The following is a 144,179-nucleotide window of genomic DNA, read 5'->3' as shown; positions in this document are numbered from 1 at the left end:
TACATAACCGGTAAAATGAATGTTGTTTTTCCAGTTTACTACACTGCCTACTTTCCAATGGATTCTTATTTACTTACTTGGACCTGAGACAAGCAGTGAAAGTCACAGTCAGAGAACTTTTTTCTTCTGATTCTCGTACCTAACCTTTTGTGAAGTGCGCAGTTTTCTTTTGTGAAACACCAGGGTGCAGTCATCCCAACATTTGGTTATAGTTCATGGTCTTGTCAGAATAAATCCTTCTGTCCCCTGAATCAGCTGGTGATCTTTGTTCTGGGTAGCCTGAATTGCTCCTCTTTGGTGATGAAATTATACTTCACAGGGTGACAGTCAATAAGCCATTAGTGCCATCATCATCACCTGGTGTCAGAGCTCAGATCTGAACAGCATTATGAGTTCCATTATCAGAGACTTAGCACCCTGCATTAAAAGCACACTCTGCTTTTGAAAGATTGACAGAGAGGCAAAGGAACCATGAAACACCTAGAAACATCTGGAATTCAAGTCCACTCTCCACTTCAAATGCCAGCTTTCTGCTTGTTTCTGTAAAGGGAAGTGAGAAAGAAGGTTCAAAAAGGAGAGAGGAACGCATTTCAGTAATAGGCCACAAAGGCCTTTCTGCCTTCAAAGCGATACGGTGGAGTCACTAGCCTCAGGACCAGGGGAGAAAAGTGAGTAGAGAGATTTCTGCTGTTCTGATTTGCAGCATGTCAGGAAACATGGCTCCTCATTAACAGGCAACCTGTGTGAAATTGCCTCTTGTATTAATGCTTTGCCTGAGGATTAATAGCACAGGAGATGTAAATGAATGAAATGAAAAGACACTTATCTGTTACTATTCCCTTTGATTTGTTTTTCCATTTAATTTTAATTCTTACATCTTTAGTTCAGTTATTTTTATACTGATATAGCATCATTGCAGATAGCCACAAAGCCACTAACAACAAAAAATCATGGAGTCTGAGTCCTCTTCATGGAGATGACATAATCTCTTTACAAAACCACTTATTTTATCAGATGCTGTGGAGTGGGGGAAAGAGATTCTGTCTAGTAAGATCAGCAATAGTCTTCCTTTGCTGTAACTAGTGTTATTGATAGGGACAAGTTTTGTATGATGCTTGAAGGGGAAAAATAACTCCCTGAAGCTTCTTTTAATTTATACATGTAAAAAAATCTCAGGTTAGCATTACTGTTTCCCAGTCCCATCCATTTTCCTTTCATGCATTCAGTACGAAAGAGGTGACAGGAAAGTTGCTTGACAAACTGATACTGAGCTGCTTGTGGTGGAGGTAAGGCTCACTGAGCAGCTCTGAGATGACAGGGTACAAGTGATACCGGTATCAATATTAGAAGTGAAGAGTGTCATCTTCATTTCTCAGTCATGTGAATTCAGCCTGAAATATGAACATTCAGGTCTGTCAGAATCTTAGGAATTCAATATTTTTTCACTTTTATTAAGAAAAAGAAAACCTTGCACTTATCATACAAATATGAACTACAGCGAAGTCACATATCTCAAAACAAAAAGGACAATAGCAGCAAGCACCATGCTTTTGGGAACTTATTTATAATACCTGTTAAGATGAAGCAAAAAATCCTTTTAGGCATACGGATTTTCATAGTCATCCCTGTGAGCTGGGTGATACGCATTCTTTATGACTTTGTCTTTTCCTTTACCTTAGGACCAGGTGGTGGCCAACTGCTCAGCTTCTAATTGACCTTCTGGAGGAATTCAGAACAACTCTTTCCTCTGATTTCTTGCTTGAAGGTACAAAAAAGGGAAAATATTTGGATGGGTGCCTGACATACAGAAATGCATCAAATCCACAAAGCTCTGCACTCCAGAGAGAAAGCATCTCCTTCTCTAGGGATGAACACAGAGATACCGATAAACAAGGAGAGAAATGGCATCCATCCTCAGACATCTTTATGCCACCTGCCCTTCCTGAAGCACCACAATAGCTGGAAATGCTGCCAAGACATCACACAGCCATGCAGACCCAGTTCACTTCTCTATGAGTGCATACATTGCTAATTCATGATGATACATCCATGCAGAAAAGCAGACAACATCAAAAGGAGCAATTTTGCAGTGCTGAGTACTGTTCAGTCCCCCACAATGTGGGCAGTGCTGCCCAGCTCACAGTAGCTCCTGTCCTTCATACTTGGACAGAAATGTTTTGTGACGTGTAATTTTTATTTATATACTAAAAGAAAAGAGCAGATGAGTAAATTTAGGGAGTTTCTAACTCATGAAAGCAAAGTGTACATGAAAATTCATTACTGCTTAGGATGCCAGATATCTAGCTTATTTCTAATTATACAGAATTGTTCATCAGGAATTATAGCCCCTGTATGCTGTCTTCACCTAAGAGAATTTACCCATTTATAGCAGATCTGAAGGTTTTCTTTGTAAAAATCAATTCTTCAAGTGGTGAAGAACTTTAAAAAGAGACTTTTTCTAAATCCTAAATAAACAAAACTGCCAATGATTTCTAACAGCACTGCTCAGCACTGCTCAGCTGCATTAATGTTATAGAATCAGAGAATCAAAGAATCACCAAGCCTGGTTCATTGCCTTCTGTTTATTAAGAATTTAACAATGTTTCCCTTTTTATACCAAGCCAGGAGAAAGATTACTCCATAAATAAATAAGTAAAATATTTATTGCTTCAATCTAACTGTGAAATAGTAAATATTTATACTAAGATTTTTAAATTATATTTTCTATTTTAACATATTCTATAAAGTTCTTGTTAATAATTACACTATTGCATGTACAAATAAAACTAGTAATGGCTGTTAAAAACATTTCTTTACTTGAAAGTGATTATTTTCTTTTGTTCACCACACTGAGGCAGAAGACAGCTGTGTTACAAAAAAGATATGTAATAGGGAGAGCACTTGAAGTTAATCTTGAAATAAAATCTGAAATTCCCTGAGTTTTGTTTGAGGTAGGTCCTGGGACTGTGCAGTGTCTTCAGAAAGACCGTTTTGAATGGATATCACTATTACAGGACAGCCACCAAGGACTGCAAAGCCAAATAACCCCTATGCACTAGCAAAGAACCCAGGCTTCGTGTATGATGCAGCCAGGCAGAATGCTTACAGGAAAATGGGAAGTATGACAAAATCATTGTTAGATGTTTTTAGCAGAGTGTAAGTCATGACTTGGTGTTACTAGCTCCAAATTTGGAAAAGCTTTCTGCACACTGGCGAGGGTGATGTGGTGACTTCAGATTTCTCTGCTGTAGCTTGGTGCTCCCCATCAGACAGGAAGTCACAGCACTGAGAGCTGAGCCAGTGTATAGCACAGCTTATCCTCATCTTTTTTTTTTTTTTTCCCTTGGAACTCCACTGGGCAGCTGGAACTTGTATTGCACATTGTTTCTTTTCTTTTCTCTAACAAAACCATATGTCTTCACTCAGCTCAATAGCAACATGTGGCTATAAATTTTTTTTACTATATGAGGGTTAATTATTGGCTTAGCTAAGAGTGATCAAATGGGTGACTCCATTTCTGTTTTCGGTCCTTTTTCTGGGTGACCTGAAACAGCCTTGAACTTTTGAATGCTCATAAGTAACAGTGGTAAATACAGAATACCGTTTGAAACTAAACTCTCATACATCAGGAATCAAGTTTTCGTGACATTATGTCCTGGAAGACCAGGACATACAATTACCTACAACGCAACTGTTTCACAGCTACTATGGCAATGTCATATTGCTAAGAAAATGAATCATAGAATCATAGAATCGTAGAATGGCTTGGGTTGAAAAGGCCCACAGTGATCATCTAGTTCCAACTCCCCTACTATGGGCAGGATTGCCATCCATCAGACCAGGCTGCCCAGAGCCATATCCAGCCTGACCTTGAATGCCTCCAGGGATGGGGCACCTGATTTACATCCCTCTCCCTCAGCCTCAGGTATCTCAGCCCTGGCCTTCATCATGTGTAAATGGTGCTAATGCAATTCATCTTTCATTGGCCCAAACATATGGATGTCAGAAGTTGCCAAATCCGGACTCTACTGTGGGTATTATATGAAAGACAAGATTGGCAGTGTGCTCCACAGCCTTCAAACTGCTGTGGGGCATGGTGTTATCACACTGCAAGAGAAAAGCTGTCTTTTTTCTCTGTCCTGTCTCTGGATTTTAGAGTCTTCAGCTTAGTCAGTATCACAAGGTAGTAATCAAAGCTGATGGTCAGTCCAGGGTCCAGGAGATCCAGAGGATCGCCTCTTTTCTATCCCGAAAGACAGTGCAAATCATTTTGCCTGCCAAGGGCTGTACTTTTTCTTAGATGAGAAATTTACATGTTGCTACACCATGGACTACTATTTTGACTCCAGCTTATAATTGGATCTCTCCCATTCACCTTCCTCTTTCTTTCCTGTGAGAAGACATGGTTTTGTTAAAGGAAAGAAATGAAACAAAGTATAACATGAGTTCCAGCTGCTGTTGGAGTTCCAAAGGAAAAAAAAAAAGAAGAAAAAAAAAGGTTGACTCAATGGAAGCCAGGCTAAGACCTCAGTGATTGGAGAAAAGGGAGTATCACATCTATTTAAAAAAAAAACTGGGAACTACCAACGAGCGCCTGGTAGGATTACAGAACAGATGATACTGGAAGCTATGTTGAAGCATTTGGAAGAAAAGGAATTTATTAGAGACAACCGTCATGAGTTCACCGAGGGCAAATAAATCGTGCATGACTAATCTAGGTGGCCTACTACAGTGGAGTGACTGTATCAGTAGACAAGGGAAGAACCTTGTGTTTTTTAAGGTCCTTGTGATTGCACACAACAGTCCTGCCACATGGGTTGCACCCTGGAGTGCTAAGAGAGTTGGCAGATGTGTTTGCCAAGCCACTCTCTACAATCCTTCAATAGTCCTGGCTACCTGGGGATGTACCAGTGGACTGGAGGCTGACACCCATCTTCAAAAAGGGCCAGAAAGGTGATCCCAGAAGCTACAGACCTATCAGTCTCATTTCAATATCAGGGAAGGTTGTGGAACACATAACCTTGAGAGCCATCACAGATTAATTAAACGTCAACCAAGACCCAGTCAGTAGGGGTTAATAAACCCTGCTTGACAAACTTGATATTTCTATGACAAGATGGCCTGCTCAGTGGATGAAGATAAGGCTGTCAATGTGGTCTACCTGGACTTCAGTAAATCCTTTGACACTGTCACCCACAACATCCTCATGGAAAAGCTGGCTGCCCATGGTTTGAATGGGCATACACTCCACTGGGTGAAACGCTGGCTGGATGGCTGGGCCCAAAGAGTTGTGGTCAATGGAGATAAATCTGGTTAGTGGCTGGTCAAGGGTGATGTCTCCCAGGGCTTGACACTAGGACCACTCCTATTCAACATCTTTATTAATGATCTTGATGAGGGAATTCAGTGCACCCTCAGTAAGTTTGCAGATGACACCAAGTTGGGAGGGACTGTTGATCTGCTAGAGGGGAGAAGGGCACTACAGAGGGACCTGGATAGACTGGATCAATGGGCCAAGGTAAACTGCATGAGTTTCAATAAGACTAAGTGTCGGGTCCTGCATTTTGGACACAACAATCCCAGGCAAATTTACTGGCTTGGGGAGGAGTGGCTGGAAAGCTGCCCAATGGAAAGGGACCTCGGTTTACTGATGGACAGTTGGCTGAATATAAGCCAGCAGTGTGTCCAGGTGACCAAGAAGGCCAATGGCATCCTGGCTTGTATCAGGAATGGTGTGGTGAGCAGGACTAGGGAAGTCATCCTGCCCCTGTACTCAGCATTGGTGAGGCCTCATCTTGAGTACTGTGTTCACTTTTGGGCACCTCAGTACAGAAAGGACACGGAGGTGCAGGAGCAAGTCCAAAGAAGGACAACAAGGGTTGTGAAGGGCTTAGAGAATATGCCCTATGAGGAGAGACTGAGGGAGCTGGGGCTGTTTAGTCTGGGGTAAAGGAGGTTGAGGGGAGACCTTATTGCTCTCTTCAAATACCTGAAAGGTGCTTACAGCGAGAGCAGGTTTGGTCTCTTTTCACTAGTGACAGGTGACAGGATGAGAGGAAATGGCTTCAAGTTGTGCCAAGGTAAGATTAGGTTGGATATCAGGAAATACTTCTTTACAGAAAGGGATGTTAAGTACTGGAATAGGCTCCCCAGCAAGGTGGTTGAGTCACTATCCCTGAGTGTGTTTAAAAACCATCTGGATGTGGTGCACAGGGACATGATTTAATGGAGGATTGTTAGAGTTAGTGCAGTAAGGTTAGGTTGCAGTTGGACTTGATGCTCTTTAAGGTCTTTTCCAACCTGGGCGATTCTATGATTCTATGATTCTTGCCATTAAATTGGAGGGATATGGCTTTGATGGATTAGTTGCTGTTTCTTGTTACAAAGTAATACAGAGAACTGTTCACATACCCAGTCATAGTTTGGTAGTCTATGTCTACGTAGTCTACGTAGTCACCCACAAATTCACCATTGTACAGACTTCTGCAGTGTATTCAAGTGGCCACTCCACAGAATGATTTAAGTGGTATCAGATTTTGTTGAAGTGAGTGTTTTGATTTGCATGGAAAGTTCTCCTTTTCTGTAGAACAGAATCAGCATGAAGCATGGTTCTGAGTTTCTAATGTAGTCTTCAATCATTATTTTAAGTGATTTGTTTGAGTTGGCAGCTGCTGTGCTTATACTGATTATTGTGCTGCTGTTCCTTGGCAAACATATATTTACCTCTTATTTAGCACTATGAGTATGATGATGAATGAATCATCTCTATCTAAAAACACCCGGTCTGCAATTAATTCATTTAGTTGTTGTTATTTGAATATCAAGTGCAGATAGTAACTACCATTTTCTGCAAATACAGAGGAAGGAGAAAAATAACTATTTTCAGTTCTCACTGCTTTTCAGCTTAAAAGAAGGGGAAGGAGAGTTATGTTTATAAGCATATAACACTCTCATGTGCATTTAACATAGAAAAACAATATAGATGCAAATTAGGGGCATGTTTCACAACATGAAGCATTAATTCTGCTCAAGAGACAAAGAATTGTTTTCATTTTTTCTTACTGTGAGGAGGTAGTATTACGTATCTGACTGATGGCCTTGTTTCCAATAGAGTAAATTTGAAAGAATCCAAATACATAAAAATTGCCTCAATGGGACACTGGTAAAGAACAGCTTCTGAGAAATAAACCTGTAAGTAAATCTCATACAGTCTCACACTTCACTTCTGGTATTACAAATGGAATAAGAAAAGAATTTATCCAGGCAGAAATATCACTGATACAAGACACTCCAAAAGTTTGTGTGCATTTGGAAAAATATTCTTACTTGACTGTCCTATAAATGGTTTGCAGATTTCCTCTGTCATTATCTGGATGAACATTTTCCTATAAAAGCCTAATGGCCTCCTTCAAACGTGAAAATGACTGACCTAGGTGCTCTTCAGATTTGGTGTTGCACATTGCAAAAATCAGCTTAAGGAATAGTTTTTCTTCACTCATTTCAGAACCAAAATACTTGATGATGCCCACTCATTCCTAAACTAAAGCTAAGCTTCAGGCTAAATATTCCCATCCGGATAATTACAAAACTTGTTAACTCCAAACTTTGAGTTATGATATGCATACACATGAACCTCTAGACAAATAAGCTAACCTTGATTCAAACTGGAAAAAAACCATATGATTGCATTTATAACAGTACTGAACTCAAGTTATTGTACTCTGTTTCACTGTTACCACTGAACAAAGTTTATTAGCATAATGTAAATGGTGTCACGTGGTCATTTCTCAGCTAGGAGAACAAGAAGAACAAGTTCACACCTGCTTAGAACATGTATTGATACAGTATTTGCATCATAGTCGCATGCAAGACATCTTTCGCTTTTAAATGTAGCTTTTCATTCTTGTTGGAAGTCCCACTGGCATTTCTGAGTCAGTCCTCTCTCCCGTAGTTCCCCATTACCTGGCCCTTACTCTTCTTACCATTCTAATTCCTTGCTGTCAATTTTTACCAGCCACCTTTTTTTTTTTTTTTTTTTTTTTTTTTTGCAAAGATGCACAGAACTGTCAGCTTTTCCACCTACTTCATTGCAAAAAGCCATTACTTCTAATTAGAAGACCACTGTTGTATCTAAGATCCCAATACGCTGACCTCATGTCCAATTACAAATGACACAGGAAACATGCTGATTAAGTTTCCCAAATACTAACAAAATATATGAATACCTTTCACAGTTTATACTGAATGGATTGATCCAGCGGCCTTGGTAAGAAGCACAGGTTGGCAGCAAACTGGACCAGCCCCAAGGAGGCTACAAAATAGGGAAAAAAAAATGTTGTAGATTCATTATATGCATGCACATGGGCATGACCATTTATCTACTATCTAACAGCTTCAAAAATTTCACTCTAAGATTTCTGAATCTTCTGATGACTAATGAGATTCTATATAGCTCAGTTTCTTAAGCTGTGTCTTAAGAACTATTGCAAGCAATCTACACAGCTGCTGCTGCCAGACGGACACAGAGCATCTGCCTGGTCAAAATAATTTCTTCCAATTACTGTTAAGTCCGGACTTCATTTATATTTTTCAGAGTATTTTCTAAGGGTGGTTTTCCATATACAGTGCTCCTCTATAAATGTCTTAGGTTTCTATCTTTTTTCTCTGTATGTGTTTGGTGCAGATTCAGTGGTTTAAAGCTATAAATTTATTGATGTTGATGCTTTAATAGGACAGTTATCAAAAAGAGAGGCAAAACACCAAAATAACTCAAACACAGAGCCATTGGTTCATAATAAGAACAAATCTCTCATGGGAGGTATTACATTTTATTTACAAACTGGAAAATATGCAGTGCAATGAAGAGACCTTCTTTTCATATTATGAATACCTAGCATGTTACTCTCAGTTACATCTTCACAAAGGAGGACAGGGGAGGGGAGAGAGAAAAATATCTTTGCAACAAACAGTCTTTGAAAAAAAGGCAAAGTTTGTGTTCATTGTGGTAACTTAAGATGAAACAAGAAAGTCATATTAAGAGAGGTTATTTTTATTTTCCTTTCCTCTTCTACACCTTGAGGGAATCAATTTCTCAGCAGTAATAAAATGTAATATAATAAACAGAATGTACAGGTCTGTAACTACAATTCAAAGCTTTTTGTATAAGGCCCCATACCATCTGTGCTTTCAAGTTTTCCAGATATTAAAATCCTAATTTAAAACACCATGAAATAGGTTGGACTCTTTCCACTGACTTCAATGATTTGGGAACCAAGCTCTTATTTACATCTAATGAAGTACTTTCTTATGCCCCAAAGTCTTAAATAACTTGAGAATCACCTTCTGGAGAAGGATGAGCTCACCTTCTTCTAAATGGTGAAGTGTTAATGTTATCAGAATCAGACTCTGGCTCAATCTCATAATGTTTTGTTGGAAACCCTGTTTCAAATACTAAGACTTTTTCAAGTCTCCAGTTTGATAAGAATTTTGGCAGCTAATCTTCACTACTATGTATACAACTAGAAGCTAGATGCCCTCATTTTCAAGAAAAGATACTCTTTAGATTAGAAAATTAAAATCTAATATTGATTGTAAACAAAATAAAGGACCAACTAAATAAAATATATGTAGCACACATATATGTGCTATTTTATCTTTTCTTGCCTATGCAGGACAATTGTTCACATCTTTCTAGTTTTCCATGGATGTGAAATCTGTACGGCAAATGGCGTGCAGCAAGCATGCATTGCCAGAACAAGTAGGCCAATGCCTGCTCACGGTACACTAACTTGCATTGCAGTTTATTTGTGAGAAAAACAGTACAGTAATTACACTGAAAATGTACGACAACGCTACTAATTAATACATGAATATGTTTGAATTCAGAAATTAGTCTATCAATTTACTAGCGGACATTCTGAGCATTGCATTTTTGTTTTTATTCTCTTTTGCCCTTGAGAATGATTTGACACCTGACAGTTTATTTTGTTAAGCAATGATTCAGTAACAATAACACAGCAAGAAGAGTCATTCAATGAAAAGAACAATTTCAACATAGTCTCTACTGACCACTTGTAATGCATATTTCTAACTAGTTGCACAAAGAGGCAGGGTCTTAATAACCAGCAGTATGTCTCTTGTTGTTTAACATCTGACAAGTTACTATTAAATCTAAAGTTCCACCTCACATATTATCCTACAGAGAAATGCAGCAGGCCCACCAACTCAGGCTGTTAGATATCATAGGTTTTCTTACACCGAAAGTCTTAAGATTAATCTGTACTATCAGAGGAATGAAGCACAAACCTATGGAATTTTTGTATTTCTTCTCTCTATACCTACTCTGGATTTTAAGAAAGATCAATGTTACACATACTGAAGACTACTGCAGAAGATAAAGCCATGCTGTGCCAAGAACTGAAATTCATCCTTAGCCCTAGCAATATTTGCCTTGTCACACTGCATTAATAGATTCTTCCCACCATGCAGTGAAAAAGTCAAAATTGCAGTGCAGTGTCAAAGTAAATTTTTATAACTAATCTGAGAAACCACTTCATATCAGTTGTATTAAACACCAAGCTTGTTGGGACTTTTAATCTAAAATAGATGATAAAATCTCCATGTGATGGACCAGGTCTCTGTATAGAGCCAGTAGTTCTCTAAGCATAAGAAGTTCTCACTCAGTAACATAATCATCAGTCACAACAGCTCATTTCTGCTAAAATGATAATGATAGAAATATTTATAGTAGTAAGAAGCAATCCATATGATAAAGGAAATGAATAAGTGTTAAAATCATTAGCTACAGTTCTGTGAGACTGTACGACTGGACCAAGCTCTTTCAGAATATTAGCCCAGGAGCTCCTGCAGAGGAATCAGAATTGGTCCCTCCCCCTGCAGGGGACTTTGCCACTCCTTGGTAGCTCTGATTTCTATTCCTTCCCATTGTATGACTGAGATGAGGTAGGAGACTTCATTCCTCTCAACAACTTTTTCTTTTAAAAAAAAATATTTAACATTGGCCACCACAAACTTTTCATATCTGTGTGTCCTGTATTAGAAACATATTTCAAATACACCCCTAAGCACTCCACAGACTTTCAGACTTGTCAAATAGAGAATCACCTCATCTATCAACACTCCTCACAAATTCCCTATCCTCATACTCCCACAGAACCTTTCCTGTAAAAGTGTGAGCATTTGAATGAATGAAGAAAGAAAAGTGACATGAGGGTAGTAACAGAGGACACAAGGAATGCACACTATTTTAGCTACAATTACTTTGTTTTAGCCTTGATTTATACCAGTCAGCATGAGAATGAATGATCTAATCTGGTTCTAGAAATCAATGGCCATGCTTGTAGAATGAATTACTACTCAGCAGTAGTTAGGGGAATACGATTTCCTAAATAATATTGTTTGTGTATGTTGTCCTCTTGTTTTTCATTATAATGGGAAGAGTTTAAGAAACTACTGTAACCTTAGATACTAAGAAGAAGGAAATATGCTATGTGACTAGTAGTGAAATTCCTGGTGAAAAGAGCACCTGAGACTACAGAGCTTTACTGAACTATGTAGTTCAACACAATAAAAATTGCACTACTGATCAGATCTGTCCAGAGATCACCCAGAATCGAACAAAAAAGTATGCTCATGAGTGTTGCCACAGCATCAATCTTGTAAAGACTGGGCAGAGATGGACAGCATCTCAGGTATGCTCAGCACAGGTTCAGCTACATAGATTTTGGCACACAGGGAGAGAGAGAGATTGAGCCCATATCAGCCTACAGAAGAAGTAAGTAGACATAGCCTTGCTGTGATATCATCCAAAGTCAAACTTAAAGCTAAAGATGACTTCAGAGAAGGATAGCAGCTGCTATCATTATCAAACTGTTTTTCTGCTAGAGCAGTACAAAGAAGTAAAGAGGTAAGAATCGCCTCTTACTAGAGGAAACAGCATGAATCTTTCTAGGAGAGAAATGATGGAAGAGCAAACTGAGGTGGCTTATCTTCTCAGAGCTGCAGCTTTCCTAATTAATCGCAATTATTTTATAGTAAAAGCCAAAAGTTTTCTTCAGAGGCTATGACAGCCCGCATTCATTTTAACTGCTACTGAAGTTCAGACTTCTGTTTTTTTTTTTCTTAATCCATTCAGGCAGATAAAATGAAAAACAGCATTTCTGATTTCTTTTCAGTATATTTCCTAATAAAAGGAATCAAAGTGAATCTAGTAATTTCACTGTTTCTAATATTAACTATGCTTTTCTCAAGAATCCATATATGTTTTCACAGGTGTTTCCAGAGGCTGTGGGAGGCAGATGAAGAATAGTTCTTACTGGACCTGTTTTGTTTCCATGTACCTAAACCTGGTGTATAAGTACTGTGTGCTGTAAATAATGTATAAAACTCCCACCAGTAAATTAATCCTCATCAATGGGATGAGGTTCAACAAGGCCAAATGCCGGGTCCTGCACTTTGGCCACAACAACCCCAGGCAACGCTACAGACTTGGGGTGGAGTGGCTGAAAGACTGTGTAGAGGAAATGGACCTGGGGTATTGACTGGTGCTCTGCTGAACATGAGCCAGCAGTGTGCCTGGGTGGCCAAGAAGGCCAATGGCATCCTGGCTTGCATTAGAAACAGTGTTGCCAGCAGGAACAGGGCAATGATTGTTCCCCTGTACTCAGCTCTGGAGAGGACGCACCTTGAGTACTGTGTCCAGTTTTGGGTCCCTCACTGCAAGAAAGACATTGAGGCCCTGGAGTGGGTTCAAAGTAGGGCAACGAAGCTGATGAGGGGTCTGGAGCAAAGGCCTTATGAGGAGAGGCTGAAGGAGCTGGGAATGTTCAGCCTGGAGAAGAGGAGGCTCAGGGGAGACCTCATGGCTCTCTATAACTACCTGAAGGGAGGTTGTAGTGAGCTGGGGGTCGGCCTCTTCTCTCATGTAGCTGGTGATAGGACTGGAGGGAATGGCTTCAAGCTGTGCCAGGGGAGATTTAGGCTGGATGTTTGGAAATACTGCTTTTCTGAAAGACTGGTCAGGCACTGGAATGGGCTGCCCAGGGAGGTGGTGGAGTCACCGAGCCTGGGGGTGTTCAAGGAATATTTGGATTTTGTGTTGAGGGATATGGTTTAGTGAGAACTATTGGTGATTGGACTGAGTGGTTGGACTGGATGATCTCTTAGGTCTTTTCCAACCTTGGTGTTTCTATGATTCTGTGACTCTGCGATTTTGTGATTCTGTGATCCATACCATGAAATATCCAAAGTGTCTTCCAGTGTATACCATAGATTTGTTAAACTTGGGCTTTTCATGAGTTCAATGAAATAGGCAAACATAAAAAAAGTCTCAGATTCTTGCATCTTTTCTGCTTTTAGTGATCTTCACTTATATCCACTGCTTTATTTGTAGGACTTTAACCTTTGAATGGGAATTTATTTTTACAGATTTTGGTCAATTTCCTGGAGCACAGTGAGACATGTCTGATGCCTAGAAGTTTATTGTGACGAGCAAAGACTGGGCAACCTTCCAAGTATACACACATGTAATGACGAGGTCAGAAAGTTGCAAAGTTGTTAAAATAAAAGGCAGTAAAGATAACACTCATGCATCTGCACTGTCTGACAATCCTATCTGATTCCAGTTAACATCAAGTATATTTGTTGGTGCTTTTTCTCCTGAAAAGACAGCAAACTATATCATGCCTATATGAAACAAAGCTGTTTTTACCCTTCAGTAAGACTGCCGTTACTGTCACTGACACAGCAGCAGCAGTCACTGTCTTTCTTTCCTTCAAAATCTCTTTCATATACATATGCACTCAGACAAACCAAATTCTGCCTTTGCAAAGGGTTTTGTAATGGAAACAGATTCTGAGTCACAGAGTCCTGTGCTATACATACATAGGTTGCTCTGAAAGTAATGCTTCCTGTTTATTTCCATGGACACTACAACAGATATGAACACAACACTATTTAATAAAGCAAACTCTCAGCTACAAAACACTTTTTCAACATTGCCACAACCATTAGCTATGCATTTTCATCAGTAATGGAAAAGAACCTGCATGCCACACTCATAACAATCTGTACCAGGAGAGGTGACCCACTGTGACCACCACCGAACCATACCATCCACTGCCTCATGGTGGTCACATCCACTATTTGGTCTCCATAAATGTTCAGCATCAATGAATGTCGATGCATGCTATTTTTTCCACATGGAGGAATTCAATGTCTGAGTGTCCCTCTACTGCCATCTGTCACATGGCAACAAAATGTAACAGTGGGAAGGTTTAACCTCTACTGCCACACCACCAACATCCACCAACATGATAAAACAGGAGGCTCTGCTTTTGGAGCAGCCCTCATACAAGCTGAACCATGAATGTCTATCCAATGGAGATCAGATTGTTCAAGAATTAATGACAAAAGAACTAACCGAACATGGGTGAAGTTTCCTCCTATCAAAATGTAATCTAGATCAAGAAATTGTAGTGATTCTGAGAGGTCACTTTGGTTATGCTGGGGATTATACTACAAATTGTCAGATATTACAAACTGGAAGTCTTCTATCCTCATTCCTATGAATTGGTGTTCTACTGGTCAGCAAGATCCAATTCACTCTGAAATACTGATTTATTTAAAAAATGGGTGGATAGTACAATGCCTGATGTGGGTAGTGATTCTTTAAAATCTGAATGCCACAAGTTAAGACGCATTTTAGAGCATCCCGAAACTGACTTGGGATACAGTTTGATTTACATTCAAACCAATGGTGAGACTTGAAAACATGGAGCTCTAACTTTTAAAAATCTCTCTGTCGTATGTTTAACAATTACTGGAGTTACTCTAATGGTTAGTACTCAAATCTCAAAGGAAAAGAAGTTCTGGGAGCATGCTGTACTTTGATTTAAATGCACTGAAATACTGCTTCAGCTCTTTCTTTCTTCTTTAACTAAGAAGTCGGGAGACAACACTGGACTTGCCCATGGCAGTATAATCTAAAATATGCGGGTAGATTCAATGATTTTAAATGCAAAGAGCTTCTGATTCTCTCAGATGCTGTCACATTACAGCAACACAGTATTTGAGGTGGTTGTGAATGACTGGAATGTAGAGATGGAAATTAGTTTTATACCTTTGCCTACAATAATGGTAATTAAATAGCATTTGCTGGGCACTGTCAGTATATACAGAAAGAACATTCAGAGATGTGATTTGGTAACTATTAAGTCAATGTGAGCCTGACAATTGAAACTGCAGGAAAATGGAAATGTGAAGCACTGCTTTAATGGCAGCTGCACATTATCACAAAGGAAGTGCTATGACTATCTGTGTCATTTATCAATGTAATCAAAGCAGTGAGTGAATATCATAACCTGTTACTGCATATATTTGTACCTCTAGGAAAGAAAGGATCATGCTTTATTCTGTTTTATTTCTGTTACTCACTGTCTGTGATACTGATACTAAATATAAAGAAAATATTGGAAGACAAGCTCATTTGATCATGCACAGTGTCACTGTGGTTGCTATAGAACTACTAAAGTTAACAGAATCTGTGAAGCTAATCTATCATGTAACACAGAATATGTCTATGTCTTTTATACCATACAATCATTTTGTGCAAATAACCACCTAACTAACATCATGCCATGCAACCATACAAACAACGAATAGCATTCCATGCAAAACTCTCACCAACAAAATTAATAAAGAGAAAGCTACCTTTGGTCCAGATTCTGAACTTGCAAAAATACAAATAATCATGGGATGTTTCCTGAAGTAAATTTCATTAGTTTATTGCGAGCTATCTAATTCTCTAAGGAGCTTGTTCATTTTATACTGGAATCAAATGGCATTAATCAGTTTGTCACAGTTGTTCAGAGCTTTGAGAGCTACATAAGATGACTTTTACTTTCTCTAATGCCAAGATAGCATAAGGACATAAGTCATTTTCCCAGATGAAGAAAGCTATGAGGAAACATTTTCAGTATCACAATGCCTCTATGCCTGTTTTAAAGAAGAGGGTTTATACAGGACTCATGTATTAGCAGGTTCACATTTAATAGCAGAGGCCAAGGACTGGAGGTGAAGAGGTGAGAGGAGCAAAGGGAAAGGAAAACCTTAAAAACCCAGAGACTCCCTGGTGTTTTAACAGAGACAGCCAGTGCTCTGCATGCTCCTATGCCTTGGGCCTCCCATAAGTACAATAGCAACATTATTAAGTAGCAATAACAACATTATCTTCTTATATTTGGAGGTTCAGATAGACACAAGACAGGAAAACACATAAACACACACACAGACGTGGCATGTGTAGGAAGAAAAAGAAATGTACTGAACAGGACACACACATGTGCTGAACATGTGTTTTCAGTGTAAACAACTCCTCAAGTAACAGCTAGGAGACATAGAGGGTTTGTGGGCGCATTCTATGCCAGCAATTGGCAGGCATCTGAGCAGTGCAGGCTAACACTCTGGGACTACAAACATACAGATGAGAGTCTGGAAGAATGTCACTGTAAGCACCACTACAATTTTTTAAGCCTTCAGACCTAAGGCCAACAGAGAAAGAGAGTTATTCCAGAGGCAGCACTTCTCCTGCCAGAGTTTATCCCATGTTCTACATGCAGGTGATGCACAAGAGTGATCAAGGACAACTTTTCATGCATGGTTTGTTTGCTTCCCGTGCCTCAGCTTTTCTTCCTATCCTTTGCCAGTCTTGTCTCTGTCTGCCTTGGCCTTCTATAAAATACGACACACTTTGGTACTGCAACTGGAGTACCACAGTCATTAATGAAATACAGCTACATAATGACAAGAAGGATTCTTGAATGCTTTCATTACCTACAGCTGTTACATGCCATTAAACATTATAATCCATAAATAACTTTATGCATATGTGAAGAAACACAAGGGACAGTCCATGCTTGGAATCAGCAGATTTACAAGCAGTAAAAAATGGTAGCAGGCTGCTTCTAATAGCACCAAGTTTTCTGCTGAAGTACCTAAGTTGCTCATCTAACTACATATAGGTACTAAATAATGCTTTTCCTGCTGCTGAAACAGGGTCTTTTTCTCTTCTTTCCTTCTCCCCCCACAAAGATTCGCCAGTACCTGATAACAGCAAAAACAATCCTCTTAGTGATCTCTTACTTGTTTTCTTCCTTTCTACACATCTGCTTTATTCACTAAAGTTATAGGAATTTGTTTCTTTTCAACCTTTTCCCTATGGTAAAGTAGATCAAAACTGTGTAGGCAGGCTAGGAATTAAGTGGGAGGAGAAGCAGGTGAAAACAGATGCATGGGTAATCACATGAGCATTTTTCTGAGAAATGTTGAAATAAGGATGTTTTAGAACAGCCAGCAATTCTGAAGCCCAACACAGGTGGCTTGTTCGCTAGCAAAGTAAGAGAAAACCGGACTTCTCAGTGCACTGAGGCACTAACTGAATGCCCCTGGATAACTCTGGGATGCCTGAGAGTGGGCTAAAAGGGATGCAGTGCAGTGTGACAGCTGAACGTGCTTCACATGCTACACCTGGCATTCTCCCCACCCCCAAGTCCCCTCCAGTCCCACTCTCTCCCCACCCCTGCAGCAGCACAGCTGTGGCAATTTGAAACAGATAGGCTTCCAACAGGCCGCCGCTGCTCTGAAACCACACCATGGAGCCTTTTTAGTCTGCAGCAGGCTCAGCTACTGCACTGTGATTGTGTCCATCTGGGCTTGGTATGGGATGCCACAGATTGGGAATGGGAAACTAAATACATCAAGGACCACATCTCAAAAGAGCCACAAGGCAAGAACTGCAAGAAGAGAGTGGGAATTTCACAGTGAAATTAACATAGGTTGTAAAACAAGTAACTAGAAAAGATAAAGCATGCAAAGAGAAGAACAGAAAGGAAGTGACAGAAAATGGAAATTATAGGAATGAGAAGGAACTAATGGCATAGTGGTAAAACTAAAAAATAAAAGCAAAGCCAAATGTAGATGGAAAGGGGAATACTCTGCACGTGAAAGAGAATTTGAAAGTGAAATAGTACAGAAAAAGTTAATTAAAATCAGTCTCTCAGTATTCTTTGCTACAAAGACAAAACATATCCTTGAGGTTTATTGTTTTCCTAACAGAAAGAAAAAAAAAAAAAAGGTTTGATCCTTCTTACCCTATTACAAGCAGAAACTACACTACCCCTATATTTTCTCTGGTAAGCTACTTGAAAGGAAAGATAGGAATGTAGGAATAATGAGACAATAAGAAAGTAACTAACAGAGCCTCCAAATGTACCAACAAAGTGGTACGTTTATTACCAAACATGTTGTGGAGCAGTTCTTAGCTCCAGTGCAAACAGAAAACTGAAGATGTAGCATGGGGAAACTACAGCCCTTCTGCTGTTCTAGGATTGCAGTGGTAACCAAAATGGGAAGACTCAATCTGTTCCAGGGAAACTGCACATGACAAGGTCTTCCTCCTATCAGTTCTTCATCAGTCAGACTAGCCTTAATGCCTTTGTACTCCCCATGGACACACGGATCTTTTCATTACTGGTACCTTTCTGTGCTCTCCAAATGTGGTTTCTTCCACAGTTGTAACAAGTGTAGCCCAGCCTTCAAAATGATCTAACCTTTCCAAAATGGTTGGTTAACAAGCTAATATGCAGTGGGTAAAAGTATCTTTTCTAGATCCTCAAGCCTTGGGGACACCAAAGATCCAGCAATTAGTGAAAGGCGAGGGATAAAATAAAACACTGTGCAGCTTCCAGTCAACAACTGAAATCAATGCGTGTAACAGCCTGCTGTGGACTGCAGGTGGAAAGTACAGAGAAGCACCAGGAAATGAGTGATTATTTGTACAGATGCAATTAAGCAGCACCCCAACCCAATCTCAGAGCACTGGTAGAGCTAAAGCAAAGTGCAGCTTGCATAATTCCCATGTAGCCAAAATAGACTACGGCTTTCTGACTTTATGCAAATTAAAGGGATTTGCATAACTGTTTCTGGATTTTTGCACTCAGTACTTACAGGTTCATGAGGCTGGTAGATCTGCTAAAGAGGTAAGAAAAAAGGTTCCTTAATAATAGCAGATGCATTATACCTCCTCATGTTCCACTTTAAAATGCAGACAAAAATAAACTTGGAAGAAACAGAAAGGCCAGCACCTTTTGTTAAACGTTTTTGTTTGTGCTACTCAATCATGAAAACGATGCCAGAGCAGAGAATTCCAATTTTGTTTCTTCAGTCTTGGGACTGCTAGATTTACTGAGCACTAAAAAAAAAACACTGCTGAAAAGACAAGTAAAGCCTGGGCTGTCATCACTGTGGCCGAACAGCTGTGCAGGCAATATATGGGTGGTGGGGGCAGGACAGGGGCTCTACTTGATTCACACCACGTTCTGCATAGAGGATCATCTGTGAACGTAACACGCTTGCTCAGAATCCTTCCTTGAGAGATTGCTAATAAAAGTACAGATCTACAGACAGAGAGATTAAAAAGATATTTCACACAAATTCAGCAACATTGGGCTGTGGACCCTGTCAGTAAGGCAAAATTAAGAAAGCAGTGTTATGTTTGGAAGGTACCATTCAAACTTGCTGTAAATGTAAGGCTTGCTTTAAAAAGCATCAGCATAAAAGAAATCATGACAGACAGTGAAAAGGATTCTGTAATGTCTACATGGTGACTACACAGAAAACACAGATCAGTATTCAATGGCTTGATCTGCATTCAATGGCTAGGTATTCAAAATGTGTTCTCTACCACTCCCCAAGCAGCTCTGGTGCCTACACCTTCAGTAAAGACAGGAAAAAAACATCAGGACTAGAAGCTGCACAGGGGACAGGGCAGCAGTGTCCTGACCTCTATGTCCAACATAGAAAGATCCATATTACCAGCAACCATGCACAAACTAAAGGGAATTCAGCAAAAGCAGCCACAAAGGAAGGGTAAAAAAGGCATGTTTTGAAGTGCAAATCAGTCATTAGTTTGGCATGCCAAACACACCACCTCAACAGAGCCTTGATCCAATGACATGACAAGAAGGCAACTGCTTCTAGATATCATCTCTGAAAATGTACTTTGCAAGCTGCCCAAAAAATACAAGAGCAGTCAACAGACCAATATGATTGCCACAATCCAATCCACACCTGTTAATGCGTTACAATGATTAAACAAATTTAGCTTCCATTTACTCAAGAAATTTATTCTATAAACAATTTATTCACAAAGAAATACAATAAAAAATCAGTTTTAAATCTTTAATAGCTTGAATAAGTAACACTGTAGCAGTTACTGCTCAATGTCATCAAAACAATGGATATAAAGGCATTCTGTGCATGCCCCTTTTTGTCTGCTCTGTTTTTGTCCAGAATTCAAACATTTAGCATCACTGTTTTTGCAGCCTGACACATGTATAAAATCTCCAAGCAAGTCAGTATTTCCTGATCAATTATTTGTCAGTAAGAGGGACAGCAGCAAGGAAGTATGATGTTAGCTTTCCATCTGAATCTGAGTAAGGAATAGGAATTGCAGCTTGGTTAAGTCACTCTTTCTGATGAAATGATCTTACGAGCCCATTCTCTTTTTGTGTTTCAAGAAGAGAAGGCTTTCCACAGGAACATCCCAGTGAACGGCATGAGATGGCTTAATGGACACAGGAGTGAGGGAGGCTCAGTAATGGCCCAAGATTTTCTAAGGGAAGAATTCCGTTCCTTCTACTCAACACAATACTTTGCTTTCTGTATGTTCCTTGAGCTTCTCCCTAGCTCTTCTATTAAAAATTCAGCCTATAAACCGCCCTGTCCACGTACCTAGGCTAAACCTCTCTGAGGTCAGGCAGATACACTCATATGGAAGCAGCTGCCAACATACAGGCTGAAGGGAAATTTAAGAGGCAGTAATCTTCAGTTCTGTGATAACTATATAAAACCTGGTGTGGCAGAACCTCATTCTACTTGGTGCTGTAACAGGTCCTCAGATTTTGCAATATATTTGCAATTAAAGATACAAAAGAGGTGACATGATGAAATGAAAACAAATTTTTCCAGGAAACCATACCTGAAGCTGAGTGGCAGCACAGTCCAGTACAGAGCTCCCTGACCCAAATGCTGGTCATTTGAATTCAAAGCTTGATTAGAGGCTCTTATGATTGATTTTTCAAGTGGAAAGTTTCACCATATATCAGAACTTAGCCAATTATTCCCACCTACCAAGGATCATTTATATTGTTTCTTCCTAGGCAGACATATTCTACCTTCCCTTTCTTTTCTTTTCCTACTCTCTCTCCTTTCTCCATCCCAGTCTTCTCTCTTTCTTTCTCCTTTCTTCCTGCTTTAATAACATTTTTAGTACATTAGAGCTATGCTCCACAACTGGAACTTTTGGAGACAAATCACTGCAGGCAGGAAAAGCTTGTAATAGCATAACTGTAGCTCCAGGAAATTTCATCCAGCTACTTTACTACAGAACTTACACAACTGCATGGAGAATCTTGTTCATAGCATCTGATCTCTCTCAAACTTGAAGCCTATACTTAATCAGAAAGTATTCTCTATTTGTGCTACCATTACTGCTTTCTGGTTAAGCCTGGTTGATTCATGTCCTTGCTACATTTTTAATAGAGCATATAGTATAGGCACCTGTATTTTGGCAGCTCATTATTCCTGCCAAATAAGGTCCAGACCCACTGGCCACTGGGAATTTAACCTCAAATTCTGAGGGTGAATCCAGAACTGTCACCCAAAATATGTAGATACAAACAGATTAATAAGCAAGCTGGCTGTGCTTCATGGAAGAAAGAAATGATTTTTGTGATCACGTGACTTTGAGTTTACACTGTAAATGGTCATAAAAGGAAACAACAAAATGTATTTCTTCCTTTAAACAAGTGGTTTGTGCACTTCTTTGACAGCACCTTCTGTTCAGACAATATCTGACTTACTTATTTTCTAATACCTTTCTTTTAAAGTCAGTAGCAAACTGGAGACAGTTTAGAGAATAATAGAAAGAATCAATGCTTTGGAAAAAGAGAAATTATTCTAGGCTATAAAATCCAAGTAACACAAACCTAAGAAGATGGAATGGAAATACTTCTATCGACATATAAAGATGCTATCAAGGAGTTTGGGTTTGAAATTCCATCTGTTAATGACAATAGTTAGGTTTAAGTTAGGTTATTTAATTGATTAAAAATATTCAAGAACAATTAAACAGTACTGAGCAGAGAGGAGGATGGGCTGACTGTCTCCAGATTTGCTCCCTACAAAGATTTTGTGTTACTTTCACAGAATGAATTACTTGTTTACCTTGTTGCATAGAAAACATGTATGCTCAGTGTTTATCTGACATTTCAAAGCTTTGTTCTCTGAAGTTTATTATCAATCTGTGCAGGTGTCTGGAGATTGCAACACAGTTCAGAGAAGTAACTGAAAATGACAAATTCTAGGTGACGCTTTCACAATAAGTCATCTGTCTTCCTAAGTCATCTGTTTTCAAGTAGCTTGCAACACATGACTGATCTTGTCAGCTGGAGTGGAAAATTATTTCAAGCATTAATGAAAGTACTTCCTGTACCTTACAGTACAGGAAAAAAGAAACAAAACTGTTTTGTATGCAATGAAATTTCTGTCTCCTTCTGGCTCACGGTGGACTTTTCTGCCACTGAGGTAATGAACTAAAATGCGGTTGCTCATTTTTGCCTTCCAGGTTGGCAAATTTCTGGGGCCTCACAGGTCGCTTCTTTGAAAAAGAGGGGTGGTCAGCTACTCTTTGATGCAGTCTTTTTTATTTACAATATAAGTACACAGTATCTGCTTCTCTAACCATGGTAGGTTCAGTCAAGAGGAGAATCTGAAGGCTGCCATTCCAGTTCTGAGATCTCCTGACAGCCTTTCCTTTGGCTTTCTGTCAAGACCACACTAGTCATTCTTCTTTTGCTTTCTTCTAGTTTCTTTGTTGCTCTCTGGCTTTCCCTTTCTGCCACCCACAGCCAGAGAGCTGCAGCTAATGTTACCTCCAAAGCTCTGGGACTGCATCCTCTTCAGCCTTTGCGACCAGTTTCCAGGGACTTAATTGCTGCTAAACAAATAATCATTTAATTGTTTAGCCACTTAATCTCAACAGCAGTTGTCCCACGCTGAGTGAGAGATCAAGTACATGTTTTCCATGCTTTCGTAAACATAGAATTAAAGCAAGGTAGTTTCAACAGCATGAAAAGCAGATTTCCCTCAGGAAAACAGAATTCACACAGCCTCTGCCATATCTTGTAATTCCTGGAGATCCAGCAGCATTTCCACCTGTATATAGTAAGGTGCAGAAATAGTCTGCAAGCATAACCTCTGGTTCATCATCTTAGGTTAACAAATTTTCCCTTAATATTCAGTTAGAAAGATCTTGAAAAAGCTTGGAATTTCACATTTACCTGCAGGAGCCTTTCATCATACCCTACCCCTAAATAACTTGCTCTTTGCTTTAGGGATGCCAAGATCATAACGCTGCATAGCTGAATATGATCATTCTTCCTTCCAAAGATGGCTTTAGGCCACAGAATTTATCCTTTAGTGTATCTCTTAACATAATTGATCCTCAAGCACTAAAAATACTCTGGGTGACAATCTGAGAAGTCATCTCTCATTGAGTTTCAAAGATGTATGTTAAGAATTGTGACCCATAAAACACTTCGAGGTCATGATTGCACATGTTTTACAGAAGTGCCTCTGAGAGCTGCTGATATCAACATAGGAGCAGATGCTCTCAGATTTTCATATTCCAAGACCTGCTCCTTTGATACCAGACCCAGTATCCCCACAAAAAAAAAAAAAATAAATAAATAAATTTGTAACTTTTACCTTGTTTCCTTTATACTTCTTATGTCGCCCCTCCAGAAATAGTTTCTCAGTCATTGTCTTCCATTCTGGAAGGAATTTGATTTGAAAAACCTAACTATCTACACGCCAGTGATACAAAGCAATTTAAAGTTTGGGCACTATTTCTATATTGATGTCTTAGATATCTATTATTTTGGCTTTCTGATTCCTTAAAAATCTCTTGTCTAATTTTTTTCTGCCAGTTTTCATTTTGTTATCTTTCTCTACATTTAGACACCCCACTGGAAGTCGTTCAGTCTTTTCTCATCCACTGTCAACTAAATGCAAAAAAATGCTTTCCTTTATTTCTTCCCCCACTGCAAGAACAAGCATTGCAAAACATGACTGAGTATATTAGTGGGTCCCCATTCAAACCCTGCACAAACTGCAAAACCTCTTCTGCTTTCATAAAAACTGTCAGCCATCTAGTAACAAAACAAATACTCAAAATGACAGACATCCACACTCTCCCATGAAAGTACTATTGTGTGTCACATTCTACCCAGTTATAATAAATCTTGTGTCACAACCCGTATTCCTGTCTGAAGTAGCTGCAAGCCTGCATATAAATTAAGCAACTGTCAAGCACTTTCATCATGCCCAGATTTTATGGAAGAACATTACAATCCTTGGATGTTGCAGGACCCTAACATGTAATAGCAAGAAACCAAAATTCTTCTCAATATGATCTTCTGAAGAGCAAATCATCCAGATCCCATTCAAATGTGGCTGGTATTCTAGATTTCTTTCAAGCTTGCTGAAGGTTGGTGTTTCTCCTTTAACAGTCCAGCTTTACCCTGCAGGTGTCAGTCTTCTGCCACCATTCTCTCCAACAGCCACCAAGGGTTGGTACTAATTGGTTGGAGGCCATCTTTTGGTACATCAGAATTTTGCTGCTCTTTGGCTTCAACCACACTTCTTCTCACACCAGAACATTGTATGAAAGTCTCAAAAAATAAACTATGGAACAAGATGCACTCAAAAAGGTTTTTTTTTCTTATCCAACTGTAGTTGATATTCAAATATGCCCTGATTGTCTCCATTTAGCCTGTTTTCAGATGTTAGCATTAGCCCTGGATTCCCTGGCAGCAACAGGACTTCGATCAGCTTTACAGACATGTCTGCCACATCTGCAAGCAGAGCTACACTCAAGATATGTCTCTGAAGATAGCAGCCCTGGTGTGGCCTGTCACTTCATTGCAAATAATTAACGGCCCTCATCTGGATCAATCATCCTGAGTTTGTCTGCCACAGAAGGTGGCTGATCTAGCTGTCAAGCTAGTTCACCTGCTACCAGCTCTTGCCCTCCAGGTTCACGTTTGGTCTCCAAAGACTCAGATCAACAAACAGCCTGGGTTCACATGCAGAAGCTGCAAGATGCACAGCTAGATCATTTCAGAGACCATTGTCTACTGTACAGAAACTCCTCATTTTTAAGCCTTCCTTTAATATTTCTCCTATTATTTATTACCAGAGAGGACTGGGAGTAAATCTAACACAAGTATGTCAGTGTAACGAAGGAGGAAATTAAGCTGTTCAAGGTAAAATGCGCTTTGCCTAGCTCTGCATAATAACAGTGTCCTTAATTTGAAAATCACTGCCTCCTCAGCAGGTACCACTACGGCCATGGAGCAATGGGATTTCCACAAAGAATAACGTGGATTCAACAGTGACGTTATTAAGGACAACAGCAGTGCTAGTGAAATGGCATTGAAGGATGAATACCTTCCAGCTCTGCCTACACTATGTCAGCCTTTCTTTTGCATTTCCTGTCATTTCTTCCTTTCTTAACAAGTTGCACTTAGGAATGTATTCAGATGGAACTGTACTAAAATCTACTAGTAGTATATAGAGGTGTGCCCTGCTTCCCTTTTCTATCCCCTTTGCAGACACCATGTGTGTCACAGGATGCCAAGGTTTCATTCTTGCTGTCCCTACAGGTCATGCTTATTTAGGGACAGCATGTTGAAAGGAATGAGGCTGTGTGAAACAGAAGCATGTGTTACTGGCAAAGATCCTTTCTCTTAGACATTCCTTGCATACATAAAAAGAGTTTATGTATTATAATAATTTTCTAAGTACAAAAAAAAAGGAGGGGAAAAAAAAAGGGCAGGGGTTTTGTTCTTGCTTTCCTGCACAGAATCTTCAGACTTTTGTATGTGCAATGTTTGTCACAGCACAGAAATGTCAGAAAAGAATTTAGTTAGTTCATTTCACTCAAATTAGTTAGTTCATTCATTTCACTTGAATTTTTTAAGATGCCATATGGCCTTTTTACGTCAAAATATAAAGTTTAATCAGAGAAGTTTGAGCTTCAAACAGTCTTAACAGAATCTCCGATTGTTCATTTGTTCTCCTTCTAGTATTTGACCTCTCTCTCTCTTTCACCTTCCTCCTCCAGTTCTGTATCTCAAAACTGGGCACAGCTATCATCTTCCACATGTTGGCACGACAGAACTTCTGTGCAAACAAAATGGGCAGGGGTCATATCTTGTGGCAATGTTTCAAATGTCTCTTCCTTCCTTGAAAAGCACTTTAAATATCTGTGATACAGATGCGAAGCATCACTTCCACTGTCAGCAGCGATGGTCAGATGTATACAGCCTGCTTATAATGAGCATTGCTGTGAAAGTACAGACATGTGAGACTGCTAGGTAAGCAATACAATCTCTGGGAGGCAATGAAACACAACAGCTGTCTGCTCCTTGCTATTTGTTTTTTCTCCATACTTGTTTTGATTACAGCGCTTGAAAAAAACTGTCCTGGAAATCACAGAATCATAGATTACCCAGAGTTGAAAGGAACCCATAAGGATTCCTGAGACCAACTCCTGGCTCCACACAGCACCTCCCGAGATACAATACTTTGTCTGAGTGGTGTCCAGATGCTCCCTGAACTCCAGCAGCTCGGGGCTGAGCCCACTGCCCTGTGCAGTCCGTTCCATGCCCACCGCCCTGTGCTGCAGCCCCTTTCCCTGACCCCCAGCTGCCCTCCCCTGAGCAGCTCCAGCTCCATGCCGTTCCCTCGGGCCCTATAGCTGTCACACAGAGCAGAGCTCAGCGCTGCCTTCCGCTCCCTGTGAGGAGCTGCAGCTGCCATGAGGGCTGCTCTCAGCTCCTCTGCTCTGTGCTGTGCACACCGAGGGTCTGCAGCTGCTCCTCACACATCTTGCCCTTCAGACCCTTCACCATCTCTGTTGGACTCAAAGGTGTCAAACATCTTGGGAGTCTGACAGCTGTCGGAGGCAAGGACACATTTTCTCTACCAGGCCCCTTGCCCTGATAACAGAGGAAAGATTTGTTTGACCTCATTCACAGCATTTATTTAACTATTGCATTTCTTCAGCGCTGGACTAGCTGACTTCTGGGACATGTTGACTAATGTTTTCAGAAAGAAAAAAAGCCTTGTTTTGCTAAGTTATGTTTATTGTGTTGGCACTTAACAAAGGAGAAGAACAGCAAAGGGCTTAAATTGCATTAGAAAACAATCACTAGGGCCAGCTTTCTGGGATCACTTTTAACTCTCACTTATCACTTTATGCATCCAATCTCTTTTATGCTTACAGAAGGAAGAAACACACGTGAATCTTGCCTTCGGGATTTCTGATCAAAGCTGCAATACTCCCAACTACAGCAGATTTTCAAGCTCCAAAGTGCTTGGGTAAACACAAATCCCAGGTTTCTCTGGGCTATGAGCTGAGCTGCGTGAAACATCCATCCGCAGGAGCCTGCTCCCAGGGCCAACGAGGAGATGCAAGGTTCAGGCATTGTGGGCTCCACAAGGGTGCGGGTTATACATGTGGCCTTTCCAGCCTCCCAGCCAAGGTTTCCTGACCACAAGGCCAAGTTTGGAAACTTTCCCCCGTCTGCCCTGCGCCCAACAGCCATACGCCGCCTCCACACTAGTTTCCATTTCCAGACAGACGTTGCGTATTGATCTGTCGGTGCTGCGGAGACAGCAGCTCTGCGCACCCAATGTAAACACAAGCCCACGGGCTCGCACGGAGGCACCCCACCAAGGAGACAGCGCAGACGGGCGCCGGCTCTAAGTGGGCTCCCGGCCCCGCTCCGCTCCGCTCCGCTCCGCTCCGCACCGCACGCAGCCCGCAGGCGCCCCTTGACGGCGGCGCGTGGCAATGCGGACGCCGCCTCCGTCGGCCGAGCGTGGGCGCGTCACGTGGGACGGGGCGCGAGGAGCCCGAGGCGGCGGCGGGGCGTGGCCGCAGCACGTCGCGCTGCTTGCGGGACGGGGCGGGCAGCCAACGGGAGGAGGGGGGTTGGGCGCGGGGGGGCGGGCACAGGGGAGCTCGGTAGCGCGGCGCGGCGCGGGGCCTGCGGCAGCTCGGGGTGCGGGCCGCCGCCGCCGGCCGCTCCGCGTCTTTGTGCTGAGCTCGCCTGGCTGCCATGCTGCGCCGCCCCGCGCCCGTCCCGCTGCGGTCCGGCGGCTTTCGCCCCCCGCTGCGCCGCTGAGAGAGGAAGCGGCGAGGAGGAGGAGAAGGAGGGGGTCGCCGCCTGCCCGCCCCCCCATGCCGCCGCCCCGTCCCGCGGACCTGCATGGACGGGCATGGGGAGAGCCGCGCCTTCCCGCGCCGCCGGGGCTGAGCCGTCGCTCGCCGCCCTCGGCCTGCTGGCCGCCCTGGGGCTGCTCCTGCGCGCAGGTACCGCGGCGGCGCGCGAGGCCCGCGGGCGGGGAGCGGCGGGCGCGCGCCGCGGTGCGGAGCCGTGAGAGAGCTGGGGCGGCCCCGGGGCCTCCGCGGCGCAGCTCTCCGAAGCAGCTCCGCGCCCCCGGGTCCGGGGCGGTGCTCGGCGCGGCTGCCCGCGCAGGTGTGCGGGGCGCGGGGCTGGCGGCGCTGTGCCGCCCCGAGGTGCTGGCGGAGCGTCGCGCTGCGCGGCGGCTGCTGTCCGCTCGTATTCGTGCAGTTGCAGGAAGGGGCTGCGTTTAGAGATGCAGGGCCTTGCGTTGTTCGGCTGCCGTGTTCTCACCCCTCGTGTCTCAAGGGTTCCTAAACGCTCTAGCTGGCTGCTTAAGGCGGACGAACCCGGGCCTCTTTACCGTGAGGACAGGCACCGAGAAATGGTGCTGAGGTGGAGATTTGAGGGAGGGACAGCGGTATCAAGCATGCTGTGTTTTCTCACTCTGCGCACCTCTGCATACCAGGGTACTTTTATGTTGTTTTAAGTCTGTGTTATGACTGTTTGTGATTTCAAAAGGATGTGTGCTCAGCTGGATTTCACAGGTCATAGAAGAACAAAAACACACAGCATGATTTTAGCGGTTAGCTCTGAGAGCTTGGATATTAATGGCACGAAGTCCAACACGTATTCTGTATGAAACCCTGCTTACTGCTGTGTCTCTCTGGGTGGAGTGGAACCTGCCTTCCTGCTGACTGGTGTCCTGGTTTCATCCTTTCTGGAATACGCGTATTGTTTCCCCTGTTGCCGTGTGCAGCCTCCTTTGTCTCTTTTCTGTCTTTCATGAACTGTGTAGAAATTACATACAGAAGGCTGATGCTAACTGCTGTAAGGATTGGGAAGGGTTTGGAGTGGTGACAATAAGAGCTGTGGATGCGGGCTGTGAAACCTCAGGTTTGCTTTCCAGTGTGGTAATTGTGTTCTTTGTGGAAGCGAGGTGATCAGATAAGGTGCAGTTGTTTTGTTCACATAAGCTGAACTGTGTTCCTGCTATGTACTCTTGATAGGGACTTAAGATTTCAGTGTGGAGAGGCTTTTTTTCCCCCTCTTTATTGAAATCTACCGTAAACGGTGCTACTCTCGCCGTACACGGGCTCTGTAGTCAGCAGCTTGAGCTTCAGATAGCTGTGAGCTTTCTGATCTTTGCTGTCTGTTTCTGCCTAAACCTGCGTGTCTTGCCATCATTGCCACATCCTTCTCAGGGGCAGGATTCTAGTCGGAAGTTCAGTAACTTATGTTAAGGACTGAAGGACTAAATGGAGACCTGCATATTGACAAGTGGTTAACTCAAGCACAGAATTGCATCATAGCTTTCATATCATCTGTAAAGAAATGCTGGGCTCATCCTTGGCTGAGTTAATGTTTTTAATCCATTATTTGCTGTTGTCTAGCTGAAAATGAAATCATGCTTGGGTCATCTCAGCTTTTATATGTGCTGTGTTGCTATCTTTCAGCTTCACTTAACCCCTTTTTCTCTATTGCAGTGTTTTATCAGTGAGTGAGTGCTGTGGGTTGCCTGCAGGTTGCTTTATGCAGTACCTGTGGGGGTGGAACAGGGTGCAAGATTTTAATTCTGCTCTGCCTTCTGTTTTGTGCCTAGGTGACTGCCAGCTGCAAGCACCTTGTCGAATCCAAAAGTGCACCACTGATTTTGTTTCCTTAACTTCACATCTAAACTCGGGTCTTAATGGCTTTGACTTGGAGTTCTGCAAGGCCCTGCGAGCATACTCTGCCTGCACCTATCGCAACTCCAAAGTATGCCGTGGAAACCTAGTCTACCATTCTGCAGTGCTGGGGATCAGCGACCTCATGAGCCAGAGGAACTGTTCCAAGGATGGCCCCACATCCTCCACCAACCCCGAAGTAACCCATGATCCCTGCAATTACAGTGGCCACACAGAGGCCAATGAATATCAAGGAGGGGAGAAAACTATCCCTACTTACCTATTTTGTGGCTTGTTTGGTGATCCTCATCTGAGGACTTTCAAGGATCACTTCCAGACATGCAAAGTGGAAGGTGCTTGGCCTCTCATAGACAATAACTACTTAACAGTGCAAGTGACAAATGTGCCTGTGGTCCCAGGATCCAGTGCTACTGCTACAAATAAGGTATGGATTATTCATAAAGGCTGTATATGTACAAAAATAGAAGGCCACAATAGCAGGGTTACTCATCCCTTAGCAGTGAAGGAGTTTGTTTCAGCTGGGACAGCTTCTTAGCAACAAACAAAAATGAAAAGAACTCATTTTCTTACTCAGTCTCCTTGCAGCTCCTCACCCTCTCCAAATAAAAAAGTAACCATAGGTATTGCAGTATAAAAATTTAAGCATAATAAATTAGTGCTTCAAAATGGTTATCAAATTGCAGCATCTGTACCCCTGCAGTAAACAGAAATTGTAGGCAAGGAGCAAGAAAAGGCTGAGTCTTGCTTTGCTTGAATTCTCTTAGTTGTATAGCCATAAATGTAGAGAACAAAAACCACTGGCACAGCGATGCAGGATACGATTTACTAAGATCTTGAGGATTGATAGCAGAGACAAGAATGGTAACTGCGGAGAATTGAGAGGCAATAGCAAAAACAAGTTACGTTGCCAGGTGGTTGTCAGAAGATCTTATTTCTCTAGCTCTAGAAAGAAGCAGCAGCCTGAAAATCTTGCCAAGAGCGTATGTCTTTTTTCAGACAGGCAAGACTTAAGATGGCTCTGCACCAGACTGCTTTGGGTGGCTAGGGGAGGAATGCATATATTGATAGCATTTGCCATTTCTTTACCATAAGAAAGTACATAATTTTTTCTGCTAAAGGTGAATAGCAGATGTGCCTATAGAAAGAAAGTGAAGAGATAGTATGAGTCTCACTGAGACACTATTAGATTTCCTGCAAGAGCCAGGGGTGTGAAAATGCTCTGAACTTTTGCAGGTACTTATTCATCAGTAAATGAAAAGACCTGAACATACGCTTGAAGCTACCACCTCCCTTCTTCCCTTTCTGGAATGTAAAGACCTTTGTTTCAGCTGTGTCAGCGTGGCTCTTAGGGCCTGACATGTCTTGATCTGACTTGTACGCAATATCAAGACAGCACTGAAGAGTTTTCTCTGTCTTACTAAGGTTGGAGGAAGCACATTGTCCACAGAGATGTCTGTGAAGAAATATTAATTAATGCTGTTGTATTTTTTCTGGATTCTGAAATGCTGACATCAACGTTTATGTCAGCAAAGCAAATTTTTGCATATGCAGGAGGTGAAAATTTGGACTGATGCATTATTAAAATTCAAATGCATCTTTTATCTTTTCATTTTCTAAGAACAGTCTGTACTGTAAATGAGTTCTTAAGGAGTATAAAAGCAAGGCATTAGGCTATCTCATCTATGTAAAAGAGTAAAAGGGACATAGGTCCCTTGAAATCTGCTCCAGAGTCTTTTTTGAAGGACATTTAAGAAATAAGTCCCTTTTCATATCTGCAGTAGGCTTCTGTCCTTGGTTTTGATAAGGTTCTACAGAATGCTGTTTCTGTGTTACTGGTAGTGCGAGAAGCAGAACTTGCATCTCTCTGTACGCAAATTGTGTGAGTGGCCAGGGTGGGATGGCAGCAGATAGGTAGTCTTATCTTAACCTTTAACTGTCCGCATTCTAAATGCAATTGACCGTGGTAATGTGTTATGCTGGTACATGTGTTGTCAAACAGATAACCAAGAGTAGGAGGACTTCAGGAGATATTTGTCCATGCGTACTGGGGGAAACAATATGTTGCATAGGGTGTACCTTCTGTCCTTATTTTTGTTCTCAACGTTTTTGTATTCTTCCTTAATCTGACACTCTGGAAGAGGTGGGCGTGCTTCTTTTATAATCCTGGGTTTAATATGCCTGCAGTTGCACAATGACAGCTCAGCATGTGGAAGCAATTAAACAAGATGTACATCTTAGGATATTAGAAATGTTTCTAACAGTAATATCTGTTATATGCTTACAGCTCTTGAGTATTTTCTTTCTTTGACAGACAATCATATTTTTATCAACGTACCTGTCTGTAGAAAATGAAGGTTGTTTGAACTGCATGCACAACTAACTTGACGTTTTAAGTTTTAATACCTCTAATGCATTGTCTTGAGTCCCTTATCACTTCATGGAGCAGACTGCTACAAATGATGAAGGAAAGGCTTGTTAAAACTGCACTGCTGTTGCTGGATTGATGCCTGTAACATTTTATCTGCCAGTGTTCCATTTTGGTTGAGGCTACTGGTGGTATTTCCCTTATTTTGGCCATTAAGCAGCTTATTAGGGCTGCTTAAGATGCCCTTGAAAGAACTACCCAGAAAATTTCAGTGATTTTTTACTTACAGATTATTTCTAGCTTCAAGTATGCAGATAAGTTGTTTACCTTCTCCTTAAGAATGGTTTCCAGAGCACAGTGCATCACTAGTCTTGCTGGTTTCTTCAGTGCAGTTTTATTTGGGATAAATCCTTCTTGGGAAATAATAACAAAGGTTTATGCTGATCTTAAGTTGTGCAGAAGCCACAACAAATACTATGTAAATTGCTAATTAGCTTACTTAATCCACCCTAAAGCAGACCAGTTGAAAGCAGAAACAAAAAGAATAAAATGCTTCAGTTTCTCCTGAATACCATTTTTAAGGGAAGTGGTTTAAGGAGCCATAGGATCAGAATGTTGTGTCTTCATCCCATATACAGTATACACGTGGAAATGGCATACCATCAAGTGGCCTTGTACATGATTACTGACTTCAGATTTGTTATAGCTGACCAGTACACCAAGTTTTAGAGGAATCAGCAGAGTGAGAAAAACATTATTTGCAAAGATGTCCTTTCCTTTTGAAAACTTTGAGACTTGATTAACACCAGCAGTCTGGGGACTCTTCTGTTAGTCCACTAAAAACGACAACAATAACAAAAAAGCAATGCCAGGAGGAGGTTTCAAAAAGAAGAGTATGCAGGAAAAAAAAAAATGTGCCAACTTTCCCCCCCCCACCTCCTTATGCTGAGCATCTGGCAGAAAAGTATAGAAAGCAGTAAAACTCCTCCTTTAATTCCTTGGCTGGAGAAGTATGTTCTCCTGTGGGGGTTGTGTATATATTCACAAAATGCTCTTAGCAATTTGGCTGTAGGTGTTTTGCATATTTGTGATGGCCATAGCAAAGACATCTGTTTCTTCAGAGTGAACAAAGCTATTGTTTATTCTGTAGTCTGTCTGAAACTTGCAATTCCTTCCTTTTTTTTTTTCTTTTTTTTTCTTTTCTTTTTTTTTTTTTTAATGGTAGGCCTTATTTAGAGGGTTGTGTAGCCTTCAATTCAGTATGACACTGTTCTGTGTCCACTAGTGCAGTTGCTCCTGAACAGCAAATAAGGCAGAGATGCCTGGGTTTCCCTTCCTGCTTGAGGTAAATGGAAATGGATAAGAAGCTTTTCTTATCTATCTAGCAGTTTTGTAGTGGATGGCTTGAGGATGAGAGAGTGAGTGGCAGAAGAGAGGAAAAACAATTGGCCATGGAAAACAGCTTTTTATAGCTTTCAACTTTTGTACAGACTGAATTAGTTAGGTAGTGAAATATTAAGCATTCCTTCTGCGGCGTGGTTTGTTTTTTTTTCCAGAGGATAATTGCATACTGAACACCGTGTACTTAGCCTTCTTTATGTAATATTAAAGTGCTTGTCTTCCAATTACCATTCAGTTGTTCTTGTAAGTGGGAGCATCAGTTAACTGACCACATGTGACTAGGTTTCTGTAATATTTATAGATGTTCCGGCTAAGATAAAGGTGAATTTGGCTTTATTTCTCAGAAGTACATAGTTTTGTGGGAGAACATCATAAAAAGCTGCTTTGTCGCTGAGGTGGAGCTGATGGCACCACTTACCTTACAAATCAGTGTTTTGTTTCTGTGGTTGGAGAGTGGAGAGGACTGCAGGCAGAGGGGTGGAGGGGGGATGTAGGGCTTGGGGTTTTCCAGTCCCTGTAAGGTAATGATGTTTTTGGGTGTGTGGTTTGGCATGAGCTGACCAAATCATTCAGCAGGTAGCGTTGGACAGCTGGAAACAGAGGTGCTGAAGCAGTTGCAGTAATTTGGGATGTTTCTGAAAGTCAGAGACCTTCAGAAGTTGTTTCCTCATGTCCTCTACCTCGCATGGCTGCAGCTGCCTCTCCAGACAGCTTGAGTGGATCCTCGCTTTTGAGCTGAGCTCATGCTGTGTTCAGACAGCCTGAGATCTCTTCTCAGGCATGAACATTGGAGGTTCTTCTGCATTCTACTTAAATGTACAGTAGCTTCAAAACCTACATCAGTCGGTGTTCTTTATTTACCTATACCTTCTTTTTCCCTGATTGCTCTTCGTCATAGAAGAAGATAGAAGAAATAGAAGAATGATCTGGACAAACTGTTGTTTCTGTTCCTGGTTAACTTTTCATTGTAACCAACTGATGATCAGTTCATAGCTTGTACAAGCAAGTAAGATTTTTTTGTTGTAAATAGTGATGACTGATAGAGAGGCACAGAGGTGCTATCCTGACTGGAGGGCAGGCTGCAAATTCAGCTTAGATGGTAGCTTCTAAGGCAAAGGCTGCAGCTGAACATTCTGTCTGCTGGGTGCTGTATTTTTTGTCTTAAAGGAATCCCTGTGTGATGTACGGAAGATGCAGATAAGCACTTAAAAATATATATATATATATATAATATGTAAAGCTTCATTTTTGACACAGCTTGCATTTGTCTCAAGCCTTGGTTCTGTGTCGTGGTGATCCTGTCCATCAGGAAAGCTCACTGAAAACTGGCATGAGTGTGTGCAGTTACCCTGGGTTACTTTGATGTAGCACTGTTTGGGACAGTCTGAGAAGAACAGTGCAGCTTTCCTGGGCACAGGCAACGTGTTGAGGTTGGTTATTTGCCATCTTCACTTTCCTGAGAGCATGAATGTGTGAGAGAAACATGGAGAGTTCCTGCTGCATAGTGCTGTTTGCTGAACTGAGCTGTCGTCAGTATTTGTAATGCACCTTTTGTGTTGTGGGTTTTTTTTTCATCCAGAAGGATATGCAATGTATGCAAATAGGAACTAGCCAGTGAAATGAAAATATTGCATCCAGATTTTACAGTGAATCCTTGTGGTTTTCCTGTGTTAAATCTCCCAACTTCCACCTTTAGGCAGGAGCCATTATTCAAGTGGTTTCCTCTGAGTGATTCGTGATTTCTGAGAATCAGCGCATGTACTTCACATCTGTTGCAGGCCTCTGGAAAGAGAAGTTGTGAAAATCTCAGTTGGAGGCTGAAAGGAATAACCTTTAGTGCACTGGGTTTCGAGTGTTCATACTTGTATGTATGAATTTCAGAATCTTTTGGATGCCATTGCAAAACCCCTTCAGAAATAACATGGATGCTTATGCAGTTGTCTACCTATGAAATCCTAAAGCCGCCTTTCACACATTGCACTGATTCCCTCTCAGTCCTCCCAGGAATACAGGAATATAGCAGGATCACTGCTCTAACAGTGTGAAACTTCCTTCTGAAATGCCTTCCGCTTATTTTCCATGTACACCTTTATCTCCAGACATTTTTTGGACTGGATTATACACACAGGCAAGGGCCTGTATCCCCCTTGCTAATTCATGCAGAACCTACCTCAGTAATAAAATAGCAACAAATAGTTACATTTATAAAATACAAACCCGTGGCATTGTCTTTGCAGCGGGGCAGTGGCATATGATAGTACAAGATGTCAGAGTTAAAAATGTTTTTATTTAGGGCATACAAACCAGGCACTTTCTAGAGATGTACGATGGCCTCTAGAACAGTGGGCGGCCTCAGAAATTATGCTTTCAGTAACACCATACTTGGAAGAGTTTGCATGTGTGTTGTGGTTTGAGAGATGCGTGCGATCAGTACATTGGTGGGGATGATGTTGCTGTCAGTAGCGGTGAGAAGATGATGTCCAAAATGAAATATTTCAAGCATGTCTTAACTGCATGGGGAACTTTTTGTTTTTAGAAACTTCATTTTAGCTGAGATTTGTGTAGCGTGCCTCAGTTAAGTTTCTGAAATAGCCTTATATGGGTCTCTCATGGACTTCCTCACCACTGTAGATTAAGAGTCCTTTACTTGTCTAGAGAACAAGGCTCAGATGCCGATACATTAGAAAAATATTTTTCTTTATTTGAAGATGCTTACGTGTGGGTTTTTCTCTTTTAGAAAGGGCAGGTAGTTTCTAGTCCATGATCAGTGATGTGACTCTGTGGTGGCATTCTGACAACCTAGACAAAGCTCAGAAAGTACCCTGTGCACAAGTGTGCGTATAAACACATCCTACACTTGTTTGAGATAGCAGAAAGCTATCTCAAAAAAAAAAAAAGTTACCTTGAAAATTTGAACAGAGAAGGCCTTGCAGTGAAACTTGCTTCATCTCCCTTTGCAACAAGTTTTTGATGTTCCCTTAGTAGAAGGCTGCCAGATTAATGTAGCGGTGAGTGATAAGGGAAGGGTTTTACAGATCTCTGACTTATTGATTAGGTGGATGTGACAGGACAGAAAATGTAATATCTAAACTTAATGTGTTGAGCCACAGTGTTTAGACATGGTTATGTCCTTGATAAGTTTTAATGATCTCTGGAAGGATGCTGGAAGCGTGAAGGTCTTCATTCACTTAGGCAGTCATTCCTCATTCAACATGCAGCTGTTATTGCTGATCTTACCAGTTGTCCCTCTCGATCTCTGAAGGTGTTTGTGTTTCATTCTTCAAGAGGAAGGAGTTACAGAGATGTGAGTCTGATGCATCCTGATAGATTTTGCCTGGTCCTTTGCTTCATCGTTCTATAAAGTAGCCACTTCTGTGTCTCAGTAAAACCATGACCTTTTATTCACAGTGTTCATCTCTCATTCAACTCCTGATTTGTTCAGTTGCTGGGCAGCTATGGAGCTTTACTTCTCTTAAATATAAATCATTTCTTCCTTGCAGAGCAACAGAAATGGCCCCCAGGAGGTAGGATTGGTCTTTCATCTGAGCAGTCTTGAGTTAGAAGTCTATTTCTTTGAAACAGTTATATAAAATTATAAACTCAATTTAGTGCATGAGGATGTAGATTATGTGCAGAAATATTAATCGCTCGACAAATCCCAGCTATATCTTCTCAAGGGCAGAGAGTTTCTTCAAGAAACATAAAGTTGTGAAGTAGTCTTTACAGCAAGAGGAGCACTTAGACATTTTTTGAGCTTTGGGCGTAGGCATTCAAGTTTAGCTTAGCCATAGCACGCTTATTAGTTTAGCAGATGGCTTGAGTCAAACTAGCTGTATAACTGATTGAAACAGAAGAACTGCTGTAAGATTTCAGACTGCACCAGTGAGAACATATGGACTCAAAATAGTGATTGCTGCCTGTGTGGGTGGGAGAGGGGCAGATACCAAACATAAAAAAAAATAGTGCAGTACTGTTAGGGGATGCCGCACACTCCGTGGAAGAGTAGTTGCAATAGGAGGAGGGGTAGACTTTCGTCTTTTACAACTGGTATGGAGAGGTAAGGCTAAGGAGGTTAGAAGTTTAGTCAGGCTATCTGTAACAGAGCTGTTTGTGGCAGGAAACAACACCTTTTGCACAGAAGTATGCAGGCTAAGTGAAGTCAAAACGTGAGGTGGTTATAAAATAGTTTTTAAGGAAAGTTATAATTTTAGTTTGAAAATATCTTCTAGTATGCTTTCTAGTACTCTGAATCTTGTCATCCAGGATGAAAGTAATGATAAACATGCATATTTCTGGTACAGAATGCCTTTTGACCATTTCATTGTTTGACCTGAAACTAAAGAAGGAAGCATCTCTGTTTATAATATATATATGTGATTCCTCATTATACTTCGAATTTTCAGAAAAAGCCGTTAGGCACTCCAAGTTTACTCTGCCAAATAACCTGATTATTCCCTCCAACTAAGCACAGAGAACCTACTCTTGTGGCATATTTAAATATGTGTTAAGGTTCAAAAAAATTAAAAAAAAAAAAAAAAAAAAAAAAAAAGTAATTGCTTGCTACTCCTGGCTTCTAGGTTGGAAGTCATCCTTCAGAGTCATTACTTGAAGCATCTCTTAGTCTTGCTTTGGTCCTCCACCAGAGAGTTCCCTGACAGCAGCAGACTGAAGTGTCACATCCCCCTGCTCCTGAGGCTACTGGATCCAGGACTCATGGTTCTCCCAAGTCATCTCCCCTCTGCACTTGTTGTTTTGGTGGCTGGTTTAAACACATCACTGTCTTCATGGCAGTCTTGCACCACTAATTCTGGCAGTGCATCCAGGAAGCAATGAGGACTCTGTTAGGGGTCATGCAGTTACTCTGAAAGAGGCAATGAGAATATTGTGTGTGAAGGAAGCCAAGTTCTTGTGGTCCTTTCTGTGCTTTCACACAGTTCAATCCAGTTCTGCTGTAGTGGTTAGCAGTGCGGGAATTACTTGGCACGCTCATCTGTGACTGTAGGATGCATTCCAAAGTGTTAAGAAACCATCAGGCAGGAGGGAGTTGTGATGCTTAATTAAATACACAACTTTTTCCTTTCCTGACCTTGTTGCAATTGCCACATGCTAATAGTCCTGCTTCCAGGCCAAGTTAAGAACAACTTCAACAATTGCCACCTGGGAAAATATTGCTTTAAGCATGTGTACAAGCTGTTTTCTGCTTAGGCATGAATGAGGAAAAGGATCAGGGTATGAACTAATGGGCAGTCAGTCCCAGATAATCTCAGTGCAGAATGAAAAAGGGATTTCAATTACTCCTTTTTTTCCCCATAATCACTAACTTTTTTTTTTTTTCTTCCCTCTCTCTTCTCCAGATAACTATTATCTTTAAATCGTACCAACAGTGTACAGATCAGAAAGTATATCAGGCAGTGAGTGATGACTTGCCTGCAGCTTTTGTTGATGGTACAACAGGTGGAGGTGATGGGAGCACCAAGAGCCTGCAGATTGTGGATAAAGTTAGCGGCAAATACGTCGAAATGCATGCCAGATACATTGGGACAACAGTGTATATACGTCAGCTTGGGCACTACTTAACACTGGCCATTCGCATGCCTCAAGAGTTGGCCATGGCCTACGAGGAGAGTCAAGATCTGCAGCTGTGTGTGAACGGCTGCCCTTCAAGTGAGCGTATTGATGACAGCGGCCACTTGCCGCTGCCCGTGAGAGGACAGGTGCTCCCTCAGGTAGGCGCTGCTCGTCCCCGGTCAGCATACACACTGGAAACTGCCACCACCAAATGCCATGAGAAGATGCTGGTGAAGGACATCTATTTTTACTCGTGTGTGTTTGACCTACTTACCACTGGTGATGCTAACTTCACAGCTGCCGCCCACAGTGCCTTGCAGGATGTGGAGGCACTGCATCCCAGAAAAGAGCGCTGGCATATCTTTCCCAGCAGCAGAGATGGTGGTGTGGGCAAAGGTAGCAAATCCTTTGTCAGTCTTGGACTTGCGTGCTTGATCCTTGTTGCATTTTTGTAGTTTTTTTTTTTCTTTTGTCTCTAACAAAGTTTTGAAATATATATTGTCATAATATATTGAGTAAAGATGAGTATATATGTATATACCATGTATATGAAGGGATGTTTTGTCTTGGGACATCCGCAAGATTGTACATATTGTGTTAACTGTTCTATGTATGTTGGATGTCGTATTCTTTGTATCTATTTGTTTTACAGTCGGTGAAATGTTTTATAATGTCCTTGCATTGGGACCTGATAGAAAGCACTTTATTTTTTATATATTAAATATTTGTGTGTAGCTGAGTTACTATATATTATACATATACACACGTACCTACAGTACTCAGTACTCTGCTTAGGTACTGCTTAGTGTAACAAATTTTTTTACTGTATTAATTAATGGGGATATTTTCTACACTTACTGTAGAGACAGCACTTCTCTTGTCCTGTAATTATGTATGTGACTTCCTGATAGCTTTTTAGAGCCATTGGAGAGACAATGCTGAAAGATTCTAATGGTTTTTGTGTAAGAGTGTAACCTTTCCTTTTCAAAGTTACTACCACAGCTGATTCTGCCCTCAAAGGTTAACTCATTCTGGGAGATGGACTGGAGAAGTCCCATGCCTGAATTCTGTCTCTTTCTTAGGTGTTAATTACATCAACACATTAGAAAGAAGGGAGAGGAGTGAGGGCCCTAGCTCTGACTGTGGTTACTGAGGAGCTATGGCAACAATGATGCGGTGGCTTAAAGGCTGGTTTTATGTGGTGCCTTAATCTGCTCCAAGAAACGGAAGCCTTAATACGTGCTGCGGTGCTCCAACTCCAGGACAGGCTTCTTTCACTCCTGAAGCTGTTCATCTGAAGCTAGTTAGATCTGCTCTTTGAACAAGATCAATTAGTGTTTGCCTTTTTTAAGAAACCGTTGTTTGCCTCGGTGGAGTGAGATGTAGTTCATTCACAGAATGAGAACTTGTAGTTTTTATGGAGATTGTTCTGGCCAGTTTAGAGACTGTTGACTGTTAGGAACAGCAGTAACCTTCAGAGGAAACTAATTAATTCCTTATTGGATGTGTAACCACAGGCAATAGATGAACATAGAACTGAGGTAAGGCGGAAGGTAAAAAAAAAAAAAAAATTAAAAAAAAATAAAAAAAAAAATCTGATTTGTTGGCAACTTGTTCTGTCAAACTTAGATGATGGTGCTGTTTGAAGTGAATTAGATCTAGGAATTAATGCTCTGTCTGATTATGTGATTTTTCCCAGGTTCCTCCTGACAATGACAGGGTTCTCCCTGTTTTGTGTGGCTAAACTTATTTATCACTGCTCTGAATTTAAGGGTCGTGTGGCTGAAAATCAGTGGACAAGCCTAGCATTGCTGCGGTGATGCACAAAATAGATGGGCAGACCTTGTATACTGGTTAAATTCTACTGACCCTGGATCCTGCGTGTATGTACATATACAACAGATATGTATACATGCATTAAATTGTGATCCTTTCAGATAAATAGCATTTCAGAAATGTAGTACTTCCCCTGAAGAGTTTTCCGTTTTCTTGTTCCTGCTGTGGGATTTCTTGAGAAAATGTTATTTGCACATGTTCATTCTTGAAGTCTGCCATTGCCAAGAGAGCTTTAGCTGATGCCAAATGTGGATATTTTGAAGCTAGTGAATGGTCTCTGGAGAAAACTTAAGCTTACAGGGAACAGTGGTTTTTTCACACACGCTCCAAATGGCTGTCTTTTAGAAGGCTGCAGATTTTATTTTCATGCTTGGAAACCCTAAAATGTGTCAGTCTTTTCAAAAACTTTTAGATGTGGTTCATGAATATACCAGTAAGTATATGTTAGTGTAAAAGAGTGGCTGTGCAGTGTGTAAATATTTTAAATTATTATGATAGAAGAATAAAGTTGCCTACCTTGCTGAGGACTGTCTGTAGTGTGGTGTTAGTGACCCCTGGTGGGGTGCAGGGAAACTGGGGATATGGGTTACCCACGGGGCAGTCAATCTGTAAGTGAAGCCCTGATTTGTTTCCTCACCATTGCTAGTTATGTAGGAGCATGCTGAGTACCGTTGCTGTATTATCTTGAGATGCTTGTTTCCCCTCTGCTAAAGCTGCGTAGTGAAGTCTGTGACTAGCAGCTGCAAACCAGGCCAGTATATTGAAGATGCTGTGTGTGGGGAAACTAGCAGTAGGAACCATCTCTTCAGGACCCCACTGGCACACTTTGTTTTGTAGGAGATGCTTAGAAGAGCTTTACCAGGGTACAGAGGCCCTGATGCTGTGCCCATCTTGAAGAGTATAATGATGAAAATCTTCCTTTAAACTTATTGGGAAATTCTTAGACCAGAATAACCTTGGAAGAGGAAATCGAGGCATCAAAAGAATAAATGGTACAGAAGAACCCATAAGAAAACATTCTGTATCAAGATCATCTGATAAGAATACATGACGGCTGTGATATTTTAGCTGCAAGGCTAATCACAAAGTAGAAAAGAAAACTGAAAACAAAGTGCAAAACAAGTTATATCAAACACCAAGAGTGATAGGCAATGATTGTTATTTTGCTAGACTTCTGCTATTGCTAGAAGAAGAGATGTGGGGAAAACAGTCTTATGTAATCGATATACATCACTGAAATGCTTTGTGGAAACAAATGTCTGCAGGAAGCAACATGAGCTCTAAATGTGCTTATGCTAAGTGCCCATGAAAGACAGCTGTCATATCCGTAAGAACTTATTTTCAGTGTGATGGTCCACCACTGCAAGCTCTGCAGAAAGTAATACAGCTTGATCATCAGCAACGTAATGCAACAGCTAGTAAACTATTACTAAAGTTTTGTCTTTAAAATGTTAGCTGATTACATGTATGTTAGTGGTTAATTCAAAAGATTACTTTAAGTCTCTTCTAGAGTATTCCTGACAAGAGTTTTAATCTTCTAATGTTTGCTAACAGAGCTCTTGGCAGCTGAGGATAGTTCTCTGTAGTTGTGGAGACTGGTAACTTCCCTTGGAAGCATGTCGTGGAACTGAGCAGAGTAGTAAGTGCTTAATCCTTCATTTTGTATGTATGTATGGCTTCTGAAGGAGGCTGTCCTCACAAAGGGAAATTGTACATTAAACTGACAGTCCAAGCAGAAGTTCTCTTTTTTTGTCTCAGATTTCACTTCCTGTAAAACCTGGCTGGGAGAGCAGTCTGTGCAGAGCACCAGTTAAATGGGATTCAATCTGGGGGAATGCAGTGTGAGAGAACAATCCATCTTTCGTTCTTGTGGTCACGTTAGGGCCCTTCAGTATCCAAGCACATCACTTCATTTCCTTTGAAACTGGTACTTTCCTGCCAGAGAACAGCTCTCCACCTACTTAAGTCTTAGTCTTATCGATACTGTGCATTTGTTTTATGGATTTGGGGGATGTGGAAGCGGCTATTTACTGAGATAACACCTTGAGTGAAGCAAGTAATGTTGCAAGTTTTACTCCATCTAATGAGTGTTTCTATTAGGGGATACATTTTGGAAAATAAACTAAATAAACATGTGGCTTTCCTCTCTTTTGTGAGAGCCATTGCAGAGTTTCAAATTTTGCATTCATCACATGAGTATAGCTGAAATTTTGCAATGAAATTTTCACGCTTTGGGATATTTTAATTCCTGTATGTGTCTAGACTGGTACGAAGTGTTCTATCTTTCCCTATTCTGTCTGTTCCTTGTTCTACAACTATTAAAGACTGCTATCAATACAAAGCCTAGGTATGACGAGTAGTGACTCCTTTTTTAAATAGTATTCTCTGTTGTGGTTTGCAAGATTAAGTTTCTCTGTCATGATGCTAGTTCTTCTCTACTGTATTTAAAAAACAATTGAGGGTTACATGGGCCAATGTTGTTCATTAGATTATATCATTCTTATTAATTAGGCTGTTTTCAGAGCAGCATAGCTGCAAATCAGGTACAGGTAAGCAATTAGATTTATGATGTTGGTAGAAAATGCTTCTGATCTGATTTAGAATTATTTTAATCTGACTACGTTTGTAAATTACGCTTCATTGAAATTAAAAGCTGCTCACTAGTAAATCAAATGTGGACCGCAAGATTGATTGCAGACTTTGGGTACACACACAGGGGTCATCTTCAGACCTGGTAACTAGCTACAAGAAGGACATTTGCTACATGTGGAGTGACAATAGTTATGATTACAGAAATTGATTACTGCAGTTCTGAGGCTTAATTCCCACTTTTGTTTTTCCTACACCATAACAGTAGAAAAATAACCCATTTTATGTGTGAAGTGTGAACGTTTTGTTGATTACAAACGAAGAAGGCAGTCACTGCCTGCAGGCGGCTGGTGTGTGAAGTGTCCGTACTGGAAACAGATTCACAGTGCAGCCTTCACAGCCTGCCTGCATGCAGTCTCTGCCTGTTATTAACCCACTAAAGCCTCTCAAGGAGCCTGCAATTGTGCCAGTGAGCAGGGTAAAATAATGCAGTTCTAGGGGTGCTGCCTTCACCCGAGCCAGTTTCCCATGTGGTTTGCCGGCCTAGTTTGCATGCAGCCATTTGCCCTGCTCGCTCCTTGTGTTTGGCAGATGATGGTAAGAGTTGGCAAGCTGAAATTCACAGAATCATAGAATTGCTTGGATTGGAAGGAACCTTCGAGATCGTCTAGCTCCAAGGCCCTGCCATAGGCAGAGTTACCACCCACTAGGTCAAGCCTCTGCCGGAGCAGTTTCCATCTTTCACACCTTGATTGAGTGCTGGTGCCCCAATAGCCTGGAGCTATTCTCCAGTATCATTCTGCTTTGCTACAAAGTGACAGCTTTATCCAGCAAGGCCTTGGGTGCCTTAGAGGAGGCGAAGGTGCAGGGAGCCATAGAGAGATTTCCCATAGTTCAGTGAATTTAGCATGTAGGCTTTCTTTGCACTTGGTGGAGCCAGAGGCACTTTGGCTGGCATGAAATTCATGGATGTCCATGGTAGAGGAGGAACCCAGGCATGAAGTTGAAATCAGAACAAAGGAATCCAGGCCTGGTGCATACATTTCAGCTCCTACCCAGCTGTACATACTTCTGCTAGAGACAAACTAGCTGCCCAGGTCCTGCCCAGCACAACCTGAAGTACGGTGATCACTTACAGTCACCCAAGTTGAGCTCCACTTCTGACGGCGATACGTGAAAGCTGAAGATGTGCACTGGGCTGTGAGCTCCAGAGGAGGAGGGAACTCCAGCGTTACCAGTGCTTCCTGCTGACAGCTGGGAGCTGTGAATCCTGGCAGTCTGTGGCGAGGCGTCTCATGCTCAGTCATTGCCAGGCCTGGTGGGTCCTTTTTAGCCAAGATTTCTGTATAGTGCTGCTGTATATTACATAAGAATAAACTTCTGACGTCAGCCATGCTGAATATCTAAACTTCCAGCAGCTAAATGGTAGTATATTGACCTCTGGTGGAGTACTTAATAGTAATAGAAGCTACCTAACAATCATGAATAAAATTTTCCCAGATAACAATTTCGGTATCTCTTTGGAGAATTTGCTTTCAGTGAGATTCTTAGCAAATCTGTGTGCACACGAAACTGCATGTACACAGAGCTCCTGCTTTGTATTTTGGTTCAGGACATCATTTTGCAGTGTTAGCTTTGTTTGATGTGTAGGCCCTCTATAACAATTAGGCTTTTCTCCATTTGGAACACAGAGCACATCTACTGCCAACCCTTTTCACCTCTGTTCCTTGTCCGCAGAGCAGGCATTCAGCCTGTCCTCATAAAGCAGGAGTACAATTTGTCCATTCTTCATTTATTTTACTCTCGCACATACCCTGAGCACGTGGCCTGGGGCATTGCTTTGGCCAGAAAAGCTATCTGTCGTGCAGCATCCCTAACTCTGGGGGAAGCTCTGTCCTCTGCCTTTACCAGAGCTTTGTTCTGAGCTCTGAACATCACCTGTAGTGACATTTTAACACATATAATCAAAATCCTTCCTGACACAAAGTACCTCATCCTGTCAAGGAACCAGCAGAGCTGAGTTCTCCTTTCTCTTTTCAGCAATGCGTTCCCACCCCCAACAAATATAATTCAAACAATTGTAATTCAGTGCAGCCAACAAGAAAACACGTTGCTTTTCGCAGCAGGGTTAGCAAAGCTCTGTGTTCTCACTTTTCTACATTTGAAGATTTTCTACTTGGACTCTGAGCAGTTTAGCCTTCTGCATGTGGATCATGCCTATTCCATTCCTGGGGTTAAGTGAAGAAATATCCAGCTAAGGCCACAATGGGATATAAAAACCAAAAAAATTCAGATCTGGAAATCTAGTGGCAAATGATAATGCCTACGAGACTGAATCTTTAAGGAGGCAAACACAGGAGTGTTTGCCTCTTCTTGACATTTTCTTTGACACTCTTCCCTCTTCTTGACATTTTAACCTTTCCTAAAAATGCAGATTTCAAACAACCTAGTCAGAAAAAGCTACAGTGACCTCGTTGTATTTGTTCATAATGATTACTTTACAATCTGAGCATTTTTTCGGTGGGAAAATAAAACTGAGGCCTCACTTCACAGTCTAGAGAGATCTGAAACTAACTGTGCAGCTGCCTCATTCCCAAGTTTTCAGTGCTGGCATTCATTATGGGAAGATGGGTCCCTTTTGGGACGCAGTGTGTATCTAGCATTTGTCTTACATATGAATAGGTTTGAGGAAAATGCACAGACCCTGGGAAGCATGAAAATCCAAACTGAACTACTCATGAACTTAAAAATAAATGCAAAGGACCTTGTGGTTAATCAGCAAATGTTTAACATCTAATAAAGAATCAAGCATTCCCAATGCTATGGGATATGAAATCATCCACATTAGGGTACTCTACTCAGGGTATTCTTTGAAATTACTTATTGTTGACAGCCAGCTTAGAGAAATCAGTATTTCATATTTGCGCATGACTGCTCTTGTGAATGTCTATAAGTAGATTTATTTCAGCCTTTGAGCTGTCATGGCCATGCAGTGTGACAACAGGAACTTGCTCCAAACTGTTGGGATGGCTTTCAGCTGAGAGGTTGTGCATGGTGTATGGCGCATGCTTCCTCTAGTTGCCTCCAAGCATGTGGCAACAGGAGGGATGTTTCCATCCTCCATCAGGATGAAAAGTAGAACTCTGATTATCAAAATATATTTCTAGCATATGAGAGGACTGAAGAGCAGAGTAGGGATGAAAATAAAGCGTTCACTATAATCTGAAATGAGGTAATACAATAAAATGAAACGAAGCTTAGTAAATGGAACATCTGAGAAATTTGAAACACACAGGCAAAAATTTACAGTATCTGCAGCAGGGCTGATTTGTGGCCACGTATGTGAGGGGTTGAAATGACCATGAAAAAATGAGGATAATCCATGACCTTTCCAGACATGTTCCCTTTAATGAAGCTTGATGCAAGAGACCAAAGCTTCAACATGTGCCCTTAAAAAAAGTACAGCACCTTGTACTGAATTGACAGAGCAATTAATTTATTATAATTCAGAACATTTGGGGCAAATGGAGAGTACCCCACTGTCTAAAATTCCTACTCAATAAGCTAAAACCTGACAGCCCCTAACATAGCTGGTGGCACAGCCAACCTTTCTGTGCCACTATGTAGGAGACATAGAGTAACCACGGGCTCAGCACGGGCAGGAGAGACATCCCTCTATCTGCTGGGAAGCAGCGTCCCACGAGCCATAGCCATGGCAGGGGTGGAAGCCTTTGAAAATACTCTCATCTAAAAATATTCTCACTTCAGTTTTGAATGCTTACTCTTTATTTATTGGAAATATTTTTTTAGCACATTGTAGCTCTGTGTCCATTTGTTTATCCTGCGGGATACTGCACTACAAACTCATATATTAAGTATTTCATTTATGCATGGAAAAATAACTTCACTTACAGATAATGTAAGTGAATTTCAATCTAATAATTCCGATATGTGGTCACAATTATGGAAATACTGGTTTTGTTTCTAACAATAAGGTCTGTTTTGAGTTTTATAATTAAATAACAGTGTATTCTTTCTATCAAGAATATCTTCCTACAAATTACAAAAGTGATCTCTAAGAATTAATGAAATATTCAAAAATGAAAAGCAAATTGGATAATCTACAAGTAAATTAAATCTTTATGTTATATCACTTTCTGTTTAATTACTTTCTGTAATTGAAATGAGGCACTTTTCACACCTTCTCTCATTATATCCCCTAATTTATAACAGAGTACTAGATATTTTTTATTTCTTTTTTTTTTTCCTTTTCTTACTTCCAGTCAAGATTATGGAATTTCTCTAGAATTTTAAAACGGCCATTGTTTTGACATTAACACTCACACTGAAGTATCTCTTTCCATCTGTGTTTCCCTCTATTAAGATTAATGAATGACCAGATCCCAATTCGTCACAGAATCACAGAATTACAGGTGTTGGAAGGGACCTTATGAGATCATCGAGTCCAACCTCTCTGCTAAAGCCAGTACCCCACAATAGGTCACACAGGTAAGCCTCTGAACAGGTCTTGAATATCTCCATAGCAGGAGACTCCACAGTGTCTCTGGGCAACATGTTCCAGTGCTATATCACATAACCATTTTGTTTACTTAAAGACAAGCACTTATGGAATTGGCAGGAGGAAGTGAAGCCCTCAGATCCTGGCAGATGAAGGTAATTTTTTAGCCTTGCTTACTTTCATTCTGGAAAAAAAAGGAAACTGGAATATAATTCATCCTTCTAGATTTGATTCACTTTGGTGAGAATTACAATTTTCTGTTGGCAACCTTGTCAAACTGATCTCTTGCTTGTTTCACTCACGAAAGAGAATCCATCTACATACTTCATTACAATAAAAATATCCATAACACCAACACCTAATTTTTACTTTAAAAAATTGAGACACATGTCTTTATTTTACACTGGCACCCTCTTTGCCCATAGTGACAAAAAGAGAAGGAGCAGTTACAGTTCTAGGTGTTCTAGACCTGAAAGGCCTTAGACTTCTGGCAGCATTACTATGGATGCTCAGCACCAAGGTAGCAGTGTGCTCTGCTCAGTCAACCACATTTAACCATCCTAAAATTCACAAGGCACAGCACTTAATTATGAACAGATGGTTTCACATAATGTAATCTTGAGTATCTCAGATACTTTTAATCTGATATTAGGTAAAGTTATGTTTAAGAGAAAAATTGTTTGGTTAGCTTACAAATATCAGAGATTCAAAGTTATCATTGCTCCTCCATGCTGGTAAGGAAAGTTAAAGAAACATGTCTTATGTTTGTTGGTCTGTGCACTGTGGCTGCATTTGCCAGTCAGCATCAGGGTTACATCCAGCAAAAACCAGAGGCTGATTTGAAGTTGAGAGAGAGAAGATTATTTTCCAAATACTTCAGTTACTTCAGCAAATATTAAAATTATTGCAATTAAAACTCAGTTGAAGTCTTAGAATATAGCAATACTAAAGCCTCTTAGTTCCTTACATGTGAACAGATGTGGTTTCCGGAGGTCACCTCAGGCTGTTTGTTCTCAGAGAAGGGAGAGTTAAAAACTGAGCTTGCTGAAAAACCTGTGACAAACAGAATGCTTACCTTTAGCAAATTAATAATCCAAGCATGCTCCACGTTTATGAACTCAGATCTGTACACAGGGTACTAGCAGGACTAAGAGTTTTGTCTTTTAAAGCCTCTTGGAGCCCGAGATTACCTCTGAAATTTTCGTAAGTTGTTAATAATAAATTAGGTGTTTTACAAACCACTTTTAGTGGAGCTTAAGAAACATGCTTTGACAACAGCTGCTCTGAGGATGACAACATTTTTATTTCAGCATTTCACCCATCATTAAGCTGCTCTGGCAGTCTGCCAAACTGCCAGAACCAGGGCTATTGTAACACACATAAACCTCTGCGCGTGCCCCCAAGCACTTTGGTATAACCAGTTCTAGCGGTTCTGCCAGCTCCTTCCTGACAGCTCAGGAGCAGACTTGCAGTGTATGTCAGCTGCTCTTGCTCGCCTTCATTTTGGGTGACTTTGAGTCTGGCAGTTATTACAGTGAGCCCCCAGATTACCTTTATGAACTCAGGTCCAAACTCCTCCTTAACATGATGTGTTGCTCAACTTTGAATAACTTTTCCCTTGATAAGTCCTCCTTCCACTTTGAGTACATCCTCCATGCCTTCTGGAAGAGTTCTCTCTCTAAGAGCTTCCGGAATCCTCACCAAAATGAGAACTAATGCTTTCGTTTCATAGCTGCATACAGACTTTGCAGCCAACCAGGAGTGAGGGCAGGTGCTGGCTTGCAGCAGTGACAGCAGCACATTCAAGAAGGGAAACTGTGGCGAGGCTGCGCACACAAGTGCGGTAGGTTGGAAGCCTTGGGGAAAGCTGGTGCTGTTTGCACTTAGTGACATAGGTACTAAAATGGAATAAGAGTGGGGGGTTGTAGTCACAAGAAAGGATCTCTGTCTTTGTCTCTGCCCGGGGCTGATAAAATGTGCCGTGAGGGACTTTGAGGGTGAAGCAGTGGGGTGGGAATTCGGGACAACCAGAGGAACCACCTGGGCTCTGGTACCTCGGGTTTGGGTGGTAGGGTCAGAGTGTCTGGTGGTTTCTTGAGACACCATCTTCCCTGTGCCACTGGGCTCAAGGATTGGTGCTCAGTGACTGACTCCGCTGCCCCTGGCAGCCTGTACACAGCTGTGGGACCACCATCCTTCCTGCAAAGCTCTCCCTTCTGTAGATGCAGAAATAGTACCTCTAGCTGCGAGGAATCAGCTGCAGTGAATCACAGCTTTTGCAAATAGTTCCACCAATTTGCCCAGGTTGAGGAGTAATGCTTTTGGCAAGGAATCCTAAACACGAAAATATTTTGCATGGCCTTAGTCAATAGAGTGTATTTTCATTGGCTTTCCTTTGCAAACTTCACATAAAAACGCACTGTACTGTATGAAATGTTTACAAACCAATTCCAGAACAGAAGTGGTAGTACTGGGCTGGTTTTCTTGGTGGGAATGTGTCATTCCACAGTTTGCCAGCCAGGACTGGCCCACGGCCCTTTCACTGCACATCTCTTTACTGGATGCTCCTCAAATGTGGTCTGGGATTGACCTATATGATGTATGAATTTCTGTGTCAAACTGTATGTGTCCTGCTGCCCTTTTCCCAAAGTGCTGCAGAGCGTTCTGTAACCATGTGGTGGGCAAAGTGATCCATACCCTCTTTATATTCAACCATGCATAAGATAACGCTCGCTGTCAGGAAATGCTCTAAGGTGATGGGTAAAATAGACATCCAATGACTGCCTACTGACATCTCCTTCTGTAGACATGATACAAGAGGTTGCATAGGAAAGCATCCAGGTGTCTTGAATTTCATCTCCAGAGAAAGAGACTGCACAGCCTATTCCAGTGCTCTGAGCCCTCACAATGAAGAAGAGTTTCCTCTGTGTTCCAGCTTTTGCCCATTGCCCTTTGTCCTGTTGCTGTGCACCAGTGGAAAGAGCCTGATAAATCATAGTATGTACATGCGGATTTCTTTATCAGTTTCCATTAATAATGAAATTCTGAAGTAAGCTGAAAAACAGACACTTGAGCACTGATGACTCTTCTATTAAAAAACCCTCCTACAATACATACCATACTGAAAGTGAACAAATATCTAAGATATAAAAATTTTATTCTGCTCATATATTTTTACATCAGTGCAATTCCCACTTGAAATATACCTTAAAAACTAAATGGTAAGGTTCATTTGTTGATGTTAGAGGATTGTACAGGGCCAAGACAAGCTGAGCAAGCTCTAAAAATAAGGTACGCAGCCATCATCACATTTACTTAGCCTAGGAAGCTGCCCTCTAGGTTGCTGTGCTGTCCTTGTCTCAAGCAGCAGTCAGGGATGCACACCCATCACGAAGTGTCATGTTCCTGCCACCCTTTTGTGGCTGGTGCTTGAAACCTCTGGGAGACCTCTAGCTGACAGCGGTGGAAGTCTTTCTCAGAAACCAGAAGCATTGGCTCAGACACTACAGAACCTGCAAAGAAGATCAAAATGTGCAAAACACAAGAACTGTGCACCAGTAAGTGATGCCAACAAAAGAGCAGACAAACTAATGGAAGCCAGTCACCGAATGCAGTTCTATCTTTAAAACTTAACAGCAGCAATACATTTTTGATGTATTTTGTTGTTTGTTTTCACACTGATCATCAATCTACTATTGGGAATGCACATATATACACACTCTTAGGTGTAATGAGAAGGGTGGATTTTAAATACGTAACATAATTAAGATAGAAATTTGTCACGCATGGTAGATGGGACAACTGAATTTTTCTCAAGAGCCGTACCAGGTGCCCCCCTTGCAGCCAAGAAAATTCTCACTTCCTAAAACATATTACAGATGAGCAACTTAAAGATCTGAACCAAGAGTTTGTTATGAAATGCATACTTGAGAACTTACAAATTCCTCAGACTTTTTGTAGAGAAAATCTTGGTACTTTTCAGTACCAATGACCGTAGATTTTTCGTTACAAAACAAAAGAACAGAACTGAGCACATGCAGAATGAATTGTAAAAGGGCTTATTAGCAGAGGAGATGGTATTCTCCTAAGCAGTAAGCTTTACACCATTAGCAGTGTTGTAAGTAACCGAGGCTCTCTTCATCAAGCCTCACACTGACAACTTCGTCAGAACAAGCATGGGAAGACTTAAATTGCTGTGAATGTTGCTGTAAATCTGTAAGTAAGATCAAATCGAAAGAGGCAAAGATCTTAACAATCAAAGCCACCAGTTAAGAATGTTCTTTCTTAGAGACCTGAGATACCTTTAATAAAAAGTCGCAGACTGACTCGCATTGAACACGAAAGATCACAGTGCCTTAATATAGCTTCACTGATAGTGAACCAGATTTAGTGGGACTGATCTCTGTATGCTCTATTGATAGATCAACGATTCTTGTTCACTTCTCAAGCAGCAAGAATCACACAGTGATTTGAGATGCAAGATATTCTAGATTTTCAGCAATGGCAGTGGCACAAATGTACATCCTTATTAGGCACCACTACTAAACACTGCTTCAGCAATTAAACTTAGAAAAACTACAAAACCTCACTTAACCTGGGAAGATAAAAGCTAAGACGCAAAGAGCCATTAAGTTACCAAGTTACAGCCTACAATAAATTAGCTTACACAGAATTAACCTAGCCAACCTAAACTGTGCTTACAATGAGATCCTGACTCTCCATGACAGATTTCAGTTCTCTATCAATGCTTTCATACAAACCTGGTTAACTGGAAAAAGTGCTCAGCATCAACCACGCAATGTTGGGTTAGATATGTTAGATATCTTCTCTAATTAGAATATAGTGTATTAAAATTTAGTACTTCAGAGTTAGAATTGATGAGAAGGTACGCTGTACAGCAAAACATAGCAGAAAACTACAAGAGCCCACATATCCTTTTAGTTAAATTTAATTTGTCAGATAGAAGTTATCTATGTACAATCAGTGTGCATTGTAACAATTCTGTTAATAAAGTCATTCAAATCTTCTAAAATATTAACTGGCTGCATAGCACATTTGACATTATTGCCCATGTTAAAGAGTGAAAACAAATGGATTTACAATAAATCTTGGCTGATCTGGGTTTTGAAGTGTTCAGGTACTGAACACTTCCTTCTTTAAACCAATGCACCTGAAAAGATTTCCAGAGCATAGTTTAGCTGGATATTTCTCACTGTTTCATTACAACAATCACAACACTGACAGCTTAGTAGAAAAACAAAACAAAAAAAAAAAACAAAAACAACCAAAAACAGGTATCTAACGTATCCAATAAAAAAGGAGAACTAAATGGAATAAAATATTCCCTTTCCCCATTTTTACATTCTGATTTCATTGAGATATTTTTTTAAAACATGTAAGTATATCGACTTTGTGAAAAGAAGGCCTGAGTTGGTGGGGAAAGGAACAGCCAAAAAAAGCCTGAGAGGGGAAAAAAGCTCATTTAATTAATTTACAATAATTTACAGCCATTTGTTGGTTTTGTTGTGTTTTTTTTTTTTTTTTTTTTAATTTTTTGTTGTTGTTGTTTGTTTCATAAAAAGGCATTATAACTGATCACAAACAGGAGAAATCCTGGCTATTTTACAACTGTAGTTACAGAATTTAAATATTCAAGCTTGTGATGAAAAGCGGCAAGGTGGTCGCAGTGTACAATGTAAACAAGTAGCTTTGGAAAGTGAACAAAGTCCTTGAGAGTTCTCTACTAAGAAATAAAACAAAATAAATCCCCCATTCTTTCCTGAAACATAAGCACAGGTCAGTGTTTAAATGTTCATTTACAAACATAATTTAATCTGTGTTCAGCCTAAAATCACTTTGACATGAAGAGTTTTATAGTAAGATCCAGTCTGAAAGGGGCAGTGTTGAGGTCCCTGTAAAAGTAAACATCTTCCATTTCTTAAAAAAAAGTGCTACAACATTTGCAGCACAGTGCAGCATAAACTTTAAATACAAAAATATTTTTCTTCTGTTGGGATAATAGACCTTGCATCCTGGAAAGAAGTAACAATACTGCTACTGATAGAATATCCAGTCCATATCTTTCAAGTCATGTAAGGCAATTACTGTGTTAGTTTACTGTATATGGCTAAAAGAAGGTCCAGAAAATGTCAGTCTTTGTTATGTCTTCCGGCTACTCCATGTATGTTCAGGTGTACTTTTGTGATCCGATGAGTGTTCAAATGGAGATCTGTGTCCTAGGGGAGACCTTGAACCATAAGGAGACCTCTGATCTAGTGGTGACCTCGGGCCACTACCAGAAGCTCTGTGGTCCATTTGCCAGTCTGAGTGGTATCTATAATCTCTGGAAGATTTGTGATGACCGTATTCTGAAGTGGAACGGTGGTCTGAGTGTATCCTGTGGTCTGAATGGGAGCGGTGATCTGAATGACCCCGGCTGTCTTTTAAGTTTCCTTCCAGGTTTGATCTGTGGTCTCTGCTCCTGTGGTCATCTAGCTTTCTATGTTTACTATCACTGTAGTATCTAAAAACCAAAAGATTTTATATTAGACAAGTGCTACTGAACACACAGCAAAAACTACAATTATATCAGTTGAACAGCTCTACGTTAGAGATACATTGTCTTTGTAATTTTGCATTACTCAAAAAGATTTGGATGCTCAAGCACTGGTGCTTGCTGCGTGCATATTACAAAAACAAGAAGAGAATTCTGAACGAGTTTTACAGTTGTTGCAGAAACTCACCTGTTGTCCTGTTTGTAATGATCCCAGTCTCTGTGATCTTTTCCATTACTGAAGGCTGAATACGGCCTTTTCCTAGAGTCACTTTTCTTATAAGCATCTCCCTGATGCCTGTCTTTGTGATGATCATAGTACTGTGATAAATGTCTATCAGAAGAATAACTATCCCTGCTACTGTCATCGTGGTTTGTAGTCTCCTTCAGTCTTTCCACATCTGTTTAATAAAGCAGAGGTTATAAAGAAATCTCACACATTATAAATTATTTTCTTCACTCAATTTAAACAGCACTTCTATTGTTTGATTCAAAGCAATGTGAAAATGAAATTATAATTTGACAGATATGACCTAAATGGTTGCAAGACAAATGCATTACTGTGAATGAACAGAAAGAAACCCTAGAGGTAAGCAGGATGCAAACCAGAAATGTAGATGTATAGGGCTCAGGAACTGAGCTTTTTGGTCTTAGAAACTGAATGGAGAGTTGAAGAATGATCCACATAATCAGTGAGTAGTGCCTTTGGTAGATTAGGTTTAGAATCGTATCAACTTCCTCTCTAAGGAGGGAAGGGCCTATTGGAAAGAAAACATTTTACATGCACAAGTAGTTAATGAAAGACTTTTACTAGCATTCCTATAATACGTTGATTTTAAATCCACGATAACACATGTGTTTCTTCTGTAATATTTTGCAACAGTGCAAGTATGGAAACAGAAAAAAAATCAGTGTAACTATCAGCAATAAAAGACATCCCATATAACTAATTAAAAACTATGACCTTAAAACATAACTCTCTTTCTCTGCCACATCTATGGTGACATTACAACAGCTACAAATATGCAGAGAGTTTCTATGAAATTTACAGCTTTTAAGTAGACATCTCTACCACCCCAAAACTAAGTACAAAAAGTAGGCTTCCAATTTTTTTTAAAAGGATAGTCAAGTAACTTGCTTCTACACCCATTACAAGCTTAAGCTATATTCAGCATGAGCATATACTTAAGATTTCTTACCTGGATTTCTGATTACATGTGTATTCACATTGCTGCTAATGTTTTGGTCATTATGCTGCTAAAAGAGACAAGTACATAAACTCATTGGTAAGTCAAAAAGTTAATGTGAATTCTTTCAAAAAAGATCGTAACAAAAGGGACTGCATTACTACAGACACAAAGTAATTACCTGAGTTACATGGGATTTTCTGTGTTCCTGCGTATGCTTTAAATCTAATTTAAGTGCTTAACACTAAAAAAAATACGCTTGTATATTTAGAGAGGGTTTAAAATATTACCTGAGACTCTTGGCGCTTTTTGATTGCATGTTTGTAGAGTTTGTGCAGCTTTCTGGCATCAAATTCTGTAAACTTGGAGACAAAAATCCACAAATTTCTGAGGAAGAAGAAAGGAGAAGTTATAAGTCTATGCATTCAGCTACCTTCTATTATGCAAAAGACTGTGGGTTTAACTGAAATCAATTCAACAACACAAAAGACACTATGAAATCCACTACAGAGTACTACCTACCCGCACAGCAAGAATTACTTAACTGTACTTTAAGCATTTGATGAGTGAATTCCTGCAACAACTTGTCATATTTATCATCATTACTTCAGAGAACCAAGTGTGTGAAATGAAGTAGTAATAACATTTGTGTTAATAAAATAGTTTGTGTAACTGCTTACAAATATTGCCTTCAGTTTATGTACGGTTTCTCCAAGATCGTTTGAAATCTAACAAAATTTGAGTATTTATAACTCAGTAATTAAAATTTAAGTAAACACAGTATGTGAGGGAAAATTCTTCCAGAACTGAAGTTTCTTCCAGTGTATGACATTTGATTTACAGCTTATTTCCTGAAAATATCAGAGAAATCTTCCACAGAATTCTAGAGCCTGGTCAAAGCTTTTGAAATCAAACAAGAAATCTGAGAATGAACAGAAGCAGCACAGGAATAACTTCAAGCCTAATCTGTTCTACAAAGGAAGTAAGAAGACTAACTGAGGTCTTTTGCTGTTGAGTTGCCAAAGCCCTGAAGAAAAAGTTTGCATCCATGATTACAGATAAATAAACTGAAGTCTAAAATTCTTTTAGTCAAGTTTACTGGTAAAATGCTTAAAAGAGACCGTATAATCCTGGTGCTCAGAAACATCTGAAGTGCAGGCTCAGGAAGCAACAGTCTGCTCCTCACTGTCACTATTTAAGCATTACAGTTTCAGTCTAGAGGTTTGCAAAGGTAGATAAAAAGTCAGTGGTGAGCCTAAAGATACTTGTGTAACTCTGAAATGAAGATTATGTGTCTTTACAGTACTTACCAAAACCAGCTGGAATACATATTTTAACAGTCTAGAAATGGTACTGTAGCATTATTGTGAATAATAGTTCTATTGTCTTTCCATTTAAAGAAATTTATGTTTATCAGGATGCAAGACATGGATCTTGTTTATATATTTTGGACCATGTTAATAATTTGAAATAAACCAAGCAAAAACAGATGAAGCAACAGTCTGCAAGGGAATTATAGAACTTAAATAGCTTGCATATGGAAATGCGGGATATATGTTCAAACTTAAATGACTGAAATGTACATTAAGACAGAATGAACTCAAACTGCATTAAGAACTGACCAGTGCAATATGCTTACAAAAATAGATTTTTTTCGAAAAATGTCACCTCACAATGCATAAAAAGCACTTAAAGTCCCTTAATTTTGAAATATAGAAGTATGACTATTTAAATCAAGTCATTCGATTTAGAGCACATTTAAAAAAGAAGAAAGTATTCTGCATATCAAAATCAAGGCAAATTTTCAGCATACCCATTTGAATTGCCTATTTTTAGTGCCAATAAAAAAATCCGCTAAGTTGAAATAAAAAGATCCTTGAAGATAATAACTCTTTCCCGCTGTTAAAAGGATGTAAAAAACAGTTATTTATTGTTCTAAGAAGTGAGATGACTCCATCTACTGGATAAAACACATTGCTATGCAATATGAGAAAGTCCATTACTAATCATTTTTTGGAATCCTTATTTAAAACGGCAGAAAGATACAAGAAATAATGAACGAGAAACAAGAGACATAATTAAACATTTCACTGTTTAGTACAAACAATTAGAGATTTTCCTTGTTAAAAAAGAAAAACAATGCAGAAAAAACTTACTTCCTCCACTGTTTTATTTGCTCTGGATTTGTGTACTCCTTCAGGCATTCTGTAATGTGATCCCCAATTTTGATTAGACACTGCCTAGTATGTTCCAGCTGCTCCCTTTCAGAAAGGCCCTTCTCTGGTCTATCCAGCTGTTTCAGTGCTGCTTTGACAGGCCTCATTCTTTCTTTGCACTGTAAAATGGGGAAAAAAAAAAACCAAAAACATGACCCACCCATTACTCTGATATTTATACAGGCAAAGGCAGTATAGTTATAAGCCAACTGAAACACAAGACTCTGCTAAGAGATCTTAAAATTTAGTTTTACTACAGGTTTCCACTGGAAGAAGTTGAATTTTAAACTCAGTTGGAAATTGTACTCCTATATAAAAGCAAGACATGATTTACAATAAGGATATTCAGGATTTAAGAAAATAATACTTCAGTCTAAAGGATTTTCGAAGGAGAAAGAGTTATTACAACTAGCTTTGATAATATTTGCTACAAAATTCAGCACAAGTATTTAGGACAAGGCCTATTTTCAGCAACTTAAAAGCTAAAAACTGAATTTCAAGATTAAGTGTGAGAGCATTCAGCATATTTCAAAATGATGTTTTTGTGATTATTTGCCATTTAGTAGAAGATGCTTTCCTTCTCTGAGAAGATTTTAAGCCTAACCGTTATGCAGATATTAGCAGAACCTGAGCTACTCAGAGTAAAGCTGTCTTCCATATGTGTAGGCAAGTAACAACACCGATGGCAGCAACGATACACTTTATATGTGCTTTGTTGAATTTCTGTACTTTAATTCAACTGTTTTAAGAATAAATGCTCATGAAGCAGCCAGTGTGATTTAAATGATACTTGCTCAGAAATTCCATATAATAACAATGGCATTGTAATAAGATGAAATGCATATTCTGCTTGCCCTGTAAGTCAAATCAACTAAGCCTCAACAACCTGCAGCAGCAATTGATATTTGAAAATGTAGTTAAACATGCTAGCTAATTGGGATCTGACCATGGCATAAGAAAAAAAATGCAGTTCAGAAATAAGAGCCTGGCCAAAAAATATTATTCCATGCACAAACACAAACCAGAATTGTTCTCTGCAAGGACAAATGTTACAACTGCAGAACCAGACTTTATTTATTTATTTAAAAATAAAAGGGAGGGGAGGGCATTGAAGAATACCACCATCACTTTGTCAAAATCTTGAGAAAAGAGAAGTTGTGGAGCCCCACCCCTGGAAGAGTTCAAGAAGGAGAGTTTCACTGCTAGTTCGTGTCACTAAATAATTAAGCAGCTGTACAACACATTGACCTAGCCACAGCTTGAACTAGTTTTTACCAAACAGCTTACAGAGTTCACTGCTGAAGTGCAGAAGTGATTAAAAAAAATATAAACTGTACACAGAAATCAAGTGGTTTTCAGTCACACACCCCAATCCACCTGAATCACTGGAGATGCATCCTGGGAATCATAAATGAGTAAATTGCAATATTTAATTAAAAAACTTATATAGACCTCTGACAGGCAGACTGATGAGAATCTAATTTGCATGCTGCAGTCTAACACTACCATAGATCAAATAAACCTGTCTGGCAGAAACAGAAAACTGTTGACATCTGTATGATAAAACATCTACAGCAGAAGAGTTCATGATTGCTCAAAGTACCCTTCCAAAGCCTGTTTATTAACTTCTGCTCTTGAACAAGTAGAATATCTAAGTTTTTACTGAGGATAGATTTCTTCAGCATACTGACCACTAGATAAGAAAGATGAGAAAACTGTAATGCCTAAATGCAAAAAGCAATAGTATAAAACTGCTGACCTGAATACAGACGAAACTTCAATATAATGTCAGTGACATTCACTGGCCTAACAGTTTACTAGCAAGAGATCTCTCTGCTACTGTGATTAATAATGCTGTATATAACATTACAATAATATCAGAACTGTGTCAATTTAGAATATCTAGAAAAGCAGAAAGGTATCTTTAAAAAGGGACTTACCACACTAAATGTCTTCTGATCCAGTTCTTCAGATTCTTCCGAGATAGGAACTGGTTCACTGGTTGCAGTAATATGAACTGGAGTATCCAGTAATGGAATTTTTTTATATTTTTCTTTATTTTCAGATTTGATCTCATTTACCTAAGAGCAAAATATGAAAATGTTTAAGTGTATGTTTAAATGTTTAAGTGTACTTAGGGTGTGAAATTATCCTGTGGTGTATGAAAACGATGACAACTACTGCATTCTCTCTGGTAATAAAACTATACTTACTTTCAGTGATGACACATTCAACTTTCTCTGTAGGATGGAAAACCAGAATGGAAGAGGAATAAGAGTCTCTTGCATCCACTTGTGTTCTCAATCCATATAAGTCATGTATAATTAAAGAAGTAATTTCCTATTTCATATGCCTGTCCTCATAGTTGCAAGTCGTAAAAGCAGAACTTCAAATAATGTAAAAGATTTCAATGAAAGGACAACTGATTGGATCCAAAATATCTTTTCAACTCAAAATAATTCACAAAAACCTAGTTGCCTTTTCTAGTGCTGTATAAGATAAGTAAACCTAGTTACCTTCTCTTCCTTTACTTCTTTTTCTTTCTGTGTGGATTCTTTTACTTTGTTTTCTCTCTTTTCTTTATTATCTTTTTCTTTTAATTCTTTCTTATCCTCTTTTTCTTTTTTCTCCCTTTTCAAATCCCTTTTATTTTCCTTCTCTTTTGTCTCTCTTTTTTCTTCAGCTTCCTTCTTTATACCAATATCTGGCTCAGGCTTTTCTTCATTTTCTTTTTCTGTTTTTATTTTTTTATGTAGATGTTTCACTGAAACAATCTCATCCTGCAATATGCAAGCATATATGTCACATCAAACTGTGTTCCTACCTATAAAAGTTTCATAATCATCAGATTAAAACATACTTTTTATCTGTGCATTTCCTTTTTGACATAGATTTAATAACTATCAAGTAGAAATGGATGCAGCTGTAAAGAAAAATGAGGACTACTCTTCATTTCCTTGATGTGACACAAAATAAGTACTGATTTGACAATGGTAATGAGTGGTGAGAAATTACCTCCATTTAATTTTTTGTATGCCCAAAGAATTCTGCTCCTGTAAAAGATAATTGAGCTCGAAGCTAAAAACTGTAGGGAAACAGATTTGCGAATCTGAGCAGACTGTTCAGGACACTCAATTTAAGGAATATTAGAAGTTCTAGTTAGTACTGTCCCAGTAACTTTTTACTGCTTCCACATTAAACATTCACAGAGAGAATCCTAAATTCCTTCTTTTTTCTTGAACTGTTCTGTTGTTTTTTTAAAAAAGTTCAGATACGAAGTCTTACTTACAGATTGTCTGATGTGGCCTAAATAGTTACTTCACGATGAAATAAATGCCGTATCATTGGTGTAACATTTACTTAAGAAGTCAGAGATGGATGCTCATGTCTTTTCAGACATGGAAGAATACTATAATAGTAAGTAATAAATGTAGTACGTACAGATGCAAGAATCATTATCATTATCTCTGAACTGATCTGAAATACAGATTGGGCAAGAAAATACTGAACTTTTTGCAGAAAAGTAAATACAAGGACACCTAACAAATGAATCGAAAAGTTATTTAGATTAGACATCAAGTAGGCAGTCCAATCAGGACTTCAGTACTTAGATACCATGGAAACTTTCTTGCAAGAATCCAATGACTACAAATGCTTCCTGAACGCTTAAAGTATTTTTGACTACTGAGCTTTAAATATTCACAAAATATGGAAGTTAAGTAGCTAGAGCCAAATGTTTAGGTGTTTAAAGAGTACCTGAGGATCTAGTCCATTTTTTTTTTCCAAAAGTACTACCATTTGTCTATGCTCAGAAGTATTCAAGTGTTGCATAATCATTATTAAATGTATGAGAGAGGAGAAGACATTTTAGTTATTCTCCTAAACCACAACAAGTCAACAAATAGACTAGCAATGTCTTCTGTTAAGAGTGGACTCTCATAACAGAGTAAGTCTGACACTCACTCTTTCAAGTAGTTTTAAATTATAATTTACATAGTTTTATGATTCGGCTGCCAATATCAATTTTACTTTGTGGTGACAACACACACAGTTCTAAGCCTTACATTCTAAATAAACTATTCAAGTTATTGTATCTATAAAACAAACCAGTCTGCATAGAAAGGCTTGTTTGTTGGTAGTTTGTTACTGTCTTTACCTATTCTTCATAAAAGAATCTAAATAACATACAGGAAGGCTTTAGTTAAAAATGACTTATTTATTTTTTTTTAACATAACTGTATCATAAACTGTATCATAATTCTTCTCTGCCCTAATCAATTTCAAGTACACACCTACTGCAGGGAACCAGCTTTAGCAGAGGGGTTGAACTAGATTATCTCCAGTGGTCCATTCCAACCTCTACCCTTCTGTGATATATATTTGCATTAGTATTTTATTCTTTGCAGAGAGAATTGATAATTACAGAGGTACGTCATAGTTTAAAATGATTATGAAAGATACTTCCATTTAGGTTATCTAAACCAAGTAGGAAGGATTTTAGTTAATGATTTGCATTTAATTACTTAAATTGATTTCATAATCATAAACATAGGCGTGACATGATATTAAATGTTACCTATGTTGTTCTCTCCAAGCCAAAGTGGTTTTGGCTTTGTAATAAATATATTAAAAAGATCTAACAAAGCAGAACCTTATGAAATACATCTGAAGTAACACAAGATTAAGTAGCCTTTTCAGATAATGAAAGTCGTGACATAACCTGGAACTTACACATGCACATTTCAAAACATCATTTATTGATGCTGCTGCTTCTAAATGAATTTGATTTTTTTTCCCCTGTGCCTGAACAAAAACATATATCTGAAGAATCAGTGTTAGTAGTAACAACACACTAGCCAGAGACTGCAGTTTTATATTTGCACTTTCATTAGATTTACACTTCTAGCAGATACAATGCTCTAGGTATTTAAATAACATTGAAATTAAATAATGTTATTTTTCATAAGACCACAAAAATTATTTTATAATATAATTTGGAAAACTTGTCATAATTCTTTATCTACTGGTATATTCTTAAATTCCATGTGATTGTACTGATTAACAACAGCAGCCACAGGAAGAAGAGGCCATTTAGGTACTCTGTTTTTACTAGGTCAAACAGAAAATAAAATATGAACTGCTACTAACATCTTCAAAATATGAAAGATATTTACCTTGTTATCCTCCTCATCATCATCTTCATCAGTTTTTTCTGAGGGTTGTGGTGAAGAATCACTTTTTATTTCTTCTTTTATTTTTGAAGCCTTTATCTTATTCTTCTTACTTCTTGTCTTCCTTCTCTTGGAATTGCCCTGAATGCAAATTAGTACTTTTACTACATCAGACAAATACCTTCTCACCATAATTGCAGAATTACATCAAACAGAATTTTAATCTTATTTATTGCAACTATCAATTATCACTTTCCTCTGTACTGTATACAAAGCACAGAGCAACAGCAGAGAATACAAACAAGTAAGGTAGACAACATACAAGATATAGTTGCAATTCATTTACTATGTTCATCTCTTGTAGTATGATTACAAACACTACAAAAAGTAAAAACAAGAACTAAAAAATCAGAAAGTTCTACTGACAACCCCCTAAGTGTATTACTTTGTCTTGCATATGAATGCCAAATTTTACTTACTGCACCAGCAAGCCTTTGTGCTTCCTTCCTTGCAAGGTCTTTATTCAGTAATTTAATGAGGTAGTCTGCACGGGTCTGTAGCTGCTTTGCCTGGGGTTTCTTATCTGGATCATCAGGTAAAATCTAAGGAGAACATTGGTAGTATGAATTGTGAATATGCATTATCAAATTTTCAGATATGCTAGCTTAGAGCACTCAGAACAAAAAAAATCTTCATAAAAGATGGTGAATCCTACCACTTCAACTATGTCAAGCAAATATGTCAGCATGCTTGAAAGCCATGGGAGAATTTCTTAAATGTTTTCATTTCTCTCTAATCACAGCCAATACAAAGGCTTCGAAATTCCTCACAGAGTTCAGAACAAACTGAAACTACCCTCAGATTTCTGTTTCCATTTTCATTATTTACCTAAGAAATTCTGTGCTTCTTTACCAGTCACACACAGAACTTTTGTCTCTGCCTCATGCACCTTCTAAATGCAAAACCCATTATTACAGGATACAGAAAGCATAGATGTGTGGTTTCATAAAACAAAAACAATAATGGAAGGCAGAAGTAGAAATCATTATTAAACAAACTTAGATGCAAACCTTGCTCCTTGAATTCCAAAGCTACCAGTTGCTTGCAACAGCACAGTTTTTTCCTAAATCTATTGTGCACGACTGCCAAGCAACAACTCAAACACTGCAGTCTGATGATGGCTATTTTTGTGCCACGATGAAAAGTTTCGACTGAAGAATGTTGGGATTAATAGTGACAAAGAAACCAACCACAATATCTATCTAGTACAAGCTCCTTCCCCAAAAGCTCAAGAACAAGGCAAATACAATAAAAACATCTAAAATAGCAGAAGACAGAAAAGAAAGAATTCAAATGAAAAAAGCCCAAACACACAGAAATAAGGAAGCATAAGAAGGCATGCTTCAGTTGAATACTGAAGTCTTAAAATCTAATAACATACCAAAATACAGAAATGTAGAAGTACTACAGACATGCAAAATCTTAGCAATTTCAGTTGCCAAAAAATAAACACTTTTCGTAGTTGTTATTAATGTTATTCATAAACAAAAGAAGTCCTTGATGAAATGCCGTAGATGACATACCTTCTGTGTTAAGCTGAGATCTGGATCCATTTTTATCATTTCCCAGCTGCCATAGCCATATTCATAGATGCCTACTAACAGATTGGAATCATCTTCTTTACCCCAATCTATATCAAAGTGAGCAGCCTTGGTGTGGCATGGGATGACATATCTAGCAGAAATAAATTAGACAAATAAGGGATTTTTACCACTGGAATGTAGGAAGTGAAAGGGAAACACATTAAGAACAGAAAAAATAAACCTATTTACACCACTAAGATATTGTTATATTCAGGAAATCAATCTGTGTATCTACCGTATTTCTTTAACATTTTCACAAAATATTTATTTAAATCAGCATTGAAATACGTTTTCAAGCTGATCAAGATTACAGTGTGAAGAACAAATACATCAGTTTGTGGCTCTGGGTTATACCACAGTTAGCTAACCGTGAAGAAAAGCATAAAACATCATCAAGTGTAACTGCTGACTAAATATATGGATAATCTAAGAACAGCGATGCATAAAGCCAAAGCAGTTCTGAGTGATAACAACTACCATCAGTTACCATCTGCTGCAGTTTGACAAACACTATTTTCCCTCAAGCAGTGATGACACAACAGTTACTCAGCAAGTGAGACTTCTAGTCTGGATTACTATGAAAACCAAACACAGTCCTCAGTGAATGCAGTTCACAAACCAAAGCTGGTGCTGACTTGTGAAGTGAATGAATAAAGAAAGAAAAATATGGAGTAGGTTGCTGCAGCAGCCAGTCCCTATAGGGAATGGAGGTAGAACACCATCGCAGCACGCTATGAATTACAGTTGTCTGAATAAAGCAGATGAAGCCCAATTATTTTTTACATGACAACTTCCTTTACAAAAAGAAATTACCTTTTCCTTTCTTCTGGATCTGAAGGAATGGATTTGTGCAGGGGTGCCAGCTCTTCTTCGTGAGAGATGACGAGTTTTGCATTCACCTGCACTCCTGAGATTCGAAATGTTGGGCCTTTAACCTTCCCCAGTCTACCTCCTAAAAACAAATGACGAGAGTATTAATATGTTAGCTGTTACATGCATTTTATGGAAAGACACAGAAAACAAGCAAGTTTGCTGCTATAGATGTAAGGAATTATTTTTTCTTAACTAAATGGTCCAATTAAGTTCCAGATGCTCAGTCCGTCAAAGAGTAAGAAATTAATTCTAAATCTCACAGTACTGTAAAAATATACTGTGTACCACAATGACACTTCACACACAGAAATGAAAAAATTATTTTCTCACCATACCATTTTTAAAAATTATCCATGCTAACATTTATATTTGTATTTTCCCCTAACACAACTATTTATTGGCATGATCACACTGCAAAAATAATTTAGACTTCTTGACACTTCTTATTTTGCATCACATGCACATCCAAACACACTGTACCTGCTCTTTCTTGTCCAGATGAATTGTCCTTTAAAGCCTTAATGCATCCATTATGTACAAGCTCACCCAAACGTCTAAGGTCAGTCTCAGATTTATCAACAAGCTCAGCATCTCTAGCTATAGCATCTAACCTGTAATAAAAAAATTAACACTATTATAGCTCTGTCACTTCAGTAATTGTGAATGACTCGTTCAGTTTTTGACACTAGACAAATGATCATTTATCAGTCACCTGTACTTGCTAACTTGTGTACAATTATGATCTGTGAAGTTAAAAAAAAGCTAAAGAAAAGAATACAGGAATTACAACAATCACACATACAAGTGATTCAGGTATTGGAGGACAGGTATCAGATAACAAGAACTAAAAAGGACTATAGTTTTTAACTCTAGTACCGTACATTAAAAAAAAAAAAAAAAGATTGCAAATAATAGCCTCATGTAGACTACAAAGATTTTTAAGGAAAAGAAATATCTTATTTTCAGCTGGGATGGAACTACTTTCTTCAAAGCGTCTAATATAACACTACGCATTGGCTTTAGAAGAAAATCAATGTTGATAACAGACCTATGTTTATATACTTGTCGCTAAGCAGTGTTGTAACAGAGCTGAGGCAATCTGCAGTGAAGGAGGTAGGAAGGAACAGTAGTAGGGCAGCTGGCTGCAATTGGCCAAAGGGATATTCCACACTGTATGATAACAAGAGGAAGGACCTCTGAAGGGGCTGTGAGTTTAACTTGCTCTCTTCTGCTGCACAGAAGGGGCTAGCTGGGAATTGGTTGGGGAATGGTAGGCAACTGCTTGTGCATCATTTATTATATTTATATATACATATACATGTGTATATAATATATGTGAGTGTGTGTGTAAGTGTATATATATGAATGAACATATATAGAGTCGTAACTATTACTCTTTTTCTTTTCTCTTATTAAATACTTATTTTATCCCACATGAGTGGGCTTCTTTTTTCCCTTTTTATTTATTTATTTATTTTTATCTCTCCCGCATGAGAGATTAAAAAAGGAGTGTGGTGCTGCGTAGCCAGTTGGGTTAAACCATGACAATAAGGATGGCAGATTTTTCTCAAAACAATGGAATAATGCAAAAAATTTAAAACTAAGTTGGAAAAGTAACTTTGACAATCACACTAGATAAATCAGCAGGTTTTCAACAGGCTAGCAAACACGACAGCTGAACGCCTATAACCAAAGAAGCTTAAACAAAGGAATAGGTAAAATACAAAGAAAAAGAGCAAGCAGTCCTGCAAAACTGAAAGGTTTCCAGTGTAGCTATCTGAACACATATCACAGAAGGGACAACATTAAGCCAAAATTGTACTATAGTCAAGTTACAAGACTACACACATCATTTTCTCCCAAGTCTAAGGTTTCTTGGTATATTGTTTCTTGTTTTTATGCAAACGAGGTTCCAAGTTGCTATACAATTTTAATTAAATAAGCTTACCTTTCTAGAGGGCCACCAAATTTCTTGTAACTCTTGATAAACCTAGTAAAAGAAAATAATTTGCAGTTTCAATGTATGCTTAACTAAACACATTAGTTTTAAACTGTTTGAACTGACCATACAGAATTGTGATAAGATTTTTCTAAAACTCAAAACCAGAGAGACTAGGGCAGCTTAGTATATCCAGACAATCTACACAAAGTCAGTACAGTATTTGGTTTAAGAACTGATATGAATAAGGCAACAGAAGGTACAATTTATACTACTTATCCCTAATAATTTTTATTACTATATTTTCACTTGACTCAATTCAGCAACTAGATGTCTTTAGCCATAAAAAACAAATGTAGAATTCTGGTGAATAGAGAATAAGAAAACACAACATAAAAGACAAAAAATATTACTGCTGTTGGAAAAAATAAGTGATGGAAAGAAACTGTAAATACCAGGATAAAAAGGGAATGAAATGAAAATGCAAATTGCAAGTGCAAGCACATGAATAGCTTCAAAATGATAAGCAACTAGCTGTGCTGTTAACTGAAACAAAAGAGCAACAAGGATTTCCAAAGGATTATTAAGGGTTATTATTATAATGAGAAAGATTTTGAAAGATATAAAATATTTTAAAGAAATGCGAGCAACCTAAATTTCTGAATCATTTCATAAAGCCATAAAGGTAAAGTAAAAAAATTCTTTCTCCTGTCAAAAGAATTTATAGCATTGTTTTGATAGGAGGAGGTGCATAATATTTATTTCTCCAACAGGACTTTGCATTTTTTGTTCTAAAAATGCAGCTTATTAGATTAATTCAATTACAGTATGAACAAGTATGAAAACAAAACCCACTCAAGCTTTTGCATTTCTCATCACAAAGATAAACATAACCTTTCTACAACTTTCAAATAAAACAATGGGAAGTACATTGTTTTGCACATGTTAAAAGATGACCTGTTGGATGGACGATTTTCTGAAGTTGCTGCACTCAGAAGATGCAGGAATTAAGAGCAGCTTATGATAATCAAATGTAAAACAACTGGGTGACATCTTCCAAGCTAGTTTTCTCCTCACAAAATGGAGCTCATTTTTGACATAATAATTCATTTTGTCAGCACCACAGAGAACAAAAGATACAAAATGTAGAAATGTACAAAAGAGTCTAGGAAGGAAGTTTTCTAATCAGTTTGAGATAAATCAGATCAGCTGTTTTCTGTATTTTTGAACTCTAGAATAGTCAAAACTAACCAGAAAACACCTGTCTGATCCATTTACAAACATACACATCACCCATATCTTACCGCCTGATCTCTGCATCACTGAATCCTTTAATATTTTCTCGAGGAATAGTTCGAGGTCTCCCACGCTTTTTTGGCCTTTTTCTTTCTGTGATGGAGTCACTGTCAGATCCAGAATATCTCCTGCTCCTACTACGTCTTCCTTCGCTTCCATTAAAGCTGATCTGGAATTTCAGAATAAGAATTCAAAGCTACATAATTCACACATAGTTAAGTCTTATCTAGTCTGACAAAAACATGAATTCAGAGAAGGGGAGAAAAAGAAAGGCAAAAACCCAAAAGAAAACATCAACGTAAAAACACAGACAGAGGTACCTGTTTTGCACAGTTTCTCATCCTTGGGAGCATGTATATTTCTTCAAGTTCTTTTTGTCTTTCCTCCTCCTCTATTCTTCTCCGCTGGGATTCTGGGATGATTTCTTCCCAATTTCTTGAATTTCTTTCTGGTTCCAACTCAATATCATCTTCATCCATATTGGAAAAATTTGCCACCTTATATATCAGAACATATGTAGTAAATACATAGCTTTATTTAAATAAGACTTATCTGCTAATGTTTTAGGGAAACTAAGTTCCATATTTTATGCGTTTATAAACTGTTCCTACACTGTAATATTATTAACCAGTAACATGAAATATATGGCATTCAAGTATACTACAGGGCTGAAAGCACTTTCTAAAAGTCATCAATTAAGACTGTGTTTAAAAATACCACAGCTGCTTAACATCAAAGGCATTAAGAAACCACAATCCAGAATTGTAGTCATTAACACATTCATAAATATTTCTTATTTTAGTAACACATTACATACTTTTAAATACTTGCACAGACAGTAGAGATTAAAAGACATTTTACTAGAAAGAGATTCAGAACTAACAGATGCAGAACATCATGTTATTTTTATAAAGAAAAGTAATTATGACAGGAGGAAGAGGACAGAGCTCTACCTTGAACTGTGAAAGCAGCTCATCCCCTACAGTCAATGGACCTGGCTCGTTCTCCCGAGTTTCAGCTCTCTTCAAGATTTCGTCTATATCCATTTCCTGAAAAAGATGAAAATTTTCTTTACAACTAAATAACTCATATATATTTTAGGTTGTTTTGTCTATAAAATCTACCTACCTGGGGCTCCTGTTCTTCTCCTTCAGGTTCTTTAAAAAGTTCCTCGGCACCAAACTTCAAAATTGCTGATAACTCTTCTTTATTAAAAGGTGTAGAGCTGAAATACAAAATGTTTCAGTAAAACCATTTTATTTTAGAACATTTTTTTAATCATGAACCAGTTAAGCACTTTTTTTACTGTTAAATAAAACTTAGTACAGAAACAAAAATCTACAAAGACAATACACTTTGAAGCTTTTATTTTATCTAACCTTGTTTCGCCTTTTATTAATCAGTGAAATTACTGACATTTTTACTTATCTATCAAATACAATTAAATATAAATTTATGTATAAGATAACACAAATGTACCTTGATGGAGTAGAACCTGTATGCAGAACAGTTTTTCCTGTCGTGTCCATTCTCTGAATTACTAAATGGTCTAGTACCATCTTTTTCTTGGCTCTTTCAAGAATATCTTCTTCTACTGATCCTTTTGTTACTAGCCGATAAATATTAACCTGTACATTTCAAAACATTAAGAAACAACAAAGAGAAGTGTGAATCTACATCTACTTATCTTTTTAATTTTATTGACTGGCTTCACACATGAATATTTTTTCAGTGATGTCTTCACATAAGCAGTTTAAAAAATAGAGAAATAAACTCAAGACTTGTCTCTTTTTAAGCTCAGTGACTAGCCACAATTTTTGCTATACACAAAATTGTTGTATTTTTGATTATTATGGCATGTCTTCTCCAAGAAAAGAAACGGAAGAAACTCAAAGAGAACTATGAAATACTTTACTAAGGGTAGTGTGCCTGATGATCCCAATGAAGGTTAAACAGGCGAACCCAGAACTTTTCTCCCCCCTCCATCCATACATCACTGCTGCCATACTTTGTCTCAATTTCAGGGAATTTAAAAACCGAATAAAAATTGAGCATTTATGAACATTTCTGAATACAACCATTCAATTATTAATTACTTTCTAAACACACAAATACTGCAGTGGCCCACACAGACAGCTGACAGCTACTGTATGGAATCATCCTTCAATTTTGAAGCTTCAAGCGGAGTGTGTACCTGTTTCTTCTGTCCAATTCTATGAGCTCTCGCCTGTGCCTGCAGATCATTCTGTGGATTCCAGTCCGAATCAAATATAACTACAGTGTCAGCAGATGCCAAGTTAATACCTAATCCTCCAGCTCTGGTAGATAGTAAAAAACAGAAATCCTGCAATCACAAAACAAGAAATAGTTTTATATATCATAGCTGATGCAAATTGGTTAAGTCAAGAGACATGAAGTAGAACTGTTCTTCCTGGGTCACTGCTGTTCGACATATTTATAAGCAGCATGAAAATAGGATGAGTAATGAGATGATAAAGCTCGCAGATGACACAGAATTATTTGGAGATAGCTACGAAGGACTACAGAAGGAACTTAAGATGTGCAATAAAATAGGATATGAAATTCAAGAGAAGGTAAAATAGGAAAAAAAAATCTCAGTTTAACTAACATAACAAACAGCAAAAGCCATGACTAGAAACGAGTCCTGGAAATTATGCTACACATTTCCATGAAGACCACTGCTCATTAATGGCCAAAAATATATGGAGTTTTATAATTTTTTTCAGTAAAGAAATTGAGAATAGAACAGAAAACATAATTCTGCTGCTGTCTAAATGTGGAATTCACCTCCTTTCCTGGAAACTGTGTGACATTTAGGTTCTTCTTCACCTCAAAAACTGCACAGTATAACCGCACAGATTTCAGACAGTGGCAATGTCTGTGCTAAAAGTTTAAAAATTTTAAACAGATAAAACTAAACTTGGATTTAGAGGTATCCGAAGTTTACAACACAGAGTTAAGTCTTTCCTCCTCAGTCACAACAGAAACAGAAACTCATCAGCAACTGAGAAATGTAATCCTATTACCAAGAAAAAAACAGCACTCTCCATCACCAAAAAAAAAAAAAAAAGGACAACACCTGATCAAATTGATGGCCCACATATTAGGAGTGTTAAACGAGCTAGAAATCCCCCAGTGCATTTAAAATAAATAAATGAATAAAAGCTATAACAGAGGTGACTGTAAATTCACAGGTAATATACAAGGAACAGTTAGAAATCAGAAATCATTTTTTCCCTCCAGGGCACGTTAAGTAGGTAGCATAAAAACAGATAACAGAAGCCATATTTAAAGCAATTAAAGATGATTGTACATAATACAAAACTCACTTCAGTCACTTGCTTAAGTATGCTTTCTGTGCTAAAGACTTAAGTTCACCACTTTTGTAAATGACATGTCTTACTGTGCAAAAGAGTTGAATTATTTTTATAGTGCAGTACTAATTAAAACTACTTTGACAAAGTGCATTGAAACAATATAAAAATATTACAACTACACAATTCATTAAATACTAGTTTCATAAACTATGAATTTTCTACTTAATGTTATAAAAATTCATAATGTAAACCTTACAATCTAGGCAAGAATAACATAATTTCAACCTTACTGATGCATAAAATTCAATGTCATCAACTTCCTTTTTATACAGTGCTTCTTGGGAAAAAAAAACAAATTAGGAAAAAATAATTACCATACCTCTGATCCTTCTGCATTGAAATGATCCAGTGCTTGCTTCCTCAATTCCCCTTTTATTGATCCATCAAGTCTCTGAAGAGATTGAAAACTACAGTCTGAAAGTAATTCTTTAGCCATATTCCCATCACAGTAACCTGACTTTTCAACTGATAAAATAGTAACGTGAAGGAACAAAAAGAAGGAATGTTAACATACTCCTTCACAAAATCTTTTAAATTCAAAGTTGCTTTCTTTTCTTAAGCAAAATGGTAAAGAACAGATAGTCACAGACAGCTGAAACACCGGCAAGGACCTTTAGAAGTCATCTTGTCTGTGCTCAAGCAAGGTCTGCTACAGAAGGCTGCCCAGGACCATGTCCACTTGGCTTTTAAGCATCACAGAGAATGGAGATTTCGTAACATCTGAACTACGTATTCCATTACTCTGCCCCCCTCGGAGTAAAAACGTGATTTTTCGTAAGTTCGGGATGAACACCTCTTGGTTACTTGAGATCATTACCTGAAAGGGAAACTGGCGGTACTTTAGATATTCTGCCAGGATGTCCAGCATCCTCACCATCTGAGAGAAAATCAAAACTCTGTTGCCACGATCTCGCAGCCGAATCAGTAGTTTGTCAAGAAGGATTAGTTTCCCACTGCTACGTATCAAATGCTATTAAAGAAATATGGATTATAAAATCAATTTATCTCAACGCTAACAGCATTGCAGTTACTGACTTGTTTTCCTGTGTACTGATGTGGGAGGGAAAAAAAAAAAAGAGTCATCCTGACATTCATTATAACACATAACACAGTTATACAGTAGAGTGTGCCAACTTGAAATCAAAACAGCTTCTGCCTTTAAGAAATACTTCATAATACAAAAGAGCTTGTTATCACTAGTTGTCACTGTATAAACTAGTATTTTTGGGAAAATCTATTTAAATTACAAATTTCAAAGATTACAGGAATAAAAAGATATTTAGAAAAAAAAAATTGATATAAATTACGTTGTTGACAACAATCCTTATATCTATTGCTGTGTACTTTCCAACAGTTTTGATACAAGTTCTAGTCAATTTTTACTTAAAAAGTCACAATCCATCTTTGGTAGTGTTAATTTTGGTAGAGTTAATGTTCATCTGTGACAACAACAACAACAACAACAACAACAACAACAACAACAACAAAAAAAAAACCAAACAAACATATTTTGATATTCCTTACTTTTGTTTCTTCTCATTTTACTCATTTGCGAGCATATGGAAAACAATATCAGATTACAAATAAGCTTAAAACATTCTGCTGATAACTTAATGTTATGACATAGATTGCAGGTGTACCAATGCCACCTACATGCGTTTCCATTTGTATTGCATTACAATATTTCATATTGTAAGAAAAAATCCAGGATGCACATTTTAGAGATCTTGTTCGTTCCTAATGTACTTTAATAAAAGTAATAAATTGCCAAATAGGCTGTAAAATTACTGTGTGCATATTACAGATCTAAAACATTTTTCACACAAAAGAATGTAATGTTACCTGCAAGGCCTCCTGTTTATTATAGAATTCATTATCATCTGGTGGTTTAATGAGGTAGCAATGGTTGCAACACTTCTTAAGTTCCATCATAATGTTCAGAAAGCCTGAGGTACTGCCTTTTGAACCTTTACTGAGGGCTTTATAATTCCGTGTTAAAATCCACCTATGATTTAAGATATACAGTGTGAGTAACTACATGTGGAATCGTGAGGGCAAGATATAAACAAATAAATTCTAAAAAGCCCCGAATAAGATGAACAAATATGCCAAAAAATAGAAGCTAAATGGACAGAGATTACACCAACATAAATCTCAAAGAGTTTGCTTCACAGAATTTCACAGTTCTGAAATCCTAAAAAGGTGCTTTTTATTTTTTTTGCCCCTAACTCAAACTGTTTTATGAAAATTATTAGAGTTCAGTAATCTGCATATATTCATCTCACTAAAACAGAAAAATTTAAAAAGTGGTGTTACTTGTAATATTGCTTCTGCAATGCACTCATTTCCATCCTCAGAATTTGCTCAACCTTAGCAGGTAAAGACTTTTCTACATCTTTTTTAACTCTTCTCAGTAAAAATGGTTCAAGCTCTTTGTGAAGACTTGCATAACCATACTCTCTTCCTTTGCCATGCTCCTCTTCAAAATCTTCCCAGGAGGAAAATCTTAAAATGTAAAAGAAAATAAGTGTAACACAGTGACATACCTTGAACCCTAAAATTAACATGAAAAATAAAAATATACCGAAAGTGCACATATACACAGGATTTCTTCCTCACTTCTCTTTTTAATTTAAAGATAATAATTTTTTAAAAAATCTGAATTTTGAGCTCATAGGAAATTCCAAATAATTTGTACGTAAATAGAAGAATGGAATGTTCCAAACACATTTATGTGAAATGAAATTTAAGATTGAATTGCTGACTTACAATTGCCCCAGTTGGATAGCTGCAGAGATTCCATTACTACATATATCAAGAAGAGCATGAAAATATAGCTGTGTGCCAGACAATAAGACACAACTTCATGGTTTTTTTTATCACCTTGAACAGACAAGCGAAGCATAATTATCCTGTGCTTAACAGACTAGGATAACTAACTTCAGACTGATGAAGAATGAGTACTAGATCACTAAGACTTTGAAGTAGTCAGTGCACTCCGTAAGTCAAAGAAAATGAAATTTGCTTGGTATTTTCAAGCTGCCTGTAGGAATGTGAGCTCTAACATGAGCTCTCATTTATCCTATGTACAAACAGAGACCAATAAAGAATAAGGTTAATACAGTAAGCCCACTGTATTTAAAGCAAAAACCTGACCCAAACAGAGGATATCAGGCATCTTGGCATAAACTTGCTATTATTGGTAGTATTATCAAGGAAAATAAGATAACCTCAATCTTGTTCTATTTCCCCACTGGAAAGCTGCACAAGTTTTAATAGTAAGGCATTCTCTGGGTTCTGACCAATATACATTAATCTGTCATTCTTATAAATCACTATAAGGGCAAAAAGAAACAATGATATCAGGAGACAGCTAGCAAGAGGACCATGAAAAATAAATGCATCTACTTTACAGTGAATAGTTAAACTCTCCAACAGTATGTTCATCTCTACTGATTCTCAAATCACAACACTACTGTACAACACAAAACTTCACAAAAGAGAGAATACATGTGAATCATGTGTCATGATTCATGAAACAGAAATCTTCCTTACTTTTCTGGCATGATGAAATGCAACAAAGACCACAGCTCTTTGAGGGAGTTTTGTAGAGGGGTTCCAGTAATAAGAAGTCGATGGTTGGACTTAAAGTCTATTAAAGTCTTGTACAGAAGAGAGTCATCATTTTTTAAACGATGAGCTTCATCAACTCCTATGAATGCCCAATTGAGACCACCAAGGAATGACTAAAAGAAATGGAAATGGGGAATTAACACTTATATGGCTAGGCATATTATATAATTTCTTACATTTCATAACCAAGATAAAAATACCACAACTTTTTTCCATATATTAATAAAATAAATACAGCTATATGCTTTTAGTAATATTTATGCACATTACTATATTTACCAGACTCTCAGAAAGGCTGTACTAACATCCCAAGGAAGTAGAAAATAAGTTTAAAGGGAGGAGAAAGGAAAAAAAATGAAGTTTGATCCACATTAATTTTCATGACAGGAACAAAAAAGTCTCCATTGACCTGTACTTCCCAACACATGCAAACAAATGAAGCCAAAATGCTCTTTACATTGACCGTTTCCAAAAATTTCCATATACTTTTAGAAAGAGTACTGATAACTGTACTACCATCATGGAGACAGCACACATGAATGAAGTAAAATCACACAGGATTTCAGAGTACTGTATTGCAGATGTTAGGGGCTAGGAGCATGATTCTTTTTCAGTTCTTTGAAGATGCAAGGAAAGTAGAGCTCTTCAAGATGGAAGGAGATCATTATAGTAAAGAGAAGTTCAAGCAAACTGGAACTGGTATGCACGTGATGAAATGGAAGAAGGCAGAAAACCTCACCACACTTACAGAAACACCCTAAGTGCTTAAAACAGGTGCACTGTTACATGTCAAAAATGCAAAATCCATCATGCCTGACTCACATTTAATGATTAAGAACCAAAATGTATGCAAGTCTAGCAGAAGTTCTACACCAGACAAACGATTCCATCTCCCTAAAGAAGTACATGTGATTACCTTATCCTTCAGTAAAATTTCATATGTCGTCAGAAGTATGTTAAACTTTAAACGTTTAGTCTGTGGATGCATCCATTCATGAGTCCTTATCTACAAGAACAAAATGAACAGTAAGCTAGCGGAAAAAGGTTTGGTTGATTGAAATGAATTTTAGCACTACAGCAATAGAAATGCATACAATTTCATCACAAAATAGAAGCATAACACAAAACGTACATAAGACTGAACTTCCAGGCTAAGCCCTTCAAAATAATTGCTGAGTATAGTCTCTTGAATAAATAGAAACAAATTCCTACAAAACGTTTTTTACTTTAATAAATAAGATTATCAATATTCAGAAGACAAATTATGAAAACAAACCAAGAACCCTGAGAAAATATATTATGATTATGGCTGGCCTGCATAAATACTGTTTTCAAATATAAGACTGTATTTTTAATATTTTATTAGTAAGCATGTAGGAAATCTTTCATGTGAATTTACAATGCATGGATGTATTGTATATAATTTGAGCTTGAAATGTGCACCTTAAACCCGTTGTTTTAGAAAGCATTTGCCCACTCTTAAATAAAATACTGCAAATTAGCAGAGGATAGGAATATAAAATGAATCAGATTTGCCAGTTAGACTTTCTAATGATGAAGGGGGGATACTCACCATATTTCTACTAGTTATATCTCCTAAGTAAACTACAGCATTCATCTGAGGAGCCCAAGTTTGAATCTCTCTTTGCCAAGATGTCAAGGTAGAAAGTGGCACTACCAGCAGAAAAGGCCCATACAGTTGATGTTCATGAAACAGGTAGTTCAGAAAAGAAATTGTTTGTATGGTTTTACCCAGACCCATTTCATCTGCAAGAATACAACTATTCCCTCTGAAAAACAAACAAAACAACAAGAAAAAAAAACAGGGAGGGAGGTGAAGAGGAATGGAGAGAGGGGAATGAACACAAAGAAATAAATTACTATCTTTTGAGCACTATTTCTCAAAAAAGATTTCACAATTCTATATCCTGAAGTTTATTTATATACTGTTTCCTCAAACCAAGTTACCAATGTTAACAAAAAGCTTCCAAGTACTCTAAGAGGTAACGTCGTTATTTCTGAAGATCTCGTTTAGTTTTTTTTGCCTTTGTAGCTTTAGGTAATTTCGCTTGATTGCTTTTTAGAAATACCAACAACTCCCACACAGAAAGTACAAGCAAAACAGCAACAGAGCTTAACTGTTCTTTGACATAGCATGTAATTCAAGCTTTAGACTTACTTAAAGCAAAAACAGTCATCTCAGGTTCTACTTTCAGCTGCAGGGAGATGAAGAAGATGTAGAAAAAACAATTTTAAACTTTTACAAATGATTAAAATTTACCAACAGACTATACTTACTTGCACCATGAATGAGCGAGCCAATTCAATCCATTTAACTGATAATCTCTTAACTCCAAACTTTCATGTCCTCCAATGTAAGATGGTTGCTTCTTCAGTGCAACAAATCTTGGTCTCTGTTTTAGAACCTGACAAAGCAAACTGAGCATCAGTTTTAACATTGATTGAAGTTACCAAAAAGGGTTCCTGCAGAAAATGTAGCAGAAGGCATCTCTTGGATCACCACATCTGGTATGAATCCGTTACTGAAAACTATGCCATGTAAAAACAATGATCAATTTGCAAGTTTAAATTAGACTGATTGCCGATTTAGATTTCACATTGGAATGACATTAACTCACTCACAAAGTTCACATTCTTTTCAGACAAACCAAAATACTAAGAAAGTATACTGTAACTGAATGCCAGTAAAAAGATGGGCTAGTATCTCAAAAAGCTACCCTGAACAGTGATACCTAGCCTATATATCACTATACAGCTACAACTATTACAATTCTGAACAAGCTTCAAAACTGCTTTATAATACATATTTCTCAATGCATGAGACTTTCACATTTTTTTTACTTTCACAGCTAATGTGGTGGTTCAGCTTGAGTGTGTCTGGCAGCTAAACTGCCATCCAGCTGTTTGCAAGCCACTCTACCAATACAGCAGAGAAAACTGAAGCATCACAGGTGAGCCAAACCTGCAGATGAAGATAGATGTACTTTACTATGGTGAGGGAAAGAAGAAAGAAAATATAAAACAACAAGAACTAAAAAAGAATCATTTGACAGAAAGCAATCACAGACAGCCTCAATCAGCAGATCTGTAAGTCTCCAAACAGTGGCCACAGTGTAACCCCCTAATTTTTTCCCTCAGATTTAATGCTGAGCATGGTATTGCAAGGCATGGAGAATCTCTTTGAGCTTTGTCAGTTTGAGCACTGATTCGTCCTCGCCATGTTCTCTTTCAAACTGTTGTCTACCTGTAGCCTGCTTCAGGGAGAAGGAAGGGAGAAGTGAGCACAGTGAGAAACAGAGAATGCTCTGAAACCATGAGAACACTGTTCAGCAGCAGCCAAAACATTTGCCTCTTTTCAACATTAGAAAAAAACTTCTTTACCATGAGGATGGTCAAACAAAGCAACAGACTTCCTAGAAGGGTGGCTGATGCCCCCTGCGTGTCAGTGACATTTGGATAATGCTCTTAATAATACACTTTAACTTTTGGTTAACTTGGAGAGGTCAGGCAGTTGGACTACATGACTTCTGAAGGTCCCATCTGACTGAGCTACTCTCTTCCATTCTCTTCTATTTTCTTCTATTCTAGTCTAACAACACAACCCAGGCAGAGACAGTACAAATTATTATAAATCTACTGCAATTATATACTCACCTTGCAGTCTTTAAAGGGAGTAGTCTTGGATTGATTTCTGCTAAAATACTCATCAATGCGTGCCTGAAACTTTTTGGCAATGAGAGCACCATCTTCCCAGCTGCATTCTGAATAAGGTAAACCCTGCCATTTGCAATAGTAGTCTGGATAGCCAGCTGCTGACTTTTGATTTGAATGAGCTGCAGAAAAGCATTAGAAATATTAAGTGAATATTTACTTCTGTATTTTAAGACAACATTGAATTTGGATGATAAGACAGCATATATAAGCACCATGTAACAGAGTATGACAACTTCTCTTTTGTTGAAATTTTGTTTTAGATTAGAAAAGAAGTTGGTAATATTCTAAATTTTTAACTGCAAATATAAGCAATGCGCTAACAATATTCTCAACACTGCTTTAGATTTATAACATACCAATTATTCTTTCCACTATTTGATATTGTTTATGCAGATCATCTGTAAGCTCCTGCTGGCAGTTATAATATTCCACATCTTCTGGAGAAGCATTTTTCAGCCTGAAATGGGAATTTATTTACAACATTTACTACAATGAGTAGTTTTAAAACTAGGAAAATCAAGCAACTCTGAGTGGAAGCATCACAGAAACACTACTTAGAAAGCTTATTTTAAAAGGGATACAATTCTGACATTCCTACTACAAAAACATTGCATCTGGGCTTGCTGTGTCATTATTAGAGACTAAAAATTATGATAAAAATACAGAATTACTATCAGATACATCTAGTGTTAATAATGAAGATAATAAGTAGCATACTTTATAGGATGTTTTCATGGAACATTATGGAAAGTGGCCTATTTCATAAGAATTCATCTCACTCAAAAATGCTGAAAATGTCACCAGCATTCACTAATATATCAAACATACTAATAAAACCAAAGACCAGGAAGACTACATTTCAGTTCTAGGTTCTCAAGTCAATAAATAATAACAAAATAATAAATAATAAATCTAAATTCATATAAATATAATAATAAATGGCTAAGGCATCAATAAAACATTAGTCTCTCTAACAAAATTACTACAGAACTCTGATTTTATTTATTTATAACAAATGCTAAAATCAGGTTCAGATTAGCTCACATTAAGGAGGCTTCAGCTTTCAAAGTTCTAGTCTTCCTGTTGTACAAACAATTGAAGCCTCATACTCACAAAGAGATTAACAGGTCTCAGAAACAAATTTGTTACAAAACAATTGTTATGAAATATCAACACTGTTACAAAACAAGTGAAAAAAGTTCTCCTAGAAATATTCACCATCGCTTTGTCTCCTGATCCTTTTTCTTGTAGTTGTCCAGTTTCTTCATTCCTTTAACGTTTTGTTGCTTCAGTGTTTCTTCAGTTTCCCAAGTGTTATGGATGTGTGACCAGCCTTTCCATTTAATAAGATACTGTATGTCTCCTGGCTCCTTTGACTTTTCAAACCCAGCATTTGGGTCACCATCTGCCTCAACGGCATAGATGGTGGTTGAGGCACCAGTGGCTGAGGAAGAAACCGTAACGTAGCTATTAAGTGGGTACTGCTATAAATTAACCAGTAAGAAATAACCTGCAGACAGCATCTAGTGGTATCTTTATATGAGCACAAAAAATCATGAATATACACAGCTCTCATGTTACATTTGAACAATTACAATAGGTGTGTTAACCCATTCAAAGTAGTCAAAAGCGGATCAATAAAGAAATTAAAACTTCTGTATCTAACCTGTAATATCTAATCTTTTCTCAAGAGAATTTTCTTTGAATTCCTGCTTCTGATTGAAAAGGAACGCACTACTAACACTGCTTGATGTCTTCTCTGTCGCATTATTCTTATCTCTGAACACATAAAAGACATTTGGTATTATGTTTGAAACATAAGTAACTTAGGGCTGCTATAAATCAATTTCTTTCTCAACACGCTCCACTACATTTTCTGGTTTTAGAATTTTACCTGGGAAAAATATTACACAGCTAAAGCATCCTAGCAGTAGGGAGCAGGCTCATTTCTGTGAGGACAGTCAAGTAAGGACATGAGCCCAGTGAGCTGCAGTGGCCAGATGAAACAAAGGAGAGTGCCAACAGCAAAATAAAGCACAAGCAGCAACAGCGTCTGGGCAGACTATAAGAAGCTTAGTCCGGAAGACTTTGAGCACAGCAGGGACATTATGCACTCCTGCAAGGGGGCAAGACATGACAGAATTTAGGACAGCATCTGAAAAAAAAGCTGAAAGGAAAGAATGCAAGCTTGGAGATAGACTGTGTACACATTTACACAATATTTATATATATGTGTATATACATACACTTGCATGAGTTAGAACTCATAATTTGCAGACTCAAACTTATAAAGCAGAACTGCTGGACAACGCATCATAGCACTGCTGGAAATACGAATGAAGGTCTACCACCCTTCAAAATGATACTTCCAGTAATTCACACAATAGAGAATCACTGATATTTTATATGCATTTTGTTGCCATGCCACACATCGTATACATTGAGGTAATTTCTATAGCAATAACTGAAATCACAGTCTCAGTAGTTCAGCATTATCAGCACAATCTTCCAGAGCTCAGGTTACTGGTCAGCGGTTAAATCTATCTGCACTGTTTTCTGTTCTTCACTGCATACAATTTATACCAATGAAGTACGGCTGAACTGTATAAATAGTTATTTAATAATATGGTATGCATTTAAGCAAAATGAACCAGTATTTTTTTGCTTTCTATGTAGATATACAAATTCTCCAATATTTTACTTTGAAACGCTTAGAAAGGGACCTAGAAAAGAACATCCTTATGAATATGTGAACAAAACAATTCTGACATTTTAGAATTATTACTGTTTACAGACACTACAGATCTACAACTAGGAAGGCTGAAGTTGTACTTTCATGTGTTCCTTTATCTTAGGAACATTGTTTAACATTACCTCCTTTTCGGCCAATTCGACTGTCCATAAACTTCTCTATAGTTTCAAATTCATCTTCCTCAGTCTGTGGGACATCTTCTCCACAAACTTCCAGCAAATCATCAGAATCTGTCTTGGTTTCTTCAGCTTCTTTGTAACTAACATTCACTGTTGCCTGGCGACGAGATCCTCTCTTATCATAATCTTCATCATCATCCTCCTCCTCCTCTGATGAATCAAGTTGCCTCTTCTTCTGTCCTGTGCTCTTTTTCCCACTTTTTGGCTTAATTCTTGAAGACAAGAAGATGCGTACAACCATGATGTATCAAGATGGACAACACAACTCTTACACGTTGTTTTCTAAACACATGTAGCTCGATTGCCCAGTTACTTTCAGTTACAGCAAAGAAAAAGAGGCATTCAGTACAAAGTAGTAGTATCATTACTATCTCTCGTAGCTTCAAAAAATTACTTAATTTTAAAATTAATATTTATCTTTTCATTTGCCTATATTTATATTTTCATTTGCCTTTTTCATTTTGCCTATATAGAAGCAGTACAATACTAAACTGCTTTTTAGAAATAGTACCAGAGTATTGAAACACAAGGTATATCTTACCTGCTTGGAGGTTTACGGCTTTTGACTTTGTTTTTTGGCTCATAGTCAGATTCACTTTCTTCACAGCTGCTTTTATCCCCATCTTCCTCCGATTCAGAATCAGAACCAGTTCCTGACACTGACCCTGACCCTGACATTTGCCAGTCTTCACTGCAGAATTGAAATACAAATAGAAAAAAAAAACCCTTACATTATTTCTTTTTTAAATCAGGTATTTCTCCAAAGGTGTCTATTGTAATTTAAGTATTCTTTTCATGAATAAAAATGTTTTTTTAACAGCTATTATAGTTGACAGACAGTAGTCATCACTGAGTAAAAATTGTTGCCACTAGCAATAAATAAAAATGCTCAATGACTTCAAAGGGAGTTAAAATAAGTTTCCTATTTTAAAGAGGTAGAGGTTACATCTGAAACAGAACGAAAATCTACATTTCTACATAAATTTTGTTTTGAAGAAATGAGTTATGACTCATGTTAAGAAACTGAAGTAAGTATTTAACAAGACTAGCTAGAAATACACACGTTTATCTGAACTCACATCACTCAAACCATAAAATCTCAGGAGGGTCCTACATTTTCTACCACTTATGTTCTCTGTGGCTCATGTAAAGAATCAGCAACTTTGTCACTGGGATCAAAAAACAATGCAAAACAGATTAGAGAAACACCCTGAAAGACTTGAACTGCAGCAGCTGTGAGAGGCACTGGCTCCCAAAAGATCCTGCTTCCCACTCCATAAATCAGAGCATCACAACCAGGCAGCATACGTACTACAAGTTAGTAAACCAAGCACAGTCTCCTTGCTCTTGCTTAGCTGTGCACAAAGCTTGCTCAGCTTTGTAACAGAAAAGATGCACCAGCTGATGAATAGTATCTTGCCCCAAACTCTGACTGAATAAAGGCAAATATAATCTTAGCTCCATGAAAAAAAAAAAATCTAATACGCATTGTTGAAAGGTTTCTGAATCTTAGAATTAACATCCAAAACAAGATTTAAATTTCCTGAACCAAAGTTTTAGAGAAGTACTAATGCTCATCAAAGTTGGTATAGTACAAAAAATCTGTTAAATTTCCAATCATGAAGCCTAAGAATTGGTGCTCTGACTTTCTCTCCCCTACTCAAATACACACTGGATCCTGGAAGAAATGACATTCCCATAATTCTAGTGACCCAAGACATGTATGTGCATGTGTAGGTGGTATGTAGCCAATAGTAAAAAATCATGTCTCATTAAAAGATTTCTGCAGGCAGTAAATTTAACATCAATCAATCAAATCAAATCCATGACCTACCTGTATTTATGTGGAATTATGTGAACTACAGATACCAAGAACCATCCTCTAAGACTTGCTCACGTATCAACTTACATATGAAGAAATCTTTGATCTATGAAGAAATCTTTGATCTTTTCATCAAATAGTAACTAAACATATTTGTTCAGATGAATTATAGAACAAAAGCCAAGAACTGACCATATTATTACTGTGTCCTAGACATGTTTTTCTTGTAACAGAGGATGGTACTAGGTGCAATCAAATTTTTAAGTAAGAGAAGACCATGAATAATAATTCATCATTAGAAAAGTTTGCAAAGTTAGGCTTTTCTTGCCATTTTTTTTCAACTGTCATTTTTTTAAGATGATACCAGCAAAGTGGAGAACTACAATGACTTCTTAACTGGAACAAGAGGAATAACAGGACAATTCTGTGATTCTGTGATTCTGTGAACAGGACAATTCAATTTCTATGCAGCTTTCATGAAGCACACAGGTCACTATGCCTACTCATTTCTCATTGCCACAATGACACGGCATAAACATAAACGCTCAAAACTTTTTGATCTACCACTTAAAAGCAGCTTGATCTCAATGAAACTTACTTTTCTGGTCAGTATAGCTAATTACTACCAGAACTATAATCAATTTTATACATTTTAAAGGCAAAAAAAAAAAAAAAAAGAAGAAGAAAAAATTGGGAATAACTAGGAGATTCCAACTGTAATTTCATTAAAAAATTCACTTAACCAATTTCCAATTTCTACAGTAAGTTTTAGGGATGTCAGTCAAAATGGGTAAGAATAACATGAATTAAAAGGAGGACTTAAGCATTTCACTGTAGAGAAACAAGGCATGAGCTATACGCTGCCATAAGAAACAATGGCACGATATTGCTTATAAAAATATCTTACTCTTTATGCTTTTTCTTCTTGGTTTCACTGGATGAATCATCGGCAGAATCTTCACTACTGGATGAGTCCTGTAGATGAAGCAAAAATACATGATTCATTATCAGAAAAGAATGGAATATTTCTAGTTTTTAGCTCCCATATTCAAACTGTCATCATATTACTCATGTTACACTCTCCCAATCCCCCACCGTGTAGTCATTAATATAAAATAAGGACTGATATGGGTTTTTCATTTATCCATCTATGAATACATTGTGGCAGGACAACTCCAGAGAACACCACAAAAAAAAAACCAAACCAAACAACACCAACAAAAAAACGTGTCTTGAAAAGTAACTGCTGTGCTTACACAGAACGGCTTAAGATGTTTTGAGTTAATTAGAATGATGGTTCTATCACAATCCTAATAAAATCTCCTGTCCAAGGAAAGCTCTCCCATATTTCATATTCTTTAATGTTTAAATAACAACTTTGAAAAAAGCATGTTTGATCTTATTTCTGCTCCCAGAAAAATTAAAAAGAACCCTTTTAAAACTAGATTTTCCAAAAAGCCATCTAATAGGGATTAAATTCAGATCATCTATATCCAGAAAAAGAGCCTTAGAAAGAAATGCTAAACAAAAGGTGTAAATTAATGCTTTACTGATGTGTGATTAGGCTGAGTTTTAATTACGAGTTTCTGTACCAGTCAAAAATAAATCCAGCCATTAAGTGTGACTACAGCAAATAATTTTTGCAATAAAAGAGGAAAATTTGCTTTACAGGTACCATTTCACAGCCATTAATGTCTTTATAAGATATTCCTACTACACAAAGTTTAACTAACCAATGATCTATGTTTTTAAATAGCTAGAATTCAGGCATGGTTCTTAAAACACAAGAATTATTTTGTAGTAATGATAAGAAAAACAAAGACTTGAAAAATGTATCCTACGGTGTTTTTGAAAACTGCAGTACCTACATCAACACAGGAGGAATAGCTGACCAATCTTCAATATTTTTAACTGTCTTTGAAGAAACTCAAGAGACAAAAATACAATGTAAATGCCATGTGGCTTGAAAATTTTGCCCATACATCACAGAATATCTACCTGAATACACCCATAAACTAGGCTGTTAAAATTTTTGCACACCTTGCCGAAAAATCAACAGATACTTCTCCCAATCCTTATAAAAAATGTCATGTCTTGAACATTACTTTTATATACAAGCTGTAACAGACAGAGAACATAGCTTGGCTCTAAAAAAATTTATCATAGCATGTGGCACAAGACAGGCAAATTTACACTGTAGAAAACTAAATGTGTATTATTCACCTCTTCCGAACCACTGTCTGATGATGCTGCCTTTTGTTGTTGCTGTTGCTTCTTGAGCACTGCTGACCTCTGTACAGCAAGTATACTTGGACTGGACTTCCAAAACTGAATTGGAATTAAGATCTAAGTGTCAGTTAAACTGAAACATGTCTTAAACAAACACCACCACTACTAAGTCAAAATTCAATTCAATTCTGTCAATAATAAAAAAAATCATTTCAAATTACTACATGTGCTAGTAATATCAGGTAGTGTTTTAAAACAGTAAGATTTCCTCAGAAGAGACTATTACGTAAGAATTGTTAGGATAGTTTTTCCAGAAGTTTCACAATAATCTAGATTTTTAAACTGATCTAGATAAACCACTTCAGGCCACATACCTGATAATGCTTTTGCTTCATACAGGAATAGTGGAGTACATGAACAAAAACATAAATACGATCCATAATAGTCTTCAAACTGTACAACAACTAATATATTACTGACTTTCATACGTGTACAATCTATCACCCAAGTAAGTAATATAATGGAGAAGACTGCAGGTAATTTTGGCCCACTGAATTTTAGGAAATTTATAAATACTACTTCTTCCCAAACCTAGCAAATTGGTTATGCAAAAAGCCACTTGTATATAATCTGGAAAGTTTTATAGGATGTTTTACTGATACAATGGAATTAAGTATTACAGAAACATTATTAAAACAAAAAAGGAATTCAGAAATAGTAACTTTTATCTGATTTTGTCTTCCATAAGTAGAAGTTTCTGTATAAAAAAATTTAAGGAAGCATCTAACTCAAAATACTTACAAAAATGAAAATTTAAGAGCATTAGTTCAAGTATTTATTCATGGTAAAATTAGACAAATGGTTAAATCTATACACTTCAAAATATTATGTTTTGTAATGGCAATCTCCTTGAAGCAAACAGGACTGAGTGATATTTTTTCCCTCCTCCAAGGACTCATTTGTATATTTTGTTTTACCTCAGTTCCATCAGCTTTCAGAGGTTTAGCTTGTACTTGTTTCTTCTCTCTAGATGTGTCAGACTCCGATTCGGATTGACTGCCCGACTCTGAACCAGATTCAGAGTCACTGCTACCTGACTGGCTGCTACTTCCATCGCTACTGCTTCCGGAGCTTGAACCAGATCCAGAACCCGAAGCTGACCCAGAATCATCATCTGATCTGCTGCAATTAGAAATTAGTGGAATATTTCACAATGGCTCAAGTACTGAAAAACAATTCATCTTGGCATCACTATGAATGAACTGTTAAATTAGCCCAGTTACATATGCAGAACACTAGCGTATGCAGTTTATCATAAAAGTTGAGATGAAAAAAAGGTTAAAATGAATAAGAACTGAGATTTCATTTATCAAACATGTTTTCTGTGGACTAAAAAAAGCAACAAGAACATTCAAATTAATTTCAAGGAGAAATTAAGATGATACAAATGTTTATTACCCAAGCACTTATCACCCCCATTTCCCCTCCCCAGAAAAGAAAATCCAAACAGTTGTTCAGATCTATCAAATCTTCAGATTTATCTTCTTATATATATACCTCTTATCAGTAAGTATAAGCTACAAAGACCAGTACAACTAAAATACAAATGACTTTTCCATTTTTACAGATGAGCATTCCCTTATCTTCCTGCCCCCTCCTTTTTTTTTTTTTTTTAAAGACTGCGTAACTCTTTAAATAAAATGTTATATAGACCATCTTATTTTCTTAATATAATGACACACGAGATTTAGATTAGATATTAGGATAAAATTTTTCACTCAAAGGGTGGTGAGGCCCTGGCACAGCTGCTGAGAGAAGCTGAGCCCCATCCCTGGAGGTGCTCAAGGCCAGGTTTCTGGGACCCTGGGTAGCTCAGCTGGTGGGGAGCAGCACTGTCCACAGTAAGGGGGTTGGGTGGGTTTTGAGATTCCTTCCAACCCAAACCATTCTGTGATTCAGTGATCAGAAAACAATACCTCTCAGCACAGCTAAGTGCCCTAAGGATGGGAGAATTAAGCCCTAACTGCAAATAAAGAAAAATAGAAGAAAAAGAGAAGGGAGAAACCTTGAAACACAAGTAAATATCATACAGATGAGTGCACGATGAAAAGCCACCAAAAATGTGGCGGTCCTACATAATCTTGGAGGAGGAAAAATAAATTAAACTTCTGTGCAGAGTAAAGTGTGCTCACAGTTGTCGTACGGACAAAAATAACAAGGTAGATTACTAAATCTAAGAAAGATGGGAAGCTCTTAACCAAAAGGATGGTAATAATGTTAGCTTTCCATATAGTGATAAGAAACTTCACACACACTAATACAATACGAAAAGTTTGAGCACATATGAAGCCACGGGCAATTAAAATTAAGTAACTATTTTAAGGTAGCATGGATGAAACTAATACTGGAAAAAGGCACCTTGGGCCAGACAAATTGCCTACAGCTTCCTCATGAGAGAAGCAGAGGGCAGCGCTGAGGTCTGCTCTGTGTAACAGCGACAGGGCCCAAGGGAACAGCATGGAGCTGCATCAGGGGAGGGCAGCTGGGGGTCAGGAAAAGGGTCTGCAGCACAGGGCGGTGGGTGTGGAACGGGCTGCACAGGGCAGTGGGCACAGCCCTGAGCTGTTGGAACTTAGGGAGCGTTTGGACACAGCTCTCAGACACACGGTTTGGGTTTTTGGGTGGAGCTGTGTGGAGCCAGGAGGTGGACAAAATAATTCTTACAAGTGTGTTCCCATATGGGATATTCTGTGATGCTATTACTGTTCTTAATACCTGTATTTTATGTGCTTTATAATGTACATGATAGCATATCAGAGCATGCCAATTCATTTAGAAATAAATATACATACATTGTAAGTGTTTGCTCAAAAATCTTTATTGATAACAGTGTGAAAAAAAAAATGTTTGGAAACCACTGCACTATGATATTAAAAAAAAAAAAAAAAAAAAAGCCCCCAAACAGAGAAAGACAACATTTTCTCCCTAAAACAGACACTTCAAGCAGGCCTTAAATATGAACATAAATCTATAATCTCTGCCACAAGATTACTTATGACCCTCTACTACATCAGCAGTATTTCAGACTACATCTCAGTACACTAGATGGTAACCCTAAGAGGAAAGACAGAATTATTTAAGAAAAGGTGCACAATTTCAAGCACATTCATGCATTGAAGAAGAAAAGTTACATCTATTACCGTTGGTCTGAATTTTAACTGTTTTTCAAACCATCTGAACAATGATGCAAGTAGTAGTATGAGCTAATGCACCCTGAAGATACCTCTCAGTCCTTATCAATACATTCACCTATTGGTGAGGGTTATATAGGGTGAGTTTTGCTGACATCTCTACCGCTACCCAACAGAGCACCCCCTTAGTGGTGTCAGCAGCAGCAACAGATTCAGCTTTCACAAATATCCTATCAACCTAAAGGACTGAAAAAGTACTGGAACAAGCAGGCAGGTATTTCTTATTGATACCATTCTGCAACAAAATTATACATCAGTATGAATCAATACAAAACTTACACCACGTTCAAAACAAGGGGTTTCTTTATCGGTAGTTTTCCAAGTGCCTAAATTGCTGTATGGTCTAATACCTCCTGCACTTTCTCTGCACAAAGCATCAATGAATTTAGAAAGCTTGTATGCCAGAGGTTTCAAAAATGTAGTTACTTGACTTCTTGAGGCTCACAGGAAAAGATATACTGAATACAGGAATTTCATTCAGATTCTTAGTAGCTCAGACGTAATTTTCTTGATTCACTGGAATGGTTGCCCTTATAGCTGTCCTAACGGTAAAGAACAAGCATAACTGACTTGAGAGAAGTCTACATGGTTTTGAGAATCTGAAGACAACCATCTCTCACTCCAACATTTATCAGCAGAAATGATTTAATCTTTCTTGAAGTGAAAAAGGGAGATACAATCTAACATAAAAACATGTTTACTTTCTGTAAATTGTCACTGCAAGTTACCATTGCCAGCCAGTTGACAAGTGAGAAGCATTTCACACTCTTCACTCTAAAATTTGACTTTTGAATTAGATGTTCCATTGGAAAAAAAAAAAAAAAAAAAAAAAAAAAAAGAGATAGAAACCTGAGTAAGAGCAAGGCAGTTTATTTGCACTGAAAAAATAGAATCTACATTCAGTTTTAATGCACAGATGTTAAAATATAAATTCAGGGAGGCAGTTCCTGCAAGGCAGTCATAGCACCCTTGTCACTTTCTTTTCCACCTTTGCGGGCTTCTTCAATTTTCCTTTCATTTCTCGAGGCATATTCAACTCGCAATTCTTTCTATCTAAAGAGCTTGAAATATTATCTGATGTAGTCAAGCTATGGTCCATATTTTTTCTAAGTTTTCCAAAAGCAAGTAATCTGCTCATTAGAGCAAAGTAACACTGCTGACCTCCACATAAATTAATCAACTAAACTGCGATTCTGCTATCAAATCTCTAGGTATAAGACACAGAGAACACTAAAACTAAAATATCTCCTCAATCAAGGACTAAGAATACTGTCATAATGACCTGCTACCTGCTGACTAATGCTGTTACATAAATAACATCACAGGAACAATTCCAGTCCTCTGCTCATCAGAGTTCCCCACACCTTAAAGGAAAGAGGATGTGCTCTCTCTCTTACCCTTTCCCCTTACAGCCTAGGGTCACTGCCTTTGATTAACATGCTTCCACTGAAAACAGTTCAGCAAAAGGTAAAAGAGAACATCATACTTACTATGTTGCAGACAGTTGAAGTAGTATGAGAGAGAGGTCTGGACACAAGATACCCACATCTTACCCCTTTTCCTCCAACTTAGAAAAAAGTCTGACTGAAATTTGAAAACAGAGAGAAATCTCCACTATCTCCAGGTACCTAGCATAAATTAGGACATTGCTGCCTTTTTCTGGCTTTCTGAACACATTCAAGATAAAAGCTCTCTGCAGGAAAATCCAGAGCCAAAGCCTGACTTCTTTCAGCAATTCTGGAAGAAAAGTCATACATCTTACATTATATAGAAGAGGCAGTGCACAGGGCTTAAGTTAACTGTTTACCTGTGTTTGTCAATTTACACTACTGCACCCAACATTTTTTGTCTTCCCTTTGCTTTGGTTTTGCACTGCTGACTTCTGAGCAACTCTATCCTGTAGTCTAACTATCATTTTTTTCCTGGCTTCTTCAATGATGAAGAAGCTTCCATGACACTCAGTTCTAACAACAATTACAAAAGCCATCAAAGTTACAACAGTGTGTGTAGATGAAAAATAATATGGCTAGATAAGCTACAGAACAGAGGTTCTGCTAATATAACATAGGAAAAAAGACAACATTCATTAACTGTTGAAGAGTATGTGTGCTCTTCTAGGCACTTAACTCCATTACTCAAAACCGAATTTCTGCTTTTTTAAATCCCCCTTTTTTTTTTTTTTTATAATATGCCTCATAAGTGTTCTTCTCTCCCTGCTCCAAGTAAATTAAGTATTTGAGGGGAAGTAGAAGAGGGGCAACACTAAAATGGAAACAGCATTAAGTGATAAAAGGCATTCTTAAATAGGAAATCAAACATTTCATACACTGTATCTTGTTCTTCTACTAAAAACAAACAAAAAAACACCCAAAAACTAAACAAAGATAGCAATACACAGAGCTGCACAAAGCACTCACTGGAGTATCATACAGTTATGGAAATATGGATGCAAGTGTGATGAATAACACGATGATATTCTCTTCAGTACTGCAGAAGTGAGACTACTTCTCTAGCACTGTCTTAGTTACAGCTGGGATAGAACTACTTTCTAGAGTGTCTGGTATGATGCTATGTTTTTTGTTCTAGGAGAAAAACAATGTTATAAACATACCAATGTTTATAACTGCTGCTAAACTGTGCTGTGTAGATCTACGGCCATTCTCAGCAAAGGCCTGAAGAAACTGGGAGAAAACAATTAGGACAGATGACTTAAACTGGCTAAAGGAATACTCTATACTATATGACATCATGCAGAAGCAGTTTTGAAGGGGGTGAGAGTTCATCTCTCTTTCCTACTGCACAGGGGTCTAACTGGACATTGTTCACAGGGTGATAAGCAATTGCTCATGCATGATTTGATCCTTTTCCTTTTCATTATCTCAGTAAGTAGTCTTGTTTTAACCCGTGAGTTCTGCATCTTTTCTCCCCAGCCCTCTCCTCTGTCCTACTGGGAAGGGGAGGAGAGCGCAAACAACTGTGTGGTGCTTAGCCACCTGCTGGGTTAAACCACAACAACCAGGCAAACAAATCAAGGCAAAGATGGTAAAGTTAAGTGACAGTAATAACCTGCAGCAGCAGGAATGCAGTAGTATCTGCTAAAAATGAACATGCTCTCAGGGTAGGATTTCTATGCAAAGAAGTACAGTTTCATGCATATTGACAAATTATAAATATAAATATACTGAAAGATTACTTTTCAGTATATTTAGGCAAGAAGCCTCTCTCATCCCTAATCCTTGAGTCAACGAATTATATTTGTATAGTAACATATGTCAAGTCTAATTTGGTATGGAATACTGACACAGCAGTATTTTACTTTCTAAAACAAAATAAATAAAAAAAAAAAACTTACAAACTACAAAGAAATAAACCCATACTGATTCTGAGAACCCCCAATATATTTAAGAAAAATGTATCTATTAACACAGCACTTATTTCAAAACTACTTTGTAAGAAAGGCACCACAGCTTACTAAAAGTACCAGAAGATGTAACTTCCGTATTTGCTTCTACCCATTAATTTTTCAAATTCCCAGTAAGTACCTATCCAATCAAACTTGAGAATGCTCTGGGAAGATGACATCTGAATAGACAACATCATTGACAGGGAAAGAGACTAAAGGCAACTATTCTGTTACAGAGTCGTTAGTTCCTTCAAGTGTTCAGTTTAGCTTTAGTCGCTTACTCTTTATAACTCCTTCAAGGTCCACCTGAAACAAACAGTGAGGAATGAAGTCTGCTAATTTATACAGGGCACTTGAAAGAGCAGCCAAAGGATGAAAAGCTATACAAGTTCCGGGTGTGAAAGACCTGCCTAAGCTTTTAGGCTCCTGCGTCAGATCTATGTCAATAATGGACCCAAGCGACAATTTATCAGTGTTGATTTACAGTGCATTCATCAGGTTAAGTTACTTGAAGAATCTTCTGCTTTAAAAACACCAGGAAACAGAGCATCAATTTAAGAAAATTAAAATTTCACTTAAAAAAAAAAAAAAGGTGAATTGCTACAAGGGCTTTGAAAAACAAATGTGATGACAGTGGACTGTTTTTTGTTTTGTTTTTGTTTCAAATAATTCAGACATAGAAGGAACACAAACATTGATTATGAAGCCCATACAGGATGAGCAGAGAAACACATACAAAATAACAAATGATTAAAACTTAATATTTACATTAAAGGTGGCTTTCTGTTTGCTAATTTGTTTTAAGGAAATGCTACCTAAAATTTATTTTAAAATAAAACAAAACAAGAAAACACCTCACAGGCAGGAGATACCAGAGTACCCCAAGGGCCTACTGCTCTGCTGGGTACACAGACCATCCTTCTTCGTGCAGCTCGTTCCAGCAGCAAAACAATAATGTCCTTATCAGAAACTCCTTCAACCCACCAGCAAAAAAAAGTATTACATACAACTTAATCCAAAAATCACTTCTGATGCTCTATCTGTCAATATCTGGTAGAATCATAGAATCACCAAGGTTGGAAAAGACCTACAAGATCATCCAGTCCAACCGTTCACCTATTCCCAATAGCTCCCACTAAACCATGTCCCTCAACACAACATCCAGCCTTTCCTTGAACACCCCCAGGCTCGGTGACTCCACCACCTCCCTGGGCAGCCCATTCCAGTGCCTGACCACCCTTTCTGAAAAGTAATACTTCCTCATGTCCAGCCTGAACCTCCCCTGCCGTAGCTTGAAGCCATTCCCTCTGGTCCTATCACTAACGACACGAGAGAAGAGGCCGACCCCCAGCTCACTACAACCTCCCTTCAGGAAGTTATAGAGAGCAATGAGGTCTCCCCTGAGCCTCCTCTTCTCCAGGCTGAACATTCCCAGCTCCTTCAGCCTCTCCTCATATGACCTGTGTTCCAGACCCCTCACCAGCTTTGTTGCCCTCCTTTGAACACGTTCCAGGGCCTCAATGTCTTTCTTGCAGTGAGGGGCCCAAAACTGGACACAGTACTCGAGGTGCAGCCTCACTAGTGCTGAATATAGGGAACAATCACCTCTCTGCTCCTGCTTGCAACACTGTTTCTGATGCAAGCCAGGATGCCATTGGCCTTCTTGGCCACCTGGGCACACTGTCGGTTCATGTTCAGCCGAGCATCAATCAATACCCCCAGGTCCGTTTCCTCTACGCAGTCCTCCAGCCACAATGTGCATGTGGTACATAAACTTACCTGTACCACAGTAACCAAATTCTGAAAGCTTCACTGAAGAATGCAAGAAAATCTAAAGTTTTGAAGCACTGAGAATAGTAGAGTGGAAGCAAGTACTTGCCAAGTGAAATTAGATAAACACTGGGATGTGGAAATTTCTTCCACAAACTCTCTTACTATCCACACAGTTTTCTTACTATTATTTATTAAACTTACAATAAAAAGATGTTAGCAAGAGGGAATAATTCTGCAAGCATGCTTGGGGAGTTTCTATTTTAACTCTAACTTCTATTTCTTGAAAGCAAGAATCTATTGCAGTGGCTTTATCTTCTCAATCTTCCAGGGAAATTATGAATTTCTATGTCAAACTGGAAAACACAGCCTCATGCTCAGCACCTGCAACAAGGGAAATTTTTCTGCATTACTATCAGAAAGAAGGCTACAACAGTGAAAAGGAGAACAGCCAAAAGCCATTTCTTCCACCAACTTAACTGCTTGCTTTTCACAGCTAGGGAAATTATGAATTTCTTTGTCAAACTGAAACCTGCTGATAATGTCCTTGGTCTTCATTAGATATCATTTGTGGTTCGTGCATGAAATGAATTAAACCTGCAAAAGTTGCTATCTTTGGTTAACATCAGCTCTGAAGCATATCAAGAATGGTAAAATTCTTTGTCCTAAGCAACTGCTTTCAGCTTACAGGAAAAAGTGCCCTGCATTCCATTCAGCTGCTTTCTAGATAAGCTGTGCTGAGCACATCCCTTTTTACCTATGAAGTAGGAAGGCCTTCACAAGTCCTCCATACCTTGTTCTTCAGGAAACATAGGAAGAATGAAGAGATGGGAAATCAGATTACTATTCAATTACCATCAGTGTTTCACTTCTGCAGTCCCTGTTCTACCTGGAGCTTGTCTTGCTGTTCAGGTATAACTGCCCTTCCTTGCTCATTGAGCTTTCTTACTACTAGCTAACTAGTGTGCATTTACTCATAGTCAAGACTGCAGTGGGAATGCTTTCAGGAACACTGCACAAAAAACACACTGCCTGACTTTAAGGGCCAACTTCTCAGAGCACTGGTATTAAGTTTTTATGCCTCACATTCACTTGTTATCTTGATGAATAGTATCTGCTGTATTTTACCTTGAGCTACTTAAATATGCCATAGCAACTTCAAGTGAATAAAAAGCTGGAGAGTAGACTCTACAGCAATTGTCACACAGGAATCAGAACAGCAAGCAAGAAGATTAGATGACAGTGTTTATCTTGGTCTATAACTTCCATCATGCTTGGTACTAGAACTGATTTATAGCTTCACAGGTTGCTAAAGTAGCAAGGGAAGTCCAAGCAGTACCAAAAAGGTATTCAACTATGAAAACCAAGAGATGCACTTTTCTACCTGTAGTAAAACACAGCTTCATGCTCAGCACCTGCAACAAGGGAAATTTTTCTCCATTTCTACTAGAAAGAAGGCTACAACAGTGAAAAAGAGAACAGCACAAAAGCCATTTCTTCCACCAACTTAACTGCTTGCTCTTTGCAGCTAGTCACAGGGAGTAAAAGAAAGCTCTAATTCCTTAATGCAGCACTAACCAACATACAAAGTTCAAGGCCTGTGAGTGATCTTTTCTGCAGTAATCCCAATGCTGATGATTCTAGAGTCCTTCCACACCTACTGCAAGACATGTTTCCTTGAAACAATATCCATGAGGGCTGTGTAGTTTTGTCAATCCAGTTTTAACCCACTATTCCCCTTACCTTTCCTAAGTAATACTGGTGGCTTCCCTACTTCAGTGTATATTTGCGATCACAGCTGTTATTCCAGAATGACGGCCACACAAGTTTACACCAGGCGTCAAAAAGGGCAAGTGGTCACTCCGTACTTGTGAACTAACATAATTTAAAACATCTGTTTTAAATCAATGCTGCTGCTTGGATTTTCACTCTATTTACCTTAATCTCTTCTACCCACAGCTGAAAGTTTAATCTGCTTTTCAGTCTCTTCTCAGTAGCAATTCTCAATTGATTTCTCAATTGTTTTGCTTCTCTCCTCAGCCTAGATAAGGATAATACACTATCCACACTACTATCACCAATTATTCTTCCATTTTGTAAAATTCCATAACTCACACCTATGGGTTTAAAAGCTAAACACAGCAACATTTCCCTAAATACAGTTAACTATTCGTCTACAGTTAGCTGCAGGTGTCTTAAGCAATTCCCCTGGTAGTAAAAAAAAAAACTGTAGAATTGTGGAGATTTTTATAATCAACAGAAGAACTCTACAAGACTAAACAAAGAGCAAGGCAACTTAAGGTAGTCCTTTCGCAATTATTATTTTGATAATGGAAGCAGGCTAGAAGGAAACTTCCATCACTTAAAATTGAAAGCTTTCAGTTTTTCTTTACAAAAACAGGGAGATCTGGTAATATACAGTCAGCTGGCAAACTAGGTTTTCCAATCCCTTCCTGAGAAACAGGCTACAGGGTTAATGATTGTTACAAGCCTAAAAAAAATAAAACAGCTGTTAGCATTTTACATTTTTTAAAACTTTAAGTTGCACTGAACAGCACTTTTAAGATAAAGAACAAACATTTCACAAGTAATCATCAATTTTCAAGTACCTCCTGAAACTTTTACTAAAGTTGCTGGGAAGTTTTCAAGATGTTTAGTTGTTTTAATCTCTTTTGCTAAAGTTATCATTTGCTACAGTTCTAAAATAACTTTAATACATTTAATGCATTTGGGGACAAATTTGATACAAAGTAGCTTTCCTACCTTATCTCTTGTAAGGTAACTTGTTTATGTAATAAAAAACTTGCACACGAACTCAGAGTAATCCCTGTTAATCACTCAGGACTTCTACATATGAGAAAACTAGCCTTACTCACACTGTTTTGTTTCACCTTTCTCTTCTCATCTAATTATGTTTTCATGGTTTGGTTTTTTTTTGTGTGTGTGTTTGTTTTTCAAAGTAACCAAGAATATTTTGACATTTACTAGAAAAAACTCAAAATTCATCTGCTAGCTAGAATCCATTACCAGTATAAACATATCAGCTTAATGGCTAGCCATTTTTCCTATTTTATTTCTTCATTTGATGAAATGATTTAGATCTCCCTCCACTACCCAAATGGATATTTCCATTAAGTCCACGGAACTCGGCATTCTTTCTGACCTCCAATTTGTGCAGTCGGAAAGAGGTGCAAAGTCAAACTGGTAAATGAACAGCATGGTCACAACCACCTCTTAGAAGAGAAGTCTAAACTTGTTTCATATTTGCGAGATTGCTTTGACTTCTTAATTCTCCAGCATTGTTCACATTTTCACATTTATTAGTTTCCCTAATTAGTGCAGGGTAGGGGACTCCTGTTGAATTTTGCACAGTTCCAGAAAGAAAACTTTAAATTCCACCTCAATAAGTTTGCTGCCATTCTGCATGGAGGAAGGAAGGTTTAAATTGAGGTCTTACAACCAAGTGAACACTGCACTGGCTTTCAGTATTAGAGGACTGTGCTTATGCTGAAGTTTATTCATTACATTTCATTTTTCCTTGTAATTAAAAAAAGAAAAGCTGGTAAACTGCAATTCCATTCTGGAAAACAAACAGAAAGTTAATGATTTCAATGATTACACTGCTTTAACGGCTCTGCGAAAAAGGAAGCCTCATGAAGTATACAACAAGTCAAAAACTGAAATCAACAGCTCACTGCTCCCATTTCAGAGATGGCCTTGCACATCCCAGGCACTAGCTTTACTTTAACTTTTCAGTTCTGTTTCAGCTTTTGACTTTTCAAACATTTCTTCAAAAGAGTAACACTGTTCTGTTGGATGCTGATGCAGCTTTATTATTATCTAAGCTTTATTATATAAAGGATCTGCACGATCATTACAATTCTTAGATGAAGCAAAATGAATGTAACAAGCAGATAAGCATCTATAAGAAAGCACACCCAGTTCTCCTGTCTACAGTTTGCTCACTAATCAGAGGGTTCTGGGACACAGTGAAAACATAAATCAATTTTAACAAAGTACAGAAGAGTACACATCCATGAATAACTGAAATGAGTGCTTACCTTGACTCTCCACTGCTGTTTCTTACACTTTCTTCATCACTGTGCCCATTCATTGTAAGTATTAAGAGGTTAAGAAGAAAGTCCACTCAGGTTACAAGGTGTATGTCAAGAATCCCCCTTCCAGTACTTCTTTGTATGCTTTCAAAGAAATGTGTTCGACTTGGTATTCTCTATAGATGGCCAAGAGTTCTGCCCAAATACCTAAAATGATAAAGGAAAACACTGACAAAAATTGAAAATTAAATTTCCGACTAAAAATATAACAGAAACAACTTGGCCTACCATACTAACACTGAAAGCAGGCACCTATCACATTTCACACCTTCTTTTTAACTGAAAAACAGCATTCTGTGTTATCCATTCATGGTTCCCATTCTTCTCAACAGGTCTTTTTTATCTGCTGTACTTAAACAAAAACTAATAATAGAGAGGAATCAAAACATATAAAATGCAGAGAAGAAAACACCTGCGCAGTTTTTTGGCCAACTGCAGTCAGGTCCCATTGCACTCCTTTATGCAACTTTTCATTGACACTGCTATAAAGATGACAGTTCTGCTAAACCACTAAATGCAGAACAGGAAACGTTATGGAAATGACCCTCACTTAAGTATTGTAGAGTGAGAAGAATGGTTTACTGTGCATGTGCACTGCACCTCACAGTTTAACTTTTGCCATAGTTCTGACTTCGGGACAAATTAGCTATACGCTTTGAAGGAAAACTAAATACATAGGTAAAGACTACAGACATCGATGCTCTGCCAAGATCTGCTGAAGCTAATGCAGTGGAAGCAATTCCACACACATACATGCTGTTTACATACAGCTGGGGGCAGAAGCAGGAAGATGAAGACCGCCCCGTTTAAAAAAAAAAAAAAAAAGTCCAAACAATCAAACTAGCCAGGTTCTGCAGACTGAATGATCCCCATTTCACATGCAGGAGCACCTTAGATTTGATCTGGAGTCTCAGATGCAGTCCACGCACCTAAACGCGAGCCTAAACTTTTGCTCTCTAGGCACAAGCAGAAACTCACTCAGAGAAAGCAGTTCCCGTACGTTTCCTGGCGTGAGAGCCTTCGGAGCTGCCGGCGGGCTGCCTGCCCCGGGGTGCTCTCCCTGGCGAGCAGCGGCCCTGCCCTCCGTCCGTGGGGGAAAGGGAGGGAACGAGGCCACTGCGGGATGGGAAATTCCCCACGCTCAGACCCCTCTTAGCTACTCGGGACAGCAAACAAAGGCGATGACGGAGGGAAAATGAGCAGAAGGAGCCCTTTAACCCGAGAAAGGCCGCGAGGCGAGGCCGGGGCTCGGCGGCCGTTGCCTGAGAAGGCCGCGTTCCGCACCGCGCCCTGCGCGCGGAAGAGCGCCCGCGGGGCCCCGAGCTCCGCACCCCGGGAAGCACGGCGAGCGGCCCCGCCGCCCGCTCCGAGGCGACCCACTTCGAGGCGACCCGCGCCGAGGCCCGCCGCTGCTCTCCCTCCGTCCGCCCCCAGGCGCTGCCGCGGGGGCCCGTCCGGAGCTGCCTCCCGCCCCCGGAGCCGGCGCTAGGCGGGCGGCGCGGCCTGCACAGGCGCCGCTCCCGGCCAACGCTCCCTGGCAGCGTCCGCGAGGCCGCCGCCGTCCTCCGCGCTCGCTTCCCCCGGCGCCCCCCACGGCCGGAGGAGAGCCAAGGCCGCGCTCCACTCCCCGCCGGCTCGGCACGGGCTCCCCCCGCAGGAGCCAGCGAGCGCGGCTCGACGCCGGCCGGCCGACCCGACCCTCGCCGTTCCCTCCCTCATCCCGCGGAAAACAACCCCATGCCCCTCACCCAGCCCTCCCGCTCCCCCCGCACGCCCGATCCGTCTCTGGGCGCCACACAACTCCGGTCCGGCGTGTGGGAAAGAGTAACCGCGGCGGGCCGCTTCCTACCTGCGCGCGTCCGGCTCGGCCGGCCAGGCCTTCCCCGGCCCGAGCCTACGTGCGCCGTGCGGGGCGCTTCGTGCCGCAGCCCGCGGTCGGGAGCTGCTCCCGCGGCCGCGGCGGGGCCTGGGCCGCCGCTCAGTGCCGCCGGCTCCCGGCAACCCTGCGCGGAACACTCTCCCGCCGCCCTCGGCGGCTCTGAACAATGGGCCCCGGCGTGGGCAGGGAGGGGCGCGGAGAGAAGCAGGGTGGGCGCTGCGCTGCACCGCTCCGCTCCGCCGCCGCTTAAGTCCTGCCGACCGCCGCCATCACGCCGCTCAGCCTCCCCCTCCCGCGGTCGGATGGAAACCCCGGGCGTGATGTCAGCCCAGCGCCCTGGGACCGAGCGGGAGGAGGAGGAGGACTAGGAGGAGGAGGAGGAAGGCGTGGAGGAGGAGCCACAGCCGGGCCGCGCGGAGGGCGGCGGGGCCGGCCGAACCTCCTCCTCACGGCACAGAGCCCTGGGCGGCGCCTCCCCCGCAGGCGGGCGGCGCGGAGGGCCGGGCCGGTTAGAGGGCGCTGGCCGCGGCCTGGCCCTGTGGGACGCCATGAATCGAGCGGGCTGCGCTGTGCCTCGTGCTAGCGCTCGGATTCCCTGTGTAAAATCCGAGTCCGTTTATCGGCGTTCCCGAGCGGTTACAAGCGGCACCGTGGCGTCCTGAGGAAGGTTTGGCTGGAAGCAGACCTTCTCCCGTCCGCTCCGCTGTTCGAAGTGATAAATAAGCGTGTTACTGTATGTTGTGTTCTTCGAAGTAAGTAAATAAATAAACGGCGGAAGTGGTGCGTCTGCAAGCGCTCCCAGGGCGGCCAAGGGACGTACGAGGGGCTGCGCTACGGCAGCGCCGGCCCGCAACCAAGCAGCGCGAGGAATGAGGAAGCAGCTCACCTTCCCTCTGATGCTCCCTGCCACGCGCTCGTGCTCCGTCACACCTCCGGGGTTACAGCGGCGGAGACGTTGTAGCAGTTCTGGGCATTTCTTCTGCGCCTCGCAGAGGAAGTCGGGATTAGTGTGAGAACAGGGTTCACTCAGCAAGGAGACGGATGAGGGTTGAGAGCATTGGAACAGGCAGCCCAGAGAGGTCTTGAGGTCTCCTTTCCTGGAGATATTTGGAACTTCTGGATGCTTTCCTGGGCAACCTACTGTAGGGAACCTGCTTTAGCAGGGTGTTGGATTAGATGAACTCCAAGGGTTCCTTCCAGGCCCTACAGTTCTGTGATTATGTGAAGGGAGAGCGCTGCTGTGTGCATGAACCAGCGCATGGTGGTTTTGGTAGCTGTCAGAGCAACTCAAGCTCAAAGGGCTGTGTTGGCCAAGAGCCAACCTGTGAGCTGCAGCTAGTCAGCGGGAGGCCTCTTAGGCTTGTGGCTTACCTTGTGGCTGCCTTTCAAGAGCGAGAAAGCTAGACGCCATGGAACTCACAGCAAGGTGGGCAACCAGTGCTCTAGCTGCATGTCTGGGGGCTTGTGGAGCTGCCCCTCCATCTTGCCATGTGGGACTGTGAATCTTTGACCAGGTGTACTGCGCTGAGAACAGCAGAGGCTGGGTGAAGCATATCTACTAGCCCACCTTTCAAGCAGCGTAGAAAAGTAACTCAAAACCTCAGAGGTGAAAGGTAGAGAATTTTTCCCCCCCTGAAGTTAGGAGATGCAATGTGAATTGCTCAGACCAGTAAGATCTTCAAAGTGCACAGTCTCTGTCAGACTATTGCATATCAGTTTAATGGACTTTCTTTAATTGTCATAGACAAAGGTGCTAGACAATCAGAGAACTGAAGTTTAAACTGAAAGTTTCACCCCTTTGCTAGGAATGCATTTACATCTTTACCACAGTCCGTTGCTGTTGGACAGTTTGCTATAGGCAGTCATTTTCTTTCTAGGAGTTCACCAGTGATTTCCACATTCTAATTAACAATGTTAAACTTGCCTAGTTTGTAATGAAGATCAATCCATAGCTTGCTTGTGTAGTTCCATAATTTAATCAGAACTTTCTGCTTCCTCTTTGTAACACACAAACCAACCTGTGTCTTCACTAACTCTGACTGAGCAATTAGACAATGCCATAACTATGGGAGATCTTTCTCTACATCGCTAAGAAAGGTGGATTTCTCTTTCACCTCAGTATTTGTAATGCACCTTTAGTCAATTCCTTGCCCAGGTGGCACAATAAAGTATGCATAGCATTTCTATTTCAGCAGCGTTTCACACCATAAATAATACTGATTTCTGCTAAACATATCTGGTAGTCTGTGTCGAGGAACAAATATATCTGATATATCTGTGTTATAAGAACAGTTGGATGAAGCTTTTTGTTACAACAGAAAAGATCTCACCTTTGGGAAAAGCTGTTTTTTTTTTCTTCTTTATTTTTTTTTTGCAACTAACATTGTGTGGTTTCTGGCATCTTAGCATTCTTCCAAGATGAGAGTGAGAATACTCACTGTATACTCACGCCTATTTTACTACCCTCTGCCTCCATTATCAAGTTGGATTTGTGCTTATAAATGAAGCATAATCAATACATGATCCAAGTTAGGTACATTGCTACAGATTTAGTACAATTAACCAATGCCTCTACTTTCAGGTTAGTCCCCTTTAATGTATTTTTTTACTTGTGGCGATTGAGGTTTATCATGGAACCTTTACATTGGAATTTTTTCACCATTCTGTTTTTAATATTGAGAAGATCTGGGCAAAGAAATTTTTATTTTTTAAACTTAAACCAGTGATGCCTTGAATGCTGCATCCAGCATTTGTTCATGCGTAGGTTATACACATTAAATATCCTTCCCATTTAGCTGGGCACTCAATTACATTCTGATTTCTATCCTTTTTCTTATCTGCTTTCTAAAACAACATCCCTTTTCTACTTAGGGCTTCAATTTTTCTCCTTGCATTCTTCAATTAATTCTAAAACATTTCCTAAGAAGCTCAAAACCCACAATCTAAATAAAATATATGAAATATGTTTTCTTTCTCTGTAGATCTTACATGCAGCCAGCATAGCCTAGTTTGCCTGCTTTTTGCTTGTTTTGGATCCTTGCTGTTATTTCAATTCATTTTTTATTCTCCTTTCTACATTTAAAATATTTTCTAAGAAACAGTTGATAATTTAATAATAATTTCTGTAGGTAAACCAACCATCATCCTGTCTTTTAAATGCTGCATCTTTTCTATCTCCTCCTTCCCACACCCAAAACACTTTCTCAGATACCTTCCCCCTTGGGCACCATCCACCAGAAATTAGTATGTTAGGAAAAACAAAACAAAAAAGCCACAACAACAAATAACTCCAAATAACTGATGCAGGTCTTGTATCTAGGAGGAAGAAGCTAGTCTAAATTTCTTAACAGTTTTGTGTATGGACCACTTATTTATCACTCTTGCTAGAAATCAGTTTATTTTTCATGTGCAGATATGTACATTGAAGTAAGATGCAGATTTTTTATGCTTAAATGTCATTCTGTAAATATTTCAAACGGAGGCAGATTTGTTAATTGCAGGGCAGGGAAACTAGAAATATGGAAGAAATCCTAACAGAATCCCAGTGAGTAGTTAAATAAATTGGCTAAATTTGGCTAGCAAAGCAAAGATTTCTGAATAAACTATTTACAGACTTCTTCTGTGCTACCCCTTAAAAATACGTACATCTATTTAAAGCAAATAATTATTCACAAGTTAAATATAATAGCTTCAACTGCTGCAAGTATGTACATAAATTTACCTACTTATACTTGTTTAATTAAAATGAGCAATAAACTGATAATAAATTGAGCAAGCACGATTCAGGGATTTACTTACATGTGATATATAGTAAAATAGCACATTGATGATTGGAATGTTCTCAACAGCAACCAATTTTGGATCAATGCATTGGCTGAATGAAGAGATTGAAGAAGTAATTCTAACAGAAATTTAAGTGCTTATAATGAGGCTCCAAAGCCTCATTATGTTAATCCATCATGACAACTGAGTAAAATTCACACTTTTCTTTCTACTATTGTTTAGTTAGGTCTGCTCCTAAGTCTCTACTGCTCACTGGAGCCAGTAATTCTCTCTAAAGGTAGCTGAAAGATGTAGATCTTGCCTGCCTTGTAAGCATGGTGTTCCTGTCAGGATAACCTTCTTAATGTTTAGCCAGACAAAGTATAAACTGAAATCAAAGTAATTTTTCCCCTTACTCCCTCCTTGCTTTTAGACAATAACTCTTGGTATTTTGAAGATAAGGAAAAAACTATGATTATTTTCTACAGAGGTTACATTGACCCTTTTAGATTATGTTCTAGAATAGCAGAAATAAATCCTGGAGACTTAGTCAATCACAAGAAGCGCTCCATTTGTTTGAATAATAAGCCTTGCATCCAGAGTTAAAGAAGAACTTATAAAAAAGAACTTTTAAGTTGTATTAGTTTTATACAAAGGATTGTCAGGTGATAGTTTTAAACATGGTTATTTTCCTAATCTTATCATTTTATTGCCTTTTTTCTTCAAAGTCAGACTAATAATGGTACTTCTTCAGAAAATATTTAAAATAAATAAAAAAGTTTTCTACTAGGAGGAAGAGAAGTTTGCCATTCAAGAAATTTTGGAGTTTTTGTTTAGTTTTGGAATCTGGTAATGAAAGAAGTAGACTGTTGTCCTTAAAAACCTTTGATACACATTCTGTGACAATATTGCCAATCTTCAGTTTCCCATGGTTTTGATGTGTCTGGAAGGAGAAAAATGTTTTCTGATATTAATGGAATGTGGATGGCCTCTGTGGTTGGCTTTTTTTTTTTTTTTTTTTTTTTTTTTACTACTAATTCCTCTCACTCTGTTTTCTAGGATCCCAAATTATTCTTCTCATGAAGGAACAATTATGGCTGCTAACATAATTAGTAAAAGCTGTAGCCTTAGACCACTTCCATACAAGGTTCCAACTTAGGAAGCTGATAATTTGACGTCAGTGATCTGTATCTATAAGCATGCATGTGTACAGAAACCAAGAGGCTGGTTATACCAGCAGAGAGACTTCTTGGTACTTTAATTCAGGAATCTAGTAAAACTTTCTTTGTTGCTGATGCTAGAAAGTAGTAACTGCTCTAATAATAACTTCTACCCAGTTCTGACTTACAGTTGTTTATCATGCATGTGTATATTGAATTAACCTACATGATAAGTTAAAGAAAAAAAAATAAAAGCCAAAATAAATATTGTAAATGCCCAGGTGAGATAAACAAGTGTAAGATATATATTTGGAATAGCTTGGGTTTCACTTTTTGGTGGACTGCTTGACACTTCAGCTAAATACTGTGGTTCTTGGTACTAGGTAGATAAGTAATGTCAGTGAAACTTTTATAAATGTACCTATATTACATCTATATAGTATATTAACTCTCACTTTGAGGGCCTGATATTATTTGTTTTCAAATAGTCTCACTTTCTAAAGTGATAATTAATTGATTCATAATTAATTGATTTTGTTAAGTGTTCTAAATTTGCTTTTCTAGTTCTAATTTGACTTAAGATTATCTCATAAATTAAAAACCAACAAATTTTCCATTAGCCTATCTAATTTTTGATCTGTATGAAATCAATTAAGAGAAGCTGAAGAACAGTGGGGAGCAATGGTCACCTAGGTAAAACCAAGTTTAGACAATTGTAAGCTCCAACTCCTACTGAGGCTACTCTGATTTACATGTTATAATCAACACTGCTGAGCAACAGAAGCATTTTGACAGTGTGGTTTTTTGTGACATCATTTTTCCTTCAGCATAGGTTGTGCTTTCTTGCAGTGTTTATTAAGTGCTTCAATTATGCACAAGAAGTATATCGGTCCATAGCAACATCCAAGAAATGATGCAGCTTATTTTGAGACTCACCTATTGATTTGCAAATAAGTGTTTTATTTCAAAAGAGCGTTTTAGTCTTAAAATCACATAGACTTTGAATATAAAAATAGAACTGATTATTTTAAGAAAATATGATATGAGCAGGCCTAGCCATAACAGATATCATTTTGTTCTTTATAGGATGAGAGTAGTTAGGTTTGTTTCATGTTCAGGCTGTACCTGGCATTCTTCAAATAAGGAAAAAAAAATAAGTGGTTTGGGAACAGCTAACTAAAAACTGTATTTTTGCAAACTTGTGTCCTGTCACACATATCAACATCACAATCTCCATTATGTTCCCTGTTTCTCCTCAGTCTTCACTGTCTCAGGATTATTTCCATGTTTGCTAACTGTGCTGAAATGTGGAGTGAAGGAATGGGAAATCACGAGACTGGTTTAGCTTTGCAGATTTCAGATTACAGCCCTTTTCCTAATCAGGGATGTTATTTTTGATTTCTCTTTAAAGCTACAAGCTTTATATTTTTGGAGTCTCAGACGTTTTGATAGATTTGGTTAAAATTGTTTGCCGATTTTAAAAGTTATTGTAGAAGAAGGTGATGAATAGAAAAGTAAATTGAGGCAGTGCAGGGAAGCACTATTAGAAGAAGTGCCAGTAATACTTGTGAGAGAAGCTACTCAGTCTTTCAAGGAAATTCCCCACTGTCCACTTGTAAATCACACCTGAAAATCTAAGTTTAAAATTACTTAAAACATTCATCGACCTGTCCCAAAATGTCAGCTCCCCATGGAGACTATCACAAGTTTCAGAGAGCTGTTATGCTATTTCTAGGTTAAGTATCCTTCTTCAGAGTAGGCAACACTCACATCATATAGAATTTTTTCATTTGACCCCTTTATTGCTTTTCCAGTTTGTGTGCTAGTGTTTCATGAACTTCTAGTGGTCTCCTTCCCAATTTCAGCTGACTGGCCAGCCAGCATGTGTGGTAGTGTTTTGGCCAGACAAATGTGGCAGATGGAGTGCCACAGCAACAGGCCTTTTACATACAGCACTGCTAGTGAACTCTCACCAGAAGACATTTTCTGAGTGGCAGGCCCCCTGCTGTAGCCATATATTACTGGGAACGTTTTCCTCATTTGATAAATGCTATTGTTGTATGACCTCTTGCATAAAATGTCCATTCTTTATAAACTGTCATTATATTCTTAGATTATGCAATTCACTGAAAGCTAAGAGGTATAAAGTGACTGTGTACATATATGTCAGTGTGTATAACACTGTGTTTACACTTGGAGCATTTTTTCCACAGCTATTTCAGTCATCCTTAGTAATATCCCAGCATGATACAATTTACACTAAAAACATTCACAAATGCAGATTATTGGTCAGTTTTAACAAATCAATACGTTACACTAACATAACTGCTGTAATTGGCTGAAACCTTGTAACTTTGTACCTCTTTTGTACTAGAATAATATAATTTTTTTCACTAGAGCAACTGAAATAATATGTTGTCTTAGGCTTAGTTGTTCCAAATTGCAACAGACCATGGTTTTCTCCTTCACTGTTCTACTAGTATTATAGGTAAATCAAGATAGTAGCTACACTAAAGGGTAGTGTTTAAGAACTTTCAGGTGTAAATCCACATGAGCCACTGAGTATTTTTCTGTTTCCAGTCTTCAGTTAAGAGTAGCTCTGAGAAGAATGCTCAGCCATATTACATAATTTGGATGTAGAATTTCAGCTCAGTGCTAGAGATTGTTAATAACTTGACTGCTGAGGGGAAAAAATAAACCAAAGTAATTGAAGGAATCCTAGGTAAACTGTTTTATTCACTTATTAAAGGAAGGGCGAACAGGAGCTCTGTCTGAAGGATCAATCATCCTCCCTTACTTAAAAATTTAACATGCAAAACATGTAGTGGTTTTTTGAAAAAGCCTATAATATATTGCAACAGTAACAATTGGGGTTAGACCCATATCTTGCTTAGGGAATGATAAAAGGCAATTATTTTGTTCATTCGCAGTCATAACAAATGAGAAATACATTCATTCCTGTAAAACAGCAGTTTTACAGATAGCATGAATTTAATCCTCAAAATATTCTGTAGATTCATTATTAATACAGGATTTAGTAAGAAAATGAAGACACAAAATGCTCACATAAGAAAAGGGAACTAAAATGATATAATAGAAAAAGGAAGCCTACAAAACATTAACCTGCAGAGACTGTACAATAATTCAATAAAGACGTAACAATGGCTTGCTCTGGTAGCATCTATTTTCTCAAGATAGTAATTACATTATAGATTTACTACTAATGTAATTCAGAAAAAGATCAGTAGGACTTTCTGAGTGTTTTGAAGACTTGTCTTGGACTGTTCATTAACATATTGAAATATAGGTCCCTGTCTCAGGGTCTTACCTATGAGGTGGGATAAAAGCCCTTATGAAGTTATCAGTAACAAGTTTTAACTCTTTTGCCAAAGGATATAAGAATTTATGATCATAGGGCTGTCGCTTGCTGTCACTCAGGTTGAATGGAAAAAGGAGTACCACATAGCATAGTCATGTAGTCAAGTTTTGCAAATACATACTGACCTTCCCTAATTTTCCATTTGGGTAGGAAGTGGAGAATAACAGAGTGTGTGCTATAGCTCCTGCAATAGATTTTGTAAAGAAGGAGTTAAGTGATGAATATTTGCCCTTTTATCAAGGGAGAATAGTTGCAGTAGGGAACTTGACACATATACTATGGGGCACACAAATAAGTTATTCTTCACTTTCTCTCCCTCTTCATTTCCCAAACTAGTATGCAACATTTTGCCCTTCCTTAAATCTGTGTCTCTGTGGCACTGCTCAGCTACTGGGTGAAGCTGTGCCCTGCTGCGGGACCTTGGAGTTACCTGGAGAAAGCTTTGTCGGGCATGGGGCAGCCCTGACCTCCTCACACTGTGTGGCTGCAAAAGCCTTGCTGTGTAGACCCAATACACTGAGATACTTGAGTTCTCACACAGAATTCTCCAAAATCTAAAGTTGTTTCATGTTGTGCTCCTGCTCCAGGTTCTCAAGCTTCTGGAGAAGTTTTGTCTGGTGTATGGCAGTAGGAGGATATGCACCCAGGCGACACTGGCACTCCTGTATCTCCAAGGACAAACATGGCTCTTGTTTTTGATACTCCTGCCACACACAGCTTGGGACTACTCAAGGCTGATTTTACCCTCAAAGGAGGGCTGTGCTGTGTGTGCACCTGGATGTGAGTTATGCAACAGATATTTAGTAATTCTTTCTCTCTTTTGGTGGCCCTAACAAATGCATTTGCTGAGGTGCTCTTCCATTTCCTAGCAGGACTAGGAAGTCCTAGTAAATTGCTGTTGGTGTGGCAAGACTTTGAGAGATTTGATAACTAGAAATGAGAACTCTGTGTAGTGCAACAGGAAACTGTGCTGTTGCATTTGCATGTGTCAACTGTAAAAACCTGTGTAGAAGCAAAAACCAGAAATCACAGAACCGGCTGTGAACCTGTGCACAGCACACCATTCCAAAGGAGGAATCTGGGAGCAGCTGGTTCCTTAAAACTGACAGAACTCCATGTCCCTAGATTAGGCATATAAGGTTTGGAGAGAGCTGACAAAAAGTGTTCAACCTGTTTCAAATCCAAATAATACTTGCTTTTCAAAGTTTAAAACATTCTTCCGACAGGGAAGGCAGCACGGAACTCTGTAAGGTTTGACATACATATTTGCGAGGTCAGACTTCTGCTTGATTTTTGTAGGATATTCAAGCTGACTTAACTTGTGTGTTGGGATGGTGGCAGATCAGATCCTGAGTTTTTCAAATTAAGCATGCAAAATAGTGGAACTCCAATTTTACTGCATTATGGCTTTGCAGGTGCAAAATGGAAGTAAAAGTACTACAATACTTCAGAGATTACTTAAACTTCAGTGAAACAAGAAGGTGCAATGATATGTATGTAGGTATGATTAAGAAAAGTTTCCAAGGAAACAAACAACTTTATAATGATGGCAGGAGTGCATCTGGCTGTTCCATGCCTTCAAGTGGAGAACGTTCAGTAATGCGGATAGCAAACATTCCTGACCATAGTCCTTAAAGCACCATTATTTTGATACTTCAGTGGATGATTATGTCTTTAAGAGCCCATAGTCTGTGAAATAAACTGTTAATTAAAAATTTAGAAAATGCCAGACATGAATAAAAAATATTTACTTCTAATTGATGTAACTGATTTTCATGTCTTCTTTATTTTTCTTTTCTTTTTTTTCATTGAAGGCATAGAGAATTTACCAAGATGATTAAATTCATGAACTATACCGGTTACCTGCCTTCTTAAAAAAATCACTTCTCTCATGTTAAATCATTAGAGCTGAATTAATCTGCCTGATTTTTAGCTGCACTATATTATTTCACGATTCTTGTCACTGTTGTTACAGATTATAAAAGCTTTATTAAATGACACACATTAATTGTTCACTCAAAGTGCTGATATAAGTGTCTTTTTTTTTCTGTGATAGAAGATATTTTCATACATGAGAAATTCTATGACATCTTTATGTATGTACAGAATGCAAATACAGCAAATCTGCTCTGCTCTCTCTCCGTATGTTGTTTGCTTAAAAAAATAAATTGGACTGTTGAATTTGGAATAGGCAAAGCAAAAACACTAAGTTTCATTGAATGAAAGAAAAAACCCTCTGAGAGAGGAATAAAATGGTCATTTTTGTTACTTCAGTCTTGGAAATGTACATGTGTATGGGAACTGCTGAATCATGGCCTGAACCTCTGATGGATCACCTGAGGCAAGCAATGAGTCAGCCTCAGGAGCACAGGTGAAGGCAATTCACCTGTGCTGCTGGAAGGGGTGGAGCCAGGCTGCACCTCTCCTAGACCCATTTAAGAGCTGGCTACCAGTGGGGAAGGATCTCTTCTGGAGATCCACTCTGCTGGAGTTTTGTAAGTGAGGCCCAGATATGGATAAGCTTTCTATCTATTCTCTTTTTGTTATTATAATTTGCTTTGCCTAACTCTCTTGTTTATTTTGTAATTATAACATCTTAATATTCATTGATTATACAATGTCCAATAGAGCTGTTACAATGGTTGCTCCAAAAGTAATGCCTCCTGTTTTATTTATTATCATGCGAGAGGCAGATGTTGGTGGTATGGCAGTAGATGTTGAACCTTCCCACCAATATCCCATTACATTTTGTTGCTGTGCGACAGATGGCAACAGAGGAGCAGTCTAACCAAATGGTGTCCAACATGGAATTGCAGGTGAATCACCAAATCACAGCGACTGAAAGGGACCTCAGGAGATCATTGAGCCCAACCTCTCTGATAAAGCAGGAACCCTATAATAGATCGCACAAGTGGGCATCCAGATGAGTCTTAAATATCTCCATAGATGGAGTTGCAGAGAGACACCACAACCTCTCTGGGCAACCTGTTCCAGTGCTTCCACATGTTAGTATGGAACTTCCTATCTTCAGACTTTAAGCTGTTGCTCCTTGTAGAAAAAATGTGGATTGAATTCCTCCCTGTGGAAAAATAACACCTGTTGACATTAACCAACACTTGCTGAACATTTCTGGAGAACAAACAGTGAATGTGAGCATAGTGAGGTGGTGGGTGGCATGTTTCTGAAGTGGTGACAGTAATAGTGGGTCTCCTCCACTGACGCAGATTGTTACAAGTGTAGCTTGCAGAACATTCATTACTGGCAAAAATGCATAGCCAATGGTTATGACCATGTTGAAGAATAGTGTTTTGTAGTTGAGAATTTCCTCTATCAAACAGTATTTTTGTGCTCTTTGTATCTGTTGTAGTTTCCACAGATATACATGGGAGGTATTATTTTTGGGACAATGATGTAACTTTATTTTTTGGCTATAAACCGTAAACAAATAGCACTGAGGCAGTATTATGTGTTATGAATGGATGGTTAGAATGAGTGCTACCTTCACTTTAATTTCACATGACATCCTGATCAATTTGATTAATCATTTAAAATATATGCTGACATTCTACAGTGTCAAGGCATATTCAAAAGGAGAACTATGCATTTATTCAATGTATTAAGAAATTTGATCCTTGAACTCCTTCTCCATGAGATAAATGTTAAGAGTTGTAGAGGCCTTTCTCGTTCTTCTTGGCAAGCTTAGTTCAAACTGGGTCTTTGGCTTTCCTGACCCCATTCCTAGACAGCCTTGCAGCTTCCTTATGTTATGTTTCCACTGCCTGTGAGCTTTCTTCTTGCTCTTCAGTTTGACCAGCAGGTTCTGGTTCAGCCAAGGACTCTTGCCTTCCTTTCCTGACTTGCTACTCCTGTGGATGGAGAGCTTTTGAGTTCTAAGGAAAGCTTCCTTGAAGATCTGCCAGCTCTGTTCTGCACTCTTAACCATGAGGACAGTTTACCAGGGTGTTTTGCTGACTGAATCCCTGGAGATCTGGAAGTTAGCTTTCCTAAAATTTAGTGTCCTAATTTTTCTCTTTGCCTGTCTCATAACCCTCTGGAGCTTCTGCGTCATGATGAGCTGTTGACTGTGCTTCATTTTGGAGATGGAAATATGTAATTAACTCTTCTGTTTTCTTCTTCTGCTTTAACATCCACTGGTTGACAGAACAGTGAAAGTAAAAAAAGGGATGCACTAATTTCTATTTTAGCAAGAGATCTCTGAATGCATATTTTAAAGAAAAACTCTCATTGTTTGGTCAGTTAGGATCAACTGTCCTGGCTTTGTCTCTTCCTGTATTTCCTCTCAGACTCTATCTTTGACCTTCTCCATAGATGAGCAGAATGAGAAACAGAAACAGCCTTGATGCTGTGCGAGTGCTGCTCAATGATAGCCAGAGCCTTATCAACACTGACTTAGTCACAAATCCAAAACACAGTGCCAAATATGTTTGCCTCAGCCAGACTGGTACAAGTGTATGTTATCCCTAACCGATGTTTTTTGACTGTAAAATGTAAATGAATTATTACAATGTAATGTACTGTACTTAGCATCTCTAGGGCTTAGTAGCTGCTTCCTATTTCCTTTACACGCAGAGTTTTACTAGAACTCTACAGAGCTTTTGAGCACAGTTCAGTTATGCAAAGTAAGTTATAGTTTCTGTATGCTCCACTGAGAGAACTTCCTTTTGAAACTATGTCTAGCTGCATTATGTTTATACTGAGACTTTTGCAGTAGAACAGTGAGTGATGGAAGTGACAGTGCTTTTAGCAGTGTGCTTCAGACATATTGTAGACAAAGAAATTGGAAAAACAAACACAAGTTAACAGTACTTTACAGTGAAAGGGCCAACATGTCTGTCACAAAACCTTGCAGAAGAGGAACTGAAGCTGGAAATAGTAATTACTTATTATGCAAGATATTGTTACTAGATTTGCAAGTCAACATTGTCCTGATCTGAAAACTGAAGAGATTTTAGGCAATATTTCAGTATTACGTTTTATTTATGGCTCCTTTTTTGTGCTATGATTAGGAGGTTTTATAAAATTTTAAATAAATGTGGCCTGCTCTTGCCTCTTATTGTCCATGGGAAGTTTGTATTTTTATATCCAAATTACTTAAAGCGTTTCTCAATATCAGATGAAAATCGTATCAAAACTTTTCAAATTTGTCACAGTTGTCACAAGTTCAAAGCGTCCATGGAGTGTAATCTGGATGTCAAAGCCTGCTTTCAGTTTCAAGGAATTCTGACTAGTCAAACTTAAACTACCTTCATTACATTTATACTGTCCACCTCTTGCAGTAGCTACTCCTTAAGAGCAAGCTTCCCCCATTTTCCCTGCTTTCTGTCTCTATTTATTTATTTATTTATTTATTTTCTTCTAGACAAAGAAGTTGGGTGGCAGGTTTCGGGGGAAAAAAAGCAAAGAAATGAACTAGGCACAAAATTATAACTTGATGGTGTCAATTAATATTTGCCCTGAAACTCAGTGTATTAATTTCCTTCTTTTTTAGAAGCCATGAAGGATGTGTTGTTTTCAAGGTCAATCAGTGCTCAAGCTGGGAAAGATTCTATCTTTTTTTTTAATCTTATGTTCCTTATTTTTCTTTTTTGATGGTAACTTATCTAAAGACAGAGCAGTACATGGTGCTATACACGTTATGGATGAATTGAGCAATTCTTAGTTCCAGGTACCTTTTTAACTAACAGCCAACAGCAATATAGGAAACACATCATAGTAGTCTGGATAAGAAATGAAAAGGTTTTCTTGTCACGTATTTTTAAAGAGAAAAAGAGGATTATGTAGGTGAGAATAGTGTTTTTTTTTTCAGTAACTTGGAGATCTTAGTATTCTAAAGTTAATCAGACAAAGAAAAAAAGAAAGAAAAGAAAGATAAAAATAAAGAAATAGAAAAAGAAAGCAAGGAAAGCCCCATAATCTCAGCCTCCAAAGTCCTCAAATTCATTTTCTTCATTGTACATGTAAAAAATTTTGCCAAAGAAGAAATCAAAATAAGTATTGCAAAACTGATGGAATCATCATACACAAACACGTATTTCTTTGTGCTATCAAAACAATGCAAAAGATAACTGTTATAAAACATAAATGTGCTTTTGAATGTTCTCATTACATTCAGAATGAGTGCAATGTTCTCTACTTCCAGCCTAATGAATAATGTTAAGCAAAGTTTGTAAATTCCTATTGGTAAATAGTGCCTTCAGGTTACAATAAAATGTACAACTGAGCAAAGCTGAACTAGCATTGTAGCATGACTACAATGAGAGATGGTTGACATCAAGCACTACTTCTGAGCTCATGATTGGTGCATTTCTAAAAGTAAGAAAATGGGAAAAGGTGGCAGGAGGCCTGTGTGGATGAGCAAGTAACTCATGGATAAACTAGAAGGAATGAAGATAATCCATGAAAGGTGAGAAGAGGCCTGTCCACCTGGGAAGAATACAGGAATGTTGTCAGGGCCTATGGGGATGCAGTGAGGAAGGATAAGGCCCTCTTGGAATTAAACCTTGCAAAGAAGGTACAGGATAACAAGAAAAGTTTTTTATTATATCAAAATGTGAGACTCTTATAAAATGAGGTAAGTGCCCTGTTAACAGGGAATGCTGAGGAAGCAAAGATTCTGAATGTCTTCTATGCTTTGGTCCTTAATGCTAAAATTAGCCTTCAGGAATCCCAGATCTTAGAGGAAAGAGAGAGAGTCTGGGGAAAGGAAGACTTCCCATTGGTTGAGGAAGATATGGTCAGAGAAAGCCTAGCCAAAATCAGTGCACACAAATCCATGTGTGGGCCCTTATGGGATGCAATCATGTCTTCTGAGACAGCTGGTAGAGATGACTGATGAACCACTGTCTATCATTTTTGAATGGTGCCGAATCTGGCTGGGGGCCTGTAACAAATGGTGCTCCCCTGCTGACAGTGCTAAGTCTGGTCTGTTCAACATCTTCGTCAGTGACCTGGATGGAGAGACAGACTCCACCCTCAGCAAGTTTCCTGATGATTCAAAGCTGAGGAGAGTGACTGGCACATCCGAAGGCTGTGCTTCCATTTAATAAACCCTGTACAGAATGGAGAATTGGGCAGGGAGGAATCTGATCAAGTTTAAAAAGAGCAAATGTAGTCTTGCATCTGGGGAGAAATAACCGCTTGCATCAGTATAAGTTAAGGATGATTGTACTCGATGATTTCTTGAGGTCCCTTGCAATTCCTGTGATTCTGTGATTCCCATCCATTAATATCCCCAAGTCATTTTCTGCAGGATCACCTCCCTCAGTCTGCTGTCTACACATCTTCTGATGCAGCCTAGGATACACGGCCTTCTGGGATGCAAGGGCATACTGCTGGCTCATGTCTGGCTTCCCATCCAGTGGGTTTAGACTCGGTGATCTCTTGAAGTCCCCTTCCTCCCCTGTGATTCTGTGGTTGTACTTGGTTATCTTAGCGGTCTTTTCCAACATTAATGATTCTATGATTCTATGTGCACAAATTAGCAGTGCATGGTAAAGTTAGTGTGTGCTCTGAATTAAACTGCTGCTGAAAACAATGGCAGTGAGAAAGTCCTGTTCTGAGCATGAATTAGTGCATGGCGTTCTTAGATATAAGATAACTTCTTTATGATTGTCAAGATTCAAGTGCATAGCTTACTACTAAAAATAGAATCTTTCAAGTTCAGATGCCTGAAGTCATGTAATCTTGTAGCAGTAGGCCTATAACAGCATATTATTAATTTCCTCCCTTATGTCCTGCAATAACACATTTGATTTTTCCTGAATTAGCACGTTTATCATAGCGACTACTGAGGCAGGACCGGGTAGCAAACTTCAGCGGGTCCGGGCGGTAGAAGTACGTACGTACAGATGTTGGCTCCCTCTGGTGGGAAATGCCGTGAACAGTCAGCGGCAGGTTGGGCCGCGCGTTTAGAGGCGTGGAAAGGAAAACCCTTCGAGAATGCGTTGTGGCACCCAGATCTGTTACAGAACACCATCAGTTCAGTACTTCATTGACATTAGATTCAATACTAGATGATCTCTGATACAGACGTCTCGTTCTAAATTGTCCTTAAGGGCATTAATATTTCATTTCTGTAAAGTACAGAGAATCAAGGGTGGCTTTTAAGCGCTATTTATATTTTTTATTATTATTATTATTATTATTAGAGAAGTGACTCCTTTTACTATAGCATTTGGGCTCATTACAATAATGAAGAGAATGGGAGAAGTAGGCAGAATGAGGAACAGAATCACAGAATTGTAGGGGTAGGAAGGGACCTCCAGAGATCATCAAGCCCAACCCCCCTGCCAAAGCAGGTTCCCTACAGCAGGTCGCACAGGTAGGCATCCAGGCGAGACTTGAACATCTCCAGAGAAGGAGACTCCACCACCTCCCTGGGCAGCCTGTTCCAGTGCTCCGTCACCTCACTGTAAAGAAGTTCTTGCGCACATTTGTGTGGAACTTCCTATGCTGCAGTTTCCGGCCGTTTCCCCTTGTCCTGTCTCCACTCACCACTGAAAAGAGTCCGGCCTCGCCATTCTGCCCCCCACACCTTAGATACTTATAGACCTGGATCAGATCCCCTCTCAGTCTTCTTTTCTCAAGGCTGAACAGACCCAGGTCACTCAGCCTTTCCTCATAGGAGAGATGCTCCAGGCCCTTCACCATCTTTGTGGCCCTCCGCTGGACTCTTTCCAAGAGATCCTTGTCTTTTTTGTACTGGGGAGCCCAGAACTGGACGCAGTGCTTCAGATGAGGCCTTACCAGGGCAGAGTAGAGGGGGAGGATCACCTCCCTCGACCTGCTGGACACGCTCTTTTTAATGCACCCCAGGATGCCATTGTCCCTCTTGGCCACCAGGGCACACTGCTGGCTCATGGCCAACCTGTCATCCACCAGGACACCCAGGTCCCTCTCTGCAGAGCTCCTCTCCACTTGAGTAGAAATTAGAAATCAAATATTTTAATTTTTTTTTTTAAAGAGGAGAATAAAAAAACAAAGGGAAAAAAATCAAGGGATATAAAAGAGACCACGTCTAAACAAAGAAAAATAACACTTTACTTAAAGTGATTATAATAACCTTTCAAACCCTTTAGAATCATAGAATTGCTCAGATTGTAAAAGACCTTAAATCACTAATTCCAGCCATGACCTAGCCATACTACCCTAACACCAACAGCCCTCCACTAAATCATGTCCCCTGTGCACCACATCCAGATGGTTTTTAAACACACTCAGGGATGGTGACTCAACCACCTCCCTGGGCAGCCTATTCCAGTTCTTCGCAAACTGTAAAGAAATGTTTCCTGATATCTAACCTAAACTTACCCTGGTGCAACTTGAGGCCATTTCCCCTCATCCTGTCACCAGTGAAAAGAGACCTGCATCGCTAGAGTTCATGTTTGTGCGTAAGATGGCTATTCTTTTTCATGATTTTCCAGGTTTTTTTTTTTCAATCCATTTTCTTCCATTCCTTTTTGTTCTGTTCTGTTCTTTGTTTTTGTTACATGATGGAAAGAATAGACTACTTGTCTGTGTATTCTTTTGAATCTACTGTTACAAAATAAACTTAGTATCTATTTTTTTTCTGAAAGTGGACCCTAACACACATCAATTCCAGTGCCTAAATAAATGAATGATGTAGTTGTTTTCTGAGTAAGTACTCAGGTTTTTCTTTTGTGAATTGTGAATTTACAGGAATTTATGTGTATTGCTCAGAGAAAACTGTTCTTTAACTTGAATTACATTTTAACAAACATATATCAGAGTACAGTAAATCAGCATGAGTTTGAACACTAGAGTACTGAACAGGGGAAAGGAAAAGGAAGTGAATGCTGGAATAAAATGTGTGCTATTGTTCAGCACCATCTTTTCCCAAAGCAAGAACAAAGGATGACAATAAACTCTTGTCTCTCAAGGCAAGAATAGCATGGACCAAGGCTGCTCAATGCTCTATGGTGTTTGCACCTTGTTCTAGCTGTTAGTTACTTGTAATAGGCTTAAAAACACTGTTAATTCCTTCATTAGCAAGCTTTCAGTTTCAGACACTTTTTTCTCTCACTTTGTTTATTAGCCTCAATGCTAATTGTATTGTATTGTATTATATTGTGTTATCTTGCATTCCAATACCATATTTCACAAAATTAACTTTCCTCTTTAGATTGTTGCTGCTGCTGCCCTGTCATGGACACAGATTGATCTAGATATCCCTGTGACAGACAGGTTACTTATAACAAGCTGACCCTTTTAGGTAAAGGTGCAAGAGCAGACTTGATAACTTGGTTGCGTCTTCCATAAGACAGAATGACAGTACCAGGTTTTTCTGCTGTATGAGTAGGAATAATTTCAATACAAGGAAACAAATGCTCCAGGAGATATAAGATAGGCTGTTCAAAATATACTTGAAAAGATTATCAATTCTTTCTTGCTCCTCAGCAGCACATAAAAGCTGCTGATAGCAGCAAACAACAGATGGAAGCTGAAAAGGAAATTCAAGTGTGAGTTTGAATTACTGCAGTCAGTTATTATATACACAGAATCAGAGAATCACTAAGGTTGAAAAAAAAACACTAAAGTAATTTAGTCCAATCATCCACCTACCACCAGCATTACTCACTAAACTATGTCCATCAGTGCCACATCTGTCCTTTCCTTAAACAGTCCTTCAGGGATGGTAACTCTATGTTTTCTCTTTGCAGCCTGTTTCAATGCCTGACCACTCTTTTGGAGAAGAAATTCTTTGTAATGTCCAATCTGAACCTCTTCTGACACAACTTGAAGCCATTCCCTCTCATCCTATCTCTAGTTACCTGAGACAAGTGGACATCCCTTCAGGCAGTTGTAGAGAGTGATAAGATCTTCCCTGAGCTTCCTCTTTTCCAGATGAAACAATCCCAGCTCCCTCAGCTGCTCCCCGTAAGACTTGTGCTCCAGACCCCTCATCAACTTTCTTGCTCTTCTCTGGACATGCTTCAGGACCTTGATGTCTTTCTTGTACTGAGAGGCCCAAAACTGAGCACAGTAATTGAGATATGGCCACACCAGAACTGAGTATAAGGATCACCTCCCTCCCCCTGCTGGCAATGCTATTTCTGATACAAAGCAGGATGTCTTTGGCCTTCTTGGCCACTGAGGCACACTGATGCCACATATTCAGCCAAGCGTTGGCCGACACCCCCAGGTCCATTTCCTCTAGACCAACTTCCAGCCACTCTGCCCTAACCCTGTAGTGTTGTCTGGGGCTGTTGTGGCCCAAGCACGGTACCAAGCACTCAATCATAGAATCATAGAATGACCTGGGTTGAAAAGGACAACAGTGATCATCTAGTTTCAACCCCCGTGCTATGTGCAGGATTGCCAATCACTAGACCAGGCTGCCCAGAGCCACATCCAGCCTTCCCTTGAATGCCTCCAGGGATGGGGCATCCACAACCTCCTTGGGCAACCTGTTCCAGTGCATCACCACCCCCTGTGAAAAACTTCCTCCTAATATCTAACCTAGACCTCCCCTGTCTCAGTTCAAAATCATTCCCCCTTGTCCTATCACTATCCACCCTGGTAAACAGCTGTTCCCCCTCCTAGTTATATGATCCCTTCAAGTACTGGAGGGCCACAGTAAGGTCTCCTCTTTTCCAGGCTAAACAAACCCAGTTCCCTCAACTTCTCCTCACAGGAGAGGTGCTCCAGCCCTCTGACCATCTTAGTGGCTCTTCTCTGGACCTGCTCCAAGAGCTCCATGTCTTTCCTGTGCTGGGGGCCCCAGGCCTAGATGCAGTACTGCAGATGGGGCCTCACAACAGCAGAGTAGATGGGGAAAATCACCTCCTTGTCCCTGCTGGCCACCCCTCTTCTGATGGAGCCCAGGATATCATTTGCTTTCCAAGCTGCAAGGGCACACTGCTGGCTCATGTTCAGCTTCTCGTCTACCAGGATTCCCAAGTCCTTCTCTGCGGGGCTGCTCTCAAGGAGATTTTCCCCCAGTTTGTATTAAATGCCTGGGACTGTCCTGACCCATGCACAGCACCCTGCACTTAGTCTTCTTGTACCTCATTAGTTTTTCATGGGCCCACTTCTCCAACCTGTCCAGGTCCCTCTGGTTGGCTTCCTTCCTTCTAATGTATTGACTGCACCTCTCAGGTGGTGTCATCTGCAAATCTGCTGAGGGTGCACTCAATGGCAACATCCGTGTTACTGATGAAGATGTTGAAGAGCACCTGTCCCAAGACTGAACCTGAGGGACACCGCTTGTGATTGGCCTCCACTCTGACAAAGATCCATTGATCAAAACCCTTTGGCTGCATCCAGCCAGCCAATTCCTAATCCATCAAACAGTCCATCCTTCAAATCCGTACCTCATCCATTTAGAGAGAAGGATGTGGTGAAATTCTTACTGTCTTATAAGACATTCAATAACTTAATAGTTTTATTGAGCCTCATACTCAGCTAAGTGATTGGAAGCACTTGTCCAGCTTCCTCCATAGGGCCTTCCTACCCTCAGGCAGCACATCAGCACTCTTCTCTAACTTGGTGTCATCTTCAGATCAACTGAAAGTGCCCTCAATCCCTTCATCCAGGATCATCAATAAAGATAGTTGGACAGTACAGGCCCTAAAACTGACCCCTGGTTACACCACTCATGACCAATTGCTAGCTGGATTTAAAACTCCATTCCATCCCAGTTTTGGCCCAGCCCTCCAGCCAGTTCTTTACTCAACAAAGAGTGTGTGTACCTGTCCAAGCCATGAGCTGCCAGCTTCTTCAGGAGAATACTGTGGGAGAGAGTATTAAAGACTTTACTGTAGTATAGGCAGACTGCATCAACTGGCTTTCCCTCATCCGCCAGACAGCTCGATCATAGAAAGAGATCAGATAGGTCAAGCAGGATCTGCCTTTCATGAACCCCTGCTGATCCCCAGGCTGTCCTGCAAACATAAAAAAAAGAAAAATCAGCTTTTTCTGACAGTTGAAATTTTCAGAATTAATGGAAATCAGGGAAGAGATGAAATCCTTCTTCTTTGCTGCCATAGCAGCAAAGGGAACTGGTAAGGGGACGCCTCAGCCTGGGCAGCCCACTGGGAGGGTTTCCTTCCTGAGGGACCCGGGCACTCGTTCCTCCGCTGACGGGGTCAGCGAGTGACCGTGGCCTCTCTTCCTTTCCTAGCGTGAGCCCTGCAGCTGCAGCAGCGTGGCGAGGAGCAGCCCCTCATCCCCTGTGCTCCCCTGCCCACCACAGCAGCTGGACAGCATGGCCACCGAGCTGGACCGCCACTGCCCCATCTGCCTGCCCCTGATGCCCTGCCACCTCCCAGTCAGAGGTGCCTATGGTGTCCATCTGGGCATCCATCTTCCCCCTGCAACCCAGCTCCACCTACTCTGGCTCCTGCTGCCATGCCTGCACTAGAATCTGAGGCAGTTCTTTGGGGTTGACCACAGCACCTTGTCATCTCTGGCCTGTGCTTCTTTTGATGAAGGAGAGCTGATCCTGTGGCTGCTCAGCTCCCTGCAAAGCCAGGCTGCCAGCTTTGTGTGACAGCTTCTTGTGCAGGCTGCACAGGTGTGCAGCAGGGAGGTGCAACATCTGCTGGGCCTGGAGGCCTCCCATGTTGCCACAGGGCTTCTGCAGGCCCTGCAGTTGCCCCTGGCCCAGCTGCCTTCTAAGCGCACTCTTGACCTTAGCCCTCAGCCCTCCTGCAGTACTGAGGCAAACAGTGTGCACAAGTTCATGCCTGCAGATCTCTACCAGTTTTTCTGGGGAGCCCGATAAACTTGCAGAACCTCTTTCTCCTACTGGCTCAGCAACCATGGGGCCAGGCCCTACACAGCTGCTGAGGTGAGGGTCTTTGAATTGGTTTCCCAGAAGCACAGGATGACTTAGATTGGAGGGACCTGAAAGATTATCTAGTTTGTGCTCACCCACTAGATCAGGATGCCCATGGCCCCATCCAACCTGACCTTGAACACTCCCAGAAGTGGGACTTCCACTATTTCACTGGACCACTTGTTCCTGTGCCTCACAAATCTTCGAGTAAGGAATTTCTGCCTAACATCTAACATGAATCTCCCTTCTTTCAGTTTAAAGCTGTTCCCCCCTCTCCTATCACTATCAAACTGTAAAAACTTGTCCCCCTCCTGCTTATAAACTCCCTTCACATACTGGAGGGCCACAATGATATCTCCCTGCAGCCTTCCATTCTCCAAACTAAACAAGCTCAACTGCCTCAACCTTTATTCATAGGAGAGGTGCTCTGGATCCTGACTGTCTTTATGGCCCTCCTCTGGGGTCCATCAACTCCTCATTTTTCTTGTGCTGAAGGCCCCAGAACTGGACACAGTACTGCAGATGGGTCTTCAAGAGGACAGAGCAGAGAGGGACAGTCCCCTCCCTCTCCCTGCTGCCACCCCTCTTTTGATGCAGCGTGGGATACAATTAGCCTTCCAGGCTGGAAGCACACACTGCTGGCTTATATCCAGCTTTTTGTCTGCCAGAACTCCAAGTCCTCTGCAGGGCTGCCCTCACTGAGTTCTCCTGGTCTGTACACGTATCTGGCATTGCCTGTTCGAAGTGGAGCACCTTGTACTTGGCCTTGTTGAAGTTCATTAAGTTTATGTCAGTCTGCTTTCAGCCTGCCCATGTCCCTCTGGATAGTGCCCCTTCCTCCTATTGTATCAACTGCACCATCTGCTTGGTGTCATCAGAAAACTTGTGGAAGGTGTCCAACTGGACATACATCCATTTACCTCAAATAGGTAGTCCACCAAATATTATCCAGAAAATAGTCCACCCTTCAAATATACATCTCACCAATTTAGAGATAAGGATGTGGTATGAGACCATATCAAAAGCCTTCCACAAGTCCAGGTAAATGGCTGTCTTGGATCACTTCCTTCTCTCGCGTCTTCCAGAAGGGTCTGCTTCATGATCTTATCAGGCACAGAAGTGAGGATCACCAGCCTGTATTTCCCTGATTTTTTTTCTCCTTTTCTTAAAAATGGAAGTGATGCTCTCCTTTTCCCAGTCACTGGCGATTTTGCATGACAGCCACACTTTTTCAAATAAGATGGAGAGTGGCTTAGAAACCACATCAGTGAGTTTCTTCAGAACCCTGGGATTATCAGACCTGATAGACTTCTATGCATTCAGCCTCATGAGGAGGTCTCAGACTTGCTCTGTTCTTACAGTGGGATAGATTTATTCCCCCCATCCCCTGCTAAGAGCTTCAGGGACATGAGAGGCGTGGGAAACTTGAATGCCAGTGAAGAATGAAGCAAAGAACTTGTTGAGTACCTCAGCCTTCTCCATGTCTGTTGAAGCCAGTTCTCTCCTCTCATTCATTAGAGGGGGTACACTCTCCTTTTCCTGTCTCTTCTAAACAATATATATATATATATAGAATTTTTTCTTTTTATTTTTCACATCCCTCACCAATTTTAGTTCCATCTTCACCTTGGTTTTCCCAGTCCTATCTCTGCATGTCTGGATCGCATCCCTTATTCTTCCTAGGCTTTCTCCCCTGCTTCCAGTGCTTATGCTTTTCCTCTTTTTTTTTTCCCCTCAGTCTGGCCAGAAGCCCTTGCTCATTGATGCTGGTTTCCTGCTTCGTCTGCCTGATTTGCTAATATGTTTGTGGATATAGAGTTCTCCCGAAGTTCAGTGTCCTGACTGCGCTCTTTACCAGGTCTATTTATCATGTAGTCCATAGCTGATAAACACTGACATAATGACTTCTATGTGGCATATACTCTTCTGAGTAAATGTGTTTTATTCAACATGTTTGTACATAAATTGGAAAATATTTTTACAGCGTTCCCAGTATTTTGCAAATATTATTTAAAGAATCAGTACTTAAAAGATGGCTTGAAAATGTGGTACCAAAATCACACTAAAAGCCTGGTGGATGAGAGAAAAGCTGTTATAGTCTACCTAGACTTCAGCAAGGCCTTTGACACTATCTCCTACAGAATTCTCCTGGAGAAATTGGCAGTCCTGGCTTGGATAGGTACAGTCTTCACTGGGATAAAACCACCTGGATGGCCAGGCCCAGAGAGTAGTGGTAAATGGAGTTAAATCCAGCTGGCAACTGGTCACAAGTAGCATTCCCCAGGGTTTGCTACTGGGGCCTGTCCTGTTTAATATCTTTATTGATGACCTATACAAGGGGATCAAGGGTGCCCTCAGTAAGTTTCAAGATGACAGCAAGTTGGGAAGAAGTGTTGATCTAACTGAGGTTACCCTAGTGAGAGATCTGAAAAGGCTGGATTGCTGGGCTGAGGCCAGCTGGATGAAGTTCAACAAGACTAAGTGTTCTCTATGGCTACTTGCAAGGAAATTGTGTTGAGGTAGGAGTCAGACTCTTCTCCTGTGTAACTAAGCAACAGAATAGGAGGGGGTGGCTTCAAGTTGCACCAGATGAGTTCAGCTTGGATATTAAGAATTTCTGCTCTGCAAGAGTGGTCAGTTGACGGAACGGGCTCTTCAGGGAACTGATTGAGTCACTGTTCATGAAGGTGTTCAATAAACGTTTAGATGTAGTACTAAGGGACATAGTTTAGTGGGGAAATATTGGTGATAGGTGGACAGTTTGACTAGATGATCTTGGAAGTCTTTTCCAAACTTGGTTCTTCTATGATTCTCTGATAAAACAGTGTGCTACATAAAGCCTGGGAAAATGCTGTTGTTAATCTACCCATCATTCAACTGAATTGATTTCTGTGCAAGACATCACTTATTATCTCCAACGTGGCAAGATTTATTCTTGTTTGCTTGTTTATTATTTATTGAATACCCATTGTCATTCTACATTACATGAAACAAATTGGAGAGATGGGTATTATCCTAGACTTTCAAGTAGAGCAGAGCAGAAGAAACCTTTAAGGAACTTCTTCAAAGGTAAAGGAGAAGACTGTCTAGAACAGGTTTATTACTCAGGAATCACTCATTCTTTAATTTGATCCATTTAACTAGGTTTCTAGGGCTCCTTGTTACTGTGGAAACATGCTGCTTTCTCCTCTCCCTCAGGTAAGACTATCTGTACCACCAAATCATATGTAATTGTTCTGTGAATCGGTTGTTAGAAAAAAGTGAAAAACACATGCTCATATGTGTAGCTAACTGCAGTAAAGGAATAATACAGTTGTTTTACAAGCAAATTCTGGTAACACAGTTTAGGAAAACCTAAAACATGAATCCCAGATCACAATAGCATGGATTATGTACATCACCTTAGTTACAAACATTTAGTTCCCCAGCTGCTATACATATTAGATAACATAGTATGTATGGTCAGGGGAAACACTGCCTTCATCCTGCTTCTTCATGTTTCAGTGTTTTGAGAAGTAATCTCTTAGTAAAATCATGAATAAGATTAGAGATCAAAATTATTATTACTTAGGAAGAAGTAGATTATGACTTGTAAAAAGACATTCAGAAGAGGATATGAATGATATGAGCCAGGAATGAATTTTCAGGTCAAGATAAATAGTGACTTGCATGCTTTGCTGAGACAGAAATGCCTCGAACAAATAGACAGTAAATTTCTGTGAAGTCAGGCTTTGCAGTAGTATGGGTAGTAGACACAAAACCGAAGCATTTACAAGTGATCAATCTAAGAAGAAGGCAGAGAAGTTCGAATCCCACTTTGTTCAGTTCCATTTAGGAGCTATTGGGAATAGGTGAACGGTTGGACTGGGTGATCTTTTGGGTCTTTTCCAACCTTAGTGATTCTATGATTCTATGATTCTATGATTTCATAGTGGAGTCCTGCGCTGTGCTTCTCTTTAGTGCAGTCTTAAAGCTGTCCTTATTTTATGGTGAAAAAAATTCTTCAGTATTATTCTGACAGGAAGGCAGAACAGCTCTAAAGACCATCTTAGAAAAATCTTTCATCTCTGAAGGGTACTAGATTTGGAAAGAAATCTAGATTTATGACATTATTGTCAGTTGATATTATTTTCAGTTATATTAGGAAACATGGTTGGCAAAAACAGTTAAAACTTCTCACAGTTCCGAGACTGCTGTAACTTGTTCATTGTAAGTTTTTAATGTCTCTAGTCCTATGAATAATGGGATCACCAAAGCAGAGACATGATTGTACCAAAAGAAAGCTGTAAAGATACCCTAAATCCTAATGAGCAGTTTCAGAATTGCATGCCCATGTAAGTTTCCATCTTCTTTCCCTCATACAAGACAGATTCGAGCAGATGCTTGTACATTGCTTGATTGCACTCTGGACTACAGCAGATCAAATCCTTGGTGCAGATGAGATAACTGAGACAATGAGAACATTTATGCCTGCAGTTAATGATAGCCTTTTAAAGAAACATCAGAGCTAGATGGCAATTCCATGAATGCTGTGTTATGTCTCTTGTTTAAGCCGGTCACAGTCTGTGTGACTGAAATGAGGGTGAGAACTGAATGGCAAAACATGCTTAAACTTGGTGGGAACTGTTCACTGAACTCCTTCTGGTCTGTTAAAATTCTGACTGCAACATGACATGAACATAGTTTATCTTCACAGAAATGAGAGGACTTTTTGCAGCCAGCTGATCTTCCAAACTGTGAAGCTAGTGTTCCTCAGTGCATGTTGGAGGACATGCAACCACTGCAGGATAGCACTGAGAGGTCTTGACATACCTGAAGAGGACATTGGGATGATTGAAGTGCAGACAGACATTTCTGCTTTCTCTTATATAAAAGCCTGTCAGGATTATATATATTGTCTGTCAGGATGTTAGTATGAATAGGATCTTTTTTTCTTTTCTTTTTCTTTTCTCTCTCTCAAGCCATTGTATAAACTTCCATCGAGCCTGTAAATCGAGCCTGACAGTTTGGAAGACTGATCAGTAGGGATGGTGCATATGCAATCTGAGCAGAAAAATTCTGGAGCACATCTCCACATGCTTTCATTTATAGATGTTCTATATCTGTTTAGTTTCCTGATACTAAAACAAGACAGATCTGTAAACTTGTTCACTATATCTTCAGAAAAGACTGCAAAGTAGATTTGTTTCTTGCTGTCCTTCATCCTGCCAGACACTGAAAGCTGCTGTGTTAAAAACGGAGTTTGTAATAGTGACTGAAAGGGAAATCCTATACTTTTCACGTAGTCTGAAGAATTTGTAAAGTCAGATGTTTTGTGAGGTACGTAGGACGACGATCCCTTCATCCCGAACAAGTAAAACATACCCGCCTGTTTGGTCAGTAGGTGGCATCAGAGTTCACATATAGAGCTTAAAGCTTCAGAACACACTGCTTTCAGGTATGCGTTGTGTTCTGTGAACCTGTTAACACCACTGTTGAAACTGTGACAATGTTAGATGTAAGCTTTTAAAGTAAATAAGACACAGTCACAGGGAATATCAACTTACACTTTGCTAATGTTGCTGATATTTCTGAATACTCTCTTTGGAGAGATTACTAGGGATTTTATTTATTTATTTATTTATTTATTTATTTATTTATTTATTTATTTATTTATTTATTATTATTTCCCAGAGGCTGTAAGAGAGAATCAAACTGGAGTTTCAGAATTAATTCGAACCTTTGTTAAAAAGAAAAACATTAATCTAGATCTATAATGCCTATTGAATTATAGGTTGAACTTACATGCTGGGTGCTATTTTAAATAAATAATGATCCCAACTACATGCTGCTGCCATTCCAATGCAGCCTAGGACTTCCTCAATCTTTTTTTGTGGTAGGCACTGTTGTGGGTTAAGGTGGTGAATTAGTCTGAATGTGAAATAAAAGTGACAAAAAAATACTGTTTTCATACCAAGCATTTAACATTGTGTTGCTCTCCTAATACCAGAATGTTTCACCCACTTCTACAGATGTGTTTGGAGTGGCAGCGTGTTCCAGCTGCCTTCTTCATTGATGATGGCTGAGTCACTCCTGCTGCCAGCTCCGTAGTCTTGCACAGAACCCTGCAAATCTGTCCATCATGGATTTCATTATAATTGCTTGGTTTGTACTACCTACTCAAACTTGTCATCATTAACAACACTGCTGTCTGAAGTGAAATATAGTCATAATAATTAGATTTTCTTTCCTGTCCATCACGGTATTCTGCCTCTAATTTTCTTCATCATTTTGTCAAAATCCGGTCAGTGTTCCACCCGAGTCCTCAGAAGTGCAGTTCTCAGCGGCGGCCAGCAGGTGTCCCCAGCGGCGCACGTAGCGCTGCGCTAAGCCCAGGCAGAAGCAGAAGTTTCTAAATGCCTGTGAGTATGCATGCGTGCGTTCTCAGATATGTCGCAAGGACTGGCAAAGCAGGAAGTCTGACCTGCAGCCGCAGGAGGTAAATCTCAGCCGCGCTAAGATAGCAGGTTCATCTTGTTATTTCTTCCCCTTTTTCACTTGTGAGGAGAAGTTGAGCACAGGGGTAGCAAGTGGAAGTTCTTGAAAAAACAATCAAAAGAACCATAGAGACATTTAAGTTGGAAGGGACCCTAAAAGGCCATCTAGTACAACTCCTCTGCAGTGAACAGGGACACCTATGACTACATCAGGTGCTCAGAGCCCTATCCAGCTTGGCCTGGAATGTCTCCAGGGACGAGGCATCTCATCTACCACCTCTCTGGGTGAGTTGTTCTGGTGCCTTGCCTCTCATTGTTAAAAAATTCTTCCTTATATCCAGTCTAAATCTTCCCCCTTTAATTTGAAACTTTTTCCCCTTGTCTTATCATAACAGATCCTTCTGCAGAGTGTCCCTTTCTTTCTCTTTTGGCTCCCCTTTAGATATGACAGGCCATTATCAGGCCACCTCAGAGCTTTCTATTCTCCAGGCTGAATAGCCCCTGCTCTCTCAGCTTGTGAAGACAAAAGACTGACTTTCTTTCACAGGTAGAATCTTCTAGTAGCATGTAATATTCTGTCTTGCTGTCCTGTCTGGCCTGCTCAATGAAACATAAAAAATCCGTCTGAAGCACTTATTGAGAGTGCTCATTAAGAGAGTACCACCTGCCTAGTGGTAGGTTTGAAGTAGATAACAAAATGCAGGAGCTACTTTTCTACTTTTAAACTGTTTAAATGGTTAACAAACAGTTTAAAGAAAAATTTTGTATGAAGTATGCTATTAATTAGTTCAAAATTGTTTCAGTTTTAATAATGCAGAGCAAGTCCCACCTCCATTGTAATGCATAATTGTATATACATATATATAGTTATATGTATAGTATTATATGTATAGTACTATATATATATATAGTATTATATAGTTATATATATAGTATTATATATGTATAGTATTATAGTATTATAGTATTATAGTATGTATAGTATATATATAGTATAAAATACTAATTGCATAGTATATGCAATTAGATTCCTGAAAAAAAGGAGATTTTTCTAGAATTTCTGTCTTGTAGTTCCTGCAACACACTACAACTCTGAACTTTGGTAGCATATGTATTTCTCCATCAGTCTGTGAGGTCCTTTACTAACTGTATCTATTATGAGATATGAAAAGATGTCATGAAGGTCATGAAGTGAGTTTTCCAGGTGGATCATTCCCTGTTTTATGTGCTTTGTTGTGTTTCAGATGTAAAAGTTGTCTGCAATAGACAAGGCACAAAGCAAAAAATGGTAATAATTTATATTAAAATTGACAGCTAAAAAAAGCACATATTCAGTCAGTTACATTCCCCAGATAAATTATGTGATGTTACTTGCAACATAGGTGAGGCCTCCATGCAGCATATAATAATACACATTTTCTTGTGTGAGCATCAACCAGAAAAAAAAGCCTTAATCCCCCTTTTAAGAGCATGTCTTTGCTCACTCTGTCTTCAGAAAATGATTAATTCACCCTCTATTATCTTAGTAAAAGATTTTTTGTTGCTGTCAGCAAAGACAAAGGATTTGTGTATTGTGCAAAGACTGAAAAATAATTGAAATCTACCCTAATTCTGTTTTTATTACTTTGGGCTAGTGTTGATGTATTTGAAAAAAAGTCCTGAGCTAAAAATAAGAATTATTTTTTAGAATAAGAAGCTTCCATTAAGAAGCAGTGGAGAGAAATTGCAGGAATGAGTGACAGAAGTTTGAAAAGGGATTCATACCAAATCTGGTGTTAAGACTAATTCAGAAATGACGAGTTTCTAGCATCAGAATGCGCTCAGTAGCTGATTAACAGAAGTGAAGGTAGACAATGTAATGAATCCATGGCCAGCTAAGACTAGATGTTGAAAAGTTAACTGGGAAAATGCTCTTTGTGAGCAGCCCTCACAAAAGAGAAGGATGTGGTGGATGGAAAGCTGGACACAAGCCAGCAGCCTGCGCTTGCAGCCCAGAAGGCCAACAGTATCCTGGGCTGCATCGACAGCGGGGTGTTAACAGGGAGAGGGAGGGATTGCCCCCCTCTGATCTGCCCTTGTCAGGCCCCATCTGGAAGTACTGCAATTCAGGCCTTGCACAAGAAGAGTGCGCAGCTGTTAGAGTGAGTCAGAGGAGGGCTATGAAGATGATTTGGGGGCAGGAGCACCTCTCCTATGAAGACAGATTGAAGAAGGAGAAGAGACGGCTGTGGGGAGAATTCACTGGAGCCTTGCAGAATTTGAAGGGAGCTTATAATAGGAGGGACTTTGTTTGTTTGTTTGTTTGTTTGTTTTTTACAGTTTGATAGTGAAAGGAGAAGGGGGAACAGCTTTAAACTAAAAAAGTTGTCCAGTAACGCTGTGGATGCCCCATCCCCAGTGCCCATCCCCAGTGGAGGTTGGATGTAGGGGTGAGAACTGGGTCCCCTCCAAATCAAACCATCCTGTGATTCATTCTAAATCACTGGAATGCTAGCCACAAAATTTATGTGCTTCTGTTACAGAGACTTCCAATTGCTTATCTGAGCTGAATACTTGTGTTTAAGTATTATTAGAACAGAACTTCAAATTTATTGACAAGTGGTTAAGTTGCAGAAATACTTATGCTATGTGATTCCTCATTTATTATCCAGGATTGTTCTGTTTAGAGAATAACACCGAATTTATGCTTAAAGATAGATAATGGAAAAGATTGTTCTGTCCTTGACAAGAAGGAGTAGAAGGCAGTAACACAGGTTTGTGTGTTACATGAATCTCTTCTAACTAAAGAAGAGTGTTTGCTTAAAGGTACTTTATGTGTGTCCAGAGTTGTTTTGTTCTCTACATTATATTGAGCAGTGGTGACTTAATCTTAGGGAAGAATGTTCTCTATGCAGTTCTTGGAATTTACTAACTTGAATGAATATCAATCGGATTTAATTTTTAAAAGGCCTGAGAAAGTGTTTGTTACGTTGGTGTTCCTTTACCATCTTCTTCTTATTCTTTGAAGCATTTGACACATTACTTTATTTGTTTGTTTGTTTCACTTTATTCAGAGACAATTCCACTATTTTTTATTATAGATAAATCTCTTGTTTTAAAGTAGGGTTCTATAGAGACCATGTTAGTTTTTTGTATGTTTATGTATACAAAATCATTTTTAATTTGCTTAGGAAAGCAGTTTATTTTACATTGAGGAACTGGTTTACTCTTGAATATGGAATTAAGATTTTGTTGTCATGGCAGCAGTTTACATTACTTATTTCCAACATATTATATTTTCAATGTTGCTATAATATCAGTTCTTATCAGTGTGTTATCCTTTGAATTTTATCCACTGTATTTGTCAGAGGAGAGAGGCAACTTTCCACTTTATGCACATCAAGACATTAAAGCTTTACTTAAGACATTTGGCTGCATTGTTGAAAGTAGATAAATACATTTACTAAGATTCAACTTCAGTGTTATTCCCTGAATACTGTAATCAAAAAATCATAGATACATATTAAAAATATATATTTTGTTTTTCGTTTTGATTGAAATGAAATAGACTTCAATGACAAAGTTTAGATAAAAGAATAAACAGTGTTGTACTTAATTAGAAGCTAATGAGTGAGGGATATTTCTAGAAAAATATTTTTAGAACATCAAAAATACTGGGGTGTTCAGTGGATGGAGTGGGTGTACGGGTTGTATTTTCCTCTACTCCTTTAGTGGCAGGGAAGGATACTGAGAGCAGGAAAACCCATCTTCATAAATACATGGCTGAGAGGCTGGTGCAATCAGAAGAATTTTGTTTTTTCTGACCATGGGGCAGTTGACTTAGCACCTGGCCTGATGTCTGTGGTTGGGTCTCACCTGTCTCAAAGGGGAAAATGGATCCTAGACCAGGAATTGGCAGGGCTCAATGAGACAGCTTTACACTCGATATGAAGGGGGAAGGAGATAAAACCAGGCCCTCTAGAGATTAACCTGGGGGATCAATGGTGGAATTGGGGATGAGGAAAAAGGCTCAGCTGAAGTGCATCTACACCAATGCACACAGCATAGACAACAAAGAGGAGGAGCTGGAAATCATCATGTTGCAGGCAAACTATGATTTAGTTGCCATTATGGAAACATGGTGAGATCATTCCCACAACTGGAGAACTGCAACAGATGTCTGTAAGTTCTTCAGAAGGGATGGGCAAGGGAGGAGAGGTGGTGGCGTGGCTCTCTATGTTAGAGAGTGCTTTGATGTTGTTGAGCTTGGGACTGGAAATGGCAAGGTTGACTCTCTATGGGCAAGGGGGAGGGCCAACAAGGAGGACATCCTGGTGGTCTGTAATAGCAAGCCTAACCAGGATGAAGAGACAGGTGAGGCATTCTACAAGCAGCTGGCAAAAGTTCTGCCCTTGTTCTCCTGGTGGACTTCAGCTTCCCTGAAATATGTTGGAAACACAATACAGCACAGAAGAATCAGTCTAGGAGGTTTCTAGGGAGTGTGAAAGATAACTTCCTGATCCTGATGCTGATGTGCTTCATACAGTGCTTTCTGTATGTCTGTCTTTAAAAGTCCTTATCACTCTACAACTACATGAAGGGAGGTTGTGATAAGGTGTGAGTTGTCCTCTTCTCCCATGTAAATAGCAACAGGACTAATAGGAATGGCTTCAAGTTGCCCCAGGGGAGATTCAGGTTGGATATTAGGAAATAATTCTTCTCTGACAGAGTGGTCAGGCACTGGAACAGGCTGCCCAGAGAGGTGGTGGAGTCACCATCTCTGAAGATGTTCAAGAAACACTTAGGTGCTGTAGTGGGGGACATGGTTTGGTGGGGAAATATTGGTGATGGGTGGATGACTGGATTGGATTATCTTAGAGGTCTTTTCCAGTCTTGGTGATTCTGTGATTCTATACTTCCACAATATGGAGAATGGCAGGGGATCATGCTGCATATTATTACTTAAAGTCTGAAAATAATTTTTTCCAGCTTATAATATTTCTAAAACTAAAACAATTTCTAAATATTCAAAATTAATTGCATTTTAAATTTTATCCTGAATGGGAGGAGAAGAGTAGCTAAATCAATAATCAAGATGCAAAGGGATCAAAATTATGGAATCACAGAGTAGATTATTGGAAGGGATCTTAAAGACCACCCAGTTCTAATTCCCACCAGCTCAGGCTGTCCAAGGCCCTGTCCAACCTGTCCTTAAGTACTTCTGGGAATAGGGCATCCACAGCCTCTCTGGGCAGCCTGTGCCAGTTCCTTGTCTCTCTCTGAGTAAAATATTTCTTCTGAGTGTCCCCTTTGTTCGTTTAAAACCATTTCCCCTAGTTCTGTCATTATCAGACCATGTAAAACAAAAGGAGAAAGGAATAAAAAGATAAACAGAAGAGGGCATATATCTCAAAGTCTGCTGTGCTTCCCCCTTGTGCTAGATGCAACTTGGAATTACCCTTGCACTGTTTCTACAACTGTTGTAAGCAAGAGCTCAGTACCAAATTCCCAATGTGATGGGACAGAGGTGTGGGATGGTACAACTTCCTCGCTTAAAATGTATCAGCACCACATGTGCAGAGTACTGCTTGCTTCATCTTGCTTACAGCTGCTCTAATTCCTAGCTGTAAATGTTACCAAAATGAGTATGCAATGTAGCAAAGGTCAGTAAGGCTTTGCTATGGACCCCATCCCAGAAGGACAGAACTAATGCCAGTTATGGGCACATGCCTTCCAAGTGTACCTCCAGGCTGTGACTGACTGAGAGCTACACATTCAGTCAGGTGCTAAATTTTCTGTTCATGTGGTTTCTTTCTGGTGAAGGCTGCTTTGATTGCATTTATTTATTTATTTTTGTAATCTGAAATTAGTGCTATCTGTGGATTATTAAGAAAACTTATTACTTATGTAACATTCAGCAAATAAAAGCATGCATCACAGGCTCTTTCTTGTAAGATTATTTTGTTTAGAATGGAATTTTCTTTCTTTTTTCTGTCTCTCAACTCTTTTAAGCTCAATCTGTTATCAGACTAGTACAGACCAAAAACTACTGTTCCCAAATTCTACATGCTGAATGCTTCCATATGGTGCAGGTTTTTCTGATTTGCCCATGCATGAGATTAATAAGAAAAGTCATGCTTTTATTTACAGTAGTGTAATGACTTAAACTGACTTTAGATTTCATCTGTTTGTTTTTGTCTTTATTTTGTTTTTTTATCCATCATCCTTTAGCTATAAAATCTTATGTACAATTTTGGGCTTTTCATGCCTGATCAGATTTTTGTTGCTATTGTAGCATTTAGAACTTGAATGTATTAATAGAGATAAGAGCCAAGGTACTGGAAAATTATACCTTATAAGTGCTGAAATAATAATTAAAAGACTTTTTCCCGAATATTTTTCAATTTAAAAGACTCTAAAATGCTTTTATGTCTAATTACTTTGCTCTATCTATGGATCTTCTAACAAAACAATCTCTGTGCCATTCAGCGTACATGGAAACAGCTATCTCTATCTCTCCTGTTAAATCTTTCTAATAGCACTGTAGGAGTTTCAGTCATTTAGAAGTTTAGGCTACTTTGTTATTTGAGGAAAACAGCAAATGAAAATTCTTTTGATATGCTGATTTGAGTATTGCTCCCTCTTCAAATGGACTTAGCTGTGTTCTTAATTACCATATTTTCTACCTTCTTTCTAGCCTGCAGGAGAAGAGTAGAACTGTGATGTAACCTAATTTATAAGGATTTTTGTTCTCTATAAGGTTTAATTTGGAGAAAGAAATTAATTTCTTCAACCATATTAATAAGGATAAGTCTACATGTAGTCTATCAGTACTTAAAAGTTTGTAGCTAGAATAATCTTTGGGGCCACTCTGTCACTGACTCCCTGCTTTGACTCTGCTGTGGAATGTGGTTGCACTGTGTAAGTCCAGTCAGTTGGCTCAGAATGAGCTGAGCAAAAAAGGAAAAGCTTTGATTTCCTGAAGGTCAGTACATTGATTTGGCTTGCTCCATGGCTTCAGTCACTATTACAGATGTAAGATAGCGGTAGGAGAGGTTGGCTAAACTGGAAAAATGCTGAATGTCCTCTTGAGGAATACTGAGGAAGCCAGTTAGAAGATTATTATGAGCTTATTTTAGCTGTATTGAATGCTGCTATTTAGTTAGACACAGAAACCTCAATTTTAGCACATACTGGCCATTCTGAGTATTTATAGAGGAAAGTCATTGTACAAAGGAATTTCAAAATCACTTGACTTGGTTTTATCTTTGGTATAGCAGATCTTTAAGTTAACTTCATGCTAACCTTCATGTGTCAGAATCAGAAGTTATTTTTGTAAGTGACCAAAATATCATGTATTCCATGTTTAAATTGGCTGACAGACTGGATATGGGAAAGGAAGTGGTAGTTTACACAAAATTAGATAACAACATAGGGTACACTGGGAAAATGTAAGAATGTGCATGTAGTGATTCAGAATGATTCCTTTTCCTCGAAATCCTTCTTCAGCAGTGAAAAATCAGTAATATCTCATGGAAGAACAAGGAGGGAACAATCTTCTTCAAAACAGTTTTCAGCCTCTGTCCATTTCCAGCTCTGTGTGCAGTCTACTTAATAACCCTAAGTAGTTATATAGTGTCCATTTGAAGCCATTAAAGTTTTTTTGCATACACAACATTTTTTTAGTGAGAATCATAGAATCATTTAGGTTGGAAAAATCAAGTCTGAACACTTGACCTGACCTTCCGAGTCCTGTCACTAAACCATGTCCTTTTGTGCCACTCAGGAGCTACAGTTTACTACACTCTTCATCTTTCTCCTACCATTTTCTTTGAATTCTGCACTGCTGTTTTGCTTGTAGTTCATGAGAGCACAGACTACAAGAGTCTAGTCTGATTGCTTCTTTTAATGATAGCATTGCCTGTTCATAGACTTCCATCATTTTGTTCCTGGACAGAAGAGTCCCAGCTTCTCAGCCAGGTGTCAAAAATAGCCAATCTCTGCTTATCATTACTGTACCTTGAAGCTCTTATTTTTATGTCTCCGTTTTTTTTTTTAATTGAGGGAAGAACTACATATAACATTTGAAGCTAGGAAGAAATATGACTTTCTACTATGGCATTTTGGTATTCTGTATTTTGTTTTCCAAACCTTTTCTAAATGTCATAATCTTTGGCTTGCATTTTGACTGATGCTGTGCAGTGTTGGTGCTTTCATGAAAAGCCATGATTTTACTGCTCAATGGCAAAAGGTAATCATAGATCTTGAAGTTTGAATAAAAAGCTGGGGTTATTTCCCATGTTCATTTCTGTCTGTGTTAGAGCCTTTACCATGTTAAATGCATTTAACAAGGCTGAATTTCATCTGCCGTTTGAATGTTCAATCTGATAATCTTATGCAGTTCTTCTGCGATTCGTGTGGGCCTGTAGAAAAGACAAGGCACTTCTGTTACCTGTAGACAGTTGCATGATACTATCATTTAAAGTTTGCTGTAGCAGTGTAGATATAGATTTTCTTTGAGACTTCCTTAGAACTAGAAGGTAGCCTTGCTGCTAGTGAATAAGGGAAATTCTATTTATTTATTCATGAGTTAGGAGTCCTTTAAAGTTACCAAAGTTCTCAATGAAAATGAAAGTGTTAGCAAAAATTTACGAAATATATGTGAGAGGTCTAAAGAGACCCCTGTGCCATTTTTTCTTTTTCTTCTAGAAAGATTTAATACAAGATGCTATGTGTGAAACTACAGCAAGACTATTCATAAATGTTATTTCGTAAGAAATATAATTCACTTCAAATTTCTTGTTTCCATATGTACCTCACATACCACATTGAACTTTTTAGTAATTTTCTTTTAGAATGTGGACTTTTTTTGCCTATTACTTGTGGCTATATAGTTTGCACCAACAGTTTGGACCACTGGGAGTGATGGTGGCCAGTTCCATGCATGTAAAAAGGCTGTTCCCATGGAGCACAGAAAATGGAGTGCAGCAAACAGAATGGGCCAACAGGGCACAACGTGTAAGAGCGTGGCATGGCAGATACACCCCAGTGATAGAACAATCAGGCAGAGAGATCGGGCCTAAGAGATGGGAAGGAATGGAAACAGGTCCTAACTTGATGCCACAGGAAAAGCACCTCTCTACCCAGCTTATTTTTCCAGGTACCCCTACATAGTACCCCTGCATAGTAAGTTTGAGGCTCTGAAACTCAAGGAGAGGCAGTGCAAGGTCTACCCATGAGGTTGTCTAGGGCAAGGAGATTAGCTCAGAACATCAAGACTGTCTCTTCCAAAAAGGAAAGAAGGGAACGGTCATGGGTGACTCCCTACAGAGGGAAGGGCCTGGTCAACATTTTGTGACCTACTTTTTCCTCTGAAGAGACATTACTAGGAATCTCCCTAGTCTGGTTTGTCCTTACTGACAGTTCAGGCTGCGATGAAGTCTCTGAGAGTAGTCTGAGAGCTGTCAAAAAGAACTTCAGGGGGTGGGGGTGGTTGGGGCTGGAGCTGGAGCATGAGTGATGTTTCCTTTTATCCCTTCAGTGGCAGCAAGGGATGCTGAAAGGACCAGGAAAACTCAACTGATAAATACATGGCTGGGGGCTGAGGCCACCACAGGAATTTTGGCTTTTTCAACCACAGAATGGTTTACTTGGCACCTGGCCCAATGGCTTCTGATGGGTCAAATTAGCAAAATGGCTCAGGAGCTGTCTGGGCTCACTGCCAGGGCTTTCAACTAAGTTTGAAGGGGGAAGGAGGTGTTAATAAGTCTGCCCATGGCATGGTCTCTCTGTGTGCTGGGGAAGATCATGGAGTAGATGAACTGATCCTTCTGGAAGCTATGCTAAGGCACTTGGAAGACAAGGTGATATGGGAGAACCAGCATGGCTTCGTAAAGGGCAAAGCCTGCTTGGCCAACTTAGTGGCCTTCTCTGATGGTGTACCTGCATCAATGGACAAAGTAAGAGCCACTGATGACCCCTATCTGGACTTCAGTAAGGCCTTTGACAAGGTTCGCTGTCAAAGCGAACATTCTTCTTTCCAAACTGGAAATATATAGGTTTGATGGTTGGACTGCGCAATGGACAAAGAACTGGCTGCAAGATTGAGTCCAGAGAATGGTGGTCAATGGCTCAATGTCTGGATGAAGATCAGTGATGAGTGGTGTCCCAAGGGGGTTAGTGGTGGGACTGATATTCTTTAATATCTTCAGCAATGACATTGACAGTGGGATCAAGTGCACTCTCAGCTAGTTTGCAGATGACACCAAGCTGTGGGGTGCAGTAGATGAGCTTGACACATGGGATGCTGACTAGAGGTACTTAGACAGCTTGGGATGTGCACCAAGGAGAACCTCATAAAGTTCAAATAATCCACATGCAAGGTCTTGCACCTGGCTGGAGGCAACCCTCACTGCCAAAACAAGCTGGGGGATTAAAGGATTGTGTGCAGCCCTGCCAAAAAAGACCTGGGGGTACTGGTGGATGGGAAGCCAGACATGAGCCAGCAGTGTGCCCTTGCATTCCAGAAGGGCAACTGTATCCAAGCCTGCATCAAAAGATGTGCAGACAGCAGACTGAGGGAGGTGATCCTGAAGAAAATGTCAGGGGATCAGTAGGTCTTGAATATCTCCATAGGAGCAGATTTCACAACTTCTCTAGACAACATGTTCCACTGCTCTGTCATCCTTACCACAAAGAGGTTCTTCCACATGTTCATATGGAACTTTCTGTATTCAAGAATTAGTCCATTACTCCTTGTCCTATGGCTCACAGACTTCTGAAAAGAGCCTGATCTTGTCCATTTGCCTCCCCCCTTCCTTTAAATATTTATAAATATTTATCAGAGTCCCCTCTCAGTCTTCTTATTCAAAGGCTGAACAGACCCAGTTTACTCGGCCTTTCCTCATACATAAGATGCTCCAGGCCCTGTATAAACTTTGTGGATCTCCACTAGACTCTTTCTAGGCAATCCCTCCCTTTTTTGAAGTGGAAAGCCCAGAAGTGGGCACTGTAGAGTAAATGTGGCTTCACCATGGCAGAGTAGAGCACACGGATCACCTCCTTGGTCTGCTGGCCACACTCTTTTTATTGCACCCAAGGATCCCACTGGCCTTCTTGGCCACAGTGGCACACTTCTGCCTCATAGCCAACCTGTTGTCCACCAGAACATTCAGCTCCTTCTCCGCAGAGCTCCTCTCCAGCAGGTCATCCTTAACCTATACTGATGCAAGCGGTTATTCCTCCCCAGGTGTAAGACTCTACACTTGCTATTTTTAAACTTCATCATGTTCCTCCCTGCCCAATTCTCCACTCTGTACAGGGTTTGTTAAATGGTAACACAGCCTTCTGATGAGCCAGTCACTTCCTTCAGCTTTGAATCATCAGCAAATTTTCTGAGGGTGAACTCTATCATCCAGGTCACTGATGAAGATGTTGAACAAGATCAGACCCAGCGCTGTCAGCAGGGGAGCCCCTAGCTATACTCTGCACTACTGATCACAACCCTCTGAATTCTGCCAGTCATCCAGTTCTCAATTCACCTCACTATCCACTCACCTATTGCATACTTTCTAAGTTTCATTACAAGGAAGTGTGTGGGATACTGTGTCAAATGCCTTGGAGAAGTCAAGGTACACAAAATCCACTGCTCTTCCCACATCTATACAGCAGTGATGACATCAGAGAAGGCTACTGTGTTGGTCAAGTGTGATTTCCGCTTGCTGAATCCACGTTGAGTACTTCTGATAACCTTCTTCTCTTCCAATTTCTTAGAGAGGGTATCCAGAACAAGTTGTTCCATCACTTTTCCAGAGATGGAGGTGAGTCTGACTGGCGTGTAGTTTCCTGGATCCTCCTTCTTGCCTTTTTTGAAGACTGGAGTGACATTGGCTATCTTCCAGTCTTCAGGCACCTCTCTTATTTGTCAAGACCATTCAAATGATAGACAATGGTTCATCAGTCATCTCTGCCAGCTCTCTCAGAAGACATGATTGCATCCCATAAGGGCCCACATGTGGATTTGTGTGCACTGATTTTGGCTAGGCTTTTTCTGACCATATCATCCTCAACCAATGGGAAGTCTTCCTTTCCCCAGACTCTCTCTCTTTCCTCTAAGATCTGGGATTCCTGAAGGCCAGTTTTAGCCTTCCAGACTAAAAGACTGAAGCAAAGAAAACATTCAGAATCTTTGCTTCCTCAGCATTCCCTGTTACCAGGGCACCCATCTCATTTAAGTAAGAGATTCACATTTTCCCTAGTTCTCCTTTTACTGTTTTACTATTTTAAAAAAAGAAAACAAAAACAAACAAAGAAACTAACACACACCAAAAAAACCCTTTCTTCTTATCCTTTACTTCTTTTGTTCTGGTTAATTTCAAGAGGGCCTTACCCTCCCTGTTGCATCCTTATAGGCTCTGACAACATTCCTGTATTCTTCCCAGGTGGTTAGGCCCCCTTCTAACATTTTATGGTATGTCTTCTTTCCTTTCAGTTTATCCATGAGCTCATCCATGCAGGCCTCCTGCCACCTTTCCCTGATTTCGTACTCTTAAAGATGTACCAATCTTGAGCTCAGAAGAAGTGGTTATTAATTGCCAACCAGTTTTCATGGATCCCCTTTCCTTCTAATGCTCTAGACCTAGGGTACCTTGAAGTAGGTCATTGAAGTGGTCAAAAATGGCTCTTCTGAAGTCTAGGGTAACAATCCTACCTATTGCTTTGCTTCTTCCACACAAGATCTTGAACTCCACCATCCCATGATTGCTACATTCCAAGATGCCCACAACCTTTACATTTCCAGCCAGCTCTTCCTTGTTAGTAAGAACAAGTAAGCACACCCTCCTTGACAGCTTCTCCACTAGCTGTGTTAGAAAGTTATCATCAGTGCTTTGCAGAAACTGTGTGAACTTTGTGTACCTGGCCACAAATTGTTTTTATCCAACAAATATCAGAATGGTTGATGTCTTCCATAAGATACAGTGCTGGAGATTGCAAGGCTGCTTCTAGCTATTTGTAGAAAGACTCATAAATTTTCTCCTTCTAATCAGGTGGTCTGTAGTACACACAACAGTGTCATTTATGTTAGCCTGCCTGTTAATTCTTACCCTCAAGCTCTACAGTTGTTCATCATAGTCCTCCAACTGGAGCTCAGTGCACATTCTAGTTGCTCTCTCACAGAAAGTGCAACTCCAGCATTGCCTTGCCAGCCTCTTTCCTAAAAAGAACCTAATCATCTATGACAGCTTTCCAGTCATGTGAACTGTCCCATCATGTCTCCGTGATTGCAATGAGACCATGGCCCTGTAACCACACACAGATCTCTAATTCTTGTTTATTTCCCACGCTGAGTGTGTTGGTATATACAGGCACTTTAACAAAGCAAAGGGTGCAGGTATCTCTAGAGGGATAGAAACAGATTAAAGCTGAGCTAACGGCAATATTATATTTTCTGAGGATTCCTCACATGATTGTATTGGACATTTGGGAGACTTTTATCCACAGTTTACTAAAAAGACAGCATTCACAGGCCCCTCTGTGTCAGGAGGAACCCTGTCCCCTCTCCCCATCACATTTAGTTTACAGCTGTGTTCAGCTTGCTTCCCAGAACACTTTTTCCCCATCTGCTCAGTCGTATTCTATCTGATGCCTGCATACCCTGCTTCTCAGTGAACTGCCCAAAATCACCGTATCCAAAACCTTGATCCCAAAGCGGGGGAGGACAGAGGAGAATAGTACTTAGGATCCTGATCTCTTTAGCATCTTTCCAAGGGAGGCAGAGTCCCCTTTAATGTTCTTTAATTTCCTCTTTACAATCACCTTTGATCCTACTTGAATGGCAACAGGCAAGTAGTAGTCTTATTGTTTTATCAGATGCAGTAGAATCTTCTTAATGTCTTTGACACATACCCCGAGAAGGCAGCAAACCTCTCTGGAGAGATTATCTGGGTAGCAAATGAGGACTTTCAGTGTCTCCCAAAAATACAACTAAAATACAACTCTTCCTCCTTGGAAGGACTGTGACCGATATTCTGGATTGCCTGAGAAC

General features: G+C 39.4%; 2 protein-coding genes across 4 annotated transcripts; one reads left to right on the top strand and one right to left on the bottom strand.

Annotated features, from left to right (window-relative positions):
• Positions 1-28,378: 28,378 nt before the first annotated feature.
• RGMB (repulsive guidance molecule BMP co-receptor b) lies at positions 28,379-40,027 on the top strand (the record flags this gene model as incomplete). The annotated part of the gene is given in 4 exon segments (XM_079548208.1): positions 28,379-28,393; positions 28,396-28,519; positions 30,154-30,662; positions 39,359-40,027. Coding segments are annotated over 4 exon segments (1,308 nt in total). The 5' UTR covers positions 28,379-28,387.
• Positions 40,028-54,675: 14,648 nt separating this feature from the next.
• Positions 54,676-99,680, bottom strand: CHD1 (chromodomain helicase DNA binding protein 1; the record flags this gene model as incomplete). Of its 3 annotated transcripts, none has more annotated exons than XM_079548786.1 (36): positions 54,676-55,039; positions 55,260-55,470; positions 56,269-56,326; positions 56,547-56,643; positions 58,413-58,591; positions 60,413-60,553; positions 60,989-61,252; positions 63,647-63,784; positions 64,123-64,245; positions 65,227-65,377; positions 66,100-66,238; positions 66,640-66,770; positions 68,108-68,149; positions 69,403-69,563; positions 69,715-69,891; positions 70,348-70,443; positions 70,523-70,619; positions 70,874-71,022; positions 71,589-71,738; positions 73,112-73,183; positions 73,610-73,762; positions 74,635-74,797; positions 75,109-75,297; positions 76,348-76,538; positions 77,342-77,431; positions 77,999-78,215; positions 78,724-78,851; positions 80,101-80,279; positions 80,517-80,617; positions 81,379-81,604; positions 83,035-83,303; positions 83,633-83,782; positions 85,821-85,888; positions 87,137-87,241; positions 88,120-88,324; positions 99,628-99,680. In XM_079548786.1, the coding sequence occupies 36 exons, from the start codon at positions 99,678-99,680 to the stop codon at positions 54,676-54,678; spliced, it is 5,427 nt and encodes a 1,808-aa protein (XP_079404912.1). The 3 variants fall into 3 exon arrangements, with proteins under 3 accessions (XP_079404912.1, XP_079404913.1, XP_079404914.1); XM_079548787.1 differs by having other exon boundaries at positions 87,137-87,205; XM_079548788.1 differs by lacking the exon at positions 60,989-61,252.
• Positions 99,681-144,179: the final 44,499 nt, after the last annotated feature.

Source organism: Tetrao urogallus (assembly GCF_951394365.1).
Source record: "Tetrao urogallus genome assembly, chromosome: Z".
Taxonomy (NCBI): domain Eukaryota; kingdom Metazoa; phylum Chordata; class Aves; order Galliformes; family Phasianidae; genus Tetrao; species Tetrao urogallus.
This window is presented reverse-complemented; position numbering and strand designations above follow the sequence as displayed.